The sequence below is a fragment of the Melopsittacus undulatus genome, chromosome 5, assembly GCF_012275295.1.
Source record: "Melopsittacus undulatus isolate bMelUnd1 chromosome 5, bMelUnd1.mat.Z, whole genome shotgun sequence".
In the NCBI taxonomy this organism is placed as follows: domain Eukaryota; kingdom Metazoa; phylum Chordata; class Aves; order Psittaciformes; family Psittaculidae; genus Melopsittacus; species Melopsittacus undulatus.
This window is the reverse complement of record NC_047531.1, coordinates 19,985,375-20,129,553: the sequence shown is the minus strand read 5'-3', so window position 1 is coordinate 20,129,553 and position 144,179 is coordinate 19,985,375. Positions and strand designations below refer to the sequence as shown.

Below are 144,179 nucleotides of genomic sequence, written 5' to 3'. Positions count from 1 at the left end.
GTGACTGTGGGAAGATTGCTAAATTTCCTGCTGTGGTGTTGATTCACTGCCCTGAGATCCTTCTGCATCTCCCAAACTGCAGCTCAAAGCAGCTATGGGGAAGCTATCCTGGAGCATGTTCAGACCATTTTACTATTGAGTCAGATGTTTACAAGGAGGTGACCGCAGTGTGCTTAAAAGGAGATTCTGGGCAGTTATGTTGTGTGTTCTACACTTTTAGAGACAAGAAAAGGCATTAATGCATCAAGATTTTGTTCTGTCTGTGTGCTACTTCTTTACTATTTTTTCCTTAAGAAGCAGTTCTTTGAGAGGTATCATCCAAGCCTTTACTCCTTTAAAGTTAAAGGCAGATCTTAGATTTAAAAGCTGAGTATATGCTAACTTTGACAGGAGGAAAAATACAGATCAGTCAGCAATCAATAGAAGAGTCTGGCCTTCTGCATTTGAATCCCATAAGGCACTGTTGCCAAAAAGAGCTCCCTAGTTTGTTTTAAAAACACCTCCTTCCCTCTGTTCCTTCTTCCTTTGAAGTGTATTTCTTTCTCCTACTGCTACTGCTGTCACTGTTAAATTATATATGCCATCATGTTCTAAAAATTCTGCATCAGCCACAGTATTCAAGCATCACTTTCTTCTGTGGCTTACAGCAGTATGAAGCTCAGGTTTTCAAAGTAATTCTGCCTCCTTGAATGCCTCACTACTTTTTACTAGGTATCCTCCAAAAAAAAAAAGGAATATACTCTACTCTGTGTGCAGGAATAAAGCAGGCTTGTTCTAGTGCTGCAGTATTAGCCCCCTGCACGTCTTTCACAATAGGAAGATTTTCTATGGTCCAATATCAGATTGAGGAAAATCAATCTAAGTAATCAATATAGAATTACACTGTAAAATTAGGGCTATCTCCTGAATTCTTTGAGTCTGCTGGAATATCCAGCTTCTCTCTCACAGCTATACAGATCTTCATTAACTAAGGTCCCAGTAACATGAAACACTGAAAAAAAAAAACCAAAAGAAAAAATTAACAGAGTGTACTGCACTGGAAAGGAAGAGTCATGTTACTTGGGCCTGAATATGGTCTCACAGTAACCAGCTAAGTCCAGTGAAGTTTTGGCTTAATGAGGTTGCAATGAACAGCAACACAGTCTTAGAAATAGAAAACTTTTTGTTTCTTTTCTATTTTCCTGTAGTAATTCACAGCTCAATACAATCAATACAACAATAAAATTAGGAAAAATATGTCTGTCTATAATCAGGCAACAAAAGGGGGAAGCAAGATAAAGGAAATACGTTTCCCTCTTCTGCAGAAGGATAATGGACTCAGTCTTGTGCTGAAACCAACCAGAACATTTTTTAACAGTTCTTTGCTAGAACACTGCATGTCGTGGTTTAAACTCAGTAACCCACACAGTCTCTCTCGCTCACTCCCCCCTCTTCCTCCCTCCCCTCCCCTGCTCCCAGAGGGATGGGGAGGAGAATCCAAAGAATGTAACTCCCATGGGTTGAGATAAGAGCAGTCCAGAAATTAAGGTATAACACAAACCACTACTGCTACCACCAATAATAATAATGATAAAGGAAATAACAAGGGAAGTGAGTACAACCACCCACAACCCGCCAACCAATACCCAGCCTAACCCGAGCAGTGAACTCACCCTTCCAGGTAACTGTCCCCAGTTTATATAGTGGGCATGACGTGCTGTGGTGTGGAATATCTCTTTGGCTAGTTTGGGTCAGGTGTCCTGTCTCTGCTTCCTCCTGGCTTCCCTTCCTCCCTGGCAGAGCATGAGACTCAGAAAGTCCTTGGTCAGACTAAACATTTGAGCAGTAACTAAAAACATTGGTGTTATCAGTGCTGTTCTCAGGCTCCAAGCCAAAAACACAGCACTGCACCAGCTACTTAGAAGAAGAAAAAATGACTGTTAAGCAACTAAATCTAAAGGCAACTCGCAAGGTAAGAGGAGACTGAGATCTATTAAAAGTGGATTATTGGCAACTGAGCAATTCAAAGACAAGTTGTTTGAAATTATGAAGTTAAATGAGCAGTGTCAATACCCATCTATAGATCTGTTACTAAGGAACCCAAAAGCCACTTTGTTGAAAAAAAACTAGCAATGTGTCTTTTTACCAGATCGGAATTCCACTAAAGTCAGTAAGAGTTTTTGCATTGCTCTAAGTAGCCTGTGTATCAGGTCCAAAGTTTGGGAAAATAGTGAACTCAGGACAGCCATCAGTGCAAAATGCTCTTACATAGGGTGAAGTGTTGTTTTGGGTGAACAGACTACATTACTTCCCACCAATACTGGTAAAATTAATGTAACCTTTTCCAGAATACAGCCCTGGTTTGGTTGAATAAAAAGGCCTTCTCTTTGCTGACTTCCCAGGGGAAAAGAGCAGTATGTTTTTCTCTACTTGCAAACTGTCAGTCATGTTGCAATGAGCATAGACATCATGAGTCACTCTTCTTTGGGCTATAATCTCTGCTCATAGTGACAAATGAACCTTGAAAATCAATCCTGTTCTGACTCCGCAAAAAATTGCAAAAAAAAAAAAAGCTAACTCCAAAATGTTTGGAGCTTTGTTTTAGGTTACCCTTCTAGGCTTATGACAGCCTGCCTCTTCCTTCCTTTGCAACCACAAATTGCAAAGCAACACAGTGCATGCCTCTTCTACAAGTTAGCAGAAGATGCATACACACTAACTGGCTTGAACTATAGTAAAAGGATCTACAATCAAGAACTTGATGTACAATTCCTTCCCAAAAGAGCTGCTATCTTCCTACTTTCATCCTATTTTTGTTCTGGATGTACTAAACACTAGCTGACTTATCTTGTAAATTATCTATATACATATCTAGCTAGATATTTAGTTTGCCAATAGTTTTTGTGGCAGTAACTAGCTATTCCTCTAGTTTTATCCATTATTTTTTTTTGGCATAAAGTTGTCCTCCAAAAGAGTAAAAGGAGGTCTGCCAAGATAGAACTGCCTTCCAGAGTATGTCAGAGAGAAACACTTGAGAGAAATTAATATTCAACACTCAAACACATTTCCTTGATTAATATCAGAAGAACTATTTTTCCTATAACTATATCTGTCATAGGATCCACCATACTCTGCAACATTATTATCCATTTTGGATTTGCGTACATTTTCAACATGAAAAGATGATCATCAACATAAATACTTTCATCCTGAAAAATTTTGCTGATAATTTTTAAAGTAACCCTGAACAATGTTGCAACAGAAAAATACCAGTCCTAATTAACCTGCAGGTTTACTATTATTTTATCTATTTCAATTGAGGATAAAAATTTACTTAAAAATTTAAATACTTACATCACTGAAATTACCACAAATCCTGCTTTGTGAACAGCTAGAAAAGTAGAAAGGCATTGCTGTGAAATAATTACTCTTCTTCCTGCCTTTTACAGTGAGTTCAGTTACACAGATTTTGCCACTGTGGTCACAGTCGTACAACTGGTATATGTGAAGAACACATTAGAAAAACAATGTATTGTTTCTCTTTCTAGCCTTCCTACTTGAATTTATTTTATAGCACATTGTCTTTATTTTTCAATATATGCTATTTCACATAGAGAGTAAGAAAGAAAAACTAGTTCTAAAATAAGATTAAATTTATGAAAAAACATCAGTTTCCATCTGAAAGTACCATTCACATGTCCAGTACAAAAAGCTGCTTTTCAATTTCCTCTGTATTTTACGAGCCTTTAATCCTGTAACACTTCTTCAAATAAGCAAAGGAAATGAAGAACAAACTAGTATAATCTAGCAGCTATAATGAGTGCATGGGTGATTTTTAATTTTATGAAAGGTAATAGCAACATTCTTGAAGTGGGAGAGGTGCATGAGAAGAATGCTATAACCCTTGTCATTACAAAGCTCAGCACTGCAAACCCTGAAAAAAAATTCTTCTACCTGTTAAGCACCCTGCAAGGTATTTCTAGTTCAGGCAAAAGGAAGTGAGTGAGGAAAATGGTATGGTCCTACTTTGTGCTTGCATTAGGGCTTAAAGAAATTGTAACTTTAACCTCCTCTGAGAAGACTCGTCAGAAAATCACAGGAAAGATTAACTACCTAGCAGAATAAATTATATGGCTGTGCAATTGCGAGGAATCATAGAATCATAGAATGGTTTGGATTGCAAAGGATCTTAAGATCATCTAGTTCCAACCCCCTGCCATGGGCAGGGACACCTCATACCAGACCAAGGCCTCATCCAACCTGGCTTTGAACACTGCCACAGATGGAGCATTCACAGTTTTCTTCACAGTTCACAGTTCCTTTACACCCACAGTTGCCACAGGACAACCTATTCCAGTGCCTCCCCATCCTCACAGTAAAGAACTTCTTTATATCTCACCTAAATTCCCCCTATTTAAGTTGGAACCCACTACCCCTTTTTCCATCACTACAGTCCCCAGTAAATAGTCCCTCACCAGCATCCCTATAGGCCCCCTTCAGATACTGGAAGGCCTGGAAGGCTGCTTGGAGGTCTCCACACAGCCTTCTCTTCTCCAGGCTGAACAGCCACAACTTTCTCACCCTGTCTTCATACGGGAGCTGCTCCATCCCCTGATCATCCTCGGGGCCGTCCTCTAGATTTGTTCCAACAGTTCCATGTCCTTTTTATGTTGAGGACACCGAATTGCACACAATACTCCAAGTGAGGTCTCACAAGAGCAGAGTAGAGGGGCAGGATCACCTCCTTTGACCTGCTGGTCACGCTCCTTTTGATGCAGCCCAGAATAAGGCTGGTTTCTGAAATGCAAGGGCACACTGAAGCCGGCTCATGTTCAGTTTCTCATCCACCAGCACACCCAAGTTTATCTTGTCAGGCTGCTCTGAATCACTGAGGAGCTTGATATAAAGAGGTTGATATAACATTGCTTAAGACACTGCAGAAGGATGTGTCAGCACAATTATGAATTCCAAAAGTAATAAAAGCCTCAAATAATAATATATGCACTCCCTTTGTCATCATTATACACCATCATTTATGGATGAACAGTACCTACATTCCTTCTGAATCCTGTGGCATGACTCCATTAGGACCGTTTACTGTCAAGTAAGTATTCTCCCATGCAGTAGATGTGATCCTTTCATTGCTACTCAAAGAAACCTACAGAGAGATACAAAGCTAATGGAATATTTGGAAACTGACTGTAAAAATAATCCTAAAAAGAAAGAAAATAAAAATTGTATCTTTTTTGACTTCTTTAAAAGTCAATTTAAAAATCTGAAGTGCAAACGTGGACTTTCTTTTCATGATATCAGAAAACAGAAATCAAAACAAAGCTGAAACCACAGTACAGCATCAGTGTGTGTGTCAGAGAAGGAACTTGAAAAATACACATGGGTGCAGGAGGGTTATTGCAGCTTTTGGCTTGAACTGAGGTGCACAATCTACTGTAAAATCAGTCCAGATAAAACAGTATTTAAGTTCTTCATTCAGTGCTCTGACTTCTCTGAACATGCACAACTTTCAGTCTTTTCTCTGTTCAGTGGCTTGAGAGGGAGCAATGGTGCTACAGTAGCATAGGTGAATGTCCAGTCTTTACCCCTAATGTACAGTACAGTAGTGGAAAGCTTTTGAGTACATCCACAGAAGAATACAAAGAGAGAACAAAACTGCTAGTGTCTACCACTGCTAAAGACTTTGCAAATTAATAATCCACAGAGCAAAACTGCTTTTGTGACTGATACCAGGCTAGAATGCAAAAACTTTTATTATTTTATTAATCTCTGTCAAAAGTAAGCATTTCCCTACATCAGCAGAGTGGTAAAAACACACACACATGCAACCACACAAACATTTTAATTTTGAAATTCAGGCCTGTCATGGGTTCAGCCATAGCAGTCATTTTTCTCCTTCTTGTAGCTGGTGCAGTGCTGTGTTTTGACTTCTGGGCTGGGAACAGTTGCTTGATAGCGAGCATGTTTTGAGGGTGTTTTTGTTCAGGGCCTTTTCTGAGCACGTGCTCCAGCCATGTGGAGGAGGGGAGGCCGGGAGGAAGGAGAGACAGGACACCTGACCCAGGCTAGCCAATGAGGTATTCCATACCATAGCACATGATGCCCAGGAGGCAACTGGGAGAGTGAGAGTTGGAAGGGTGGAGCTCAGGAGGAAAATGGAGGAGGGAGCACATGGCGCTCGGCCGGGCAGGGTGGAGTGAGTTATGGGTCGGTGGCTGGTGGGGTGTTGTATTCTTTTCTCTTGTTATTGGCTGTATCATTATTATTTGTAGTGGTAATGGCAGTAGTGATTTTGTGTTATGCCTTAGCTATTAAGCCATTCTTATCTCAACCCGTGGGGGCTACATTCTTTGGATTCTCCTTCCTAACTCTCCGGGAGTTGGGGGACTTGGTTTAAACCACGACAAGGCCTGAAATGACTTTTGATACAATCCAGGCTGATTAACAAATTCAGTGACAGCTATTGACAGGCCAACCTCATAGAGACAAAAGAAGTTTTCTTAAAACAGGTGAAAAAGAAAATCCTGTCATACAAAGCAACTTTTGGAGATCTAAATTTCTTCTAGTGCTGTGTCAATGTAAAAATTCTTCACTGTAATATTCGTTCATTCTCAAAAACACTACGATGAACGATATAGAGTAACATAGTCTGTATCTAATGATTCCTCTACCAAAGCCTGACACTCCTGGAAAGGTTATCTCAATTTTAAGTGGATAACTAAGAAATGGCATGGAATATAGGCTAATAACCTTTTCAAATACTTTTCAAGTGTCGTGGTTTAAGTCCACTCAGTCACGCAGCTCGCTCACTCCCCTTCCTTCCTCCCTCAGCTCCTGGAGGGATGGGAAGGAGAATCAAAAGAATGTAACTCCCATGGGTTGAGATAAGAGCAGTCCAGTAACTAAGGTATAACACAAACCACTGCTGCTACCACCAATAACAATAATGAGAAGGGAAATAACAAGGGAAGAGAATACAACCACTCACCACCCACCGACTAATACCCAGCCCGACCTGAGCAGTGATCTAGCCCTTCCAGGTAACTGTCCCCAGTTTATATAGTGGGCATGACGTGCTGTGTTATGGAATATCTCTTTGGCTAGTTTGGGTCAGGTGTCCTGTCTCTGCTTCCTCCCGGCTTCCCTTCCTCCCTGGCAGAGCATGAGACTCAGAATGTCCTTGGTCTGAGTAAACATTCTGACCAGCAACTAAAAACATCGGTGTTATGAGTGCTGTTCCCAGGCTGGAAGTCAAAAACACAGCACTGCACCAGCTACTAAGAAGGAGAAAAATGACTACTACTACTGAACTAAGGACACAAACTACATAGCTGTCTCTCTAAAAGTTGAACTTTGTGCTGGCACTCTGTTGTGGTTGCAGCTTATCCTGAAGAAGTGTGAATCAATACTGTGTATAGAGGATCAATCTTTTCTTCACAAACTCTGTTAATAAGATTCATTCTGCTTCACTTTACCTATCTCCAAGTCAGATGTCTAGTCTAACCTCGTTGCCTATCTTTCCTCCATAATCAATACAGCAGGAAAGACAAAGGGATACCTTCACAGGAACATTTACCTTGCTTTCCACCATCTCCTGTCTGAGGTGGCTTATGTCAGGAGAAGTGAAGCCCTCCTGCTTAGCAGTTGTCAGAGATGTCAGTGGAACACATTTGGTCTGACAGCCATGCTGTTCTGCAGTGCTCAACTATGCCACCTTCCACTCCAGCCTTACACCACCTAAACCAAGAGCGCAGAAAAAGGATTTGGAGTCAGTTGTTTGCTTATTTTACATTTTGCAACTCTACATATCCTAAATGAAGGACAAATTCTGGCCTATTCAGGAATGCCTGGAAGAATTAGAAGATGGAGGGAGAAGAGACTTTAAAATACAAAATTAAAACTAACAAAATCTGAGTATACAGTTAATATATTAAGCTTTTTTTTCTTTTTTCATATTTACATAAGCAGACTATAATGACCACCTGCTTTTAAGTGTATTTAATAAGTCTTAGGAAAAAAAAAAAAAAGAAACAAAAGACCAGCAATTAATAGAAATAGTTCTTTATGTTTCTCTAAAGCTTTTCTACATATTTTTTTCTGCATTTTTTCCGATGCCAGCATCATGGTTTATTAAAAGAGCTCCATCTTCTGGCAGCTGATAAGGAAGGAAGAGATTCTTCATAGATGTACAAGAAAGGCTTAAAATCACTTGCAGAATTTAATGAAAAATTGATCCTGATTAACCAATGCCTGCAGCTGCATTCCACAGAGACTTTGTGACATTTTTATTTTAGAGTACTTTGTTACTTGTTAACCTTGATTTCTAACCTTTTCTCAGGAATCTTAGGGGTTATTGAATTAAAATAAAAGGATGACATATAGGAACTATCCTGAAGAAGGGAAGTAAATGCCTATGCAAAAATCCAACATGGGAGTATTGAAAATTTAGTTCAGCTTTTCAGAAAGGGCAAAATAAACATGAGAAGAAGATCCTTGTATATTTTGTCTGCCTGCCTTCCCAGTAGCTCAATATTGTAAAACGATAGTCAGTGCCTGAGAAGGAAGATGGCATCCTGCACTTCATAATTTTTAGCACTTATCTCACCTTTGATTTTATTACTGAGGGGCTTAGCCTCATTTCTTTATTTTTTTTTAAGGGGGATTGTTGAAGGAAAAGTTAGCTGAATCCCCAGGTTCTTTTCCCATGTTCTGCCAACAATGACATATCTGCTTGGTGTTACAGCGTCACAGATCTAAGGAGAAATCAATTTAGGAGATTGTCCCTCTTCAGTTTATTTATAAACAGAATAGTAAGACTGTATTGCAGTAACAGGTTGCAGATTTGCTGTACTAATAAGTATTCACATAAAGAATTACTGAAATGGTGACTAAAATGCCAACTTTCATCTTTTTTAGTCCTCCCTGTGTGAAAAGAGATCACCTGAAAATGGATAGAGATCTGACTGCAGAATCAGTTTTTCAAACCTCTGAAACACTGATCCTGCATAACAACTTCCAAATGAAAAGTTAAATATTTTGAAGTTTGAAATGGAATATTTTGGATATTTCCTCTTACATGGAAATGCAAAAATAAGCAATGAAATAGTAATTCCCTTTGTTTTATAGCCATCTCATCATTTACAATTAATTGCACATTCCGAAAAATAGGATGAAAAGTGTTTCAGTGAAACTGTTACTGAATATTCACCATGGAATAATATTAGAAAAATAGGCAGACAAAAAACTAATGCATATAAGTGATCAGATCTCTTGTTTATATTTTATTTAACTTTGTATTAATTTGTCTCTGAAGCTTTACTTAGTAGATTTACTTAAAAAATCAGCCACTTCCCAGTGACACCACTAAAATCACAGTTAGACATATTACTTCATTGCAGATAAACTGGCCATAAACAAAACTAGGCTGGAATATAGAGGAAATTTTTAAAAAATCCAAGCAGTAAAATCTTTCAGTCAGTGTTGCAGTTAAAATACCTCATCAGTTCTAACTTCTACATGATTATATTTGCAGACCCACATGCTGGTAATGAAGTTTATTTCTAGTCTTGCCAAAACTGTATTAGATTTAGTAAAAAGCATACTCATTGCTACTGCTGTGAAGTACTCCATTTTTACACTGTTTGTAACAAGTCCATCCAAAGAACTGCCACATCTGAAGTTCTCATACTCTTTCTGCAGAGGTTACCCACTCATGGCTTGATTCAATATGTGCACGCAAGATATGACATGTTATTACTCAAACCTGAAGGGAATGATCATAGTAGATTGCCTAAAAATACAGACTCTTATGAATTATCAGTAATCAAAGTGCACCCTTGTCACTAATCTATACATAGCTTTCCTGACTACATATACAATATTCATGAAGTCTCCCTGAAAACCAAAAGAGCTCTCATCATCCTGGGTTTTACTGAGAATATTGAGGAAATGAGAAGCAATGAAATCTGACCTCAATTTGGTTTGGGATTGTGGCTGCCTGAGAGGTCCCCATTTATTCTGATCAGCTATCATCACTGGGGCTCATCTTAAGTCCATTTCCAGATACTCTGTGTCTACTGCATAGAAGCAAATACTATTAAAGCTGGCAATTCTTCATTATAGCATTCAGTAGCTACTTCTCTCTTCTTCTCAGTCTTTGTAGCAAAAGGGTTTTTTTTTTTCTCTTTTCACCCACCAGTAAGCTCCATGAAAAAGAATTTGCGTAAAAGCAGCTTCGTTATTCTTGTGTACATTGAAGATGGAAAGAAAAATATACACATTCTTTTACGTATTTAAAGTCTTCCAGGCAAAACAAGTGTGTTTAAAGAAAAGGGGCATTATGTAGTGGTATCTTTGTTGGATATTGGCTGTGTTCTTTCCCAGAATAAATTTGCTTTACTTTCAGAAGTTTATGAAGGTCTGAAAACTGAATATCAGTGAAGTATGTAATCATCTGGAAAATACTGGTGTAATGAAGAAAAGATATATTTTTCTAATAAAAACTTAGGCCAGGAGTACTTATTACATGTAAGAAAGATCACATTGAGGAAAACTAAATTCTTTTTCTATCAGTCTTTTCTCTATTGGATAATCACAGGCTTGTATTCAGTTTTCCTTACATCAGTTTCTCCTCCTGAAAGATTGTGATAACATAACTTCCCCCTCTAAAGTGACTTCTGCTTAAAAAAAAGGACCACATTAAAGAATATCACTGCTTCAATGGAAAACCAGATCTGCAGGAAATGCATCAGACATCAACCTGGCTCGGTAACTAGTATATTCGCCAGGCCCTCTGAAATCTGGTCATCATTCCTTACCTGAAACTCTTCTGCTGTAGGGTTTTTCTATCTATCTTCTGTCTTCCAGCCTGTTTACATTGTCCTATACATAGGTATTCTCTCTTGCAATACAGCTTGAATGGTACCTATTGCTATAGGGAGACATTTGGTTCTGGAGTGGATTGCTTTATATTAATTTTAATGCAAATAATGCTTCACAATAAATAAATCTCCTGTGAAATTTCAATCATATGGTCATCTGCACAGAATCCAGAGCAATGTGCTCTATGTGACCCAGCTTAAGGAGGAAGGTTGGACTAGTTGATCCTGAGTGGTCTCTACCAACCTCAACCATTCTGTGATTCTGTTTTATATCCAGTCAGAAAAGTGGGGGAGCTCAGGTAAAAATCAGTAAAGATGACATCTTATGGCATACCTAAAAAGTGCCAAACAAATGAGGAACCTAGTTTCAGGGAAAATTATATTGCTACAACATAAAGAAGAAAGAGATACAGATACAACATTTTGTCATAAATCACATTTAATTAGATGTGGTTTTAACTGTATATAAAAATATTTTTAGAGACAGAGGGAACAGCAAGTTCTCAATCTATCAAATATGTCCCTTTTTCACACAAATTATTTCCGTGAAATATTGTGCCATGTCTTAACACCTCATACTGGTTCTAAGTCATTCTTGCTTCTAAATTTGAAAATGACTGTGGAAACATCTCTCCTCCTCATTTTCCCATAATATAGTTGATTAATCCATTACTGCTACTGATGCCTCTTTATGAAGGCTGTTAAAGTGGCAGGGCAGAGCTGATGCTGAGCCAGTATAGAGGAAATGTCTCCTGAGGTCTCCTTAATGAACGATTAAAAATTGTGGCTTTCAGAAATTATCATATTTTCATATGATCATATGATGTTTTGAGCTATCAACATTCAGGAGCAAAGCTGGAAGATGACAAGAAAATGGTGAAAAGAATGTAAAACCTGTAAAACTAATCATTTGTGCGGCAGGTGGAAGCTCTTCAGACAAATTGTACAGTATGTAAAACCAGTTCAGAGAAAATCATCCCAGACAAAAAGAGCAACAAACCATTGTCCTCCCCAGTCATTAAAGAGCAATGCCACCTCTATGAACATCTGCAATCACACAAACTCTCCTGTGTGCTTCAGAAACAATATAATAGGGCCACCTACTGAAATTCAGCATATCTTTTCCATAGTATTTATTTCATTTATATTATTGAAGCAGCATAATACAGACAAATTAATCATAGAAGCTTCAGGGACTTATTTCACAGTGTATCAAGCAATTATATATTAAAGGTGATGAAATAATAGTATCTTTGATGTAGCTTCCCACCTAGGACCTGCATAAGAAACCACTAGAACCTAGAAGATCAGAAAGACAAGAAAATTAGGAAGAAAAAAGTATAAAGGACTAGCCAAGACTACATTTCTCTAATGCTCTTTGGATTCTTAAGAGATTCAAACTGTTTGAAAGAACTAACAATGATCAGCAAGAAAGAGGGAATGAGGGGAGAGGGCTATCATTTTTATTAAACAGGAAAGCCTGTAAGGGATTAACCCTGCTGTTCATTATGCATATTAAAATACACTTGTGTCATATAATTTAACTCATTTTTGCTTTCCATTGTCTTCCTATCCCTCTGAGAGAGAAGCTGTATACCGAAGATAAACTGATTGGAAATACACATATGCTTCAAAGAAAATGTTGCACATCTGAACAAAATAAACATAAGGCTGATGCCAAGAAAAAATATTAATTTGTTGGTAAATTTTGTAATTGTAGCTGGCCACAGATTTGGCAAGGAGAAAAAAAAATTCACACAAAGGAAATCTGTGCCAGGAAATAAAGAAACTAAACTGAAGAAGATAAATTGCACCTCATCAGCAGGCTGGCCAGCTGTAGCACCATCTTGTGCTCTCTGGCTAGAAGGAACTTGGGGCTGCTCCGCAGATTTGTTCTATTTTTGATAGTGGCACATCACTCAAAAAAAAATCTCAATACAGTAAATAAATAAATACATAAATAGATAAATAAACAAGCAAATTAGTCTTACAGTCAGAAAATAAAGCACTGGCATTTTGTTAAAAACAAAGCACTGTCATTTTGTAACAAAGTGCTGGCATTTTGTTAAAAAGAGTAAATTTACCCTGGATTTGCAAAATGTTCTCAGCTGAAGACAGACCTGCAGCTGTCTTGCACAGACTTGGCAGATCTTTATAGTGCTTTGAATACTAAACAATTTCAAGGGGAAAAAGTTATTATTTATTTATAATACCTGGACAAGTTCCTGTATGATGTACTCTAGGTTATGCTGCTCTTGCACGGGGTTGGACTAGATGATCTTTCGAGGTCCCTTCCAACCCTTGGGATTCTGGGATTCTGTGATTCTGTGATGGTGGAATTGCAGCTACACTGCCTCCTACTGATTTCTGTACACAGGAGGCACAGAAAAGGATGGTATTGCTGTCCACCTCTGTGGTGTAAGATTCCAAGTCGATAGGCACAGAGGGAGCTGCTTTTAAAATCCAGATATCACCCAGTGGGAACATAGTTGTTACCCTCATCTCAGAGATGACAGATCATGGCCCAGGAGGCAAGTACATAATAAATTCTCAGTATTGAGACCAGAGTTTTGCAGGAGAAGCAAAATAAAGCTACAGTGATTCCAAGCTTCTCTGAAGAATGGATGTCTTCCATTTAATATCCTTTTCTAATGCTGACAGTAAGGTTACCTTTAAAATCACACAGGTATTTTCTGCCTTATTTGTGATAATTTAATCTAATCTATTTTTACTCATAAATAGCTACTGATCTTTTTCTGTATAAGACTAAGCTGTGGTTTGGGCCATGGACATCTATACTCATCACTTCAAAAGTGCAGGTTGAAACTAAAAAAGAAAAAAAGCTCAAAAGATGACAATAATCAAAACTATCCACAGTAAAATACTGAGCCCCAGGTATACAGGAGCATTACATGGGTCTGAGGGAAATAAATACAGTGTGATGTGAAGCCCTGAACTACCTTTTAAACTCCCACGTAATATTGGACTCAGGAACACTGAAATGCTGGGACATTCCTTACATGAATTTCATTTTCTCTAACAGCAATCTAAGAAGTCAGGGTTGACCTTACTGTCTGTCATGCATTTAGCTACCAAAAGGAAGGTTCCAGAATTTTTTGGGGATCAGTCCACTGAAAGACTAGTCACAAAAGTTCTCCTTTTAAGTGTGATGAGTAATATCCAGTACTAGAATATGAGTAAATTTAAGATGAAGATGTTGTGTTAACTTTGGCTACCAATGGGGAGTTAACTTCTACTGTTGTATTAGCAAAGCTATGCAGCAGAAAGTAGAAGACCAACTTCCTCTACTCACTCTCTCTCCATGTAAAACACTTTTTTTTATTAATAAGAAACTACAGTATTTGAGTGAGATAAGGAGATGAGAGCTGATCCCCATGCTACTATTTTATCTTATATGGTGTTGCTGTGTTTTCAGAACTTCAGGCATTGATTTCACTCATAGTTTATATTTTCACAAGAAATATTAAACACAATAGGTCAGAAAAGGTAAACCTCTGTGTATGCTGTGTCAATACTATTCTTGTCTGGACACCTCGACATGTATTATTTTATGGTTTGTGACTATGATGGCCACAGCAGAAAAGAGAGAAAGCCACTATCAAGCACCAGGAGTTTATTCTGGGCTTCTATCAGGATGCACACATTTCTGGGCACTGTAAGACACACTGAACACAGTTAAGCAGGACAGGACACTCAGATACTATGACAAGATATCAGAAGCCCAATTATCATTGCTCTGCACCAGTAGAATGCCCAGATGATTTGTCTACAGGTGAAATTAAAATGAACTTATATAAATTTTTAAAACATTTTGCACCTCCCTCAGACATAAGAAAATGTAGATTTACTGTGAGTATACCATGCTACATGGCAGATATTTGAACTAAGCCAGGTTAGCGATTGAATTTGTTGGAAAAAGATTTAATTAAAGAAAAAAAAATCACCCTACAACTGAAGTTGATAATCCTGCAGCGAAACACTGCAGCTTGCATATTTCATTGCAGAACCAAGGGGAAAGTTATAATACACTTTCATGTTGTTTTAACTCTAAATTTAGGGAACCATACAAGATTTCTATATAATAATCCATTAAAAGTAGTACAGTCTTCTGCAGTGTCTGATAAGAAAAAAATCATCATGACTCTTACTAGTCAAAGAAAACATCACTATTGTCTTCTGTACGTTAGCCTATGCTAAGCTGTGCTCCTCAAGTATTTGCTATAAATGGACTTCTCACCACAGGTGCGCTGATAGATAGCATAGAACCTTCCCTTACAAGTGTTCTCCTGTGTCCCCTGTCCTTCCCACAATTCATCAATGTCCCGGCCTACTCATGTTTAACATTTTCACCCAGTCACTGCAAAACTTTTCTTCATACAAAATGCTTCCAGCCTTCTTTCGCTGGTGCACCAAATCTTGCACTGATCTTCTCTCATTAATTTAAGATTCCCTTACAACACATTAACAGTATTTATTGGTCTCAGGAGCAGTTTTTGTGCAGTCTCTGCTGTAAGCCCTTCTGCTAGTGCTATTATTTCATATTGCATGTATACCAGATTGTATGGTGATCCTTTAAAATGTCATAACCTAATCAGAACACCATTAAATGACAGTATTCTGGAAAGGCTGATCAGTGCACAAATACCACTTGTATTCAACATACTTTATTTATTCCCAAAATTAAAACCCAAGCATCTGAGATTAAAAGAGAACTGGACAGGAAAGGGTATTGTATTGAACTGAAATAGGAGTTTTACTGATTTGCAGTTAGTTGGAATCTACTGGTGTTTACATTTTGTCTATCTGAAGGTTTCAAATATAGATGCCATTATTCGTATCATAGTAGTCTGATTACAGTTTTCATACTGTCTAGTCTCCCTAGAGAATGGTACTTGATATTAATTCAGAACAAAATTGCATGTCACTGTACTGTCTGTTTTATGTGTGCCACTCTGAATATGGTTGTATTCCTATGGTGGCTGAATAAATCCTATATTTCCATGGATGTGTGATACCTAATTACTGCTCGAAAAGCTCTCTGGGATTATTGATTAAAAAAAAAAAAATCCCTTCAGCCATCCCACGAATCATAACACAGTGCTCCTAATAGCTTCAGTTTAAAAGTCCTGTAGTACATCTTCTCCGAATAAAGTGGCAAAAGTGAAAAGAAAGAAGCTACCATTATGCTTGGTTGGCTTTTTTTTTGTGAGGTTTTGTTTGTTTTGGTTTGGTTTGTTTGTTTGTTTGTTCATTTTGGGTTTTTTTAATAGTTAGATCAGTCAATTTAACCATCATAGTAAAATATGTCAGGCCAACTGCAAACACATCCTAAAACTCCAGAGCCATTATCTTTCACACAGAGCGTTCACTTGTCCTTAGAGCAAAAATACAGTTCCTCAGAATACCAGTTCTTGTTACCAAGAACAAAATAGGTCTTTGATGAAAAATATGTATTCTGTACAAAGTCTGCTTATGGACTGCAGAAGCCCTTAAGAGTCACTGCAGTTTGCCTCCTAAAATACTGGAGGTCTGTATTTTACTTTTTTTTTATTTTGCATATTGAAACATCTCTGCAGCTGGAACTCCGAAAAGAAAATCCTAAAGAAATCCAAGGTTAGGTATTGGCTCTAAAGCTTTACTAGTACTCTAATGCTAGATCCCACAGGCCACTGAAATGGTTATGAGTAATTTCAAGATTTCTACTGCACTACTGGAGAACAAGTGGAAGGAAAGAGGATAAAAAAACACATACTTCCTATATACTTTGTGGGGACTATCAAAGTGATGCACATTGTCATCAAATGATGATAATTTGTGTATGCCAAGAACTCCCTGTAAGGAAAGAAGGTAGGACACCAAGGTGTAATTTTGGCAATATTGGCATTATAAAAGATACAAACACTACGATGTTATGGGAATCTTGAGCTGCTCTGTAAAAGATTTTTTCCAGTCTTTTTGTTTCTGATCCATCAAGTCTTCAGCTGCTATTTCTGAGAAGCATGCACAATTTCTCTTTCTGCCTTTCCAGATTCACCAGCAGAAAATTTATTTTATGTATCTCTGGAAACATGAACACTTGACAACTTTTCTTTATTAACAATCAGTTCATTCCCATAACTTGCAGTCCTGTGATTTACTCTACATAATTATGATCTGTATTTTAATGTGTCTTATCAGCAGAAACAGGATGCAGGCATCTATTAAAACATCTGTCATTTGTTCCTACCCAATATCACAGTCCATTACTTATTTAAGAAATTGGCTACTTAGTTTCAAATATTTAGAGCCAGAAATCTCAATATAAATATATTTTCCCTCAAGAAGTATTAAAAAAATCAGATTATTTGTCCGAAATGAAAGTTGAGTTCAGTCAATAATAAATAGAAAGATGATATTTCTTTTTTCAAAACAAATTTCCAAGTTTTTCTAAATACACACAGGTATATTTATAAAAGATCATAATCTCACAAACTCAGTTACAAAAAATGTGAATTCATTTTTCTGGTCTGTTACTCCATTTTCTGCTGCACATCTTTATTATAAGCACTAAAAGTTATCTTTATTCTTGGATACACCCCATGGCGCTGATGACTTCACTACCATCCCGTCTTGATTTTCCACACTGCCCAATAGTTCTAGCTGTTAAAGAGTTTTTCTTAAGGTCTAACTTATGCTTTTCCTGTCTTCAGGCCATCACTTCTTGTCATGCCATCTTCTGAGACAGTGTAATTCTATTCATTCATTTTTATTGTTACCTTCATGGTGTTTATAGACTGTGATCATGTTCCTCCTGAGCCTTCTCTTTCCTAAACTATAAAATGTTATTTTCCCTATGCTTATAATTGGACTGGATTATTCTTGTTGAATCTCATTGTATTTTCTTCATTATCAATCAGAATTGCTTGCAGTTTGTCAAGCAACGTGCCCAGTGGCAGGCACGTCAAGCTCATTCACATCATTCTGGCGTATCATAACAGTGCCCAAGTATTTGTATTGTTAAAAAAAAATCCACAGGAGTTTATAATATTCAGTTGTATTGTTTGTTGTGTTCAGGGACTGGAAGAGGGGGTACACAAGACTCCTCAGAAATGAAATCAAAATAGGGCTGAGCTGAAAACCTCAGTCTTTCAAAGCAAAAGAAGTATTTCCAAAAGCATTAATAAGTAACCAGGAATTATATACAAAATTAAAATATATCATCAGAGCTACATTATTTTTTTCTATTTTTTTTTTGTCACAAAACCACAAAAGCTCCAAAGCTCCACATCAAATTAACTTCCAAGGAAAAGGAGCTTCACTGAGAAAAATTGTTCTTCTTAAGAGCAGTGAACTGTTAGAAGAAAGATGGAGCAAGTGTCAGATAACCGTAAAATAAACCCTTAACAATTATGGTTGGCAAGGTATGCCTGAACTCACCAGCATTAGGATTGCAGCACACTATGGTCATATAAACTAAATTAAAACTTGCCAAGTACAAGGTCCTACACCTGAGTCAGAGAAATCCCAGGCAAAGCTACAGGTTGGTGAGAGAGGAGACTCAGAGCAGCCTTGTGGAGAAGGACTTGAGGGTGTTGGTTGATTAGAAAATGAGCATGAGCCACCTTTAGTGTGCGCTCGCAGCCCAGAAAGCCAACTGTATCCTGGGCTGCATCAAAAGGAGCATGAAAAGCAGGTCAAAGGAGGTGATACTGCCCCTCTACTCTGCTCTTGTGAGACCTCACTTGGAGTATTGTGTACAGTTCTGGTGTCCTCAACATAAAAAGGACATGGTACTGTTAGAACAAGTCCAGAGGAGAGCCACAAGGATGACCAGGGGACTGGAGCACCTTCCATATGAAGACAGGCTGAGAAAGTTTGAGCTGTTCATCCTGGAGAAGAGAAGGCTGTGTGGGGACCTCATAGCAGCCTTCCAGTATCTGAAGGGGGCCTATAGGGATGCTGGGGATGGACTATTCATTAAGGACTGTAGTGACAGGACAAGGGGTAATGGGTTAAAACTGAAACAGGGAAAGTTTAGATTGGATATAAGGAAGAAGTTCTTTACTGTGACGGTGGTGAGGTACTGGAATGGGCTGCCCAGGGGAGCTGTGAGAGCTCCATCCCTGGCAGTGTTTAAGGCCAGGTTGGACAGAGCCTTGTGTGACATGGTGTAGTGGGAGGTGTCCCTGCCCATGGCAGGGGGGTTGGAACTAGATGATCTTGAGGTCCTTTCCAACCCTAACTATTCTATGATTCTAGGATTCTATAACTTGAGAAAAAAATACCCATACAAAGAAGCAAGCCAGCAATGTGAAATTAATAATGAAGGTAAACAAAAAGTGGGCTTGTTTCTTAGCATTGTGTTACCTTTGTACCACTAAAGATGCTACCTGTAAATATGATCATGATTTAAGTCACACTTCATTCTACAGAGGTGCAATTCCTTTTACTTTGGTAATCCTATTTCCTTTCCTAACTCTGCTAGGTTCTTCACTTTGCTATTTCTCTGACAGGCATTAAATCCATGCTACATTGTTTTGGTCTAGCTGCTCTTCATCATACAATATGCTATTCTGCAACTGACAGGTAGAATTCCTTTACTGAATTAATTTTATGGGGTAAATCAACACATTGAGGACAAGAAATTGCTTTCTCTTGGCAAAATCACTTTGGCAAACCCATCAAGCTCATTATCTACCAAGGGGCATTTTCCAGATATGGCCTCTTTTCCAAAAGGGGTTTAGATATCTGGTCATGGGCCCAGTGAGCTGGGCCTTAATGCAGTGACAGGGAGCCCAGTGCCTATGTGCCAGTGGCATATTCACAGAGCCTTCCCTACCCCCTCACTACCTTTCCTTACTTTCTTTTCTCTTTCTTTTTCTTTTAATTTTCTTTTTTCTCTTTTTCTTTCTTTTTCTTGTTCTTTTACTTTTTCTTTTTCTTTTCCTTATCCTTTTTCTTTTTTTCCTTTTTCTCTTTTTTTCCTTTTTTTCTTTCTTATCCTTTTTCTTTCTTTTTTCTTTTTTTTTCTTCTTTTCCTTTTTCTTTTTCTTCTTTATCCTTCTTTTCCTTTTTCCTTTTTTTTCTTTCTCTCCCTCTTTTTCTTTTTCTTTTCCTTTTTTTTCCTTTTTTTTTCCCTTTTCATATAATGATTTGGGAAGGAGTTAACACAGCTAAAACAGAAATCATGTGGATTTGTGTAAACATAATAAAACATTAGGCTGATCATCTTTCTGTGTATTTCTCTGTGTGTGCCATATCAAGGGTGGATTTTCTGGAGGAAGGAGAAATATGGAGATCAGATTATACCATGCAACCACGCAGCCTTGTGCAGAACAGGATGACATTCAGCAGTGTGTGTGTGTATGTAGATGTTTGTTCACTTCTGTTTCTTTCTCAAATTTAACTTACTGGAATTGAATTACATTGACCTTTCTCTAAGCCCTTTCTGTCTCTCCTCAGAATGTAATATGTGTGTGTGTATATATATATGCAGACATATATATATATATATGTATTTCACTTCTAATAACTAGAAGCAAAGAACAGAATCACAGTTACACAATTCCATTCCATGCCCATCATTTTAGTAATACAAACAGTACATGCCTTTTTTCTTTTTTCTTTTTTTCACCACTGGAATATGAAACAAGACAGACTCAACACATTTCCACACTACCATTCACTGATTAACTTTCTAGGACAGTTATTAACCAGACTCCATTTGCAACCCATGTGGCATGCTGCTGGGAGAGCTGACAGCCAGAAGGAGAATGATGGTAAGGGGTCAAATGCTGCCCTGCTACCCAGGAGGAACCCTCAGAATAACTCTAATGACTTTGAAATCAGAGTAAGCACATTGCCACAAAATTCCAACATGCAGCAGGACACAATGTAATCACTGAGCACAGCATATCTCTTCAGCAGACATATAATTAATGTTTTCCCGAAAATGTTTAGGACAATGCTCTCATCTTCAGTCCAGTTGGGCCAGCTCCAGTGCCTGCTGAAGTCCATGGCAAAAGTCCTACAGGAATCTCCCTGTTATCCCTCATGTTCTTATGTTGAAGGACTTTGAATGTTTCTGTCATTATTTCACTAACTTCAGTCTGGTTCTATGTTCCCAGTCTTACTATGAAAGCTGAAGTATGATCAATACTATTGTATCATTGTATAAAAGAAAGTAGATCAAAAGAAGAAGCTTCAGGCAAGCATCTGGATCAGTTCCAGCAACACTCCTCTTAGCTCTAATCTCTCTTTAAGTTCTTTCCTCTGACCGTTCACTTATGGCACCATTTCAAACATAAGTAAATACAAAAGTTCTTTTGTAAAAATATCACTTATAGGGTGCCTATGTATATGTCTGTGTCTCCACATTTTCTCTCCTATATTTTTTATTTATTCAGCCTAAGGCTATTTAAATAAATTTCAAAGAGCAGCAAAACCAGCCCACTACGTTATCTTGCATTTCAAGTAGAAATTTTCATATTTCATTTATAGCCTGTTTTCTTTCTGTTCTAAGATTTATCTACAGTACTGCTTTCAACTCATTATTATGTACAAACACCAACATCCCTGTGGGGCAGTGTTCAAATGAGGATCAAGAAATTCCACTTAGAGGATCAGTAAGGGGAGGGAAGGGGTGGTATCAGCACCACATTTCACCTTTAAAGCTCCTCTGCCAGTCAAAGGAAATCAATCAATGCTATTTTTTGTTCCAAACATGTATAAGAATTAACTGTAAGTAAAGTCTGTTTTTTACAAAGGAATACTCAACAGATTTAATTATGAGGAAATACTAAGACACGGAAAAAATATGACACTATATTCAAACCTTTTATGCATCCTTCATTCACTAGTGATTATGATCCTTCAGCCACTGAGTTGATCCCACTGCAGCTGAGGAGTCAGAAATTTGATTTTTAATGTCATAATGTCACAATTGGTACATAGTGTCTCGATTTTGACACATCAGGCAAAGGCAGAAGAGTTTGTAAAATATGGCCTACTGAGGAGAAAAAAAGCAAAACCTAAAATCACACACACACAAAAACCCAAAACAAAAGGAATCCCAGATAGAATAAGAGCAATCCTGCGAAGCTGATTCTGCATAAGTAGATAGATCAGTGCCTCCATGAGACTCAGCTTCATGATCTGTAGTGCAGTCGGTAAGCCTTGTGCTCCGAACCCAAGTCATCTGATTTTCATCAGAAAATCAAAATATAAATTTGGAGGACAACATAAACATTACTTGTTTCTCTGTGGGAGAGCAAGAATTAGAGCAAGGAGCCAGGAGTCACTGAGCACTCTTCCTTTGGATGTGAGGTGCTAACAGGAGGCAAATGCTTTGTTGCACTCTCTCTGTTTTATCCTTTCTTTCACCTGACAAGGCCAATTTATTTTCCGTTAGAGGAAAAGACAACTGTCTGACTGAATATAATTTGTAATAGGATATAAAAAATATCCCTTACTATCTGAATGAGGTAACAGCTCTTAATATTCTATGGTACACTGTGAGTGAGATCTGCCATTCCTAGTACATTTTTGTTATTTTGAATATAAGAATACATATAGGAGCAAGTATATATAATAAATGCGTTTTAAAGTGTTGCAGTTTCAGAAGAATTACAACAGATGTGGATAAAAAAGACCATATTCTCTGTTCTATTCCACCTGTTTTCTCATTTTCATGCAGATCACAGAATCCCGAGGGTTGGAAGGGACCTCAAAAGACCATCTAGTCCAACCCCCCTGCAAGAGCAGGGTAACCTAGAGTACATCACACAGGAACTTGTCCAGGCGGGCCTTGAATATCTCCAACATAGGAGACTCCACAACCTCCCTCGCCAACCTGTTCCAGTGCTCTGTCACACTTACAGTAAAAGTTCTTCCTGATGTTAACGTGGAACCTCCTACGCTCCAGTTTACACCCACTGCTCCTTGTCCTATCACTGGATATCACTGGAAAAAGTCTAGCTCCATCATCCTGACACCCCCCCTTTACATATTTGTAAACACTGATGAGGTCACCCCTCAGTCTCCTCCAAGCTAAAGAGACGCAGCTCCCTCAGCCTCTCCTCATAAGGGAGGTGTTCCACTCCCTTCATCATCTTTGTGGCTCTGCGCTGGACTCTTTCAAGCAATTTCCTGTCCTTCTTGAACTGAGGGGCCCAGAACTGGACGCAATATTCCAGATGCGGCCTCACCAAGGCAGAGTAGAGGGGGAGGAGAACCTCTCTTGCTCTACTAACTACACACTTTCTAATGCATCCTAGGATGCCATTTGCCTTCTTGGCCATAAGGGCACATTGCTGGCTCATGGTCATCCTCCTATCCACCAGGACCCTCAGGTCCCTTTCCCCTTCACTCCTTTCCAGCAGGTCAACCCCCAACCTGTACTGGTACATGGGGTTGTTCTTCCCCAGGTGCAAGACTCTATACTTGCTCTTGTTGAATTTCATCAAGTTTCTCCCCGCCCAACTCTCCAGCCTGTCCAGGTCTCACTGAATGGCAACACAGCCTTCTGGTGTGTCAGCCACTCCTCCCAATTAAGTGTCATCAGCAAACTTGCTGAGGGTACACTTGGTTCCCTCATCCAGGTCATTGATGAAAATATTAAACAGCACTGGTCCCAGCACCGACCCCTGAGGGACTCCACTAGTCACAGACCTCCAGCTAGATTCCGTGCCATTGAACACAACTCTCTGCCTTCTTCCTTTCAACGAGTTCTTGATCCACCTCACTACCTGATTGTAAAGCCACACTTTCTTAGCTTATCTATGAGAATGCTGTGGGAGACAGTATCAAATGCCTTACTGAAATAAAGAAAAACCACATCTACCGCTCTACCATCATCCCTCCACCTAGTCACTTCCTCATAGAAGGCTATAAGGTTGGTCAAACATGACTTCCCCTTCATAAAACCATGTTGGCTGTTCTTAATAACCCCCTCATCCTTGATATGCCCAGAGATGGAGTCAAGAATAAGTTGTTCCATCACCTTTCCAGGGACAGAGGTAAGGCTGACCGGTCTATAATTACCCAGGTCCTCCTTCTTGCCTTTCTTATTGACTGGTGTGACATTTGCCATCTTCCAATCCTCAGGCACCTCTCCTGTTTCCCACAGTTTACCAAAGATGATGGAGAGCAGCCTAGCAATGACCTCCGCCAGCTCCCTCAGCACCCGTGGGTGCATTCCATCCAGACCCATTGATTTATAGATGTCCAGATTGCATAGCTGATCCCTAACCCAATCCTCATCTACCAAAGCAAACTCCTCCTTTGTCCTGACTCCTTCTGGGGCTACAGGAATCTGGGGCGCCCGTGGAGAGTCTGCAGGAGTAAAGACAGAGGCAAAGAAAGCATTCAGCACTTCTGCCTTCTTTGTATCCTCTGTCTCCAGGGCACCCTCCTCGTTCAGCAGTGGGCCTATATTGCCTCTTGTGTTAGTTTTATTTGCTATGTATTTGAAAAAGCCCTTTCCATTGTCCTTAATCTGACTAGCAAGATTAAGTTCCAAGGAGGCCTTAGCTGTCCTAATTGTCTCCCTACATCCTCTAACAACTGTCCTATATTCCTCCCAAGTGGCCAGCCCCTCTTTCCATAATCCATAGATTCTCCTTTTCCACTTGAGTTTGCCCAGCAGCTCCTTGTTTAACCACGCTGGTCTCCTAGATCCCTTACTTGATTTCCTACTCATTGGGATGCTCTGATCCTGAGCTTGGAAGAAGTGGTCCTTGAATTCTGACCAGCTATCATGAGCTCCTTTACCACCTAGTACCCTTTCCCATGGGACTTCCCTTAGCAGTTGCTTGAAGAGGTCAAAGTTGGCCCTTCGGAAATCCAGAACTGTGGCCTTGCTAGGTATTCTATTCCTCCCACACAGGATCCTAAACTCCACCATCTCATGGTCACTGCAGCCAAGGCTGCTATTGACCATCACCACTTCAACCAAACCCTCCTTGTTGGTGAGTACTAAATCTAGCAGCGCTCCTCTCCTAGTTGGTTTGTCCACCATTTGCATTAAGAAGTTATTGTCAATGCACTGGAGGAACCTCCTAGACTGCAAATGGTTGGCTGTGTGAGTCTTCCAGCAAATATAAGGGTAGTTAAAATCCCCCATGAGGACTAAGGCATGTAGTCGCGAGGCTACTTCCAGTTGCCTGTAGAAAGCCTCATCAACTCCTTGATCTTGATCAGGAGGTCTATAATAGACTCCCACAACTGTATCACCCATACCAGCCTGTCCCTTAATTCGTACCCACAGACATTTCACTTTCTCCTCATCTGCCCCTGGACAGAACTCAATACATTCTAGTCGCTCTCTCACATAAAGAGCAACTCCACCACCTTACTTTGCTGACCTGTCTTTCCTAAAAAGGACATAGCCATCCATGAGCACATTCCAGTCATGTGAGCTGTCCCACCATGTCTCTGTAATTGCCACTAGGTCATAACCTTTAGACCACACACAGACTTCTAACTCCTCCTGTTTATTCCCCATGCTGCGTGCATTGGTGTACAGGCATTTCAGGGAGCGAGCAGAGCACGCTGATGGCACCCTTGGGAGGCAGGAGGCCTTCTGGTCTTCATTAATAGTAGGACAATACCTCACTAGTTCAACTACGACCCCCTCGCACTTTGAATCTAACCTGAAGCTCTGTGAGTTAGCTCTGCTAACTCTTGTCTTAGTACCCTTTTTCACTTGCGGGACAGGGTCTAAACTATCCTTTCCCACAAATGAAACAGTAGATTGATAGTCCTCCCTAGTCCACCATCCTTCAAGCTCTAGCATGTTTCTCTTGGGCTTGTCCCTAACAGGCTCAGTTAAATCCCCTCCCCCCTTCATATCTAGTTTAAAGTCGTGTCAATAAACCCTGCTAACCCCTGCTCCAAAACCCTTTTCCCCCTCTGGGACCTGTCACCAGCAAACCAGGTGTCTCATACAGCAGCTCATGATTGAAAAATACAAAACCCTGCCTATGGCACCAGTCACGTAGCCATACATTAATCTGCAGAATCTTCCTATCTATCTCTTCACCCTTGCTTGTAACAGGTACAGAGGCAAACACTACTTGCACTCCAGACCCTTTAACCAGCCGTCCCAGGGCCCTGAAGTCTCTCTTCATTGCCCTTGCCCTCCTTGTAATAATTTCATCACTGCCAACCTGAAAAACCAGCAGTGGATAGTAGTCAGAGGGCTTCACCAGATCAGAGAGTTTCTTTTTAACATCTCTAATCCAAGCCCCAGGTAAGCAGCAGACTTCCCTGTGGGATGGATCCGGTTGACAAATGGGCCCTTCTGTTCCTCTCAGAAGGGAGTCACCCACCACAATTACTCTTCTTTTCTTCTTGTTTGGGGAAGTTCTAAGGCATGGGGGTGAGTGACAAGCCCTAGGTGACTCACTAGATTGATGTACCTCTCCATCTCCATTTACCTGGCCCTCTAGTTCCAAGACCTCATACCTGTTATTCAAGGGCAACTGGGAGGGAGGAAGGGATTGCGAGGGTTTTCGCTTACCTCTCCGAGGAGGGACCTCCCTCCATCCATCCTTGTCCCTGAAGTTCTCTCCTTCTGTCTGATGGTAGGAGGGAAGGGGATCCATCACTTGTTCAACCACTTCCCTCTGCCTCTGCCTTAGGCTGTGGCTCCACCAATCTATTTCACTTTCGCATTCCCTGATGGCTCTCAACCTTTCTACCTCTTTCCTCAGTTCAACCACCTGCCTGAGCAGATCATTTATTTGCTCACAGCGAACACAAGCAGTGTCACTGGCTCCCTTCAATACAAGTGCTGGGCTCAGGCATTCGCTGCAGACAGAGACCTGCACAGCCACATGTCTGCAGGAAGGCACAGTCTGGATATCCACATTATTACTCACTACCGCTTTTGATCGTGTTGTAACCATGACCCATCTGATCAATCGATCCATCTATGTCTCTCCACACAAACAAGCACTCCTTCCCCTCCTGAGCTCCAGGCGAGTCCTGTTGATAAGGCGCGTAGTCCGCTTGCCAGCCCGCTTGCCTGCCCGCGTGAACTGCCGTGCAAACTGCCTTGACCCGCTATGTTTGCCCGCTCTGTTCGCCACGCTCCTGGTCGCCGCGCTCCCTGGGTAGGCTTTTAACCACTCGCAGCTGGTGCCACTCCTCCTGGCTCCGCCCCCCGGTGAGTCAGCCCCTCGGGTAGGCTGAGCTGCCGGCTCCCGGGCAAGTCCTGTTGAGGACTTGGGGCTCCCTCCTCAGTGGCTCTTGTTGCTCTGTGGTGAAGCTCCTGGACGCTGATCTCTCCCCGTTCCGCTCCAGTGTTGCAGGTGTCCTCTCTCCAGCTACTCACCTCAGCAAATGGTATATGCTCTTACTTTTCTGCAAGCTACTTGCTTTATTTGGAGAGATGTTGGAAGGCTACAATGCTAATGCAATTTCTGACTGGTTAACAATCTATTATTGCCTATTATCAACTAGCACAGATCATTTCAGGGTCAAGGTTAACCTATGCTACACAAAGACTGCTACAGAGTAGGCCCAGGAGTCAGGGATGGAAAATGGGATCCTTCAGTCTTCTTCCTTTGTGTCCTGAATACAACAAAGAGAACAGATCAAGAGACTTGAAACAAAGCAATGTGTCATTAGCCAAGATTTCTTCTCAGTTCTGATCTGTTTCAAAGCATTGCCACTCTTTCAGCTTCTGTTTCTCACTGGGAAAGGACTGAGTATAACTTGATGATGTTTAATGTCTATTTTGATGAGCATTTTTCTTCTGTGGTGGAAAGTGGGGATAATGGAATGGTGTCCATGGTGAAAATGCTACTTGCTTTGAAATTAACAGGGCTGAATTTCATCATCTGACTGTCATAATGGGAGCATCCTACACAGCATGTGCTAGTGCAGAAGTTCTGCATCTCCATCATTAAGTAGTTTCAGTTTACAGCAGTTGCAGATCTTACTTTATATATACCCCAGGACAGAATTTAATTTTCAATAGTCAATAAATACATATTCATGAAATAGTTTTAAAAGAGATTGTGGTGAACAAATATCTCAGGGCAATATTCAAAGTAATTTTGGAAGGTCAGTCAATTAAGTTAAAATTTCATCCTCTCCTTTAATTTAACTAAATGTGTTTTCTTCCTTTAGTAGTAGGATCTATTTCAATTAACTAGGTACCTAGTTTGGGCTTGTCATTATCTTCCAACTTGTAGAGAGAAATGAGCACACCCAGTGAGAAATTAATCCTATTCTGTATTAGAAATCTATTTCTGGTTATAATGACCCACACTCCAAAAATGTTCCCACTAACTAAACAGCTGTCTAGACAACCATCTTAGGCTAAATATGTAATTTTCATATACCTAAAGTTAGGTGAGATGTATCCTATTAAAGTGTCAATGAAGTTAGCTTCATACAATTTCCAGAGTAATAGGAAATGGTTATCCACAAAATTCACATGCACAAATCTGTGTTATCAACAAACGGGATGTTTTTAATTAAAGATTTCACTAGTTGTCAAGGAAATATCAAGCCACTTATTTTCATACTCGTATCCATTTTGGAAATACACAGTCCTCCATCAACAATAGCCATTGTTTTTTGGCTACAGAAAATTTTCAAATATTTAGTGCTCTGGATTCTTAAAACGTAACTTATACAATGAGGAATTCCAGTGAATGGCATCTGGATTCTGGAAGGAGGGAAGGTGACATATTTTGTTGTTAAAGGTGGACTTTAATTACCTACCTGTACCTCCTTTTGTGCAGTCATTATGGACAAAGGATAAATTACTTGCTTCCAGAAATGTAAGCCAGGCAAAATTAAACTCTTAATTTCCCCTTTATTTCACTTCAGTATTTGTAGAAATACAAAGTATAATACAAATCTATGGACTGTCTATTACAGACAATAAATTTATTTTGCCACTAAAGCCTCCAAATAACATACAATAATTTCTAGTTGTTTAGAAAATCCAGAGATATCTTTTTCAAGTGTCATGCATTTTTGTATGCAAGCAGTGTCTAACAGTAGTTCAAGGTACTTTGTTCTTACTGCCAAACACAGAACAAGCTTCTTACATTTTCTCTAACCTAGATTTATATAGAATATCCTCTTAAATGGGACTAACACTAAGACATATTTACAGTTATATCAGAAGATTAAAGATGCAGTTCATAAGCCAAAGGATTTTTTGAAATTACCTCCAACAGTGCTTTCTGAAACCATCCCAGAGATCACGATGCTATTTTTATGCCAGTTTTTCTGTCAAATCATTTGTACTGCCACCATGAGATTTGCTGCCAAAAAGGAAGACAGCAGATACAGTACCTTTGCTTTTTGTATGTGACAGCCATGTCACAAACCTGCTTCTTACCTAAGAAATGTGAAATGTTTGTCATGTTATCAGCATGAATGTGCCAGTCAACACAGTACTGAAATGATGATGACACATGAATAATTTTTTTTTCTGTTATGTTTTCCTGGTACCCACTCAGTAATGTACATTAGATATTGCTTTCTGCACATGATCTACATAGTATTTAGAGTTATTACAGCAGACAATTACAATCGGTTTGTATTGATTCATGATAGCTTGTCTGGAAAATCACAGTTTGGATTTTAGTGTGTCAGACAGTCATGGTTATGGCAACAATGAGGAAGCAGAAGACCAAGAATGGAGTCTTTGAAATGCTTGCAATGAGATTTTGCAATGAAAGGGCATTCTTTAATGTTTTGGAACTGGGGGAAACAAAAAGAAGAAAGGTCAGAGTGTTATTGTCCCTTTCTATGTCTACTTGTACATTCCACATAAAAGCTTTACTGCTGGGAGGGACTGAACAAAGGGTTGAAAATCTTTTCTTATGTTTTTTAACCTGATGTACCTACTAAATACGTACTATGTTAATTCCAGAAGACTGAAGATTCTCAAAAGAAAGCTCATGCATATTTCAAGCCTCGATCTGTCAAGAGGTGCCTTCTAGCTTCTGAAATTTTAGCTGCCCTGAGCTACAAAAGTATAACTTCCATTTCGTTTGTCTGAGGTGTGTCAAAGGGATATAATAGTATATAGTGCAGAACTGGCAGGCACTGTATTTCATATTATCTTCCCTTTCACCGAAAAATCACACACAGTATATGTTTTTCTGTTGACTTGGGATAGTGGGGAGAAATCAGATGGCATAGAGACAGACAACATCATGAATGCATGCTGCTGAAGATGAAAGAAGCTTCTTTAATCAGCTCTTTCCTTTTTCTTTTATTTCCTGCTTGTTATGCAAGGAGCAGACATACCACACCGACAAGCACAGTGTGAATGCTTGTATTAATAGGTTTTACTCAAAGTATAATTTCAAAAACATTAATTTACTCAAATTATGTGTACATAGTGTAAATTACTTTAGCAAACTAAAAACCTGCAGAGTTTGACTCAAAATCCTATCATAGGTCATATTCACAACAGTTTTTAAAGTGATATACTGACACAGCTGGATCTGGACAGGCTGGATTGATGGGCTGTGGCCAATTATACGAGGCTCAACAAGGCTCAACTATACAAGGTTCAACAAACCCATGCAATGCTTCAGGCTTGGGTAAGAGCAGCCCTAAGCTGCTCAGTGGAAAAAGACCTGGGGATGTTGGTCAACAACATTTGAACATGAGCCAGCTTCTGCCCAGGTGGCCAAGAAGGTCAATGGCATCCTGGCCTGTTTCGGGGATAATGTGGCCAGCAGCACCAGAAAAGTGATCATCCCCATGTACTCAGCACTGGTGAGACTGTACCTTGAATACTGTGTTAAGTTCTGGGCCTCTCACTACCAGGCAGACATTGAGGTCCTGGAGGAGGTCCAGTGAAGGGCAATAAAGCTGGTGAAGGGTCTGGATCACAAGTCTTAAGAGGAGCAACTGAGGGAACTGGGGTTGTTTAGCATGGGGAAAAGAAGGCTCAGGAGGGACCTTATTGCTCTCTACAGCCATCTGAAAGGAGGATCTAGAGAGGAGGTGGCTGGTCTCTTTTCCCAAATAACAAGTGATAGAACAAAAGAAAATGGCCTCAAGCTGCATCAGGGGAGGTTTAGACCGGATATTAGGAAACGTGTTCACCAAAGGGTGATCAGGCATTGGAACAGGCTGTCCTGGGAAGTGGGGGCAGCACTGTCCTGGAAGTGCTCAGAAACCATGGAGATGAGGCCCTCAGTGATATGGTCTATTAGTGGACTTGGCAGTACTGGGATAAAGGTTGGACTTGATGATCTTAAAGGTCTTTTCTAACCTAGTTGATTCTATGACTCTATGGTCATATGACATGAACAAAGTGATAACAACTTCGAAGTTGTACCTGCTGAGACATGAAAGATCTTAATACTATTTTGATGGATAAGGCATACTTATGTATTAACAAATACCAACATAAAGACATGCCAGCAGCCGACCTTTTTCTACAGTGATCAGAAGAGGCTGCGCACACTTCTTTGGCCTTTTTAACAGCTAAAAGATCCTGCAATTAGAACAATTCCCTATTTTTAACTGCTTTAGCAGAGGAGACTGTACTTATTATAATGTTGTGGTACCAGCACTTTCTACAAAGTTGCACTGTTTGCTGTGTAGCCACACAGTTTGGGCTTTGTCACTGCATCAGCTCATGCACATTTGTACCAGGATGTGGGCTCCAGAATTTTGCAGCAGAGAAACTGTAACATAACCTGAAGAAAAAAGTAAAGCTATGACCTCTGGGGAACATTTTCACCATGTGCCTTAATGCTAAAACAGAGAAATGTATTAAAAAATGGTTTTTCTATTTGGTTTCAAGAAACCCCTGTAAGTGTTAGCAACTTTTCAGATTTTTTTACTTCAAGAATAGCACACTACTTAGAAGGTAGAAAATACAGGTGTGAATGTAGAATACTACTAATATTTTTAATTTTTTCATTGCTCATATTAATTTGGACATTCTTTAAGGATATTTAAGTACTTACATGAAATAACTACAAGTAAGAACAAAAAATCTGGCTTTGTTCCTTTGGGACAAAAAAAAATTCTGTTTCTTGGTGATTTGTCTGGTCACAGCTGACAGTATTAGTGGCTTGTTCCACCTTGAACATTAGGAATTTTGCAGGGGGGGACAATGTCTTGAAAACTGAGAATACGTCTGAAATCTCCTGCATTTCATCACAGCTGATGGTCAGCCTGTCAATCTTAAACAACAGTGACATTAATCTATGAAAAAGGTAAAGAAAATAAAGGTTAAAAAAAAAATCACTCAGTAAGTTACAGGAACCAAAAGGATTTAGTGTTGCAGATCTGCAGACAAATAAATTTGGATAGGAGATGATCAGGAAGAACACAGACACTTGGCAGAAGCATATCTACATGAATGAAACTTCAAATTTAGACATAATTTTCAGCCTGACACTGTAATGTTTCTAAATTACTTGTTCCTTGCCATGATTGAGAATATGCATTGCAGATGAAGGAGCTGAAGAGAAAGGTAACTACAACAGGTGTCTTGACAGTCCTTTACACTGCAGTGAATGGATGCCAGTACCCGATAGAAAAGGTGCATGAAGGATTACACTTACCTGAAAAGAGGCTTTCAGCAGTGCAGGCCAAGCAGGTTTTTTCTAGAGAAGGACAGAATAATGCATATTAAAAAGTAGTTCAATCATATGAAATGTGAGCTATGTCTTAACACTGGTAAAATTTATTTAAGGATTAATTCTCTCAGCTGATGAAATCTATGTAAGTAGCTGGGAAAATACACAGATAAGACAAACTTCCAATTACTAAATTACTGAAGAAAAAAATCATGTAGTGTCCATGCCTGATTTCAGTAAAAACAAAAAGAAAATCATGCAATCAGACACAGGAAAGAGAAGGACTGCAAGAGGAAGAAAATTGTAAGATTTATAGGAAAAAGGTGCTAGGAATACAAGCATTGGTAGGACGAAACCTAATCTACTTGGAAAGTTTGATGAGAGCAGTAAAAAGCTCAGAAAGCTTGTGCACTGTTGCAAGGAACAAAACAGAAGAATCTGAATTACTGCAGTAGGACATAAAAAACTTATATTTTACAAGCAGCAGACAGGCAATAATAATAAAACATAGTTTCTGAAAGATATCTATTATTAAAGACAGCTAGAAATAAAAGTGCTGAAGATACACTAAGTAAATAAATGTTACACGGAGAACTGACAGAGCAGATAAAACTGAGTCAAGCACTTGAAAATAGTATGGAAGAATTTGTTTCAAGGTCCAGAATCAAATGTTAATACTGATGCTGTCTCAAATCCTATGACTATTCATTGACATTATGTAGAAGATTGAAATAGTCCTGAGAACTCAGGATGGAACCCTGATTTCTTACACTGTATTTGATCAGTCAATTTTCTCATTCACTTTTTTGTGCAGTTATTATGCTCTGAGGCTCTGCATCACCTGGTTAATCCAGGGACTCTGTCCACCAGCTAGGATCTGGTTTACCCAGAGTGGACTGCTTCTGCATGTAAGTAGGAGTCTAAGTTCACAAACTGAGGAACTCTGAAGTTCAAAATACTGACACCAAATTAAGTGATGAGTTCTGGGTAATAATCTTTCTTAAGAACTGCATGGTGCGGCAACATGTCCACATTCCACCAAAAACTTACCCAGGTGCCGGATGGCCCCCTCTGAATCGTACCCGGCCCACAAGATTTTAAGAACAGAGTTTGCTGAGTCTTTCAGTTTCACAAATACATTGATCACAGCAGAGACATTTCTTACAGTTTAGGTCATTTTCTGTTACTGGTAAGTATGAAGAAAGCCAGAAGTCATTTTACTTTCATACACTGTTCCCCTAAGCCAATCTGCACTGCTTGCAGAGAGGGAAAGTTTAAAGCAGAAAGAAGACAAAACAAATCAAATGAGTTTTATCAGGTAGATTAAGGAAATGGGTCTTGCTCCCCAAATACCCTGCCTTTCTACCCCTGGCCAATTGCTAATGGAACACTTTGATTACTTATTTTTCAAACCATAGATAAGGAAGGCATACATTTATGAATGTGCTACTCCTTTCTAAATTCATTTACAAGTGTGTCTATATAAATTTGCAGATATGCAAATAACACCATATTTACCTCAGGTGAAGCTAATAAATATTTAATGTTTTCTAAAGCAAAATAACCTTTTCAAGCTAGTGCCACACCTGAGTCTAATGCTTGCTGACAGATTCTATTTTGACAATTATTTTTAAAGGTCTGCTTCTCTTCATTTTATTAGTGCATGATAAAGTCAAGCCCTAAGGCATCCAATTTCTGAGTTAAATGATGAAACACAGTAGCTACTGAGGAGGACTAAATTAAAAAGTTAAAAATTATATTATATCTGAAAGGAAAAAAAAAAAAACAACCAAACTTTCACACATAGTGTTTTTTTAGAAACTTGGTCTCTAGAAAGAGTATACAGTACGTATAAGGTGACAGTATAGACAGTATATTATTGACAGGCCATACCTTATAGCTTAATTTCTATGCCTTTCAGTTGTACTAGATGATAAAGTACATGTTACTGAATGCAAGATAGAATAGTAACCCCTCTGACTTTGTGCTGTTTAGACACAGTTCATTAACATAAAGGTATGGAAAAAACTACTGGGAAAGGCAGCAAGATGGCAAACCAGCAACACAACAGCTGTGCTGAAGGTGAAAGGTTGCAATCTATGAATTAAAATCCTCTTCATTTTGGAATTGCAGTGATAGAGACAGAATTGTGAACAGAAAACCCGTCTATCATTTCAAAACATAACCTTTTGTCCAGTAAAGAAGCATGAAATAACTCATTTAAACTCAAAGAGATGTTCCACTAATTATCCAGACATTTTTAGCACTGGGGTAAAAGATTTTAAGCAGAACACTGTTTCATCTTCTTGGGACTGCTTATTTACATTTTGTGAAGAAGTCTTAGAACTGAATGATGTTGTGCAACATATGGATGTAAAAAGAATTTGACCTATGCCTTTTTGGAGATATGAAATATATTACAGTGTCAATAGGAAACTAGTAACCAGTATACGTAAAAACCTTTCGAATTGTGGATGTGAGAAAGGGATCTGGGACAGTAGAAATAATACTAGCTTACATAATCTATTAAAAATTAACAGCATCTAGTAACATCACTGCAGCATGATTACTAAATTAAGCTTATTCATTACCTTGACCTTTATGGACAAGTGTTTTGTTAGTTACTGGTGTACCTGGAATAACCAGAAGAACAGGAGATGGGATGCACCTGACTGCAGGCAAATTGCTTCACATTCTATATATAAGCTAGTAATTTAGATAAATGGTGAAAAAAATGTGAATTCGGGATTGCGGTATGTCTCATGTTAGAGAAGAAATCCTAAAATAAATCAGATTAATTGTTTGTGTGTTTTCCTTTGATGATAATGAGATACCTGCTGTAGACATCTACATTATAAATTTACCTAAGGAGAATTCTGACTCTAAATGCAACAGAAATGAGTAGTATGTGCACATATAGAGAGAAAATAGTCTAGAAGATGCCTGGAGTGTCTGGAAGATAACTTCACAGCTGATGAGTGTGACAAGTAGAGAAGCTGTCTTGCTGTGAATAGAGAAGGACTTATGGTGATGTGATGGTTGAGGCCATCTTGGGCACAGCAATTACAAAATAAGTTTCTGATTCTCGGAGGAGGGGGTGCAGCAAAACTGCTATTTTCGACCTCCAGAGGGCAGACTTTGGCTTGTTTGAAGCTGGCTGATCTCCCGAGAAACAAGTGACAGCACAAATGGAAACAGCCTCAACTTGCACCAGGTGAGGTTTCAATCGGGTATTAGGAAAACTTTTTCAAGCACTGGAACAGGCTGCCCAGGGAAGTGGTAGAGTCACCATCCCTGGAGGTATTTAAAAGAGGTGTAGATGTGGCACTTAAGAGACATGGCCTTGGTAGTGCTAGGTTAATGGTTGGACTGATGATCTTAAAAAGTTTTCTCCAATCTAAACTGTTCTATGACTCTATGATTCTAAACATGTGTGTGAGAAAGTGAGGAATAGAAACCATCCTTTCTTAGGAAACACACGCTTTCACTACATGAACACTGGTTCATGCTGACTGATTTTCTGCAATTCCATTAGTATTTTTTACATAGTAGCTTCTGCCACTCCACTGTCAATTTCTAGCACCTCCTTTTCAAGTAAACAGAAATATAACTTCCAAAATATGTGAATTAAGCCTTCCAGTTTGTTCAGTGATGAAAAGGATTCAGCTATAGCGTGATATTTCTGTTTGAGCATTGTGCCTCAAAAAAACATACAGACCAAAGAAATGAGAGGAGAATAATGAGAATATCTAGAAACATGCCACATGTGCAAAAAGTCTGAAGGACATACAATTGCTAAAATAAAAATAACTTGCAGTCTTCAAACACATAAAACACTGTTAAAGAGAAAGGAAGTAATTTGCTTGTCATTTCTACATTTTCTTTTCATTCTTCATTTCTTCTACATTTTCATTTCCACATCTGCTTTTCATTTTCTACAGTGTATAGGAACAATGGGCCTCAGTTGCAGCAAGACACGTTTAGAATAGACAGTAAGGAAACATTTCACAACAGTAAAGATGACAAAGTAGTGCAAGCGTAAGCTCGGGTGTCTTCATCACTAGAGGTTTTTAAGTGGTTAACCAAGTCACTGTCAGAAATGTTTTAGCTCTAATTGATCTTGCATTGAAGACAGTAGCAAATGGAATACATGGCCTCAGTCCTTTCACATATATTGTCTATGACACATATCTACTAGGCCCCATATCACTCTTCCCAGAATTGAGGAGAATTTACCACTCAGAAATGGTGCATTGTTTTTCACCTTCTGATATTCCAGTAATTAAACTTGCATGAACAAGGACAGACTGTGAACATGCTTTAACAAAAAAAAAAAAAAATTATCTATTTGAAGAAGAAACTGCATTTAATCAGACATGGAATCATAAAATAATTCAGGTTGAAAAGACCTTTGGACATCATCTAGTCCAATCACCTCCTCTAAGCAGGTTCATATGTGGACCAGAATGCTCTAATTGCCCTGACCACTCTCTAACCTCCTTGCTTAGGGCTCAGCTACCTGCATCAAAGTCAGCTATGTTGACCCTGTGCCAGCATCAAAGTCAGCTATGCTGACCCTGCATCAAAGCACAGCTGTAATACCCTGGTTCAGACTCCTGTGAAGACAACTAAGTTGTGAAAAAGAGCAGTGAGAAACCTCGTTTGGCTTTCCTAATCATGCACTCCATGTCCATGGGCTCACAAGCTGCATTTAACCTCAGGTCCTTGCTTTTCATCCTTCCCTGAGCTATAATGTATGCATGCTGTGCACGGCCTTGTATCTTGTTGATCCTGGCCTTTCTGGCTTGACCCCAAACATGTTTTGTCACTATAGACTTCTCTGGTCATCACTCCATGAACCTCACCACCATCACCAGATCTAATCTCCTCATTTAGGTTATGTGGAACTGTCTCCTGTCTGCAAGGGAACAGTCTGTCTGCAGGAAACAATTTGTGCACACTGCCTGAGGCCAACAGTGAAGCTGCTGGTTCCTCTGTACCAACATATTTAAGAAAGGACAATAAACACCAAGACAAAGGAAGAAGGCCAGAGCAGTAGAAGGTGTTCCACAGTGGAGATGGTTAAACCCCAGAGGGACTGCAGCCTCCAGATAAGCCCATGATCAAGTAGGTACAACCATGAGGAACCTGTGGACACTGAAGGACCCATGTCAAAGCAGGTACATCACTGAAAAGACTGCAGCTTGGGGAGCACCACCACCAGAGAAGAGGAAACCACTAAGAAGGAAGGCACAGTGAAAAAAATGGAGTAAGGAACAAGTACTGCAGAAACCAGTATGTAGTGAACACCAGCCTCCTGCAATGGCCTTTGTGCAACGAAAGGACTGAGACTAGGAAAAGGGAATGACGTGTCTGGAATGAAGTTCAGCATGGGAAAGGGGGAGAAAAGGTGTTTTCTTTAAGTGTTGTCTTTTTTGCTTACCAATACTGGATCAGTAATTAACTGTTTTAAACTGAGTTAAATTTCCCAAGTCAAATCTGCTTTGGCCACAACAGTAATGGGTGAGTGACTTCTCTTTCTTGATTTTTATTTGTGAGTTTCTTACTCTGTTTTTCCTGTTTTAATTCCCTGTGTCACTGTGTGTATGGTAGGAGTGAGAAACAGCTTGGCTGCTAGCTGAGGCCAACCCACCTTAGCCTAAACAAATTCATCCTCACAGCCCCTCTTCCTACGCTATAGGCTCCAGGCCCATAAACACCTTAGTGGCCCTTTACTGAATTCTCTCCAGGTTGTTGATATTTCTCTTGTACTGAAGTAGCTAAACTGGACGATTATAACTGATTAATAACAAGACATTTAAAATAATGGTAATCTTCAAAATTTTCTCATCTTCTGAGTAATTCTTTCATTAAAGAAAATAACTTCTGACATTACTAAAGGAAAAACTATGCTGACATACAATAAAAAATTAAACAATCTAATCCTCCTAGTTAGCCATCCTCATACGGCTGATATGAGATGGGTTAGGAAGGATAAAGAGTAACAGAAAGAGGAAAATGAAACAACAGTTTCAGGAAACTGAAACTTATAATTGGATTAGGGCAAGGCTGAGACATTCTCCTTGTTCAAATATGCTTTCTTCCTCGTCAGACTGTGAAATTCTTGTGTGACTGTTTTATTTATTATTTTCTTTCCAACAAGCAAGAAGAAAGGCATGGACTGCAGTGATATGATTTTTTGACATGCTTCCAGTCAATGCTAGAAGGCTCAGAGTCAGAGCTTCCATTTCTTTCAACAAAACCCAAAATAAACTAATACAGCCTTCTTTTAACTTGATCCCTCTGAAAATCTGGACTGAGAATTTTAGGCTGATTGTTGAAGCTCACAGAAAAGAATCTGAAACAAAATAAAGGTTAAAAAAAACAAACCCATGTCATTTACTCATAGAAATATAACTGACAGCATTATTGGTAATGTTCTAAAATATTGCAATAAAAATCAAATTAAGTAATAAAAATATGTTTAAATAACATTTAAAACTTTAACTAGACCTTATAAACTAGATAATGGAAGCTTTAACATATTTTCTTCTCATGTGTTACTACCACATTTCCAAACAGGAACTGCAATATTTTACCTTGTAATAGGCAGAGACTATAATAAAATGGTTAAAGAATGAAGTTTAAAATGCTAATTTTGTATTCTCATGCTTTGTGTGAAGTGGGCCCCTATGTGCAATATGCTTAGGATGAGAGAGCTTCCTAACAACAAGATTTGCCTATTTTTCAGAGGTAATTAAGAAACAAAGCAACAATCAAACAACATTGGAACCATGCAACATTTCCAGCTCCTAGTCTGGGGAGAGCTTGTTCTCTCAAAATATAATTATTAGTTATGATTAATCATTCTCCCATACAGCCTGGCTAGGATCATTGATTCATTTTAGAAATTACCAGTTTATTGTCTCAAAGGAAGCTATTTAAGCCAACAGCAAGCAGGAATCATGCTGAGATGGAAGTGATGTCAAAGCATTTAAGCCAAAAGGGCTGAAGCTCAAAAATATAATCAAAGCAAAAGGGCAATGTGCGAAATTTGCATATTTGTTCTTGCCTTTCAACAGAGAAATGCAATGTAACACCTGTCTTAAAGTCTGCTTGTTTCCTTTCACTGGTTTTGCTTGTTTGGTTTTATCTTTTCAAAATAAGTCTGTTGAAGGATGATTCCATGCTTAGCTTTTATAGTGAACAATTTTTTTTGGTTTGACATGTTCCAGAAACTGTTGCACATAGACAGTCCGGTTAAAGGATACACACAAACATTCACCTTTGCACATCTACAAATTGCAGTTCTTTTTCAGATCCAGGGCAAATTACTCAGAAATCTGTGTTTCAGCCCCTCTGTGCTATCACTACCAGCTAGCTGATTGTTTAAACTAACAAACGGCATGACTGCTAGTGCAGATAAAGTCTTCTAAAGCACATAAATCTTTAGCTTATGTTCCCATTGAAACAAGAGGTATTCATCACAGATATTAGTAGTGGGTGCTAACTTGAGATACAGATATCTTTTTCGAGGCATTTACTGGTTAAAATAATTTTGTAATGATAAATCACAGGAGTAATAGGCCATAGGAACAGAAAACAGAATTCAGCAGGGTTTTAATCTTGAAATTAAATGAGAGAAAGTAGGATGTGGGAGGTGTTCCAGTCTAGATCCCTCAGCCCTCGTGCTGTGGCTGAACTGTGCACTGGAAACGCAGCTGCTTTGGGGATATGAGCAGATCTCCCAGGGTGCTGTATGCCAGACAACCTGTTGAATTTAGCTTTGCAAAACTGAAACAGCCACTGAATTGACAAAGCTCCCTAAGACTAAGCCCCATTCTTTGCCAAAGCTATTGTTGAGTTGCAGTAGGAGGCAGGCTGCGATACAGGGAAGGAAAACTATAGTTGAGGTTACACTCAGCACAGGTATCTCTGTGTCCTCACCAGCAGGGCACAGTACCTGAGAAGGAGCACAGTGGGGATGCCCGTTAAAATGGTCCCACCCGCAGTCCAGACAAAGCTGAGGTAAACAGTCATGTATCACATCAGTTCAAGAAATCTAACCAACAGGTTAGGAATGGCAGAGGACAGGGCTGGAGAGTGTCTGCTGAGGCCAAGACTAGGGGCTCAGGCTTGAGGTGAAATGGGGCTCCTGGCCATGGACAGAGTGGGTGGGTGAGGGTCCAGGGAAGGCTTCTCAGGGCACTAAGGCTATTTCACAGAGGGATTCAGAATATTTTCGCTGTTAGCAAGAGGAAAATTCTCTCAGCAGGGCCTCTAAGCTGTCCTCCTACTTCTGTAGCAAAACATCCCAGTCTCATTAGAGTTAGAATTACCTTGGGTAACCGACTGTGAAAGAAAAGTAAATGACTGTAGACAGACCCATAAAACCAAAGAAATAATTAAATAGGTCCTTGTGGATAAGCAACATTCCAGAAAACAGAGCAATGGTGGTGCCTATTTGTTATTTGGTAGATGTGTTCTGACTTTATGGGAAGAATTAAAGCTGCTTATTACTTCTCCCATTTTCAGTATTGATCCTGGTATCTAAGAAATAGTGCTTGGATTATGATGCTAACTGGTTCCAGGGAAGGTGTAAAGTACACAAACATTATATTTCACATTTCTTTCCTGATGCAACAGCATTGCCTATCCTGCCTGTTTCACCCATGGTTAGTGTTAAAGTTAATAGGACCCTACAAGTGTAGATTAAACAAGGTCACCTTGCTCTCTACCTCTTTGCTTTCTGTTCTATAATACAATTAATAAACAAATAAACTTGGCTTTTGAAGTAATTGGTGCTTTTGTTGTCACTTATTTTTCGAAGGCTACTCCAAGCTATTTCTTTGCATTTCATGTAGTCAGGATGTGCAAATGTCAACACTAATAGGTCTTATAGTCAAGTGTTCCTAACAGATTTAAAAAAGAAAAGGCTAATTTTATGAATGGCCATTTCAAGGTATTTATTTTATCAATAAAAATGGGTCAACTCCTATTCTTCACTAAATCTGTGAATGGAAAAGGAAAGACCATTCACAACTGGTAAGTAAACAAGGTCCCATCCTGCAGGGCAGGGACGGATCATCAGGTCATCACAGCTTTCTCAAAAATACCACTGAGCCTCTCTTAAAGGTGTTTATCAAACAGGTTGAATAAACAGTCTGATCAGAATCAATTGCTTCATTTAACATACATGTAGCACTGAAGTGTTGCAAATAATTGTGGTAGAAGGAATCTCCACCTGACAAAATTCAAGATAGTTCAAGCAATATGGTGAGATTTTTCTGTTTATCAGTTTTGTTTCATTCTCTATCTCTTCCCTCAGCTTTTCTCCAGTCTGTGGAAGAAACATGCCAATACTTTCCCAACAAATGAATAACATTTAAAAGAATACTATTTCTTCCAGCTCTGCCAGTTTTTTCAAGTATCATACTGTGGCCACTCTATCTTATATTTCATTTATTTTTATACTACTGTGGCTACAACAGTACTATCAACAGTGAAAGAAGATCACTATAGCGGCCTTAGTAATGGTGAAACACTTTTGAGTGCTGGCATAGTGGATTTGCTGTGTAAATTTGGATAACCTTAAGCTACTCTTATTCATAAGAAAAGTTGAATTGGCTCTTGGCTTACCAGGGCCACAGAAAAAGAAATATGCATTTGAACATAGTTAACCAGAATTCAAGGGAAGCTGTCAGCACTCAAATAGTGCTCACTGGTCTTAGATTAGTGTCTGAGTATTATTTATATAGCTATAATGAATTTTGAAGAAGTAAATATCCATGGAGAAAAAATAGCTTTTTTTATTTCAACTTCCAGCTTTAACTTTGGATGTTCTGAGCTGGATCCATAGCACTCTGAACACTTGCCAATTATTTTTCCATCAGGAAATCTGGTATAGTAAAAAGAAAATAAAAATAGAAAAACATTAGACTAGACAGAAGGACATGTAACAACTTACCTCTGCTCCTTCATAAAACCCTGATGTTTTCCCTTGAGGGAAAACACAATTTTACAGCATTAAAATCTGTAAATTCCATTTGATAAACCTGGGGTGAAATTTTGAGATGATGGATTTTCAGTTTTTCATATGACTTTTCAGTGGAAGAGAGAAGCCAAAGTCACTACTTCTTTTTAGGAGAGCCAACCCTCAGGGGGTTTTATTTTCATTTTGTGGCCATGAAAATGTCTGAATTTTTTACTAAGTCTGCTCTATCTGGCTACAGAATATAAATAAAAAAGAGTATTATTTTACCTATATGTGATGCTGTTGAAATTACCAATGTTAGTCATTGAAATCAGCCATTATGAGATGGCTGACTGATTTCACAAGGATTAGCTATGTCAGTAATATTAAAAGCATGCATCTATGACAACAGAGAGTTTAGAATAATGTAGTTTATGAATTACTATATGCCTTTAAGCATTCTGGCAGTTCATTTTATGTGCTTCTGCATTTTATGATGTTTTGCTATTGCATTTACAGGAAAGTCTATTGACAATTTTTATTTCCAAAGCTTCAGCGTATGGATTCTGGTGATTTATGAGTGGCAAAAATATTAAATTCCTAGACCTAGGCAGTTGCAGAGAAAAGTATGAACATCTGAGATATAACACTTATGGTAAATTGAACGAATAAAAGAAACATATAATTATTTTCTTAATTGACCTTTCAGAGAGCTTTCTAAGTATGAAAGACCCAACTTAGCTTTTCCGAATGCAGTCTAACCCTGGATTGTGAGAGATCACAGGAAGCTTTATGAAGATCAAGTAAAAATGAAGGGAAAGGAAAAATGAGACACCAGAGAATTATGCTAGTAAATTAAATTTACTGAGAATATTCCTTGATCTTGAAACCAGCTGGCACAGCAAAGCTTGCTTCTATGCTAGTAATTGCTGCTATCCTGGGAAATCAGGTGGTTGAATGCAAACTATCTACTGGCAGCCCTTGCTGGAACTCTCCAACTCCAGTATCGTGCCCAGAAATTCTCTGGCTAAGCTACTTGCGGCACATGAAAACATTTGTTTTTGTGACAGGAACACTAACCAAAAAGCTAAAAGCTTACTAGCATAGGCAGTTGTATTCCAACACTCAGAAACAGCACCACACATCACATAAAGGGGTTAGTAGCTTGTGTCCAGTGTTAAGATAGCATGAAATATATAAATATAAAAAATTTAGATATACATAAAATAAACCTATAAAAAATAAATCCTGCAACAGCCATATAATGTGACAACAGCTCCTGTGGCTTCCTACATACATTATGTCTCAAACACTGTGTCTATTTATACTGATTCAATTTTACATCATGTCTTTACATTGGGTTAATCTAATGCTATATTTACTTATTCACTGTTATCTCACATATTGCTCTTCTGCCCAAGTTACAGATTCCTGCCCAACTTACAGGTTCCAGGTAACCCACAGACCATGGCACCGAGGTAAAACAAGATGATCTATTTGAAGATGCTCCTGCTCATTGCAGGGGAATTGGAACTAGATGACCTTCGAAGGTCCCTTCCAACACAAACTACTCTATGATTCTGTGTCTGAAATGCATATGTTCCTTTTCTCACATGTTTTCTGACATTGTTTATAGCTCCAGCATTCTTCAAGAAAAGCCTCTAACTGACCAACTCCTGAACACAGAGCACTCTCAGGCTGGTTCAGCTGACCCACCATGCAGAACAGCACCTTGCATGGACAAGGATGGAGCTGATGACCAGTAACTATTGACAGGCTCCACAATAACTATAAGCTATGATAGCAAACAACAACAGGGGATTTCTCCTGTCTAGGTAACCTGTGTTGATGCAAAGTTAGCAAAAATATGAGTACAAGAGGCACAGTGGACTAGACAAAACAGTTCTCATGCAACTTCAAACAAATTCAAACTGCCTTGAACTATGCACACACTATTTACAGCTGACCTATTACATCCAGCAGTGGGGAAGTATTCTGAGTGCATAGATCATGACCTCAAGCTGAAAAAACTTACTGCAGGAGTCTACCAAACATTCCTTCTTGATAACAGAAAACAGAAAGAAGAACACTATGGCTTTTCTTGGCCAAGCCCAGCCATGATCATCTTGTGTAGCTGTTTCCAGGTGGTTTACACTGTCTCAAGTCACAATAAATTGTTGAAGGGTTTGTGAACAAACTGCTCCACAGATTGTAGGCTGCGATAAACATCCTTGACCCAAAGAAAGTCAAAAACCATCCTCATATTTTATAGCATTTTTCATCTCAAGGACAAAACATCAGGTTTGGGAATTTACAAACCTTCCAGGTGAAACAGTCAAATTGATTTCCAGAAAAGTGTTTTGAGCAAGAGTGGTTCAATTTGTCAAATTCTGTAGTTCTCTCAGCTGACAGAGAAAATGTCAGGTGTGGAAGCACAAATCAAGATACCTCAAGTAATGTTTGCATGCATGTAGCGAAAAAAAAGGGTTTTGATATTACCCTGGGCTCTCTGACATAACTGCCACAGCAGAGCCAAGCACGCTGGCTAGTGCTGAGAGTGTGAGGCAGAAGCAATTGTATAAAAGATTAAAAGTCACATTTCTAGTCTTGTTTTTTGCCATAAATCCTCCAAGGACTTTTGTGACTTTGTGACTATCAGTTACACATCTGTGCCAACACAGTCAAGTAATCTTGAGCTCATACTTCTGCCAACAACTGAAAAGTCCTGCTGCTTTGGCCAGCAGTGAAAGACCACTTCTTGTCTGCTGAAGCAATGCCATATATATTGCCCTGCTAAGCAACAAATCTGCTTTGTCTTTGCTCAGAGCCTGCTATTGTTATTCAGAAAAAGCCAGTGCAGTTTTCAAAAAGTTGAACTGATTTCTCCACTTCATACAAGAGATTAAATTAGTACAGTAAGCAGTAAATAAATTGAATCCCTCAAAATTTCTACATCACATCATGCAATACTACTGTGAATAGGTTGTCATTTCGTAAAGTACAATGACGTGAATGAAACTTAATTCCAGCTTAGAACTCCATATAGTCAGAATTGTTTTATACATTTGCATTTTTTATTTTTCCTCTTCACTCTCTTTTCTCCTAGTAATTTAGGTAGCATTGCTTCTTTTGACTTGTGGTATCTGTTAAAACACGTCAAAAATCAATTTCACTAAAATAACACAGATCACATAGATTAAAAGGAAGGAGGAGAGAAAACTAGTAAGATCTAACCTACCTTTTCCTGTTTTATTGCTGTATGTGTTATAACAGCTTAATACCCCGCTCTTTTCTGCAACAGGGAAATAAAAATAGCAAAAACTATCAGGTGGAAAACTTCTTTGCAAGCACAATTTCAAAAGGGTGACAATATTTAAGGAATGCAGGACTCAGTTTTTTCATCCAGTCAGTGAGATAAGTAGGGTTTGTTTGCTCTTTCATGTGCTTAAAAACTGTACTCTCATGATTTTTATAACACACACTTGAAGAGCTTACAAATATGGACCAAGTACTTCCTCAAGGGAGGCACTGAGTTTTCCTAGACCTGGGAGAATCTTCTAAAATAAACCTTTGCTGCATTGCAAGCTCTCTGATGTTGTTACATAATTTTCAATGAAGCCCTCCTGCTACTTTCTTCTGTTGAGATTTAAAAATATCTTACATTATTCTTAAATTAGTCACATTTGAAGCAATCACCTGGGGTTTCCTTGCAGGTTTCTCAGCATTGGTTGCTTCATGGAAATGTTGACTTTATGAACCGTGAAAAGATCAGAGTAACTGACAAATTTGTCAAGCTTGAACTGGAATGTAAAGACAGCTTGTTTGATGCGGTAAATCATGTGAAAGCTATTTCCAAGAAGCATTTTGACAAGCTGTCAGGACATTGGTTGGACAAGCACCAGGTAGTGCTACTCAGGAGTGGAGCAGCGACAATGGTGAGAAAAATCATGTCATTTCAGCTCTGTATTTCACTCCCTGAGAACCAGTCATCATATGATAGAAAATATCCTTCCTGTCAGATTGATTTTGTGTGCTAAGGCTCTTCAAGCTGGCTGCTTAAAAGATGCACATTTACAAAGTGTAACTTCAGGCACAAAAGCCTAAACTATGCAGGTTCCTCTTTTCTTAAGCAGTGGTGAGATGGGCTCTTTCACAGATCTCTTCAGAGGTCACAGGTGAGGCTCCTTTCATAAATTTACCCTGAAATGTTTATTCTCTGGGGTTCCTGTTGGTCCACTTCTCTAAGCCTGTTGTGGTCTCTCTGAAGGGTAGACATCATAGCCATTCCTCCCAGCTTTGCATCATATTCAAGAATCATATCCGAATGACTTGTCCCATTGTCCAGGCTATTAATGAAGATGTATGAAGATGCCCCAGTATCAACTCCTGGGGCATGCCACTAGCAACTGTCCTCCAGAAGGACTTTATCCTGATGATTGCAACCCTCTGAGCCCAGCTCTTCAGCCAGTCTTTAGTCTACTTTACTGTCCACTTATCTAGTCTGTACTTAATTAGCTTGTACTCAGAGACAAGCTGTTAGAAGAAATAAAATCAATAGGCTTACTTGAGTTGAGATAAACTGCCTTCCCCTCATCCTCCAAGGCAATAATCTGACACAACCTAGTCTAGGCTACCTAGTCTGCAGATATGTAGAGACTGTGATTGTGGGTTCTTAGGATTCCATAATAGATAAGGACATGGAGGTTTTACCCTCTAAATGTCTTTGCCCTATTACAGATGACCACAAGCACCACTAAACAGTATAACTATGATTAATAAAAAAAATATATCAAGCTCTTACAAATTATTATCAGCAATCAGTAGTATAACTACAATTGATCACATAGCAATGATCAATATAATAGCAACAACCAGTAACAGCAACAACAAAGTAGGTATATATTATTACAGGGTAGTAGAAGCGTCATTAAGGAAGCAAACGTACCAACAATGTAACATTCATGTTCATATACCTATGAACATCATATATGTGGATACAGAATACCGGTATCAAGAATATTCATTTCAGAAGGGGGCAAAAAAATCCCAGAGGAGGCAAAAATCCCAGAAGGGGAACCAACCACCCCAAAAGTCAGAGGACAAACCAAACAGAGCCCAAAAATTGTGATCCCAGAGGGGTACCAGCAGAATAACTGACAGATTCTTAGTGCGAAGACAATCCACATCACAGAGTCTGAATTCAGCCATGCATCCCCACTGAGACTCCAGGATCTTAAAAAAAAGTTTGTGCAGAAAATTCAACCTATTTACGAAAAGTGTGTGCAGCATGGGAAGCTCTCAGAAAAAGGCTCCATTTTGGGTAAACATTAACTCATTTTCCTATCATAGCGACCTAAGAGGCCATGGGACACAATGACTTTGAGCAGCCAATAGGTGCAGTTAATTTTTATTTTTCACCTGGAACAGCCAACAGGTGATTATGTTTTCTATACTCTCAGACCAGTTTTTATTTTTCCAGCCTGTTTTCCTGTTTCTACAGTTCAATCAGCCAGTGGCAGTTACTGATTCTTATTTTCTGAAGATGTTTCCCCTTTTTTGTGGAAAATTCTCAACAATTTTCAGCAGCATTTAAAAAGAATATAATTGTTACTGCATTGACTCAAAGGAAAAGCATTATGTCAGACTCAGCCCCATCTGACGAGCTCTGATGTTTCCCAAGACCCACCAATAACTGGCATCTTTTGGCTTTTATAAGAGCCTTATATAATTTTAAAGTCTACTGTAGGGATATTTCTCCTTAGTTATCAATAAATCTAAGACCTAATCATGAGTATCCCCTTTCTTAGAGTTCTTAATCATCTTAGTTTTGCCCTAAGGGAGTTGGTATAGATTTACAATAAATTATAGATTTCTGGTCAGATAGTAAAATGCTAAATATTTATTGGTTTTATAGCCTTCCTTTTTCTTGTTCTGCTCTCTTTCTATTTTATTTCTTAGTTCAGCTCTTCATATCACTTTTCTCTAGTTTTCTATGTAAATATGCCATGACAATCAAATAATTCATAAAAAGATTGTTCATGACTTTCTGTAACTATCCATTAATTTCTGGAATGTTACTCTACGTAGAGAGTCCACATCAATTCTAAGACTATTACATGCAGCACCTGTTGGTATCAGGAAGCTGTGCTCTGTTGTACATTATCATTTCAGCCAGTACTGATAAAATTTCCATTTTACCAGTACCTTGCAAAAAACATTTCCAGAACTGTCGTGGTTTAAAACCAAACTCCGCACAGTCTCGTTCACTCACTCCCCTGCCGCGGCCAGGTGGAGGGGAGAAAACACAGATACGATGTAGGTTCACAAAATGCTCCGTTTATTGATTACAAGGCTGCTCTTAATATACTGTCTTACACGCGATCACGCATTACTTGATTGGCTGCTTTGCTTTGCCCACGAGGGATACACGCTCCCCTTTACCTCTCCTGATTGGTTTCACACCTTCGCTTCAGCTTAGCGTTACATCATGCTTCTGCAATTACTGGCATCCTGTTATTGCATTCCTGTTTTGCTGATCTTGACACTTCTTCTTCTTTTAACCTGGGGTCATAACTTCACTTTCTCACAGCTTGCTGTAGGCCTGTTCAAGCGCCCATGCTCGACCCCCAACACTCCCCCCCCCCTTGCTCCCCCAACTCCCGGAGAGTTAGGAAGGAGAATCCAAAGAATGTAGCCTCCACAGATTGAGATAAGAACGGTTTAATAGCTAAGGTATAACATAAATCACTACTGCCATTACTACTACAAATAATAATGATAAAGCCAATAACAAGTGAAGAGAATACAACACCTCACCAGCCACCGACCCATAACTCACCCCACCCTGCCCGACCGAGCACCGACCGATACCTCCTCCATCCCCCCAGAGCTCCAGCCCTTCCAGGTAACTCCCAGTTACCTCCTGGGTATGACGTGCTATGGTATGGAATACCTCTTTGGCTAGCCTGGGTCAGGTGTCCTGTCTCTCCTTCCTCCCGGCCTCCCCTCCTCCCTGGCAGAGCATGAGCTCAGAAAAGGTCTTGGACAAACCAAACATTTGAGCAGTAACTCAAAACATACTTGCTATCAGCAACCGTTCTCAGCCCGAAAGTCAAAACACAGCACTGCACCAGCTACAAGAAGGAGAAAAATGACTGCTACTGCTGAAACCAGGACAAGAACAATCTGATCCCTGACATCAATATAAGGCAGAAAGATTTTTAGTATTCTGAGCAGTGTGTGATACTTTGTTTTGCAAGCACATCATGTGGTAAATCACTATATTTCAGTGATTATTGAGTTTAGAGTAAGGTAGTAAACAGACTACCAATTAATCAATGTCTTGCTATTATCTTGCCTATGAACTTCATGATCGTCATCTCAGTATCTTCCCACTTGTGAGATGTGCTAAGATGCAGTACCACTGTCATGAGAAAACTCTGTAGATAGGCCTCTCCACAGAGGCCAGAGGTGCTGACCCAATAAATATACAAACCCCCATTTCTTTGTTTTCTTCTTCTGATCCCAAGAGTTCAACAAAACTACTACAAAGAAGGGTGGATAAGAAAAAAGGCAGAGTTAATTAGCAATGATGGCACATTCAGACTTAAGAGATGTACGAGGTATTGATCTTTAATCACTACTGCAGCCCTCTTTTACCTTTTTTCTTTTGTTTTTTCCTTTTAATTATCTCTGTGATTTCTACTGTCATTTAGCCAAATACAGTAGCTGCAGGACATCTGAATCCTCCAGAATGGTTATTGGCTATTTCTCCAATACTGATAATGAGCTATGCTGCTCATTATGATCTTTTTTTCTTTAAGTCTTGCCCACCACAGTTCATGCCTTCTGGCTTTTTCTCCCTCTTCACTTATTCTCACTCATGGAGACTGGCTTCTGTCAGACCAATAGGAAAATGGACAGATGACTCACTAAGAAATTGGATTGCTGACCTTGGCAACACTTAATTTGCTGCTGTGCTAAAACTACCTCTCATCAGGCTGACCTTATTACTTCGCTGGCCTTCTCTTGTCTTCAACTGGTTAAAAGAACTTACTGTCAGCAGCTGTTGCTCTCTTCAGGACAATGTTGGGGTAGTTTCTCAAAAAGCTCCTACTTGCTAGACTAATAAACCTAATATACATTAAAGAAAAACCTGCCCACCCCAAGAGAAATTTAGAGTTGGATATCAATGTAAATGATAAATTATCTTTCTCTGTCAACACATAGCAGTATCTGTTGACTATCACATAAGTCAGACTAATAGCCATAAATAAATATTTTAATGTATTTTTTTTTAATTAAAAGCCATTAGCCAATCTGAGAAGAATTATGAAAGCTTATGAGAGCATGCAGAACTTCAAATTTCTGATTATTTTATTCAGTTCTTAAAGATGAAGGGATATGATTTTTCTGTGAAAAAGCAATGTGGACGGATAAAAGTTTCTGTGTTAGGGTGGCAAGAGTTGGATGGGAAGTTGCAGAGGTAGCTGCTGTGGAAGGTAAGGGACTGTGTTGGACACAGTTCCAGATGGCTCTGGACAAATCGCAGGCCAAAGCTGAGCCCATCACTGAAGAAGAGAATAAGGGAACAGGGATAAGAGGAAGGAATACAGAAGGAAACAGAAAGAGAACCCTGAGGTCAGAGGGATAGGAGCTGCTCCATACCAGAGCAGGCATTCCCAAGAGGACAGAGCCTGTGGAGGACCCATGCCAGTGCGGAGGAATAGAGCATAGAAGAAGCAACAAAATCAACCACTGTGTCCTAACTGCAAAGACCACCGCCCCCTACCCACACCCCCTCTCTCCCCTTTTGCATTCCTTGCTGTCCTGGTTTGAGCAGTAGCAGTCATTTTTTCTCCTTCTTGTAGCTGGTGCAGTGCTGTGTTTTGACTTCTGGGCTGGGAACAGTTGCTTGATAGCGAGCATGTTTTGAATTACTGCTCAAATGTTTGGTTTGTCCAAGACCTTTTCTGAGCTCATGCTCTGCCAGGGAGGAGGGGAGGCCGGGAGGAAGGAGAAACAGGACACCTGACCCAGGCTAGCCAAAGAGGTATTCCATACCATAGCACGTCATACCCAGGAGGTAACTGGGAGTTACCTGGAAGGGCTGGAGCTCTGGGGGGATGGAGAAGGTATCGGTCGGTGCTCGGTCGGGCAGGGTGGGGTGAGTTATGGGTCGGTGGCTTGTGAGGTGTTGTATTCTTTTCGCTTGTTGTTTGCTTTATCATTATTATTTGTAGTAGTAATTGCAGTAGTGATTTATGTTATACCTTAGCTATTAAACCATTCTTATCTCAATCTGTGGAGGCTACATTCTTTGGATTCTCCTTCCTAACTCTCCGGGAGTTGGGGGAGCAAGGGGGGGGGGGGGAGTGAGTGAGCGAACTGTGCGGATTTGGTTTAAACCACGACACTTGCCTCACTGAACTCATAGCCTGCGGGCATAACGAGGTGGAAGGAGAGGTGTCTGATGTGAAGTCGAGCCTGGGAAAAAGAATGGTGTGTTTTTTCCTGTTTTAATGCTTTTTTCCTTGGTGTTTTTTTTGTGTTTTTGTTGTGTTGGGTTTTTTTTGTGTGTGTGTCCTTATACCTGAAAGAGTAATTAATTATCCAATTAGATTCTCTTTTGCCTGTCTCCATAATTGGTAAGTGACCCCCTTGTCTCTATCTTGACCTCCTGGCTGCCTTGCTCCTGTTCTGTTTTCTCCCTTGCCATGCTGAGGGTGGGTGTAGTGAGCACTCAGTTTGGTGGATGCTCAGCTGCCAGCCAGGGCCAACCCACCACTACTTCCTTAGTAATTATCTTTTTAGTAATGTTGCTGGCTTCTTCATTAATCCCTGCTCTTAAAAAGCAACGCACCTTGTTTAGAAGAATCTACCTTTCTAAGCCACAGAGAAGCTAGGACTCGTGAAATCCTCACTGTTGTGAATATTTCAGAAATAGCTTCACATTTGAGAAGACATATGCAGATATGTAGTGCTTGATCAATTATAATGTTGTTCTGAGAACAGAATCACACAAAAGATTCTCATGAAACTTGCAAGGAAATGCTCATATTCACCAAGGTTGAGACAAAAGTGATCTGCATGACTCTCCCTAGTGTGTTTTCTTGGAAAAATGTCCTGTTTTCTTTGAAAATACCATCTTGGACATCTTCTATACAGATATAAACTACATCAACATTAATAATCATATGTAAATAAATTGACCTTCTCCTCTAAAAGAAGACTATTTGCATTAGCAAGAGTTGCAAGCTCCAAATGTGGTGTGCTGTTATGCTCCTTCAAGCCTGACTGCTTTCTTAAAGATGCAGAAATCGGTATCAGGAATCTTTGTCTATATTCATTGCAAATGCAGCATTCATCTGCAGTTTTTCAAAATAATTAGATGCTTGGTTGAGCACCTAGTTTTAGTCAGTTCAGTTGAACGCACATATAATTATATCAGAAATTCTGTCTAGAATATTTATTCCTTTTTGCTACCAATCGAATTATGAAACATTTTAAATTTTCTTCTTGAAACCACTTAGCACTTCTTAGATTTTTCAGTTATCTGAAAGATGACAATTGCACCAATAACATTAAAACACACAAACCACAGAACTGAATAACACTGTTAATATAAAAAAAAGAACAAAGAACTGAAGCAGCATGAAAAGGTGGCAATGAACAATCATGCAAGATTGTGTAAAATGAAACTAAATTACAGCTTTTAAGCACGTATTAACCACAACCAATCAAATACAATGAATATATACTAAGTCACAAAAAAGCAACAAATCATAAATATTTCACAGTCTGCATATAAAGAGCCTTCCATCCTTGGCCAGTGGTTGCTTTGTGCTAATGTAAAAGGCATAGAATAATGCTAACTGAGAATAATACAGCTCTAAGAAGAGAAAAAATTTTAAGTTTCATACCAAATCTTATAGAACCATAGACAAATAGAGTTGAAATGACCTTCAGAAAGTATCTTATCCATCCATCTACTCTGAGACAGATCAGCTACTTAAACTAAATATTTTATTAACCTGGTCAAAAAAAAGATCCGTTTAGTAATGCAGATTTCAGAAAAATTATTCCATGCCTCAACATTTTTTTTGTAGAGTCTGTCCTATTCTCCAATAAGAATAATCTATTTTGTAATTTAAGCTTATTACTTCTTCTCCTGTGTAACAAGGACACACAGAAACAATTATTTCTTCTTTGTTTCTATTTTTTATTTACCACATGACTCCACAGGAGAAAAACATACTCTTGACTTCAGGCTAAATAATACCAGATCCTTCCATTCATCTTTAGAGATTATGTTTCATTCTTTCATCATCCTTTCATCATTCTTGCTGATGTCCTTCAGAACCTCTCCAACTGACCTATGTTTTTCTTGAAGTTTCATGATAGAAACTAAACACATTACTTCAGCTTATCAGAGCCCTTGAACAGAATGATTATTTTATGTATCTTACAGGTTCTTTATGTCATGTGTTCTTTTCCAGAAGGGAATGACATTGCTGACCCACAATCAGCTTGTGATTCATTCCTTTTTTCTCCAAGGAACTGCCACTTAGCCCACTGTTTTCCCTCATGTATTTATGCAGTTGACAATTTCTGATTAAGTTCAGTGTCTTTTGCTTGTCCCTGTTGACTGTATCTTATTTTTAAAAACCTTTTCTTCAATTTGACAAGATACTTTTGTAGTAGAACAAAGAAGCAACATCCTTAGTATGTGATATTATTTAAGGGTCCTTCTTCAGATTACCTTGCTTCCCAGGTGTGCTATATTTAAAAGACCATGGCAACAACTCCATTGCTGAGGATATGAGAATATACCAGCATATTCTTATAATTCTGGAGGTCCTGAATATCTGCTGTGACACTTTTATGGAAATTCAGCTCATGCTGTACCTCTCAAGAGCTCAGTAGTCTGCTAAATAAGGTCTCAACACAGACAAAGAATGCTTATTTCCACAAAATTCCATGTGGTTTCAAGTCCCACAGAAATCATCCAAGTACCGCACACGTGAACTCAAAAAAACCTTGGCCAGTAATGATGAAATCACAAGCATTCTTAAGTTAAGCAAACCTTAGAAGTAAGGATGAGTCCAAAATCATCAATAAACTCTTACATCAGATATTTTCATACAGGTTAGAAGCTTTTCCTGTGCTGCCCCCTTACTCAGTTGCTGAGGGATTCTTTTTCATGTCAGTCATGGTAAAAAAAAAATGGAATATTTTGCCTCAGTCTGAATATTTTGGCTGTTTCCAAATGCAAAGAAATGTTTATGTTTACCATGTTTTAGTAACCTCTGCTTCTGTTTCTCTGTAATACAAAAGTTTCAAAGAATAGTCATGTGGCCTGAGAAAATAAAAATTTTTGGAAGATTAAAACCAAACATCTTCAAAATTATAAAAATTTTAAGACAAGGTAGTTTGCCATTCATGGTAGAAAAACTCCTGTTCAGGTTTTCACAAAGCACTGAAGCAAAAGGGGTTAAGAGCCTGATGCTTTAGCTTCAAGGTGCATAAAACCACTTAAGGTCCTTTGAGTTAAAACTTGAATTGAGGATCTCTTAGAAAATCTTCAGGATGTCTCAGGACAGGAGGTGAACATGACTAGTGATAAAGTCATTCTCTTTAAGCCACAGGTCTTTCCCCTCTTTTATTTACATAGTTTTGATTTTCATTTAATTTTCCTTTTATCTTGCTGAAAGCAAAATATATAACTTTTTAAAAAGATATTGATGCAAAGTCAAAATGAGAATTGAATGTAAAAAAAAGTAGGAAAAAAAATTATATAGATAGATAGGTAGATATTTAATAATCGTATCCCAGTCATTAAGACAAAATTATCAGAATTGACTCCTAATAGCTAAAGATTTTTCCTTAAATTATAATCTGTTTTATGTAGTGAAGCTTTCTTCAGGCTGGGGAATGCAATGATATCTAAAAAACTGACACCATTATCACACTAGTGAAAGCTAAGTAACATAAGGAATAGGTTTCCCAGTAACATCTCTTCTCAAGTCTCCTCTTGCTTCCTGACTTTTTTTGTTTTGTTTTGTTTTAGATTAAGTATCTCACTACGTTATAAATTAACTTCAGTTCTAATTGTTTCAGTGTATTCTGACTGTAAACCTAGCAGGGTAGAGACTACCATTGCACTGTAGAACACAAAAGGATTTTCAGTTCATGATGGCATCTATAGATTTCCACAGGGAGGACAATGATGCCTGGGATAATAACCAATGTCAGACTTTCATTCCTGAAACTGAAGAACTTGAATTTTCCAAATAAACTGGTTGCTAAAGAATGCTGTTCAAAAAGTTACAAAAACCTTCCCTTTCAGGTCTTAATATATATCTCAGAAAAGCAATTGCCTCAGTTAATGAAAATAACAGAGCAAGAAACACTTCACTATATTACAAGTAATACTTAAATAGCTCTTATAGAAATAGTTTTATTTATCTGTGCTCACACAATTTCACCCTTTAACAAGCTCTTTCAAGGACTTCCTTGAAAACAGATGCCTAGGTTCCTGTCCCCTGTTGTCTACAACTGAAGCACATTTACCAAATTCACCTCTAATGAATGGGCATACAAATGCTCTAACATTAAGTACAGACACATAAAAGATTAAACACCTCACTGATGACATTTTCTTTGTCATTGCCTTGTACTTATGAATGTTATACTTTTCTTATGGAAATATCTTATATTCCTGGATTTATTACTGTGTTTGCACAAAAAAAAAAGAAAAAAAAAAGAAGATCAAGTGCTTCTGAAGTGTTGGGGTTTCTTTTAATTTTCTTTTCCTTATTTTACTCCCAGGACATGTGTCACACTAACACATCAACTCCTTGGTAAACTACATAAATTAGATTTATTTTTGCAGGAGTTTTCTTAGCTAGGATAAGCTTTCAAGCATCAGTGAAGGAAGCACACACAAACTTCTATAGTTACTCAGACAGATGAGATTTTAGAATAAAGAACAGTATTTCTACATTCTTAGAGTAGGGAGTATTTAATTTTAAATATAGAAAAACTACTATGCAAAGAGAAAACAAATTTTCGTTATTGTTCATTTCACCAGAAGGCTTTTGTGTAGCTGCCTCATTAGAAAATAAAATAGTATTGCTAAGCAAATTAGCTAATATACTACCATAGAGCAAGCATACTTAAAGAGTGTATTAAATTTAGAAAAGAAAAATGTCTCATTTTAAACAAAGAGGCAGACTTAATACTGGCAAACAAAAATCTAACCTGCAGTATCTGTGATGACTCGATGAATGGGAAACCCTTGAAACCAACAGAAACACTGAGATTGATTTTAATCATCTTTGGGTTGGGTTCTAAAATTTACACTGACTCTAATAACTATTTATATTCTATTAATATCTGTCTTATTAATGTTGAAACGCCCAGTAAGCTTTGAATTAGCCTGTAGGTATAAGAACTGTTCCTTTGAGGGAGACTCCATGTATCACTGTCTTTTATAAGAGAACCTGCAGACTGAAGATATATTTTAGAGTTGCTGAACCACATAATTGTCACAAGCAAAGATGTTTCAGGAAAAACAATAGTGGAGACCTTCTTCACTCCTTTGCCTTACATTTAGCTTTTTGCTTTTCCTGAATATTCTCCCATTTCTTTTCCTTATAATCTAGACACAGGAGAAAATTGCCTCCTGACCAGAATGAGTCTTTCTTCACCCGCTACTCTGTTAAGAGAGGTATTTACAGCTGGCTTCTTCTGGTCAGGGACTCATGAATCTGTTCTGTGAGTAAGGTACTGAAATACCAGCAATAACCTGTGAAAGCGGTCCACTGCTATCATAAATCTTGCGCAATCTATAACCTATGCAATCTGGTCTAATAAAAGATTTATTCTCCTTTGCAAATCTTGTTTCCTTAATAATCATAATGTACCTACTAAATACTTATTAAATGTATGTTCTGTTTATTTTTACATCAACATAAGCTATATCTATGTACGTGAGATTCAATTACATAGAACATTAATATAATACAAATAGTGAAGAATTACTTATTTAAGTACTTCATATGTACTCATTTCAAAAGACAAATTCTGGCCTCTGTATTTCAGGTTTGCCAGCAGCGATAACATAAATTCATGGATCTGACTGTCCTTTAGAGAACAAAAATCATTTAAGCAAAGCACTGTGTAGTGGTTGGTTGCACATGAACTATGTTTAAAAAGATGCGATTAATCAAAATGCATTCTTGGAAATCACCTAGAAATTATTAAACATTTATACTGTAATAATTTTAGTAATTTTAATAAATCTGGATTTTTTAGTTTTATTAGCCTATCAACCTTAACAAGCAACACATCATTTCAGATATATAGCAAAGGATCTTTGCTCCATAACTGTCTGAATTTGGCCTGTATCTGTAAAAGTCTAGTAAAATATTGAGTGCCGCCTTTAGCTGTGTATTTGGAAATAGTTCTACAACAGCTCTCAAATGAAATGAAAGCTGATCTTTTTTGAGAGCTACATTATTTAGAATTAGAGTATATACTTCACATTTAACACTGTCTCAGCAGCCTGAAATGTCTCATGCAGAACATGGAAAATGCTATACCAGGAGAGCTGCTAATGGAGATAGGCTGTATTTCTACAGGACGATTCTCTTGCTATTGTCTTCTAAGATGTCAGATGAAAATAAGGTTGAACTGATAGAATTTTCAGTATTGCTGTGGACTTAACCGCCATTGCAACATGTTTAAAAAAAATCTGAAAATCTTGCCCAGTATTTTCAAGTTACTCCAAGTTCCCTGCCTCTTTATGAGAACAGTCTTCAGGAGCTTCTGTGACAACATACTGATTTAATGTATAAATCTGTTTCTGAAAGCTTTGATTCAACGTCTTCTGATGCATATATTTTCAATGGGAAAGTTTTTGTCTGGCTGAAGTGAATGGAAAGTTTTCATTCTTATTATTAATAAGAATAAGAATTTCACTATTACGTGAGATCACAATTTCAGTTGCATTTGGGGCTTTCAAGGATCCCTTAACTGGTTAGGAGTACAAGCAACTGTTGCCTATGTACCCTCTTTGCAACCCCCCGCCCCCATTTCAAAACACAAGTTCAAGAAATAAGGCTATCATGTTGTTATTTATTTATGAACTTTTATTTAGTAGTGAAAGCTTTAAACACAATTTATTGAAAGTTAGATAGCAAGCCACTATTAAGATCAGAAGTCTGTTGAGTGGAGTGGTTTGCTTGGGGTTTTTCCTCTACAGAGATATTATTTTTTACTAAGATACATATAAATTGCAGCACACTTAAAAATCACTGCAAATAGCATGAGAACATACAGTATATACATACCAGAATATAAAATAATCAGTCTGATGTAATGTAATTCAATATATTTTTCATCTAAATTCTCATATTGACTGTAATATTATACGGACAGAAACTGGATAATTTCTTGAAGGAAAACTAATAACTGAAGAGGAAGATGACTATAAGGAAAAAAAAAACAAACCAAAAAACCCCTTCAACCAGTATAAAAAAAACAAAAAAAAATATTTCAGGCTAAATTTCTGACAGACACAACAACTATTCTGTTGACAGATAAAACTGGCATCTATCTTCTTTTGTCAAAATTCTGCTTATATGCCTCTTCTTCATTTTTCTCTGTTGATTATATACATGTAGGTTTGAGATGAGAAGATCAAGTAACCATTTAAATTACTCAGGAGTGCAACTTCCGAACAATTTTAATTTAATTCATCTATAATGCATAAGCTTTCCACTATTTCATTTAACCATAATTATAATTGCTAAGCAGATCTTTTACAGGCATGAAAAAAGAATCAGAACAGAAAAGAGGAGAACATCAGTGGGCTAAAGCAGGCTGTCACATTGCACTCTTTTAAATTTTAGACTTTTTTTCTACGTAATGTTTCTAAAACTGTTTCATTCTTGACTGTATTCTTTGCTGCTTTATCAACTTATTTTCTGATACATATTCAACTGTGATCAAAACTGTTGTTTTCAAAATGTAGATTTAAAACAGAAGTCATAGGACAGGCAATACCCCACCAGGAATGCTCACTTGACATAACTTAATAGTCTACAAGTATGGCTGATTTCTCCAAATCTTTTGACAGAAGCAAAGGATATGGATGAGTGACACCAATCTTCTCAGCGTATCTGCTCTGCTGTAGTTGGCTCTTCAGACAGGCAGATCATTAACCCTCCAGAAAACCAGGTGTGCTTAAATTCCCAGCTCCATCTTAGCTCAACTGTGTACTATTTTTATCATGCCTATATAATAAGGTCTTAACAATACTCTTTGCTTACAACCAAACATGTTACATTAATACCCAATGGAAGGCATAGGATCAAGATTTACTGAAAACAGTGATGATCAAAGAAACCTATTCTAGAAAAGGCTGGCAACGATGGAAATAAGTACAAAACATAAATGTCAGTGTAACTCCCTGCAGAGGCTTCCTGAACATGGATGGATTTAAGTTCCAAATTTTAAGTGAATTTGAATTCAAAGTTCAACTAAAACACTTCAGAGGCTTAACTAGAACAGTCGCAGAATAGGGGGAGGATTGTAAAGGAGATGTTTTAAAGGTAGAGAAAGGAGAAAATTATTTCCAGTGGGACTTTTTTTAAGTCACTAAGTGATGACAAACAAAAGGAGGAAAGCTGTCCCAGCTACCCAGAGCTGTAGAGATGAGAAAGAGGAGAGCAAGCACTGGCTGGCAGAAGACATTTGAGATACTGGAGAGAGAAAGCTGCAGCCTATAAAGGAAGGAGCCTTGCTGTTGTGATGTTGAGCCATGTGTGCTGTAATTTTGAATTGGCAAGTACTGCAAACGGTATCTTGGCACGGTGTTAGCTCGCAGAACATGTATCAGTAAGCCTGAGGGACCCTGTGTCTGACGACAAATACTGTTGTTCATAGCCTAACCTGATGCCTCCTGCCATTTAAACAACCAACACACAGAACCAGCCAGCAGAGCATTTCCCCCCCGTATTTTTTGACCTATTGGAAGTGAGAGTTTTAGAGTGCTCCTGAACCCCGTCGAAGCACCCACGTTTTACCGGCTCCTCAACAACGGGCCGGCTCCCATAGGCGCAGAGCACCCTCCTAAGGCGGAGGGCGGAGCAGCCTCGGGCTTTCCCACTGCTCGCCAGCTGCCCGGGCGGCCATAAGCAAAGGCGGCCCTTCGGGTCGCGCAGCCCCTACACCCACACGACTCCTGGTGAGGCTCAGAGCCGCACAACGAGACTCGGGGCCAGGCTGGTGGGCCCGCCTAAGGGGACACTTTGTTCCTCCCACCTTTCCTGTCACTCCCACCATCCCCGTCCCTAACTGCGCAGCCGACGGGAACGGAGCACCTCAGCCTCCGCAAGACACATGCTTGCTCCGCGCTCTGGCTCGCCCAACGACGGGCACCCCGGCCGGCGCAGGAGGCACGCATGCGCAGGCCGTGCTGTGCGGCAGGAATAGGCGGAAGGCGCGGGCGGAAGTGGGGTGTTGACAGTTGTGGCGGGTGCACCTCTCTCAGAGACAGGTATCTTTGGCGCTGTGGTTGCCCGGTTGGAGTGAGGCGTGGCGGGATGGTCTGCCCATTCCTTGGGGGTGAGGGGAGTGAGCGGCTCGGCGGTCCGCCTGTGGAAGAGGGATTGTCGTAGCTCCGAGACCCCTCGTCCTCCGCCTGTCCGCTGGCCACTGCACAGGAGAGGTAGAGCCCGCGCCCCGGCCTTAAGCGCCTCTGGTGCCTTGCTAGGCTTGCCTTTCCTCTGTGAGACCTGCAGTTACCTTGCGCCGACCTTCTGTCCCTGAGCTATCCCGCAAACGGCCTCTGCTGCGGGTATTGAGCCCTCGCTTTGACAAACGCAATGCTTCTAGGGTTAGGGGTTTTTCCTTTTTTCTTCCCTTCATTGGTATTGAGTGTACTGAAAAAAACCCTGTTATTAATACGCATGTGCTAATGCATCTAAACGCTTGGTTTTAAAGGTCTCAGCTTTTTGTAATTGCTGGGTTGAATCTTAGTTGCACTGTTTGTAGCCCTGCCTTCCTGAGGTCTGTTTGTTTTTTAGTGATAGCTGAAGCATTGTTCAGATAATGGCAGTATAGTAGTCCATTTTCCTTGGGTAGCATTTGGTTGTGGCTTCTTTTGCACAATATCAGAGTAGTGAATTTTGATCTAAAATTAATAAGGGAGATTTTGTTGTTGTTGTTTGCGTTGTGGGTAGTTATTTTTTTTTTCTTGGTTTAGGGGTTTGTGAGGTTTTTTCCTTTGTTTTGTTTTTACTAGAATTCTAGTTGTATTCTAGTGAAATAAGTACGAGCTTTGTGGTTAAGAGTAATAGCCTAAGACTTGTTTCCAGAATGTAAGTTCCTGAAGGTCTGCAGTAACAGCAAGCTAGATCCTTATAGGCAAGGGAATAAGATGTGTCACAGCACAGACTTGGTTTCCTCTGTTTTAGTTAGCTGACATGGTGTTTTCTTCTCTTGAGAATTCTCAAGGGAATCACAAGTTACAAAATTCTAGGTTATTAGAAAAAGTTTAGAGTTTTCCAAAGTTTGTTCTTGTGAATGGTCCTCTTAATTTCTTTAATACTGCTATATAATGAAAGATTTCTGTTGTGACTGATAGCAGTTTGAGTTTGTGGTAGTTCTGTACTCTTTTTATTCAGTGCTGTATGTATTCATTTTTATAAGAAAATTTCACATGAACTGTATTAAGAGTGTATGGCAGTGTCTGCATAAGTATGCATTTTTAAAATGAGGCATTGTCTATTTTGTATGTTTTAATTTTTACATATGTATCCCAAATATTGCATTGACTAGTGTTTGTGTTTGCAGGGCCTTCTGATATCTACCATTTTGACTGACTACATCAGTAAGATGCTGATGCTCTTGGCTATTCATTCTTCCTGAAACTTTGGTGAGGTTTCTTTTTAAGGTCCGGCCAATCATGTGTTTTATTCTCTGATTTGTGGAATGAGTTTGTATGTCTGTCTACAAGTAGCATCTGTTTGGATAAATGAGGAATCTCCTCATGCTTCTGACCACTGCACCTTTCTTATTCCAAAATGATGTTAATTCCCTGTATGTCACTTTCATGTTCCACTGAAATATTTCTTGGTTTTAGAGAGGGAGTAATCTTTCCAATTTACCTCTCACTTTTTGTGTTTTCTTTACTTTCTGCCTCAAAGCTAACCTAACATTAATTTTTGAAGAAAAGTTGTGTTTTAGAGGGGACAACAGTGGAATAGCCCATTTGTCATAGTAAGAGCTAGAGTCAAGACCCGGTAGTGAGTATCTTTGTTGTTAAGTGAAGGCTCAAATGTTGGCTGCATCTGAATAATCCAGGCAAGGTGTTAATTACTTCCTATGCTATGACCTAGATGCTTGCACTGTGATGATAATCCATAACAAAAGAACAGATCTAACTTTCACTACCTCCTCCATGAAGTTAATTCTGGAGCCCAGATAGAGAATATTAATATGCTTATTTTTCAGTCTTGTTTTTTTCAGGGTTAAGGGTTTGAAGTTTTTACAGTGGGCTTCTGTTGTCTATGATACTTATATTTTTAGTTTTGGCAGTGTGAACTAAACATGGTAAAGCTTTTCTTGCATCGTACTTATAAATTAGGGTGCTATTACAGGCTGAGTTTGATTTTTTTTATTTTTTATTCTTTTAAATGTCTCGACATTTTTTTACTGAAGGAAGTAGCAGAATGTTTTAGAGAACAAGACATGGAAGACAAATATGGTGGACTTATTCAGCAAATAAAGACAACGGGGGAAAGTCTTGCTTTGTGGTCTCTTTTCCTTGTCCACAAAATGCTTATTTCTTTTAATGTGTGAGGAAAAAAACCCTCAAGATATTAACTCTGACTGCCACCCTATTTTCCTTCTATTACTTGTTCATCTGTCCTCAGATATGAGAGGTCTATGGGACATTATGAGCAAAATGAGTTTTCTTCTGATTTGTTATTATATGTGAACAGTCAGTAGATATTTACTGAATGCTAGCGATTCTTCTTGCTCAAAATAATTCACTAACTTGTATATTCAGACTGTAGGTGGAGTGATCCCTGGGCCTAACAGGTTGTTTACTTGATCTGTCTGTGGTGGCTAATAACATGTTTTCCACTAGAACGTTCCCCGGGGGCTTTAGGTTATTATAAGGTATGTTGGTACCTTTAGTTTAACTTTGACAGTATATAGGAACATTTTTGTATACTGAGCTTGCTACCTACAACTTTTTATACTGAAATCTTTTAAAATCTTCGTACTGCTTTACTGTGTATATTGCCATACAAAGTTTGGCTATTTCATGTTGCTTGAAGAAGCATGGATGAAGGGGAGAAACAGTGGTGCATTATCTTGATGATAAGAACAAATTTGCCTGTTGTATGTGGCTTATTTTCCTTTCCTCCTGTCTTTTGGTCATGTTGCGTTCCATGTCAACAGTTCTGTATTGTTTGTGGATCTGTGGTGATAATTTCACTGGCAACTGCACCGTGTCATTTCTTAATAATTTTCGAAGTGCAGTGAAGAGTGATGCAATTTATCTGAGAGTTTAAATTCTGGTGATTTTCCAAACATAATTTAAGATTATAATGATTTTTTTAATTATTATTATAATGAAAGCTTAAAATCCTAGAAAAAAAAGGATGTGAGGCTTTCACAAGACTTAAATGAACAGGTTTGTTTTTTTTTTTGTAGTGTAAGGCTCCAAAATTACAGTCTTTAAATCTCTAATAGAGCCGCTGTCTGATTCTGTATGTGCATAAACCTCTGGGTATATGCTTTGTCTGTAACACTGAAGTTACCACGCTTTCAGAGCTTGTATCCAGGTTGTGCTGTACCTAAAAGGAAATGGTAATTATTCTGCTTTCTGTGTGAACTCATAAGAAGACGGTGAACCTGAAAGCTTTCTTGTTTCTGTGCACATACCCTAGAGCATACCTAGCTGCCTAGTTCAGGTCTAAGGATATTTAAAATCTTGAGCTGCAAGTGAGAAGAATAAGGTGAAGTCCTTAAGATACAGGAAGTTTTTCTCGTGCTTCTGGACATAGAGATAGAGGCATTCTGTGACTGCAGTATTCCAATGGAAGGATGTCCTCATTCCAGAATAAAAATAAATAAATAAATAAAATGATTACTTATTTCTTTTGAAGGTTAACCCTTGCTCATGGTGATTTCTACTAGGCAATTGTTTTCTGGTGTATTGGTGTTTAAGATGTGTTGGAATACATATTGATGTTCTGTTGGCATTTAAGGCAGAACTAGTTGATTGTTCTCCTCTCTGAAATTTAAGGTCTAGAAAATTAGGTAGAAAATCAAGGGTAGGACAGACCAGAAGATAAAAGATTTCTACCCATAGCCATCCTCAAATGACTAAGTGGCATAGTTTCCTCTTAGAGTGCTGCACTGCCTTTTTCCCTTTACTGTGTGTGTTGTGTGTCCCTTCTATTTCAGGAGGGTCCCACAATGCTGTCTGTCTTAATTGTAGACCTTTATTTATTTTATTTATTTTACTTTATTTATTTCATTTTATTTTATTTATTTTTATTTTTTATTCTGTTAAACTGATGGGCCAATGCTAACTTCATGGAGTTCAACAAAGCCAAGTGCAAGGTCCTACATCTCGATAGGGGCAATCCCAAGTACAGCTACCTGTTGGGCAGAGAATATATTCAGAGCAGTCCTGCAGGGAAGGACTTGGGGATGTTGGTTGATAAAAAAACCAAACATGAGCCAGCAGTGTGCGCTCACAGCCCAGAAAGCCAACTGTATTCTGGGCTGCATCAAAAGGAGCATAACCAGTAGGTGGAAGGAGGTGATCCTGCCTCTCTCTTGTGAGACCTCACTTGGAGTATTGTGTACAGTTCTGGTGTCCTCAACATAAGAAGGACATGGAGGTGCTGGAGTAAGTCTAGAGGAAGCCATGAGGATGACAAGGGGGCTGGAGCACCTCTTGTATGAAGATAGGCTGAGAAAGTTGGGGCTGTTCAGCCTGGAGGAGAGAAGGTCTCTATGCAGCCTTCCAGTATCTGAAAGGGGCCTATATGGATGCTGGGGAGGGACTCTTCATTAGGAGCTGTAGTGATAGGACAAGGGGTAATGGGTTAAAACTGAAACAGGGGAAATTTAGTTTGGATATAAGGAGGAAATTGTTTACTGTAAGGGTGATGAGGCACTGGAACAGGCTGCCCAGAGAACTAGAAAATGCTCTATCCCCTGCAGTGTTAAAGGCTAGGTTGGGCAGAGCCTTGGGCAATGTGGTCTAATGCGAGGTGTCCTTGCGCATGGCAGGGGGATTAGAGCTAGATGATCTTAAGGTCCTTTCCTAGCCATTCTGTGATTCTATGAATAGCTCTGTTTATGACACAGACTTCTTGAACGGCAAACTCAAAGACTGAAGTTGGAATGGTTCTTGTGTTATGAAGTCAGCCTTTTGAGGACTATCATAGTCATCAGAGAGAGTTTTAAAACTTCAGTTCCTGTCTTTGTTTTAAGGATGATGTTTGCATTGTAACAGAATGCATCTTGCTGTTAGACATCTTTGTGGGAAAACCCCTCAACCAAACAAGAAAGTCTTAATTGATCAAGTACTGTAACGGAGAGGAATACGTAAACGACAGAGCAGGTTAACACTTTTTATCTCTGTAGCTCATTATAGTGTTGCTGGGTAAAGATCGATATTACTGATTAACTTTGAAGTTGACTGATTTTGGGTGGAAAAGATCAGCTTCTTAGCCTGCCAGAATATATTGATTCTTTATAAATATATATATAGAATAACATATAAATATATATATAGAATACAGTTGAGTTTTTAAACTGATGAGCTTTGTGAGACTTAGTTGCTCTTTACACTGGAGACTTTGAAATCCTAGTAAGCTAATGACAAGGCTCTCCTGGTTTATGTTTGAAAACGTGGAGATCAAGCCATCATTTTGGCATCAGTTAGTGATATTTTATATACCTTCTAACTCCTAATACTTCACTAGTTAAAGCAGTCAACAGAGGTGGAACAGTGTCTGCACCTTTGCTTCAGCTCAAGTGGAAACTGAAACCTGCCTGGTGATGTACCTCCCAGCTCTGCAGTGTGGTGGACTGACCCTGCCTGGTCCCAGGTGCCCATCAGAGCTACTCTGTGACTCCGCCTTCTCAGCACTACGGAGGAGGGGTTCGTGGGTCAGATAGGGCTTACCATTATAAGCAAAAGACTTGAACTTGGGTAAATTAGATTGATTTGTTGCTGATCAAATCACAGTAGGAATGAGAAATAAGAACGAATCTCAAGTCACCTTCCCCCCACCTCTCCCATCTTCTTGAGCTTAGCTTCACTCCTTCCTCCTCATGCTCTTTCCTTGCTCCAGCGTTTGTTCCCACCTGTGACTGACTGTCCTCCATGAACTTCTCTGATGTGGATTCTTCCCACAGGCTGCAGTTCTTCACAAATTGCTCCATGTGTGGGTCCTTTCCATGGGGTGGCACTGTATCCTAGTGGATATGTTTTAGAGATATACTGGGTTGGTCTGGGATGCAGCTGTCTTTATAGCAGCATGCATAGTGCTGTGTTTTGGATTTGTGACTAAACCAGGTTTGATGATGCATGAGTATTTCAGCTGTGTCTGAACAGTGCTGGGGCAGCACCAAGGCTTTCTCCCTCTCAGCAAGTTGGCTGAGAGAGGTTTGGAGGTGACACAGTTGGGACAGCTGGCATAAATTGGCTGTAAGGACATTCCATACCATTGAGTCATGCTCAATAAAAACATGTGACAATAAAAACCAGGCTTTTTCATTGGGTCTTCCATGGAAGCCATTGGTTAGAGACCATCAGGGTATTGATCTGCTTGTGAGAGACTGTGTTTCTGTTTTGTGATGTGTTAAAGTTCTCTGCCCTACTGTCCATTCTAGATAATTGTTTCCCTGTTCTTGGGTTCCTTTCAGAAAAGTAAAATTCTGTAGGAGACAAAAGACTCTGAAAAGCTTAAGTAATTAGGGTTAAATTAGTTGTTCGATTTAGGTGTAAGCTGACATCTGCATTTGGGACAGGCTAACATGGTACACAGGTAATTGGTGAAGTGGAGGTTAGTAATTTGTAACTGTAGCTAATTCTTGTCCAGTTAACCTATAGGAATTCTTTCTGTGCGTATCCCAGCCAATAAACTTTTTGAATCATCTCTTCTTAGTAGTCAAGCTCTTAACATTACTTGGTAAGATCTCTCTGTTGCTCAAAATCTGTGCAGCAATAGAGATTCCTGGAGCCTCTTGTGTCTTCTGAATGTTGTAAGGTCTCCTAATTTTATGTATGCTGGGTTGGATGTTACAAAGAAACCAATTGTATATTGTCTTAGGTTCAGAGCAGTCATATTGCCTTTTAGGGAAACAGCTGAATATACAGACTGTTTATCCATGACTTATGCTGCGGAAGGAGTCATTCAGAGTGCTTGGGTTTTAATGTGCCTTTCTGTATATAAAATGTTCACATATATAAAGTAGCACTTTCTTGCCATTTGCAGTGTTATGGAATGCTTGCAAAATAATTTGGATGGCTGTCTATTGCTAAGGAAATGTTACTTTCTCTCTTGCTGCTATTCATGGTACTAAGAGATGAAGCCAGTCCCTCTGAAGATTTTGTCTTACATAGCTAAACTTTCTTATTACAAAATAAATACTCTGCTTCTGAATAAACTGCAACTTCCAATAACTCTTAATTTGAATAATATGACTAGCTTCAGGAATCTCTTTATTATTTTTTGTTTAGATAAAGCAGCTATGCCTGTTCAGTTGCTGAAGATCATCAAAGGAAAATCTGAGCCTCCACTACCAAGCCATTTGCAGAAGGAGGATTTGACACATTTGCGAGAAGGCTTGGATCATACCAACAAATATTTCCAGGTAACATACTAATAAAAAGAATTTTGGCTTACTTTGAAATAGCTACTGGTGTATTTCTGAGGGGACTCCATATTTCAACTCGGTGACTTGCTGCAGCTTTGTCTCTTTGTGTGCATCTGTTGCATATCTCTAAGTTATGCAGAATTATGAGCCTGTTGAACTTTGTTGCATGTTGCTGTTGACTTCACTGATTTACTGTTCTACCTCTTCTTTTTACATGGTCAGACTTAAATTTTATGAGAGATTTTCCTAGTTGCTAAGCTTCTAACCCATTTAAAACCCCATTGCTATGCAGAAAGCTGTGCTGAAGATTAAGGCATTGGGGAAGGTTAAGAGGTATTTTGTTTAAAACAAACAAACAAAAAAAAAACAAACCAGCAAACATCATTGTCCTTTTAAAGATCAGATTTCAGAGTAATGATTTCTGAAGCAGTTTTCCTTTCTTGTATGAAGCAATCCAATATATAGTTTTGTGGAAGGAGGACTGTAGCAACTACCTGCATCAAGATAGAATTATGGTTTATTAGCATTACCAAGTGTATATTTATATTTTTACAGTAGTCCCAAATATATTTCAGATTGGAATTACCATCCTAGTGTAGTAATGAAATACAGATTTTTTTTTTTTTATTCACATCGTTAAATATGTTGTGTAAAATGGAGTGTTAGTTCTTGAGGGTTTTCTTTTTTAACCTGTTTAACTCTTTATTAATGGTTCTGAAAATCTTTTTAACTCCTGACAGGTAAGTGGCAAGAAGTCAATATCGTCCTGTGCCTGCCTTCAGTCTGTTACAAAAAGAAAAAAAAAGCTGAGGAAAGAAGAAGAAATTCTGTAGAAAACCTTAGGTGGCTTGAATGTTTCAAAGTTGGCACAGATCCTTTAAAAATGAGCTGAACTGGCCTGATGATTTTCTGTATCCAAAACCCATGTTTGCTTTCCCAGCTGTGTATTCCCAGTTCCAGCTCTACTTCTTATGTAACCCTGTGATTGAGTCCATTCATTGGAAATAAACTGGCAGATGTCTATTCATATTGATAGAAGGAGGGTAGTTTGCTCCTGCTCTCACTCTGGACTGGTTCATTATGGTGTTAAAGAGATGTCAGGAGTAGTGCAATTAGGTAAAGCAAAGGAGCAAAACTGTCCTTTTAGGAAGCAGGCAGCAGTAGAGTGTGATAGGAAGTGATTTGACCAAGAATGATCCAGCCTCTCTTAGGTCTTACAAGGGAACAAATGGAAATACCAATAACTAGTGCTTCTGGTAAATGGGATTTTATTCCTCAGAGTGTAGTTTTCTGTCCCCATTCACCTGCAGGGTGTATAGGCTTTCCTGCTTTTAAGAGCTATGTCTGCAAGCGCCCCTCACATGGAAGAGCAGGGATTCTTGTTCACAAAGAAAATGTTGAAGCAGACAGAAATGGATTATAAATTACAAAAATCTTTCTGCCAAAATAAATGTTTCCACTAGGAAAGCAGAACAATTACTACCATTATTAGAACCCACATGCAGCGTTATAGTTGATTGCTGAAAGAAAGTCTCTTTCTCTGGCTTCTGTCTTATATTAAGAGAACTTCATGCTGCTGGTGACGTGGATTAGTAGGTGGCTAAAAGAGCTTGGCATAAAAACAGTGCAACTGGAGAGCTGATAAAGCTGGTGCTAATGCACCATTAAATATGTAGGAAAATCCAGTTCTGCAGGCTGAGCTTGAAGTGAACCTTAGAATGTACTTATGTTAATTTATCTTAACTGTGGCACAGCACACTGTCACTCTAGACCTGCCAAAATAGGGATCAGGTCCCTTCCTCAAAAGGAAGGGAAGAGGATGTTTTTTATGAAGTGTGCTCTGGGAAAAAAAGCAGCAAAGATCATCCACAATGTTCCTGTCTGGCTTGTGTGCCTGGAGTCCATTAATTCTTCTGAAAATTTTTTGCCTTTCTGGCACCCCTCTGAATACTACAAATATTAACTTAAATTTATAGGAACACAGCACAAACAATGTCATACATCCTCAGTCATGGTGTTCATTAACTGAACCTGATGTCTTTTCTGTTAATTCATTGTCCTCTGGATTTTCCTGTGGCAAAGCTGACCTAAACCTGAAAATCAGCTGTCAAATCAGCTGTTGAAGCTGACTGAGGAAGGAGGGCACTGCAAAGAAGGAAATGGATTTGCTAGAGGAAATGTACATTGTCAGTTTAAATCTCGTGGCATATGGAATGGGGAGGGCTTTGAAAGAAGTTTGTTGATGGGCTTAATAAAGAGTGCAGGATTTGTGGGGGAAGAGTGACTTTGAGCGGGTTTTGGTAAGGTAGGATTTGTTGAAGATTGAAGCCACGAGCTGCAAGCATGTTGAGGAAGCAGTGAGTGGTATTTCTGCTGAGGAAGAGAACTAGAGCATAGGTGTTTGGGATACAAAGGAAAGTGGTGAGGCCAAACTGTTTTAATGAAGAACGTGGTCCTAGAATTTGAAAACTCATTGGAAGATACCGGAATGTGAAAGAGAAAATACAAAGTAAAAAATGGGCAGAAAACAGTCTGTATCTCTGTTGACTGACATTAAATAAAAAACCACCAAAATATGTAAATACAATGTTCCTTAGGTGATTTGTTTCACTGCAAAGACTATTACAAGAAAAAGTCTGTAGTTTATTAACCTGTGAGAACAGTTAAAGACAATCTCAGCAATAACAATTATATATACCTGAAATTTTAAACAAAGTTGAATTTTGTAAACATGGCAAACCTTTCTGTAAGTACTCATAGAAAAATCTCAGAACAGTTTTTTTGCGGATGCTGATTGTTGAAATAAGTATTTGATACTTAAATTTCCTTACAAATCTCACTAGGCTTCTCTGTGAAAAGTAGGAACTTCCCTGTTAAAAACATATGGTCATGGATTTTTGACCTTCATTTTGCTTTTAAATTAAGCATTACTACTGCATTAAAAGAAATTAAGCAATATGGTACATGCTAAATCTAAGTAAACATGGCTGGTTTTTTTAGTGTAATAAAAGCAAAATATGCTTTGGATTGAAAACAGGTATTCTGTGAAGTCTTACTATTTCTTTATAAAACACTAAAATAAACTGTTGAATTTGATTTGGATTCCTCCTAGTCAACATGTTGTAGGACTAATTTTACTCTGAAAAGCCTCAACAGTAACAGTTAATTTCTGCATATTTGGTTTAAGAAGCTGCTACTAATATTTAACTCAAACTTCCTACTGAGTATGTGTACTGTAAAATTATGATTTACCTGACTATCCTTTTAATGTTGCTTTTGTGCATTTATACAGATTGCTGCTACAGTCTCTATATCAGAAACCTTTTATTTCTGGTGCTGTTTATGTAGTTCTCTTAAATACTCTACAGAATCTGTTTTTTTGGTTTGGTTTCTTACTCTTTTTTTTTAAATTAAACCAATTTCTGTGTTTTTATTCCTGAGTGGGGTACAGTGTTTTACATGTCATACTGTGGAGGAACACATTTGTCTGACATTTTGCTGCTGTTGAAGGGGAAGCTCTTTTTATGAGTTACCGTATTTCTAACAAAATGTACTTGTTCCAAAGAGGTGTTAATATCACTGAAGGCACTGATCCATGATTTTTGCTTCATTGTAACTTCAACTTCATTATAAAGACAGTGTTTTTACATAATTAATATAACCTTTGTGTCTTTAAGGGCATTTGTATTACTGACAAATTATGTAGGTCACTACAGCTTCAGAACTTTACAGTACTGTTACCTCAGCTGTACAGGTTTTTATTTTCACAGATTATTTATCTTCATATGCATCTTTTCTACCTTGACTGTGGTTTCATTTTCATATTTATGTTGTAGTCCTTTGCCAATATTTTTTGAGAAATGGCTGTACTTGTTACTTTTCAAGTTTTGTGCTGAACTGTAGCCTTTGTGCTATTATTGTAACCGGTAAAAGGTACTTCCATAGCTACTGTTTCATTTCTTAGTCTAAGCTTATCATCTAATCAGCAACATCTAAGTAATACAAAAGTGTAATATTTCCTTTGTTAAATACCAAGAATATTGCTCTTTAGTGCTGTCTTTAGCAGGTTTTGGGTGGGGTTTGGGGGGTGGGGAGGTGTTAATTTTTTTTTTTTTTTAGGAATTTAGATGGTAACTTTCACTTATTTCAATTTCCCCTGTTTAGCTTAGAGGTATTTCAGCAGTTATGAGTGTTTCAGTAACTTAGAGTTACGTATTCTTAGTTCATGACTTTTATTATTGATTTATTTATTTATTTATTTATTTATAACTTTTTAGGGAATAGTTATTCTTTCCTACCCGGTAACAAAACTCAAGGATGGGACAGACTTTTTCAAGATCGTTCTTAAAGGTACTGCATTTAAGTATACGGTTTAGAGCTTCTTGACCCTTTTGTGACATTATGCTCTTACATCACTAGTACCTGCTTTTTAGTATTCAATAACATATTATATTTAAAATACTCTCTAAAAGTGTTTGTTCTCTACAAAAATAGATTATGTTATATTTATGCTGGGTAAGTTAATGGAAGCAATACAATCTTCATATCAGTAGACTTCTTGTTGCGGAATTTTAATGTACTATCCTGAAAGTGCATTAGCTATGTGTACGGATTTAATAGTGTATTTTTAAACTGCTTATCGTAAGGAACTACTAAGGAAAATGCACACTTAATAGTTACCATATAACATTTATACTTATATATAGTATATACACAGTATGTAAAATGTAAACACACATTTAATATAGGTCAGTAAGCTCATACTTGTATTTCATTCTGTTTTAATCTGAGCAGTAAAAAATGACATTTCACCTGATTATTCAGGTATTAAATATCAGTAGATGCATTAACACATTGAAAGACTTAAGTTGTTCATCATGTGATCAATGATACAAAAAATAATATATCTCTTAAGGCCAAAGCTCATCACCACCTCCAGCCAGGAAGGAGAAGGATGTCATTAGTCAGCAGTCTGTGTTGAATTCAAGGGACTTCTACTTCTTTCCATTTACTTCTCAGCTCCTTGTTTACACTGGTTAGGGAATTGTCACTTGTTCCCTCTGAGCCTTTTTGATTCTACACAACTTTCTCGGCCTGTCTTCATATGGGAGGTGCTCCAGTCCCCTGATCATCCTTGTGGCCCTCCTCTGGACTTGTTCTAACAGTTTCATGTCCTTTTTATGTTGAGGACACCAGAACTGCACACAATACTCCAAGTGAGGTCTCACAAGAGCAGAGTAGAGGGGCAGGATCACCTCCTTTGACCTGCTGGTCACAGCCCAGGATATGGCCTGCTGGTCACCCTTCTTTTGATGCAGCCCAGAATACGGAATCACTGCTGTTTTTTTTTTTTTTTCTTTTCTGTAGATATGGATAGCTCATGTTCATGGATCAACAGCATCAATATTTTAATATATGGAAAAATGGCAGAGGACTGTGCACAAGTTGTACTGCATGGGGTAAAATACATTTTTTTTCCTTATTTTAGGATTTTTTTTTCCACAGGTGTATGTTGACTTCTTGTTTTTGTATAGATCAGTTCAAATATATAAATATGAACTAGAGGAAAAACCCCAAAGTACTTGCTTATGTAAATTACTTCTAACATTAACGTTGAAATAAAGCAATTATTTTTGTCAGTACTGTTTACCTAGCAAGTAAAGGATCATGAATATGGATGATAAAGAAGTCATCCCAAAAACATTGAATAGCTGTGTTGTTCCTTCTCCTGAGAGTCTTCTGGTTCTATAACAGAATAACCATTGGGAAAATACTGTCTTTCCTTTATTTCTCACCTCTTTTCAATGAGGAGAGTGGTATTTCTTCTTGCTGTTTAAAAATAGTGGTCAAATCCTAGCAAAATTCCCAATTATATAATTTTGATCCTAAACCAATTATAAGAACATGTTAGCTAAAGATGGTGAAAACTGATCTATTTTAAAAATTAATAAACGAAATCTCAAAGTGCTGTGAAAATGATGTAAATTTTTTGCGTGTTTAACAGCTGCAAGTTGCAATCTGCCAAAGCTGACTATGAATTTGCAACAAATCTGAGAATATACCTGTTCTTTATACATGTAAAACTAGACTTTGAGGTTAGTGGGGTTTTCCTCATTGAAATTGCACAGTCCTTTCACAGGTGTTTTTTGAATGTCATGTTACACATCATTAGTAGTCACCAGTGATCTGTTATCAAAAAACATTTCCATTAATTATCAACCTGTGTAAGGGCTTGAGTCTCTGTAATTCTAAAGTTTCTCTGACACAGGAGAGCAAGACAAGTCAGCTATACAGAGCTCGAATCCTGACTCAGCAACCAAGTCCCAGCATCTTATGCAGCCTGCAATCTAATCAAATGCTGAAATGGGAATAATATATAGCAGGGCATAGCCTTTTAGCTGAAGGTTGATTCCACTGTTGAAGAAGCACTAGTAGCATCAGTACAGTGAAAGGAAAAACACATGCTAACACCTGGTTTCTGCAAAATAGTGGAGTTTCCTGAAGCCTGTGTTTGTGTTTTTGTTTGGAAAGAGTGAGATGTATGTTAGCAGGGCAGTGTATTCCAGGGGTAAGGAATATTGAGTTATATAATTGTTTTATCCTATTTTAACTTACTAGCTCAGAGTATGGCTTACCCTTATGTGACTAACACATTGTATTTTAATCAAAATATATATTGTATTCCTATTTATGACACTACCTGAAAATTACCATGCCCGAAGCAGATTCATTATTTACTAAACTACCTGATTAAATTTATTTTCTGCAGTATTTTTTTTTCCCAAAACCCTTTAATAGCTAAATACATCACTGTCACTTAAGCTAACAGCCTTTCTTTTTCTTTTACAAAACATTAAGGTTTTGGATTTTGAATCATTTAGAGTAGCATTGTCAGATTGCTGAAATAGCAAAAAGGAGCCATCATAGCATAATATTTGGCCAAAACTGTCAACTTTAATCAGAAGACTCTTTGTAATCAAATGAACACGTGAACAGAGTGTTTCAGTAAAAGCTTATGGAAGAGCTTTTAGTAGAAGTCATCTAGAAATAGGGTACAAAGTCTAATATGCTTATTGTAATGGGTCATACTGGTACAGCCCTGCTGTACTGTTCCAATACCAAATGAGCTGACTATAAAGGAGCTTTATATTGCATCTGATTCCCCAGCACTTTGATCACATACCTTTCTTACCATCTCTGTCTTCTAAATGTTTTTTTCTGTCTTCTCTCTTCCCCTCCCTCTTTTTTCTTTTTTAAATTGGTTGCTACTAAAAAGTGAGCTGCTGCAGGCATTGAATGATTTACTCCTTAAATCATTGTTTTCTTGTTCACTTCATAGTATCTGAGGAACTTTATACCAAAGTGAAAGTGCAGTTGTAAATGCAGTTGCTTCTTGCCCTGGAATCTTAGGAATGATGCCAGAAATGTCTTGTTTACTAGCAGAAACCCACCTATTGATTGATCTTCTTGGCCTTTAAGGAAGAAATTGGAAGATGGTGATCCAGCCAAACCAGAAAATAGCTACAAGGAGAGTCTCTTCAAAGTTCAGCTATGGCTCAGGAAATAAGCTCTGAGAAAATTATGTTTGTCGCTGCTGATCCAATGTGTGATTCCTTCTCTAGCTTAGTTAAACTTACCCAGATAGGAGTATATTTGAGGGGGAGTGATTCTTTTGTTTTATTTGCCATGACTCTTACCATATACCCCTTGTCAAAATTAGCACTCAGTTGCAGTAACATCAAGAGTGTAAGACTTTTAACAAAATGTGAAAAAAAATAAAAAGCCTACTTTTTGGCATTGGCTGGAAAGATGAATTGTGCTGGTAGAAGAACTAAATAAAGAAACGTCAAGGCGGTGTTTAAAATTTGTTCAGCATTTTTGTTTCTTGAATGTCTTGAGACTTTAGGGTGAAATTTCACATCACATACTCTTAAAATAGAAAACTTGATATAGTCTGTGTAATCATCTGTTTTATCACCCTGTCCCTGTAGGACACCATTGTAGTTGCAGGTTTTAAGTTGGCAAAATCGCCTACAGCACAAGAGGATGGTAGACATGCTTGCCACCTGGAGGTGTCTGAAGAATCTGGATCGGCCATTTATGTACGTGGGTACCCAACTTTTTTTTACCTTTTTTTTTGTGCAAATAGCAACATAAACATTTTTCATTACAGTAGAAAAAATAATAAAATTTATTATAACCTAAATTCCTACAGATTATTTCAGCATGTTCATCAGGACATACTTGTGTGTGCATCCGATTTTATAATAACCGTAACCATGCAAGGGCTAAATTTTCTTAAGCCTCCCAGATAAGTTTCTACTTGTTGAGTTCAGAAAATTGACCTTGGCATATAGGTAGATCCCTAGAGCTGTTTAAGCCATTCTCATGCATAATACAGTACAATAATGCAGGCAAGATAGAGGGTGCAAGAGTGGTCTTAGGTCTGTTGTGAGTTTGTACTGCTTTAATTCTCATCATTACTCCTTGCTTTGAAATACAGGGATTCCTAGATTCTTCACTTTTTTAAAAGGAAAATTACAAATCTTTTTTTTTATGAGGAAAATAGTTCTTTTGTACTATTCTCATATCAATACCGTTCATCTTAAATGCTTCCATCTGTTGAGATATGGGAATGGGGATATCCTCTCCTGCTTCTGTGATAATGAATCAACAGTGCATGTTTGTTGTGACTACTGTGTCTTTGCTTCAAGAGACATTTGCTACCCTTTTTAAGTCTAAGCATTAGTATTTTAGAAGTTACAGGGCTTAAAATCACAGAAGCTTAAATACCAAAGGATTTAGGACATTATTCTACATTTTGAAACCTGTAGTGGAGGGAAGGAGTTATGGAATGGCAATAGAGTTGCAACAACTTTGAACACTTAAGCGGCCTTAAACATTTCATATGTCTTATGAAAATTATCCCAACAGTTAAGGACATCTGGTCAGAAAGTTGCATAATTTTGACCACTGTAATTGTCTACTGCTGTTAAAAAGAAGGATGATAGCACTGAACTGAGCTCTCAGTGACAGTCCTGTGAACTCCATTCTGTAGTCAGTGAAAAAGAACAGGCACCTTCACTGGAGAACAGTACAGCTTTATGGTGATTCCTTGGGCTTATCTGCCAGATTTTGAAACAAGCTTAGAAATAATTAGGAAAACAAATACAGGAATCTCGTATAAAAATTCTTACTAACATAAATCCTGTGCTCATATCAAGGTTTAAACTTATGTTTGCATAATTGTTGCCTGACAATTTTACACTTAAGAAAATATATTTTTTGATTCAGAAAGCAATTTTTACCTCTACAGATAATTAAAGCTTGGAATGCAGCTCAATGAGAAACAAAATTAATTCAAATTGTAATGCAGACTGTTTCATGACATTGTCTGTTGATTATGTAAAGGTAGAGGAAAATATATGTCATTGAAGATATTGGATAGTAAAGCTATGCCCTGAGTCTGAGTGAATGTATCTAAATGTACCTGAATTTTGACTCAACTTGAGTATTGGCAGCACATCTTCACAAACAGTCCGAAGGAAGATGTGCACTGAATGTCTAGGTTGTGCTGAGGAGGCTGATGAGGTGTCTGTCTCAACACTGACCACAGAATGGAGGCTATGGCACTTAATTTACTGACACACTCATTGAATGTTTAAAATTAGTATGAATTATCTGAAATTTTTGCATGATTCACTTTCTCAGTTATAACTGTTCAGTCAGCTATTTAAATTAAATATATGAAAGTAAAACTTACTTCAGGAATGCAGTTGAGTGTGAAGAGCAAAACCATATCCCTAGCAGGCAACATGCAGCTGCGAGCGGGACCCTGCTTCAAGCAGACAGACAGCAGTGGTGCGTTGGGGTGTCAGCTGAACCCAGTGTTTTTCATTATAGTGTGGTTAGGTGTTAGTATTGTCAAATCGTCATGATAGGGTCCTTAAAAGACCTTACAATGAAGGTAAGTCTGGTAAGGTATGGCTCTAAAAGCTTAGGAACTACCTTTAAATAGAATTTATCCCATTCTGGTGAATTTGCCTTAACCTTCTTTATTTTTTTTAATATATATTTTTTCCCCTAAAGGAGAGTAATGAGACACTAAAAGTAGATCTAATTCTCTAAGCATTGACATGTACAGAACCTAAATCCATTTAAGTTCTCTGTTAAGCAAGTACAATTTTAAATTTGTGACATCTGACTTTCAGATGCTGACTCTATTAATGTGACCTGACCTATATCCAAGTGCATTTCTGCTTTAGAAAGTGTATGTTGTTTGAAGGAGCTTTTCTTGAGTGTAATTGGAGTAAATGTTTTCTTTTTTTTCATTATAAAAAGCATATTACTAGTTTCAGAGGTGATTTACATGGCAAAACTGTCTGTAGTGCTGCGTTGTTTGCCTTAGCGTTATATTTGCTGTAGAGTTATCAAATGTTGTTATGTTTGCAATACCTTCATTTTTTTAATCAGAGTTTGCTATTTTTTCCCTCCTCAGATTTACAGTCAACAAACAAGAACTGCTCCTTCAAAACCTGCACTGGTGGTGAGTTCATATTTGGGATGTTTTTAAACCGTATGAGACTAACTGCATATAAATGAGAATGTGCAAAATTCTTTTTTCTTTCTTGTTTATTTTACTCCATACTCTTATCCCAGCAGTCATTTGTTTAGCTTTTAATTATGCAAGTAATGTGCCTGGAAAAAAGAATAAAGTATGAAAAAGTAGTACTTTTTCTATACTTGCAGGTTCTGTCTCTATCTCAAAATAGTTTGCATGTTCATTTAGGAATATCTAAACTAGAAAGGTAACCATTCTAAAAAAGATCATATGTTTGTGCTTTTAAAAAAATGGAAATATGAATCTTTCTTTCATCTAAAATCAGAATTCAGGTACTGGTCGTAACAGTACTTTTGATTACTGTTTGGAACAAACCTTTATGTGTCTAAGTATTCAACAGGAAATAATGTATTAAAGGCATAGGAATTAGTGTATGGAATTTTATTGTTCTTTATCATAAACATTCAGTATTGACAATGACAGCTTGGATTTGAGTTAATTTTATAAAGAGTGTTCAATCAGTTTGGCAGAACTTGTATTCTTAACAGAAAAGTTAATCAGCGTATAATGTAACCTTAAAATGGCAGGAAAGCAGTCCTTAAACAGTAGAAGGTAGTCTTTAATTTCTTTAATACAAGTGTGCTGTTTTAATAGGAAGACTTACCCAATGACTGAGAGAGACTGCCGACCACAAGACAGTGATTCTGTGCAGTGACACTGCCAATAAGAATTACAAAGTTATTTATGTGCATCAAAAAGCCCTTTGAATGGACATGTTAAAAGCTATCTATAAAAATTACTTTCCATCCTTATTATTCACCTGTTTCATGTACTGAAACTAGTTAACTGGTTAATTTATTGTAAGGAAGATTCAATTTCAAAACCAAATGGCTATAAGTCTGGGGTTTTTTGTGCTTTATTGCCTGTAAATATATTTATGTTCAGAGAGTCTAAGTAAGATAGAAAGAAATAACTTTTTTTTTTTTTTAAGTATAATCAAATAAAGCATAGCTGAGGGTGGATGGTATTAAAAGACAAAATTCTGGAGGAGAAGGTTTGAATAATATTTTCTTTTGTTTCCTCATTTTATCACATCTTTCCAGTCTGTTGCACCCAAATACGTGTACACTCCTCTGAATCGTCTTAAAGATGGAACTGTAGTGAATTTGTATGGCATTGTGAAATTCTTCAAGCCTCCATATATAAGCAAAGGAACTGGTATGTACTATATTCAAACGATATAAAATCTCTAAATAGAACTATTCTTACTATGTTTGTTATAAATAAACCAGAACAAATTGTGATTATCCTTTAGCCATGGCTCTCAGCTAACATCAAGGAAACAGAGCAACAAATAGGTAAGGGGTATCAGAGTTGGTTTAGGCACACTGATGGAGATAGCAAATGAAGAAAGTATTTATCAAGCTAATATTATCAATACAAAGCAGGGAAAAGGACCTGTGCAAAAAAACGTACAAAAGCCCTGCACCTGTCCTGTGGGAAAGGATTGTTGTGTAACTAAGTGCAATTCTTCCTTGAGATTTTGACAGGATGTGCTATGGTAGCCTATAAATGTGCTGCTAGCATATTTGTTAATGTAGAAGCAGTGCAACAGCTGAATCATTTTTTCTTTCAGTGAACATTTACTGATTGTACTAGCTTTGCTAGAAGACCGTACTATTTCACTACGTGCTTAGTAAGTACACAGCTAGTTGATATCCCTGATGAATTTGATTAAGCGGTAGAATTTCTTACTCAGATTCAGAATTAATCAAAATATTTTCTGTTTATTGTAAAGTTACTGTGCATTTTAATGTGCTGGGTTTTTTTGTTTGTTTTTTTTATCGTGATGGTGACTGTTGATTTTTATGGTCTAAATTACTTATGCAAGTTTCTTGAATAATGTCAATAGCCATGAATTTGGCTTCTAAATGCAGAAATTTAAGAAGTGAGCATGAAAAAAATCAGAAACCTGGAATGAGGTTTGCTTAGAGTTAGGTAGCTTGAAATGTTAATGAAATAGCTGACAGCTGTGCAAACATGGTGGTACACCTGAAAAAATTTCCAAGTCCCGCTAAGGTTCAGCTAATGACTTCAACTTTGAAGATGAAGCCATCTTCAGCCTTGGTTTTGAGTCAGATTACAGTGTATGAGAGGGAGGAACATCTCGGAGGTTGGTGCAAATGTGTGTTTGCTGGTTTCAGTATGTTCAACTGAACTATACTGATACAGTCTGTATTGTGAGCATGCTTAATCACTTCCCTTTGGTGCAGTAGTATTATTCTAGATGAACAGATACACTGCTATGAAAGATCCTTTTGACAGGAAGTATTCGCTCTCACTTGTAGCTAAAGTGTGCCTTTGCTGTACCTGTAGGTCAAGTGTGAACTAACATCTACAGAAAAGGCAAGACAAGTATGTGCAGCTCTCTGGGCTATGCTACGCCAATTGTCAGATGTCATAAAGGAAGCATTCAGAGTTGTTATGCAGAGCAACATAGGATTTTTCAATAATGTATTAGAATAACTGGATCCACAAGCTAATGAATAGCTTTGGGAAATTCATCAGCATTTGTACATACTGTTGACCATGTCACCAGAAGAAACATGTACCCAAACCACTTGGACGCAGTGCTCTGGTGTCTGCAGCAAGGCGGTTCTGTGCTTCCCATGCAGTTTGTTGTCAAAATGTGTCCCCATTTGTGTTTATCATAGATGACAAGGCTTGCTCGTAGAAAACCTTTCTGCTCTACGTTCTTACTCAGTGTTGAGAGGGCAGTAGTGTTTCCCAGAATAAGTCTGAAACATAAACAATATTCGGAAGAATATGGAATCATCTAATTTAAACATTAACATTTAAAAATAAATGTAGTCATTAAGTTGGGAGCTGAGCCAGTAACGATCCATCTGTTATAGCAAACATAGTGCATGTTTGGGGTTATTTTTTCCTCTTGAGACTTAAAGTGAATATTACAATATTCTACATAGTCCCTGATACCCTAGGGTTTTGTTAAACAATGTATTGCAAATCTTTAAGTGAAAATTCCAAGTATTTTACATTATGAATGTTCCAATACACCAGATATTCCTAGATGTAGTTGAGGAATAATGGTAAGTGAAAATATGTGCAGGAGCTCGATGCATTTAAACTGGAAACAGAAGTGTGTTCTGGCATCTAATTAGAAATGCGAACATTCATAAAGTACTAAATGATATGTGTGAATGTTTGCCATGTCTATAGCAAATCAAGTTATCCTGCTAGCTTAGAAGTAATAGTAATAAAAGTACTTAATATTTGAAAACTATTGATTAAAACAGAAAAAAGACGGAGGGATCTCTTTGAAGGTAAGAGATAGATACCCAGGTAGGCATGAATGGATGATGATAGGTTGCTGAGGGCTTGAGGAAAAGGATTCAAGGCTGTGGGGCATGAAGAAGGATAAAAAAGGTGAAAGCAGCCGTGTTAGGTGTCTGTACCCAGTCATTGGCAGGGGTCTATGGGGTAGCCTGTATGAGGAGCAGCCAAAGCTGCCCCGTCCCAGACATGGCCACTTCCAGCTGGCTCCAACTCAGCCACCACAGGGCACAGATGAGACCCTGAGACAAGGTTTTGATGCCTCTGGGAAAGGGTATTTGAGAAAGGGCAAAACACTGCATGGCAGTGAGAAGTGGGGAAAAATGGGAAAGGAACAGCCCAGTGACACCAAAACTGGAGAAGGAGAAAGGGTAAGTTTTGGCCGTACAGGAGCAGAAATTCCCCTGCAGCCTGCAGAAGAGAACTCAGGATAGCAGATCTACACTGCAACTTTTGCAAAAAAGTGTGAGAAGGAAGGTACAGGAGAGAAGAGGAGCTGTTGTGGACTGACCATAACCCCACATTCCCTTTTCCACCTGTGTCGTGGTTTAAAACCAAACTCCGCACAGCTTGTTCACTCACTCCCCCCCCTCGCTCCCCCAACTCCCGGAGAGTTAGGAAGGAGAATCCAAACAATGTAGCCTCCACAGATTGAGATAAGAACGGTTTAATAGCTAAGGTATAACACAAATCACTACTGCTACTACAAATAATAATGATAAAGCCAATAACAAGTGAAGAGAATACAACACCTCACCAGCCACCGACCCATAACTCACCCCACCCTGCCCGACAGAGCACTGACCGATACCTCCCCCATCCCCCCCAGAGCTCCAGCCCTTCCGGGTTCTCTCCCAGTTACCTCCTGGGTATGACGTGCTATAGTATGGAATACCTCTTTGGCTAGCCTGGGTCAGGTGTCCTGTCTCTCCTTCCTCCCGGCCTCCCCTCCTCCCTGGCAGAGCATGAGCTCAGAAAAGGCCTTGGACAAACCAAACATTTGAGCAGTAACTCAAAACATGCTAACTATCAGCAACCGTTCCCAGCCTGAAAGTCAAAACACAGCACTGCACCAGCTACCAAGAAGGAGAAAAAATGACTGCTGCTGCTCAAACCAGGACACCCTGTGCCACCTGAGGGAAGAAGAGTTGTAGGATATGAAGAACTGAAGTTGAGCCTGGGAAAAAGGAATAGGGGCAATAAGTCTTTTAATTTTTGTTTCTCACCATCCTACCCTATTTTTATTGGCAATTAGTTAAATCAATGTTCCCCAAGTCAAGTCTATTCTGCCCATGATGGAAACCTGTCTTTATCTCAACCCATGAGCTTTTTTGTCTTGTTTTCTCCCCCTGTCCTATTGAGGAGGTGAATTGAGAGAGCAGCTGGGTGGGCACTAGGCAGCCAGACAAGGTCAACCCAGCACACGTGCTGGGACTCTCCAGGTATTTCAGGCTTTCTGTTTTTTTGGGTTACAATAAAATAAGGATAAATCTTATGAAGGAATCTTGAGAAATGAGTTCATTGTGAAGATAAGATTGTTAGTGGAATTGAAAATTTCTTTAGCTTAAAAAAACAATAATAACAGACTGTCTTTATGACAGTCAAATGGAATAACCAAAAACTTTACAAAACCCTTCCTTTGGGTGGGAGATTTCATCACTGATGTGCCACTAAAATTTGTAAAAGACTTAATTGTAAAGGTGCAAGTATAGTCTAGATGTGTACACAGTAGAGATCAGTATTTTGTTTTTAATGTAAAATATTGATAAATTATTTCAATATTAAGTTAGTCTATTTGGTCTTTTCTGCACAGGCTGTCAAGCAACACATCTGTCACTGTAGTGAGCTTTTCAAAATTTTAATTTTGTGCTTATGCTAGATCTGTTCAAATGCTGTCAGTCTTACAATAGTATATAAATATATACAATACATTTATTTACTTAAGAATTTGATCTGTCACTGGTATTTCCAGCCTGCAATTGTAAAAGATTTCTTAACTGTGTTTATAAGATCCTGAAAAGATTAGCATTATCTGTAGTAATTCAGGATATTGCCAGTGGTGAAGAGGGGTACTTTCCTCTTGAAAAATATTGGAGGCTTAAAACTTGGGCTTAAAAGGAAAGAAGTGAACTAAACCCTACAGACATTTTAAAGTTGTTTTTTTTTCCTTTGTTCACATTGCTGACAATAAGAAGGGTAAGAAGAAAATAAATCAAATGTAGAAAGTACAAGTTTTACTCTTTGAGTAAATCATGGAAAGGCAGTTCCTGAAGGATCATGTGGTCTGGATCTGTCATTTGTCCAGCTGCTTTAACAAGACTCGGGGGACATGAGGACTTTGAATATCTTACTTAAAGAAGCGCTGATTGCTGGAAATTAGTAAGACAGCCATTCTTTCCATATGTGTAGAAACAATAAATTTAAATGCACTGCTTTTCAAGGTAATATGTCTCTGAAACAGCTAGGACAAATTTTTGCAACTGAGTTATTTGACAAGTTAATTGCTTCAGTTTCATAAGGGAAAATGATTTACTTAACAACTAGTTCTTGCCTAGATGTCATTAATAACTATATATCTTTCTAATATATCTCTGTATTTTCAGTTGGTAGTATTAAAAAAAAGCTAACACAACAGAATCAGTGGAGATCAAGGACACGACTTCAAAAGTTTCTTATTTGTGAAGGTAGTTGTGATCCTACTTTATTGTGAAAATTTCTAGAACAGTTTTAATTCGGGGTTTTAGAATTATTCACTCCTCAGTTAAATATTTCAGAGTTGGATTTGGTTGGTTTTGTGTTTTTTCTGCTTTTTATATTTTTCCCCCCCACAATCCAGAATTACGTCTGCTTGAGACAGTGCAAAATGTTCAGTGGTTGTTCTGAATTGTCAGAGCATGAAATGTCTCTTGTCAGAAAATTTTGTAGTCTTCTTACATCTGGCACAATCTTGTGCTAATACGTTCTCTTCTGACTCTGTGTTAATAGAATCATATAGCTTTAAGAGGGTACCTGCTGGAAGCATGGGCAGGGGAGTCACTGTACTTAATCCATATGGGCCTTTATTCCCTAAATAGATATACACCTAGAATGAAATATTGCTCTTTCTTCCATATATTGAAGCTTAAGGCTGAAGTTCCACACTGTGTTCCCACTGAAGGCAAGTGGTACCTAATTTAGCCTTGTCAATTTATGTAATCTATAATTAAATATTCATAATTTTGATTACTATTATTGCATTAGACAAAAGTTAAGATAGTGATGGATGAAATAGATTTTCAGTATGATAATAAATTACCGTGTATTCCAGAGAAACTTATTGTAACTGAACATGCTTCAGCTGCTGTTGTGGTTTAAGTCCAGCCAGCAGCCAAGAGCCATGCAGCTGCTCACTCACTCCCCCGCCTTTCTCTCCCCACTCTTGGAGGGATAGGGAGATGAATGGAAAGAATGTAACTCCCACAGGGTGAGATAACAGTCCATTAACTAAGGTATAACACAAAACCACTACTGCTACCACCAGTAATAATAATGATAAGGGAAATAACAAGGGAAGAGAATACAACTGCTTATCACCCACCGATACCCTGCCCAACCGAGAAGTGATCTAGCCCTTCCGGGTAACTGTCCCCAGTTTATATAGTGGGTGGTATGTGCTGTGTTATGGAATGCCTCCTTGGCTAGTTTGGGTCAGGTGTCCTGTCTCTTCTTCCTCCTGGCTTCCCCTCCTACCTGGCAGAGCATGTGACTCACAAAGTCTTTGGTCAGAGTAAACATTACTGAGCAACAACTAAAAACATCGGTGTTATAAGCATTGTTCCCAGGCTGAAAGTCAAAAACACAGCACTGCACCAGCTACTAAGAAGGAGAAAAATAACTGCTACTGCTGAACCCAGGACAGCTGCTCAGTTTAGTTTGGAATGTCTATACATAAGAATTTTATGTGTTCTAAAAACTGTCCCAAGGACATGCTTCATGTCCTGCTTTGTACAACAGACAGATGGGTTTCTGTCTGCTGGAAGGTTGGTTGGAAGTGTTCAAAATTATGTTCTAGCTTTCCTTCCCAAATACTTTAAAAGTCTTAGATATTTTAAATTTTGAAACAAAGGTGATTCTCTCCTCTCTCCCCTCTCAAGAACATGTCAAGTATTTAGTCTGAGTAAAACCAGCAAATACAAAAGAAAAAGAGTCTTGGCCTTTTTTGTAGCATCCAATTATAAAGATTATGTGCTTGACCATGAAACTTTTGGGACATTGCAATGTTATGCTACTGCTTCTCCAACTCTTTATCTTTTTCCTGCAGATAATAGACAATGTTTTCTATAATACAGTGAGAAATTATGGCAAGAAGAATCCTTACTGCTGGTTAACAGTATGTCATAAGAGTAAAAACACGTTTTCCTGGGGAAACCTCCACCTAGCTTGTTCTCTCAGTTATATGCAGTTTATTCATTATGACACATATTGAAGTAAAATCTCATTTTAGCCTATGTAGACATGTAGGTGGAGGGTAACTATTTTATTTTTACAAAATATTTCTTAGAATCAAAATTAATAAAGGGTAGCACTTTCAGAGAAGTAACACTTGTCATGGATTGAGCAGTAGCAGTCATATTTTCTCCTTCTTGTAGCTGGTGCAGTGCTGTGTTTTGACTTCTGGACTGGGAACAGTTGCTTGATAGCGAGCATGTTTTGAGGGTGTTTTTGTTCAAGACCTTTTCTGAGCACGTGCTCTGCCGGGGAGGAGGGGAGGCCGGGAGGAAGGAGAGACAGGACACCTGACCCAGGCTAGCCAATGAGGTATTCCATACCATAGCATGTGATGCCCAGGAGGCAACTGGGAGAGAGAGCTGGAGGGGTGGAGCTCTGGAGGAAAATGGAGGAGGGAGCATGCGGTGCTCGGTCGGGCAGGGTGGAGTGAGTTATGGGTCGGTGGCTGGTGGGGTGCTGTATTTTTTTCGCTTGTGATTGGCTTTATCATTATTATTTGTAGTAGTAATGGCAGTAGTGATTTGTGTTGTGCCTTAGCAATTAAACCGTTCTTATCTCAACCTGTGGGGGCTACATTCTTTGGATTCTCCTTCCTAGCTCTCCGGGAGTTGGGGGAGCAAAGGGGTAGTGAGTGAGAGTACTGCGAGGATTTGGTTTAAACAACTACAACACTTCAGAAAAGTACATTTCTAAAAATCATGAACAGTTCTAGATCATCTTTTTTGAATGTCAAAATACAACTTAAGAACCATAAATCAGATTCTTAAAGTTATTTTGAAGCCTTAAGATTTATTTTCAATTTTCATTTGATCTTCAGTGATGTTCATCAACACTCTTAGCCCATCATTTGTTTAAAGCTAATATAGCTGAAAAAACATGAAGTTGTAGCATGTGGACAATCTCAATTAAAATAGTTTCATAAGCAATAGCAAACCAACCTTACAGTGCAAAACAAGCCAATCACAGACTGTTGTATATGATGGTCTATTTTGAGAAAGCAGACTCAGTTAAATCTACAGTAGGTTTGTTCTATAAAGCTGTTTGGTTTTTTTCTGTTTTTTTTTTTAATCAAAATATTGAGGTTGTATTTTAATTTTGCAGAACAAATTAAAAACTATTATAGAGGTAAAGATAATGATTTTATTTCTGGAGCCTAAAGATGAGAGTAGTGTTCTGTTTCCATCTAATCATAGTGGGTTGTGTATTTCTTTTTTAGAAAATTGCCATTTCCTATCAGCCAATATTAAAAAAAAAAATTCAAAATTCCAAAAAGGAAATTCAACAGTTGAATAAATAGTTAATAGAAAAAAAATCAAACCTATTACTTTGATCTGCAATTTACAAATGATGGCATTAAACCATCTGTTTAGACAGATGCATCTGGTAGTTACTCAGTGTTTGTATCTCTTAAATGTATTGCCATGTTAGAAATACCATGCTGTAGTAAAATGAATTCAGTTTTATTCTTTAGAGATTTTGTTTTGGGCTTCTGCAATATCAGTGTATATGTACAGGTACATGTATATATATATGCATACACACACACATAGAGTGTGTACATTTATAGTATTTTTCTTCCTGTGTTTTGTTGAATATATTTGATAAGTTAGCTGGTTCAGCTGCTAACTGGTGTTACTGAACACCAGTTCAGTACTGAATAGCCTCAGTAATTCTCAGAAACAGTATTAATGTTTGGTGGAGTTTAGAAAAGAGAATAATTTGCTATACTACTCTCTCGTTTTATGTGCATTGAAATAAAAAACAGAAGGCAATCTCTAGTTGCGTCCCTCATTGCCAATACATGGCCAAAAACCTTTTTCTCTATTTGCAGGGGTAAGTTATTGATTCAGAATAGTGGGTTTTCACATAAAGGTTAGTTAGGAATACATATGTGGTTGTCCAAAAAATGAGTCATAATCAGACTGATGCTTTGTACCTTAAAAATTTATATAAGCATTTTCGTTAGGAATTACTGAATAAAACTAAAATAAAAGTTTAATCAGTAAGTATTAAATGCCTTCCTACAAAATCAGTAAGTACTAATCTGGAAAGCCTTTATAGCAATTCTGGTTTTCTTACAAGGACTGAAAAATAAGTTGGTGAATCCATGTGTTTTGGGGATTTGCTGTTTTGTTTTTGTAATATATATGTGTGTGTGTGTGTGTTTACACTGTGAAGAGATGTTGACTTTCTGAGCATGCTGATGACTTACCTAAGAGTCCATAGAGTGGAAATGCTATGATATTTATAAAAAGAAAGCTATAATCTGAAGAATGAACCTAAACCATCATCACAGTGGAGGAAACTTTAGTTTCTCGATGTCTGTTATGGGGATACAGAACACTGATGTTTTAAACTACAGAGAGGACCTAGAATCACAGAATCCCAAGAATGCTGTGAGAGACAGTATCAAATGCCTTACTGAAACCAAGAAAAAACACATCTACTACTCTACCATCATCCCTCCACCTAGTTACTTCCTCATAGAAGGCTGTAAGGTTGGTCAAACATGACTTCCCCCTCATAAAACCATGTTGGCTCTTCTTAATGAGCCCCTCATCCTTGATATGTCTAGAAGTTTGCAAATAGGCATTCTCCATGTAGTTAATGTAATGTTCTTCTCTCTTGACTTGGAATTTTATTGATACTTTTTTAAAGATAGTCCTTGCAGTAATAATTAATTGCTGTTGTTACATAAATTTCTTTTCTAAAAAAGCTGCTTCTCTGAATAGATGTGGTTTTTTTTCATGAGATGAAGTGTTACAAGCATCCTAACAGATAGCTGTGCATTGCTGGTAGTCCCTCATGTGATGTTAATCTTAAACCTGAGTGGGAATGCCTCTTTAGAATAATTAAGTATATTTAAAAAATTCCAAATGGTAGGTGCAGTTTGGCATTCTGTATATTATCAGCCTAAAACCAGTGCTTTTGCTGAGTCAGACTTGTATGAAAGTAAAAACTGTCTTTTATATAAATTTGCTGAACTGTGCATCCATTGTGTCATATTTTTAACACAGATTATTGGAAGCAAAAATTGCCAGCATTTCCCTTCTGTAGGAAATGTCCTGGGTTCAGTTATAACAGTTATTTTTGCTTTCTTAGTAGCTGGTGCAGTGCTGTTTTTGAATTTAGTCTGAGAAGCTGATAACACAATGATGTTTAATTGTTGCTCTGTGGTGCTTACCCTGATGAAGGACTTTTCAGTCTCATGCTCTGCCAGAAAGGAAGGGCATAAGAAGCCAGGAGGAAGCAGAGACAGGACATCTGAGCCAAACTAGCCAAAGGAGTACTCCATGCCACAGCATGTCATGCCTGGTATATAAACTGGGGGGAGTTGCCTGTAAGGTCCACATCATTGTTCGAGTCGGACTGGGTATCGGTCAGCAGGTGGTGAGCAATTGTGCTGTGCATAACTGCTGTTTATTGAAATTTTTTTCCCTTCCCTTTTTAGTTTTACATTCTATCCCCTTGTTATTTTCCTTGTTATTATTAGTGGTAGCAGTAGCAGTTTTATAATATACTTTAGTTATTGGATTGTTCTTATCTCAGCTCATGGGGTTTACATTCTTTTGACTCTCCTCTGCATCCTGCCTGGAGGGGGTGAGGGGAAAAGGAGGGGAGTGGGCAAGTGGCTGCGTAGTTCTAAGTTACCAGCTGGGCTTAAACCACAGCAGGAAAAGATAATGAGTGAAGTAAGCTTACCTACTAAAGGAAAATTGACTCCAGTATGTAAAGTTGTTTTTTTTTTTTTTTTTTTAGCTGAGTAACTGAGGGGTTTTGCATCATGGGAAAGTATATTATGGAAAAAAATGAAAGTTTGACCAATGACATTTTATTATATTGTTTCCTGTAACACTGGGATATTTAAATTCTGCAATTCTGTTTAGAGTTTGACTCATTATTAGTGCAGAAAAGTGAATTTAAGCACTGAACTATAATGCTGTATGGAAAGCAAAAAGCAATTTTCACCTTCCAGCTAGAGAAAGAAAGACAAGTAGCTTTTTATTTTTTAACCTTCAAAAAGGACTTGCTGGATGAGGATTTCTTTAGAATAAGTCTTTATGCTTTGTTCTTGAATAACTTTATTTTAATTAGAATTATTGTAGAATGATTTTTTTGAGGTGGTAGTTGAGAATGGAAGGCAAAAATCACAGAAACAGGGAACCTATATTACGTAGAAGGTGTTCTGTGACGGTATAAAGCAAGTATAACATTTTTATGATACTTTGGGTAGGGTGATAATTAGCCTTTTGAGTATGCTAATTGCACAGAAAATAGTGTGTTAACTTTTCTCCCCTTAAATAGGCAGCTTCACAGCTTTTCCTCATCTCCACTTCCAGTGTTACTGTTGCAGGTACACTGTGTCTCTTGGGGTAGCAAAGGATAGTGCAGGAGATTGAGGTTAGCATGTACTTGCTCCTTACTCTTTCCCCCGTCTGCACGTTTCTTTGTGATGTCCTCTTGTCCAGTGTGGGTTCCTCCGTTACCTCAGTCCTTTTGTTAATGGCACATTTCAGATTCTTATGGTAATGTGACTACCTCTGTGGGGCTGTATCCTTGGAGCACATATCTCGCATATTTTGTTAAAGTGAAAGGTTTTATGCATTTATGCTTCAATTTGCTTGTAGAACTTGCAGAACTCATTACCTCTTCAGGAGACCAGGACTGTGCAAGATTGTATATATGTTCCCTATTTTATAGAGGAAGAAAATTAAGACAGAAGGAAAATGTGTGTTCCTGGTGCACAGACCTGTGCTTAATCACCTATTTCATTTTCAGTTGTCTGGGCTAATTATTGGCAACATGGACCACTGTTATGCTATTGTGACTAAATTGACTTTGGAAGTCATAGCAGAAAAAAATGGCCATATGGTTGCATTTCCAGCATTTAATATCTGTGTATTAATAGCTCCATAATGCCTATAATTTATTCACTTTTATCTTTTACAGATTTCTGCTCAGTTGTAACACTCATGGACCCATCAAATGTGAAGTTAACATGCTCTCTTTTCAATAGAAATTTGGATTGCCTACCAAAAATTTACAAAGTTGGAGATATTGTCCGATTTCATAGAATAAAGGTACGCACTATGATGTTGGCGGGGGCGGTTGTGTGCTTGTTTTGCAGTGAGAGGACTGTAAAAATAATTTAATTCTTCATGTACTGAAATCAACACTTGGAGATATTAGATGAAGCAGTTGATTGATTAAACAGCTTATTTGGAGTTGTTAGTGTACAATGTCTAGTTGCTGCTTTGGTGTTTTCCTGCCTTAGCTTATTTACCTGTATCAAAGGCCATGAAGGAAACTGTTTATACCTTTAGTCCTGCTTTTCCTGGATGTTGGTCTTAAGCCTGCTGCAACTGTATAGGGAAGAGGGACCATGCTGCACAGACTGAATGGAAGTCTTATAATGCTTGACTGTACTTAAAGAGGTGCAGAATAGTACCAAAGACATGATTTTACGTGTTACATATTAATTTGCAAAATAAGTGTATACAATTATGTATCTTATTTTTGCTTAAAATAATTATAGCAGAAATAAGCAAATGTCCTGAAAGAAGCCAGTTGGGAAAACAACAAATTGCATATTTAAATACTGTTGAGAGATCAAGGAAATTGAGGATTGTACAGAAGGATGATGAAAGCAGTAAAGATCAGTAGTGCTAAGCGTGTACACTTTGATATGCCATAGCAGGCGAACAAAGAAGGAAACCCCATGACAATAAATGTAAGAAGTGCTAAGATTTAGCCGGTTACTGAGATTTGTACCACTGAGATTATTAAAAAAGAACTTGTTAAGATTCAGAAACAGTATTCAATTAGTTGTGCATATTATAAATACTTACAGTGGAAAAAGAAAATAAGTAACCTGTTCTGGGTTAGTATAAAGGCTCTTTAAGGTCATCTTTATGTATAGAGTAGAATTAAACTATATTTAGATTTTGAAGCTTGTGTTGCTAATCAGCACCTGAGATGTGTGGCTAGTCTTGGGAGTTCATTGATTTGACTTCAGGTGAGTCTTATGTTAAATTTTAAATTCTCTTTATCCAGGAGGGTGTTACACAGATATCTTTTCTGAAATTCGGTAGAGATAGAAATATGTTTATTACTTCTTAAATAAAAATACGAAGTTTATATGTGTGAAAAAGGAGAAAGTAAAAAGGAGCCAGATTAAAAGAATTGAAACAGTGTATGTCTGTGGTAGGTTAGCATTGTTTTTTTTTTTTTTTTTTTGGGGTGGGGTGTTGAGGTGGAAAGAGCAGGTTAAAAAAACAAAGATCACTGTCATAGAAGTTATGTGTGCACCCTCTTATGCAAACATAGTAGTGTCTCAACTCCACTCTTTATCTTTTAATATAGATTTATTAAGGAAACTTATGGACCTAGCACATGTAAGGAGCTTCACTGGTTTGATTTGGCATCACATTTTTGAGGACATTAATCTAAAATTCCTGTCAGTTGGTACTTCGTTCTCCAAGACGATGTTTCATTATTTAAAGATGGGTTTGTCAATTCCCTCCCACATATGCTTTTTTTCATCACATCTGAGCTGTTTTAAGCGGTTTCCAGTCTTAACTGACCTGCAGCTGCCCACAATCTGTATCTCCTCAGATGCATAAACTGACAGCTTGTTTAATTATTTTCTACATTAGAATGATCTGAAGTCACTAAGTTGTCTTTTTCTGGATGAGAATGTCTTCATTCACTCCAGGCAAAAAAAAACAGCTACTTTGGGAGTTTTCATATCTGATCTGAGCAGGTAAAAATCTGACATAGAAGCCTGGTGCCAACTGTTGGGAGTGAACTGGAAGTGGGTAACTTCTTTCTCTCTTGCACCAGCACAGCATTTGTGACTGCTGTGCCACGCAGTTTTATTTAAAAAAAAAAAAAAAAGTCTAATTAGAGTTTTAATTACACTGTCCACAGTTCCTTGTTAGCTCTCTTCTTTTGTCTTATCACCTTCTCATAACTTGCTCAATGAGCAGCAATTGAGGGTGTTAGAGGCTACAGCCTTCCAGAGCTGCGCTTACCAGTGAGGACAGAAATACATAGTCCTTACAGCATGAATTCACATATCTCTATCCCAGATATGCTTTTGAGAATCTTCCAAAAAATTGGCATTGATAGCAAACACATTTTAAAAATGACTGCTCTCAGCTACACTCTCAGCTCCTAATGAGTATCTTCTCTTCCTAGTAACACAGGTGCTGGCAGGGTCCGATGGTTCAGGGCTAATAGGAACTTAATGGAGAGGATTCTGTTGGGATCACTCTGGTAGAGAATAATTTTATTTGCTCAGTGTTTGTTGCAGAGAATTAAAATTTTAAGTGTCTTTGTAATAGAACTGAAAGATTACTCAGTTCTAATTAAATCCCAGTTAATATTCCTTGAAGTGCTTTTTTATGACTTCTTATGATGATTTCTTCTGAATTATAGTACTCAGTGATTTGCAATACTGTATTTGGGCCTTCAGCCTCAGTCTGTCATCTCTGCAGAGATGACAGTGGAGAGGATTCCCCTAACCAACAGTGTAAAAGCTGAGCCTGCAATCTGATTGTCTAGCCCCCTCTGTCTTCATGGCAAAGAAGTAGTTATCTCAAGTGGAGTTTTCTTGAAACATTTTTTCTTCTGTAGTTAACTGTGGATGCTCTTATTATCTTAGACTCTATGCCTAATGTTTAAGCTACTAAAGAGAGAGATGAGGCAACTTATCTTCACTTGACTTGGGAGTTTTGACATATAGTCTGTCTTTTTTGTATTACTTGAATCTTGCCATGATGGTAGAATTGTTAATTTTCTCATTGGCTTTTCTCTAATATTCCTTATTACCTCTGAGTGATTCACAAACAATTTATTTCTTCACTCTTAGTGAAGTGAATTGGTATTTGATTTCCATTTTAATGTTTGAGAATCAGAGAAAAGTGAAGCACATTCTTGTTTAGGTGTTCATCTTGTTCAGCATACACTAGTTGTCTGATACAATCACTGTATAGAATGTGTTTTGGTGAGTCTTTTTCCAAAATACACAGCATTATAGAGATGTGTAACTCATCAGCATTATAGAGATGTCTGACTCATCTGGAACACTTTGAGAATTAAGACAAAGTAGTGACCTCTTATTATAAACTATTGTAGAACATCCTCAATATAATACAGTCTCTGCAGCAATTGTAAGTCTTAATTCTCTAGGTTTTGTCATGTCTTAATTATGTAGGAAATATTTCAAATCATTCATTTTTTACTTTACTAGAATTCTCTCAGATACACTATTCTGCTTTACCTGAGGAATGTTTTTAAAGCAGTATCACAATATGTACTGTTTTTTTAAAAATGATTATCAGAACAGAAATTGTTTCAACTGGTTAAATATATAGACTTCTTAGGTAAAAGATACCTTACAATGAGGTCTTCAGCTGAGTGTATACTTGCATTGGAATAGAAGTTTGGACAGTGAATTTCAGATGATAAAATAATTCAAAAAACAGCTAAAAGCAAAACCCCAAAGCAAGCCACAACACAGCTTGATATCTTGAAATAATTTTATATATCTAAATAATAATCAAGTTTAAGTTTAATGCACTCATAATTCAAAATACTGTCAAATTCATACTCAGTTCAAAATACTGTAATTCAAAGCCTGATCCGCAAATCAATAGTAAAATTTATTTTAGGAAATCTTTCTTCTTAGTATAAGAATGTGTACATTAGCTCAGTATATGTTGTTTTACAAGGCATTTGTTTGATATGCAGAGATGATCAGTGACTGCAGTGGTTTCATAATAGTCCTTTGCTTCTGCAATTTAACGATCAGTTTTGATGGAAAACTACCTTGGAGATGCTATTATTCCAGCTTTATACATTACTTAGTATTGCAATTTTCTCTTTCATGGGGTGAATAACACCAGCTGCAGTAAGAAAAAAATAATTCAAGTAGTTTAGGGTGCTGTAAACCTATTTATAAATGCTTCAAGATCAGCTTCTTTTCAATGAGCATATTCAGGATGGAGTTGTACGCCATAGAGATCACTAGATTATTGTCCATACAGTTTGTTAAGGTGACATTTCACCTTTTGTTCTTTAATTCATAAAAACTATGCCAAACACTCCTGCAATATGTATTTGAATTTACTTGCTTCCTTAGAAAACGCCAAATACATTGTATTTGCTCTGGTTTTGTGCCAGAAGATACTCCTGTTTGGAACCATTATTTATTGAATTTATTTAAAATTCTTAGGGAATTTTTAAAGCGATCTCCTGCTGCCCCCTCCTCTGCTTTCCCCCCCAGTCCACCTCTTTTGAAAGAATCCCCAAGCCCTCTAGAAATGACACAAAATCTAGTGAGGGGGAGTTGTCATCATATATACAAGTCTCAGATTAGCTCTTTTCCCTTAGTTTAATAAAATTTCAGATTCATTTATGATGATCTTTTAAGGCCCCTTCAAACTCAAACTATTCTGTAATTCTATGATTCTGTGAATTAATGTGCTCCATTATTCAGGTCTGAAGAATACTTAAATAGTGAAAGTTTGTCCTACAGATGGTCTTTAATGCATTTATGAATTATGGTAAAATGTTTTAAAGCATTTGAAAATTGAGCACTAGGAATCCTAATCTGTATTGTCTCACAAGTGCTATATGGAGAAGTCTTGTTGGGGTTTTGGTAAGTAAATTTTAATTAAAAAGAGATTGATCAAAACAGTCAGTTTGAGATTTCTGATGATTGCTTATATATATATATGTATGTATCCAGCAGTGCTTTCATATAAGTACAGGGAACAGGAAGATTAAACTAGATCCTTGAAGGAACTCTTCAGATTTTAAACACCATGTTTTATATGGTCACAGATGCACAACTAAATCAGCAGGATAGAGGGGATCTGCCATGTGCAGGGTAGTAGACCTAAGAGTAATTGTGAGAGCTGTATTCATAATTCAGTGTGTAAAAGCTGGTCACTGCTTACTTTATAGGAAAAAAAAGCCCTCCTAGAGCTGGTGTTTTCTTTTTCAGTTCCATAGTATCAGGAAATGAGGCTATTGTGAGAGGCAGAAAAGAGGAATCCATAATAATTTTGCTCTGCCATTGCTCTGCTGTGTGACCCCTAAAAATTGTGCTTCAGTTTTCCCATCTGTAAAAGCAATCCTGATGTGTTCCCCACACAAACATTGTGAGATATGTGAATGCTCTCTATCGATGCTGTATATTTACAGGTAGTATGCCTCTTTAAAAAAAAAATCTTTTATATTAGACTGTATTTTCTGCTTATTTGCTTTGTTTTCTTGTTACTGTTTGTTTCTTTTTTTTATTTCATTTTTATTTTGACTTCATTCTCCTAATAACACCAGGAATGAAAGTGATCAATAGTCCATTCTTCATGCACATGATAAAACAAATGTATGTATATTTCTATGCAATGTAACAATTTACTTTTTTTCTTCATATGTTGTTACAGATCAGGGCATACAATGGACAGATGCAGGGAATTACCACTGGAGGATTTGCGTCCTTGGTATTTGATGGAACTGTAGGAGCACCGATAGTTCCTCGAACCTCTAGCAAAGCGTACAGTTTCGTGGATGAAGAGCGCAAAACAATAGAAGACTTACGTGTTTGGGCAGCCAGTAATCTTTCTATCTCCGAACCAGCAGTAAAATTGTCTGGTGTTGAGCCAATGCTGTTCTTTGATCTCACTTGCCAGCTGGTAGGAAAAGCAAAAGTGGATGAAACTTCTTTTCTCCTAAAGGTAGATTATGTTTTTAATAATAAATTGTTATCATTATTAAGGCATTGTGATTCAATTTTTGATAAAACAGACATATTCATTGCTTTAATGTTATGTAGAGAAGTATTTTGAGGTTAAGTAAACTAATGACCCTTGACCATTTTATTTCCATGTAAACAAAATAGAAATCCCAGTTTGCTTTAAAGTTCTTCATCTGATACATTTCTTTACCAAGGTTTTGTAAGATGGCATTGTTATGGATCAGCATTTTACACACATTTGTAGATAAATATAACAAGATTTCTTAAAGTTGAAAAATATTGTTAGCTTTAGATTTCAACCTTGCTTTTTAGTTAGTAGGAATTGTTGCTTGTTTTTCTAAATCTGCCCAATATAATTAATGCAGTAAGTAGTACTATCTAAGGGATGGATCATATTACCTATTTTGATGGATTGATTTTAGGTAGCTGCTTTTAGTTGTACATAAATGCTTTGGGGATCACCGCTCACTGAAAACATAAAATGCAAAGTGCCACAAACCTTTCCCAGGGTGATGCTTAATATCAGTTAAGTAAAAATGGGGTCTGCATAATTTTCCTGAGTGTGGTGTTATTCTGAAATTCCTTTGTAATTCTTTTTTTTTTTTTTTTTTTTGGAAGTTGCCTGTTAAAATATCAGTGAAGAACAGGCTGTTATTTTTCATTTTATGACTTCATAAAATTATTTATTGGTTCCACTGTATTAAGCTGTACTGCTACACCATTTTTAGAAACAGCACAATTTTTCCTCCTTCACTAAAGCAGCAGAGATTTTTCTTGTGCAGAGCAAAATGCACTACGTAGAAACAAGTCTTAAGTGTCATCCTATAATATGCTTTGCTGCTGTTGCAAACATTTCCATTTAGTTATCCCATATGAAATAGATGTTTAATGAGACCCAGTAAAATTTCAGAACTTTGGAATGTAATAAAGTTGTTCTTTAATAAGTATATGTTCAGCATTGAAGGACCTTTTATAAGGACAGAGACAAGTGCTTTTGTAAATTATTAGTATTTCTTTACAGTTCTTTATTGTAAGGTCTGAAGTCAATTTTGTCAGGTTTGTATAGTAAAGATAATGACTTGGGGAGAAAACTTAGGGTAGGCTTAGGAAGGTAAAAGCTTGATACCAAACAACAGTAGATCAGTTTCTCTGACACATAATTCCTTTGACAGTATATTTTTTTAGTGGTGTAAGATATTTAATACTTAAATCCATATTAAAATACATCAGACAAACTTATAAATGGTATATAAGAATTCATAGGCTGTTGGTAATTTCCTCATTTCTCAAGCATCCCTTTCTCATGTCAGATGTTGGTCACAATAGAAGAAGCCTTTTTAAAAATTGTAGACAGATCTATATTTTTTTATTTGCTAAAGAAAAGAAAAACCCAACAAAAAAGCAAAAAACCCACTGAAACAGAAAAACAGCAAATATCATATCGGCTGAAATGGAGTGGTCATTAAATACTGTATTATTTTGGATATGTGTTTTGTAATAATGATTTAAATTTATCATGTCATTCCAAGTATATCAGTTATATTAATGGTTGATTATACTACAAAACAATGATTATTTTAAGTGTTGAGCTCATGTAACTAGTGGGGATTGCTTCAAAGAACTGAAATGAATTTCAGTGATTTTGTGCATCACTCATAGTATAACTTTTATTATTGAGCTTGATAAATTAATTGGGATATGCACAGCTTGGGGGTGACATGGCATAAAGAGTATTAGTACTTATCTTTTTCTGAGTATTTTGTTATTGAAACTGATGGACACTAAAAAACTCATGCTAGAAATTCTTCTGTCATTTATGTCTTTCATAAGAGTGTTACTACTAGTCTTTTCTTTCCTTCTGTCTGTCAGTTAAATTGGTGACATTAAACTATGTTGCACAGTTAGCATGCTCTGCTGAAGAGAGCGACAAGTTTCATTGTCTCTCCCATTTCAGTGTTTTGCCCACCATGATGGACAAAGGTAGCCACTAACTATTCCTTAGCTCCAGTCTGTTCATGACTAGTATAATAGAACCATCTGCCGTTTCCTATCCAGAATGAACTTAATCAGTGTTGGTTTTTAGACCACTTTTGGTTTTTGAAACCAGGGCTCTGTGTTTTCATCCATAATTTGAGTGAAGCTGGCAAGTTCCTGAGGTAGAGAGCTTGATCTGTTTTCATATTTGTGCACATAAAAAACAAACCCAACTACTTTCCTAAGGATTTTCTTTTTCTGGTGAAGAATGTTTTCTGGCTTATAAATTCCCCCAAAAGGTGCCCCAATATTAGCCTCGTTAGTTCCTCTGTCAAAGGACTTTTTAAAGCTAAGTAGTAATCCTTGAATTTGACAGGAAACGTTCAGCAACCCATTTGTCAGATCGATCTCCTAAATGTGAAACTTACCAAAGTGTCCCAAGTAAAGCCAGTTGAAAAATAATGGGAAACTTAACAAAATAAGATTCTTTATTTTATCCAATTACTAAATTCATGATGCATATGCGCTAAGTCTGTTTCTCAAGCTCAGTTCTGGAGAAGGTTTGATAGTTCGAACAGTGGACAACTCTTTCAAAGGTGGTTTTAAGCATTTCATGGTACAGAATCAGAAGATAATACAATTTTATTTTTTTTATTAATCTATGGCAGCACATACCACCTTATCCTGACTATCTGAGTCCTTCAGAATACACTCTTATTTGGGAACATTAATTTCATGTTGTGAGACATTTTCACTGAACAGTTTCCCCTTTTATCTCTTGATTTGGATGAGTATTTCAACCATTAGTTGTTCTCAGTGTATTTGCAAATGACTGCTGATTCGTAGATCTTTTCCTGTGGATCTCTGATCCACAGCAGTTAAACATAAGGGGTAGAAACCCTTTAAAAATTAAGTTTTATCTTTTCTTCTCCCCCTCTGCAGCACCTAATTCGTGGGACAAAATGCCCTGGTATCATAAACTGTCTGAAAATTAGCTTCTGTTGAATTTATATGCAGGAAATCCTATGAAATGCAACATTGCAGTCTTATAGTCCAATTCCTGTAGATTTTTCTTTTTCTTTGGCAGTATTTCGCCATTATTTATGTTGTCTCTGAGAAGAGACTATCATCAGGAGCCCAGGTAACCACAGTTTACAGAACCATAAGCAGTTACCACTGAAATCATAATGTTTGGTTTAAGTCTTAAGATTTGGGTTCCAGTCTGTTGGTAATCTTACTTATTTCACAATAACTTTGATAGCTCAAAAATAACTCTTATTGATATTTCACTACTTAAGTGTATCAAGAACTTGGCTTTAAGCAAACAATTTTTGTAATCCTTGTAATTAAATATATGTTAAATACTGATTCTTTTTCTGGAACTGGCAGTGTATACCTGATGCAGAAGATTCAGTAATTAAGGGAGTATATGCTGTGTACTCAGTCATCATATACTGTAGCTAGAGTGGTTAAAAAACACCCTATATCAGGATTGTTATTGATTACTAATCAAACAACAAATTTGTTAAAAGAAAGTTATTTGCAATCTCAATCTGTGGTATTCTAGACGTATTGAAATAGTTCTCCTGCATTGCAGGTATGGGATGGCACAACATGTCGCTACCCAACATGGAAGGTTCGTGTGGAAGCAAGGGATCTGGAAGGAGATGAAGATCATCTTTGTCGGCTGCAAGATCTAACAGTAGACATTCTAGTTTATGACAACCATGTACATCTGGCAAGATCACTTAAGGTAATGCACTGTTTCATTTTTCTAACTCTCATTTTATGGCCTATTTTCTCCTTAGAATGCACTTCAGAGAATGTATCAATTCAGTTACACTGTTAATTCATTTCAGTTGTTCGTCTTTATGAGATCATTGTGTTTCCCATACCTTTTGTTTGAATGCAAAATCCCTTCAACATGTGTGGAACAGCCTCATTATCCTAAAATTGCCATGAAAAAGAATCTTCCAGTTAAGCAGTTCTTTTCAGATAGTGCAATACCGTATAGAATTCTGTGAAAATAATGCACTCAGAAAATGTATTCTATGCTTTAGAATTATTTTTAAATTATATAAAGTGGGGTTAAACTTGTAGTCCCAATAAATGCCAGTAATTCTAAAGTCAGTAAAAGATTTTCTGTTCTATAAACTTCTGCAATTTGCAGTGCAATCTTCATTTAGTGGGTCAGTAATGCTGATTATGCTTAGAGAGAGAAAACAACAACATAATTAAACATTTGATCTTCAACAATACTGCCATCTTGCTTCTGAATACAGTAAATTAGCAAAGAATACATCTTTCATTTTATGCTTTCCCCAATATACCCAGGATCATTTTTTAAGGAATTTACCAGAAAATAAAGGTAAGTGATAACTATTTGTTAGGCTGGGACTATCAGAGGACATGAAATCAATTTGATATTTTAATGCCTGTTCGTAAGTAAATGATAGCAAAATAAGTTGCCTTTGTGTAAGAATTCATAACAAAACTCAGTCACAAAAGTATTTCATTACTTGCATATTCTTTTCCAGAATTTTTCTCTTGCTATCTGATGTAATCTGTTGATATAAATATCAAGTGATATTCCAGTGAAGCAGTATCTTTTGAAAACAAAAGGAAAAAAGTAATAAAACATATTTTCTTGAGTAGCTGGTGATACTCCCTTTACTGCACTCTCCCATTTATATTCAGGAATTCCTGTTGAGTATCTCTCACATAGGATGTCTTCATCAGCTTTCTTTTCTATGAACCCTTTCTTTCTTACCTCTAAAGCATCTGTGGCTTTGCTGTGTAAAGCACTGTGCAGTAGAAGCTCTAATGTGAAAGAAAACTAGCAAACCTAGTTTGACCTACTGAGCAACATGGACTGTTCTCCTGGCTATGTCCAAAGTTGCAGTAGTTTCACTCATGCAAGATATACAAGTTAGATAATTTTTGAACACTACTTTTTAGTGGATTGTCTTAATTCATTAAAGAAAAAGTACTGATCTTAATAGTTAAACTTCAGGAAGATTTCATAAATTCAGCTTGCAATATGTGCAGTTAATTTTATTTCACACAAGAATCTAAAGGTAACAGAATTTGGGGTGGCTTTTCCTAAAATAGATAATTTAATGAAAGGTTTAGTTTAAAATACTGGTAGAAATAATGTTATGTCATGAGAAAGTATAATTGAAATACTCTATATTAACCTGATTAATATTTATTTCAGGGTCTTGTTATGTAAATTTTTTTTAAGAAATTTTTTATGTAGGTGTATAAAGCTGGAGAGTATTTGATGTGTGCATGTGCACCTTCCTGAGCATGAATGCAGAGAACATTGTGGACAGAAACTGTAGTAAATGCCTTGCCAGCTTATGGCTTCAGAACTAATAAAAGTACACTATTTTTCATCTGTTTCTTCTGCATTTGGCAGTAGCTTAAAATTGCCTTTTTTAATGTAAATTGTTATTGAACCGTTAGGTTACACTCTACCATATTGTCATGTACCATTTGCAATGACAGTTGCAGCTCTGAAATGATGTTTTATGTAGGAACAATCTGTTTTACGCAGCCTTGATACTAAGAAGAGTAGATTGGAGAAGAAAAAATACTCAGACAAGGAAGCTCTGAGTAAGCACTATAAGTCTAGAGAACATACGTAATGTATTATAGTGAATTTTTAGCAAATTGTGGAGCACAGTGTCAGGGATATTCCTGCAAGAGTTTGTTAGAAGCTCTCTGTTTGGATAGTCTATCCAGAGAACGCTGAAGACAGGAGCATTTCATCCCATTTTCTGAAACAGTCAGATAATATTTACAATTTTCAATGGAGAGAACTTTAGTAATACTGAAGGAACACTACACTTGATACCGTAAGTAGACTTTTTGTCCCCTATATTTATTTGCCTCCCTTTCCTGCTGGGCAAGATTGTGGCTTTCAGCATTTGATGCCTTAACGGAACACAAACAGAATTTTCAGAAATCTCATCTTCGAAGGAAATTGTTTCCTGAGGCATAAAGACAAGAGCAAGAGCTACAGCTAAGCAAAAACACTGATGATCACTGCTTTTTCCTGAATTTCCCCCTTCCTCTTGCTACCTGGAGTGCATCAAGCTTTCTCTTTACTCTAGGAACCCCAGCCTGCAACAAACTCTCCAAAACACAGTTGCTCCTCATAGGCTGTAGTTCATTATTCTTAGCTTTTCTCATCCTGGTGTTTCCAGAAGGTCTTAGGATTCACTGGCGTTGCAACAGGACTGTACCATGGGTTTCGCCATCTGTGGCGTTTTGCTAGATGGTAAGCATCAAGGTGAGTGAGCATCAGTGCTCACTCACTCAGCACACTGAAGGGGTCCAGCTGTCTACAGTGGCTTAGAGATTTCCTTATATATTGTCATTCACTGAATATGTGATACTGTCCTCTTGTGGCTTGATACCATCGGTTTTGTGTTGCCTTGCATTTTCTGAATAGTACAATTAAAGCAATTAACCTTGAGTATGCATACAAATCCTAGTTCATAGGTCCACAGTATTTGCTTCCTGTTATTTGTCTTCAGATGCAGAATTGGAATATTTTCAGCTGTTCCTTCTTCTGTATACAGCGTAATATCTTTTTTGATAGTACTTTGGACTAAGAAGCCTTGTTTGCTTTTTGCGTGTCTGAGTCACGTTTCCAAAGTGCAACTTAAATGGGTGACACACCTGCAATAACTGATAGCTTCCTACTTTTCAGGCCTGGGTAGCATTCTTTGGACCTGTCAGTGGTATTTTCCCCTCTTCTGTCTTTGTACTCATTAAAAGAGGAAAAAAAAACAACAAATCACAACACCGTCCCACCCCCAAGTCCTCCAAACCCTTTAATGGTTTTAAGTTGATATTTTTTATTACAAAGAACCATACCCATGTGCTGTGTATATGCTTCCTGTCACTTGCAAAAAGTTGTGCACAATCTATTCAATAAAATTAGACTGTTGATATGATGAAATTATGACAAAGAAATGTCATTGAATATCATAAGCCATAAAATAGACATAAAAATTAGTACAGATTATTTTAAATGATTCCTGTAAATAAAGACAGTCTCTTGTCATGAGTTCTTTCTGGCCACATGTAAACATTTAACTACCGTGATAAATGACTGTTCCAAATTCATCAGTGCCTTAAAAATTAATGCAACCCTATATTTTTTGAAATAATTAAGGGAATTTTTAAGATAAATTAGAAAGTTGTTTTATTTGACCAACTACAGGGAACTGCATATGGAACTTCTTAATTTTTCTTTTAACTTTAATATTTATTCTTAAAATAGTCATATTTTAATTAGACTGCAAATAGATTCTTAGTCTATTTTATATTACTGCAAGAAATGTGTCCTTACTGCTTTAATTTCATTTTAAATGAACTTGCTTTAAATGAGGTGGGTAATTCGTTAGCAGAAATGCTGTAGTCAAGTAAGGAGTTGGTTTTGTAGTAGATTTTAGATGTGGCTCTGTAAATCATGCTGTTTACTTTAATGAAGGTTATAATTTCTTCTCAGGTAGATGAAATGTACTCGGTCTGCAGGCATTGCATGTCTGCAAACAACAGAAATACGGTTAACATTTTCAGCAGTAACATTTGCTCACACTGTTAACAGTAAGCAATGCTGCCTCCCAAAGGGGCTCAGGGAAACTGCACTAGGAAGACATTTATAAATCTCGGGACAGTAAGACATGCAGTTTGGCTTCTTGCATGAATTTCAGCACACAAGTCTAGAAGGCAAACCCAGGACTTTGTATTCTTGCCTTCTGGACTCTCTCCTCCCATGTTTAATGTTTCATGATTGTGCCTACAGTAAATAGTAAATATTTTTCATACATGATTTTTGAAAGAAAGTTCTTCAATTATAATCAACTTCTTCCCACTTATAAATAATTACTTGGGGGGGGGGAATATTTTGACACTATTAAATTGACATAAGGTTGTTTGATAAGTAGAACTTTGCTAAGAATTTTTTTAAAAAAAAGCTTTCTTCATATGCAGCTGTCATAGTCATCAGTTTATAATATGACTGTCCCTTGCATTTTTGGATATTCAACATAATGAAATTAAATTTCACACCTGGGAAAAGTAAAAAAAGGCTTTAGATAAGCCTCTGAACTGCCACCAAAATACACAAGCTCTCATGTTGATACACTTAGAATGAACAAAATGAGCAGCCCCTTAATGGTGCAGATCAACTACAACTCTTGTAAGAGCTCTATGCTAAAAGCAAAATAGGTGCAGGTTGAAGTGTGCTTCTTATGTCCCTGGTGCCTCAATTTGAAAGTATGCTACCTTTTTCAGTGTGATTGTTTAAAAGATCAATTTGATACCAGCATTATATACTCAATAGCCTGTTCCTTGATGCAGAGGAAGATTCTAGAATCAATGTTGCTTAACTGCTTTTTACGCACACATTTATATATATATATATGCATTTATAAATGTCGTACTAGGACCTGGCCAATCCAGTCTAATAGGGATACTTTTTAGGTTTCTACTGGTTAAAGCAGGAGCTGAAACAGAAGTAAGATTTAACAGAATTCTGCTCTAATATTAATGTTAATTGAACTAAATTTAAACTATTCATCATTTCTGTAAGGCAATTTAAAGATACTTAGAGTGAACATAAATTCAGGTTATTGAATGTGTAGCTTGCCAGCTATCAGCTGGATCTCAGGTTATACTTTAGAAAAAGGGTTTGGGTCTTAGTTAATTCGATTCAAAGGCTTTTAAGACACATTGAAGGAAAATTAACCATGTAATTAAGTCTCCAGATTGTCTACCTTTAGAACCTTGGTTTGGGTTTAGGCTTTCAGGGAGGTGAGAGGGAGGCATACTGGGAGTGGTTTTTTGAAATAAAAGCAAAGTTAAAGATGTATTTGATGTTCATGTCTCCATAACTTCTTTCTTAATAGGTACTTGTATAAGTTAGCCTAAGTCCATTTGTATAACTTGACAAAACTGTTTTAGAGAACACAAAATAATTCTAAATAAAACAAGAAGTATGTGCTCCATGTACCAAAGGAGGAAATCTAACAGAGTTAAGATCAGTGCCAGAATCTTTGAATTTCTAACACATGTTGCCTTGTATCCTGGTGTAGAAAAAAATCGTACCTGTAATGTAAGACAAGAAATCTGGGTAAGCAGATGTGTTTGCATGTAAACATAAACATAAACTAGTCCATGCATAAACATAAACTAGTCCATGCATGGTGAGCAACATGAATGTGATCATACATGGAGAAACCACAGCATGTCAGTCTCCGGAGGGCTGTGGTGTGAATATAGAAGACAAATTGTGGCCTCAGGAAAGGAATATATTGGCTCGTTTGATCTGTCTTCTGAAGTCTGTTTGAAAATCAATTAGTAAGAACGCTTGTGCTGGTTCTGAATCAGCCTCTGCTGCTGCTAATGCTGTATGATAAAGCAAAACAAACAGATCACTCAGAGAGGTTTTGGGGTCTCTGTCTTTGGAAACACTCAAAGCCCAGCTGGAGACAGCCTGAAGAAGCCTGCACTAGTTGATTCTGCTTTGGGCATGGGGGTTGGACTAGACTGAAATTCTCAGCTGTTATGTGATGCAGTGAACACTGGGGAGAAGCTGTATGAGGCCTAGAATTTTCCAAGAAAGCAACCAGGTTTTTTTATTTTTTTTTTTCAGATTGGAAGTTTTCTGAGAATTTACAATATTCATGCAAAACAAGCAAATGCTAATGGTGAAGATGCCTCACGTATTGGATTTCATCTTCATGGAGGTACTGGTTATGGTCGAGGAATAGGAGTCTTACCAGAAAGTAACCCGGATGTTAAGGATCTAAAAGCGTAAGTTCTATATGTAGGGGTGGGTTTTTTTCTCTAGCTGATTCTGGAAAACTTTAAGCTAATGTAACAACTGTAGAGGTTAGAACTGTAAATATCTAAGAACTGTAAGCTCTGGAACACCATGCATCTTTAGCTCCGCTAATATGAAGAGTATTTGGGGAGTTATGTAAATAAAGGCTAATTTTTGGAATTTAAAATACAGTAGATATTGAGATTTTTGTTCTATAGTGTTGTAATAATTATCACATTCATTCTCTTCTATACTGGCATATGATCTTTTAGAGATAAATTTGTGGTTAAGCAAATAAATTGAGCACATTTGAAATTGATGAGACTTAAAGATACTCAAAATGAGTCATGTAGTATAAATGTTTTACTGAACAGTGTTATATACATAAAGAATCATAGAATACTTGAGGTTATAAAGGACCTTTAATATCATGGAGTCAAACCATTAGCCTAACGTTGACAAGTTCAACACTGAACAATGTCCCAGAGCATCACATCCATTTAAATACCTCTAGGGATGGTGACTCAACCCCTTTCTTGTTAAGCCTGTTCCAGTGTTTCACATCCCTTTCAGTGAAGAAATTCTTCCTTCCTAATATCCAGTCAAAATCTTCTCTGGTTCATCTTGAAGCCATTTCCTTATGTCCTGTCACTTCTTACTTGGGAAGAGAGACCAGCATCCACTTTGCTGCAATCTCCTTTCAACTAGTTGTGGAGAGCAGTAAGGTTTCCCCTGAGCCTTCTTTTCTCCAAGATAAACAGCCCCAGTTTCCTCAGCCTCTTTGGTCAAATGGGACCTCCCCCGTTAGCCAGGACAGCTGATAAATGACTGAAAGTGGCTCAGTGAGCACTTCCAGATCCCTAAGTCCCCTTTTGGATGGATCCCATCTGGCCTTATAGACCTGTGTGTATCCAAATGGTGTAGTGGGTCGCTAACCATTTCCCCTTGCATTATGTGGGCTTCATTCTGAGCATGTCTCCCAGCTTGGGGGGCTGCATACCAGGAGAACAACTGGCCTTCTTATAAAGACTGAGGCAAGGAATGCCTTAAGAATCTCAGCCTTTTCCTCATCCTTTGTCACTACATTTGCCCTTCAGCCAGTAAAGTATGGCAGTACTCCTTAGCCCTATTTTTGTTGCTAATGTATTCATAGAAACATTTTTTGTTGCCGTTTATGCCAGTAGCCAGATTAAGGTCTAGATGGGCTTTGGCCTTTCTAATTTTTTTGCTGCATAACCTCACGGCATCCTGAGATCCTCCTGAGAGGCCTGCCTCTTCTTCCACTGGTCATAAATTCTCTCCCTCCCTTCCTTTCACCCCACCTCAGGAAAGGCTAAGTACCTGAAATCAGAAATTCTGTTTCCAGCTGTATGGATTTATTTTGGCACTATATTGTGTTTAAAGTTCCAGAAATTATTTGGAAAGGAGTGTCTCATCCTCATCATTAATATACATTTCTGCAACTTCCAGCTCAATTTAATTTATGTCTCAGCTGGAAAATGTATGTCTGGACATTATACCTGTGAATTGATAAAGACTAGGTTTCATATAAATATATATGTGTGTATGTATATGTATGAGAGACTTACACAGAATGTAAAATATTTATTCATTTATAGATTCTTAGAATCAGTGGATCTATTCGACAGTCAGGATATGGAAAGCATGTCTTCAGTCGAGTTCGATGGCACTTCTTACAGTGATGCAGGTAGGAACAATTGAAAGCTGATATGCTCTTTCTTCTAACACATATGTGATCAAGATAAGGTCACAGTTACTGCTTCTGAAAGTGTATAATGTTAATTTCAGACACAAAGCTTGAGAGACTTCTTTTGGATTATTAGACTGGAAATTGACATTACCCTAACCTTCTGTCTTGCAGCAGAAGCCTTTCATATACATGGAAAAATACTTTCATAGGAGGCAATGTATAAATTATTAAACACAGGTGTTGTCTTATTCATACTATATGAGATTATAAAGCACTGATTAATTCCCAAAGAGGGGATTACTCAGAGGCAGACACTCAAAACACTACTAAACAGCTGCTTGTTTGAGGAGCCCTTGTAAAGCCATTGGATGGAAAGTTGTGCCAGTGGCAGAGTTGCAAGGTGCAGTGCCATGGAAAAGTAGTATTTTACAGACAGGTCTGCAGTTCCCATATTATTCTTCCAGTGGTATTTTTAATGCAGAATAACTAAAAATGAATTAAACTCTAAAGCTGTTTGGACATAGTTTGTGTCTTTGCTTCTAGCTTTTAAAATCATATGATACTTAGCCGTTATTAACATACTCTGACACAGGTATTTCTAAAAGGGTGCAAAAGTCAAGAATAAATCCCTCATGTCTAGACCATAACACTGCAAATTTAGAAATAATTTTGCACATATTTACTGTACTGTGCATGTGTAGTAGAGGTTGCTCAGAGAAGGCCCTAGGCAGTGCACAGTGCTTTTAGAATAATGTTGCCCACAGGGATTACAGGGGAATGAATACAGTTTATGTTAGCAGTATTGTTCACAGTATGCCTTTGAAAAGTGTTCTTTTTGATGGGCATTGCTTTTTAACGTATACACTAATTTCTCCTCAAATATATTAACTTTTCATAATTAATGTTTGCTACTTACTTTGCATTTTCCTTTTGCAGTATTGTTTCCATACATTAATGGGATCTTCATTTTCCTTTGTTCAGCTTTTGGTTTTATATGTGTATCTGTCTGCCTGTCTGTCTCTCTGGTTTTGTGTGCCCACATGGTAAAGAAGCAATGAAAATAATTAGGAAATTCTTCTTTATTTTAGATTTTGAATCGGACTTGAAGAGGTATCAGCAGTTACCTGTTACAGGTAGGAACCATTTTGGCCTAAACGTAGATCTTATTTTTACTAAAGAACAAAAATATTTTTGAGACATCAGCTCAACAACATTTGTTGTGATTTACCTGAAAGACTGTAGTAACATGTTATATTGATAAATTGAGACTGCAACTGGGAAGGGGAGCTGGACAGTAAGGGAAAATGCATATTTGTAATGGCTATTTCCCATGTTCCACGTATTATAGTGTTTAATAGGTATGCACAGCTTTTTTTGTTTTGTTTTTGTTATTTTGCAGTATTAACAGATCATCTGGATCTGGATAACACAGACCTGAAAACCATTCTGAGCAGCACAGCTCCTCAGGAGTACCGCGTTAGAGCAAAGCTGGGAACTTATAAACCCCAGAAGCTCTATCAGGCTGTTAAGCTTCATTGTTCCAAATGCAACTCTTCGTAAGTGTTTCACACGATAAAAACAATTGGGAATTGTTCTATAGGTTTTGGGATGCCTAAATTTTCAGTGTATTTTCATCTTTTTTGTGTAACATGAGCTGAATGTAGATGTATTTCATTCTGAGCAAAGATTTGAAACTCACTGGTAATAGGTAGGAAAATTTGAAATCATCAGATGAGTTCCTTTTTTACAGAGTCCTTTGAGTGCTTTTGAAGCAAGAATTTGTCTTCCTTTTCAAATTTAGCAGTGCAGTTTTTCACATATTGAAGTTATATTGCAGTTTTGAAATAGGATATGCAAAAAGGTATCATAGTCTCTAAGTGAATGAATAAAGTATCTTTGACTGAAGTGTATCTTCCAGAGAGGGCATCTTCTCTAGATCCAAAAATACCAGGGAAACACCATTAACCTTGGTATTCTGTCTTTTTTTCTGACCTAGGTGAGTTCACTGACCGTTTTATCATTGCTTTTCTAAAAATGAAAGAAAGTTTGTTTGAAATGGCCTGGTTTTGATTAAACTACTGTGTGATGTGTTATAGTCCTATTCATGATCATCTGAATCCTGTCACTTTTTTTTGCCTGACTGTTCTGGTTTAAACCAAGTCCCCCAACTCCCGGAGAGTTAGGAAGGAGAATCCAAAGAATGTAGCCCCCACGGATTGAGATAAGAACGGTTTAATTGCTAAGGCATAACACAAAACCCCTACTGCCATTTACTACTACAAATAATAATGATACAGCAAACAGCAAGTGAAAAGAAACTACAACACCCCACCAGCCACCGACCCATAACTCACTCCACCCTGCCCGGCTGAGCACCATGTGCTCCCTCCTCCATTTTCCTCCAGAGCTCTCCCTTCCAGCCTTCTCTTTCCCAATATGCCTTCTGGGCATCACGTGCTATGGTATGGAATACCTCATTGCCTAGCCTGGGTCAGGTGTCCTGTCTCTCCTTCCTCCCGGACTCCCCTCCTCCACCTGGCTGGAAAAAACCTTGAACAAAAACACCCTCAAAACATACTCAAACCATGACATTATCCACCCCTTATTCCATACCATTCACGTCATGCCCAGATCCCACATTTCCAATACACCATCACTCTTAAGTCCACCCCTCGATCATGAGACATCTCTATGTTGCATCTCTGGAATGATGGCCTGAAGTATCTGGGCCCACCAGGCTCAAAATCATTCACCGTCCCCAAGTTCTACAGCTTGCTGCTGGGGACTCCATACAGCTGCCTTCCACTTCCAATGCTTCCAAAGCACTGGAGGGGCCCAGTGGATCAGATACCTGGCCATACTGTCCCACATGCCCTGCCACTCATGACTGTCCAGCCTTGGGGACAGTCTCCTGGTGCTCCTATGTACTTGTCTAACCTTAGACAAGACCCAAACCTGACTCTGCTTAACTTTTGGGATCAGACAAAATGGTTGTAGGTAGAACACACTCTGTGTGTGTGCCAATAGGCTGATCCCTATCATAATCAGCAGGCAGGTCCCAAGGGCACCCAAAAGCCATTCAAAACTGTCAGAACTCTCAGATGCTGCTGCTGCACTTGTCACTGGGGCTGATGTAGCTGCCCTGCTTGCCAGTTCTCCCACCACCAGCTTCTCTTCTCCTGAGTCTGGATCTTCCTTCTCTGCCTTGCTGGGAAGTGCTGCGTGGTCTCCTGCCTCCTGCTGGGGCTCGGCGAGTGACTTCCGGGGAATTTTCTCGGCCGCTGCGGGGTTCGGGACGGCGGCAGGACTCGGTTCCTCCACTGCCTTGCTGGGAAGTGCTGCATAGTCTCCTGCATCCTGCGGGGGGTCGGCGGGCGACTTCCGGGGGACACTCTCGGCCGTCGGAGGGTCGGGAACGGCCGCGGGACTCACCTCCCCCGCTGCCTGATCCTGCTGCTCAGCTACTGCCCTGCTCCGCTCCTTCCCCGCCTGTTCCCGCTGCTCTGCCACAGCCGTTTGGCTCCCCGTGCCACTCTCCCTGGCAGCCTCAGCTGCCGGCAGCTCCCAGGGCCGCTCCTTCCCAGCTTCACGCAGCTCCACGCAGACAACGACGAGGATAAGGACAAGGACAGCGAAGAGCAGCGGGACGGCCTGGTACAAGTCCAAGTCCACGGCCATGTCCATCCCCCCCTGCTGCCGGAGCCCCACCATATTACAAGCCTCCGACACAAAGTACAGTGAAACAAAAGCTTTAGCCCAAGCCTCAAACACATCCAATCCATACACAAAGTACCCGGCAAAATCCCGAAACAGCGAGATCCAGAGAAAAACCTCTAAGAGCCAATAAATCAGCATTGTGACAAGAGACCATAAATCTGCTCAGATCTGTTCTTATCTCAAACCCTCGGGCCCCACGTTGGGCGCCAAAAATGTTCTGGTTTAAACCAAGTCCCCCAACTCCTGGAGAGTTAGAAAGGAGAATCCAAAGAATGTAGCCCCCACGGATTGAGATAAGAACGGTTTAATTGCTAAGGCATAACACAAAACCCCTACTGCCATTTACTACTACAAATAATAATGATACAGCAAACAGCAAGTGAAAAGAAACTACAACACCCCACCAGCCACCGACCCATAACTCACTCCACCCTGCCCGGCTGAGCACCATGTGCTCCCTCCTCCATTTTCCTCCAGAGCTCTCCCTTCCAGCCTTCTCTTTCCCAATATGCCTTCTGGGCATCACGTGCTATGGTATGGAATACCTCATTGCCTAGCCTGGGTCAGGTGTCCTGTCTCTCCTTCCTCCCGGACTCCCCTCCTCCACCTGGCTGGAAAAAACCTTGAACAAAAACACCCTCAAAACATACTCAAACCATGACACTGACTTATCCTAGCATCTGTCCCAAGCAAGCAGTTTTATTGTTACTGGTAAAACTAAACAACTGCTTTCCTTAAAAGATGGCATGGTAGCATTGTCCTAACCTTTTGAATTTTTTTTTGCACAGTGAGAATATATTAGATACAAATATTACTGAGACAAGAAAATGCCCCTGCTATTCTTCTCTGACAGCTTTTGGATGCTAAGTCATATGCTTGCCCCTTTAACAATATTGGTCCTTATCAGATGTTGTTATAACATTCTCTTGGTTGCCAATGTAAGTGGAAATGCTTCGTCATTTTCACAACATACAAGTACATGGTCTTTGTAACCAAGTATGAAAAGGAGAAAATTACCAGCTATGTCTACTACTTTTCTTCCTTTCTTGATATATTTGCCAACTCTGTAATAAGCAGATACAATTGATAGAATTTTTTTGTTCCTTATGAACTTTATCCTTATCCCAGAGTGAAAATTAGTGGATCTGTACTGCAGCCTGGATTTGGGTAAGAGGCCCAGGAAGGAAACATTTAAAGACATAGTTCTCTCCTACATTTTCTGCTGTGGCAGAAGTTGTTTCATGTTTTAGAGTATGCTTTTTTAGTATGAACTAATGACGTTCAATGCAAGTTGGATTCTTTAACACTTTGTGCAGTAAGATGCACGTAACACCTGGCATATAAAATCCTTGAGAGATTTATTTTTGGTTTTTTAGACTTTGACTGAAATTTTCTCTGTAAATATCAAAATATCAATATATGTGGATAGTTTTATTAATGTATCCACATTATGGAAGTTTCAGCCCTCATGTGTAGCTTAATTCAAAACCAACTCATTCCATTCCTGCCTCTGCAGGAAATCTACAGGCAGGCTGTAGAGGCTGGAAGAGTTTAATGGGTATATCCAGAAAGACGACCTGTTACGTTAGGTCCATTGCTGTTGCATTTAAAATAGTAATCCAGGAAAACAAGTGGAAAGAGCTCATGTGAACAGCACTGTGTTCATGAAATGAAAGTTAAGCTTTAGGAAGACCTCTTGTGAGCCAGTTCTGTAGTCACAGCAGAATTATCACCATCTGGTTTCAGAGGCAGGAATTATCCCTACTCCCTGGTGGAAGCAGCTGCTCTTAGGTTTGAAAGTGAAATTGTCAGAATAATCTGCAGAAGTCAACTCTGAAGCTTGGCACCTACTTTCTTTCAGTGTTTTGTGAAATAGCTTTTTCATTGTCCTTTTTATCATGGTTCATATTCCTGAAGCTCTGTCTTGCTTAGGAGAAAACATTCAAAGGCATTTTTGTGTGCCAACCACTGGCTTTTTGCCTGTTGGTGGCAATATTGGGAAAATTTTGAATGACCTGCATTTTTTCTCTGAGTGACAACTGGAAATGCACAAATGATACATGCTAACAGAATAGGAAAGAAACTGCGTGGTGGTGCAGAGTTGCAGATTTTCGCTTTGCAGGACATACGTGAAGCTATTGTGTGCCTGTCTGCTGCAGAAAAATGGACTCAGTGAGAGATCAATCTGATCAGACAAAAGCCATATATTACAAAGCATCTGTCCTTTTTATACTGTTGTCTGCATCTGCTTACAGTAGCTTGCTGTGTTATAATTGGATACATACACAATAACTTACTGTATTAAGACAATAACTGGCTGTATTAAGATTGGATACATATCCAATAGTTTCCTGTATTAGTGGATACATATACAGTGTAGCACACAGCAACTAGTATACAATTGGTTAAATTAAGCATATGGGAACCTAGCCTTTAAAACGTGCTAACAGCTCACTATTGTGTCTTAGCACATTCCAGTTTCTTCTTATCTTGCTTGCACTGTTACTTCTGCTTCTTTACACATGGCTTTCTTCATCCTCAGTTCATGTCGAGCTCCACATAGGCACTTGCTGAATTGGGAATGTGGCCATTCTTTGCTAAAAATCCATTCACACCTGTTCTTCTTCCCAACCCACCAGATATGCAAAATAAAATAGGCTAAAGCATACAACTTAAAGTTATATGAGTTTACACAGTCTTTCCACTCTACTGAAAGGGTGTGCAGTTGTGTGGCCCTTTTAATGTAGATTCAGGCCCAACTGAAATCATGTAAAGCTTATATAATTTATTTTCTTGCATGGATTTACATACATGTGGATGAAGTTGCAAGGCTGCCTCTGTACCATAATCTTAAAATTAGATTACTTAGAAAATTTATTAACACAGAAATTAATTCTGTTGTCATAATTTGCTACACAAGCCCAAATGTCTAAGCTGATATAAACCAGTTATTTTTCCTGTATATACTTTTAACTCTTATGACTATATTTTAATACTTATTCAGAGTACTGTTGTCCTTGTTGCTACATTGTCTAAGAAGAAGCTGTTAGAGTTTACTTACTCACTTTGGAAATTGTTTTAGGCAAGAAGTTCCACATGGAGATGAGTTGGCCTTGATTTTACAAGGCTCTGCTATTCCTGCTCCAAACCCAGAATTACACAACACATCCTGGTATGATTCTGCAATGTGGACTACACAAGACCAAAAGCAAAGGAAAATAGCTATACATTTTGTAAGGCATGAAAAAATTCTTCAAGATCCTGAAAAGTCATTACTTATGATAGAAGGTAAGACAAACTGCAAATATTCCACTTCCTGCAACACGGTGTCCAGTCTGAGCATACATAAATTTAAGAAATGTTGAAGTTGTATTCAAGTAGAGATGATCATAGAATCATAGAATAGTTAGGATTCGAAAGGACCTTAAGATCGTCTAGTTCCAACCTCCCTGCCATAGGCAGGGACACCTCACACTAAACTATATCACCCAAGGCTTCATCCAACCTGGCCTTGAACACTGCCAGGGATGGAGCATTCACTGCCTCCCTGGGAAACCCATTGCAGCACCTCACCACCATAACAGTAAAGAATTTCTTCCTTATATCCAGTCTAAACCTCTGCTGTTTAAGTTTCAACCCGTTACCCCTTGTCCTATCACTACAGTCCCTAATGAAGAGTCCCTCACCAGCTACCCTGTAGGCCCTCTTCAGATACTGGAAGGCTGCTATGAGGTCTCCACACAGCCTTCTCTTCTCCAGGCTGAACAGCCCCAACTTTCTCAGCCTGTCTTCATATGGGAAGTGTTCCAGTCCCCTGATCACCCTCGTGGTCCTCTTCTGGACTTGTTCCAACAATTCCATGTCCTTTTTATGTTGAGGACATCAGAACTGCACACAATACTCCAAGTGAGGTCTCACGAGAGCAGAGTAGAGTGGCAGGATCACCTCCTTTGTCCTGCTGGTCACGCTTCTTTTGATGCAGCCCAGGATATGGTTGGCTTTCTGGGCTGTAAGCGCACACTGAAGCTGGCTCATGTTCATTTTCTCATCGACCAACACCCCCAAGTCCTTCTCCACAGGGCTGCTCTGAATTTCCTTTTTGTTCAACCTGTAGCTGTGCCTGGGATTGCTCCAACCCAGATGTAGGACCTTGCACTTGGCATGGTTAAACTTCATGAGGTTGGCATCAGCCCATCTCACAAGTGTGTCAAGGTCCCTCTAGATGGCATTCCTTCCCTCTAGCGAATCAACAGAACCACACAGCTTGGTGTCATCAGCAAACTTGCTGAGGGTGCACTCAATCCCAGTGTCCATGTCACTGACAGAGATGTTAAACCAGACAGGTCCCAACACCATCCCTGAGGGACACCACTCGTTACTGGTCTCCAGCCGGACATTGAGCCATTGACCACAACTCTTTGAGTGCGACCATCCAGCCAGTTTTTTTATCCACCAAGTGATCCACCTATCAAATTGATGACATTCCAATTTAGAGACAAGGATGTCATGCGGGACAGTGTTGAACGCTTTGCACAAGTCCAGGTAGATGACGTCAACTGCTCCACCCCTGTCCATCATCTTTGTAGCCCCATCATAGAAGGCCACCAAATTGGTCATGCAGGATTTCCCCTTAGTGAAGCCATGTTGGCTGTCGCCAAGCACCTTGTTGTTTTTATGTGCCCTAGCACGCCTTCCAGGTCTTCAAAAACAAACTCAGCTGGAACTTTAAGTTACTGTTGTGCAAACAGCAAAAAGTTATCTATGGAAATCTTATAAGATCTACTTTATACCAATAAGTTTACTATTGTTTCTGCTAAAATTAGCATCTCTGTTTTGGTGTTTTTTTTTCTAGCTGTGCATACTGGTTTTTCAGTTCTGATTTGAGAACTGAGATTCTTCCAAAAAAAAAAAACACCACAACTTTTTAGTATTAATGTGGAAAAGTTTTTTGAAAGCTTCTGATAATACAAGCCTAGAATTAACTTTGTCAGCCTCTGGATGTCAGTGTTGTTTCAAATTAATAGAGCTTCTTACAGCAGGAGGTATTTTTTGGTGTTTTTATAAGATTTCCTCGGGGGACAGAAATAGCCACTGTCTATTAAACAAAGCAATTTAGTAGTAACACTAATAAGGCATGTTTTGAATAGAAAATAGTTGCATATAGCACCATTCTGAATTTAAAACAAAGTCTTCAGTTGTGCTGAAGTGGTGGTGTGAATAAGTCAGGTGGCTCTTTGTGTAAGGGTCAATGACAAAACCCCTTCTGTTTTATAGTTCTATTTTATAGTGGTTTTATAGTCAACTACTTCTGATAGTTGCTTTGTTTTAGACATGTTATGTTCCAAACTGGATTTTTGTTTTATTGGAGCACAAGGAAAAGGCACAGTCAGTGTTTCCACACTTTTCCCAGAATACTGATCATGAAACTTGTCAAAACTACATACCATTTTAATATTTATCTCTAAAATTTTGATGTCCCCATATAAATTTTCCCAGCACTTTTCCAGATACAGACAACCCTCAAATGCCAAACATGGGACTTTTATTAGACAGACATGGTCTAGATTCTACCCATTTGTTAAACACAAGCAATTTGCTCTTCTACAACAAAATTCTTTCTCATAATTATTATGTTGAAGCAAGGACTTCTCTTTGAGTGTTTGGCATCTTTTGGTTTGGAACTGAATAAATGGTTTGGTAATGGACAGAATTTTATGTGGCCTCCACAGGGAGTGAGGGGAATCTGTAACCATTGCTACAAATTTGTTGAACTGAAGAGTGAAATGTTACAGTTAACAAGAAGATGAACACTCTTGCCTATCTTCATTATTTGTATGTGAGATCGCTGTGATTCATGCCATTGTCAATCCTTGCCAATTTTCTGTGGTTTATGCCAGTCTCTTAGAAGCCAGAATACATTTGCTTGATCTAATTTCTTTTTACAGCAAATTTGAAACTCTAGAGACCTTTTAGCAACATCAGTTAAAACTACCCTGAGTTTTTGTATGTTAATCCCTTGAATGAGAGTTCAGGTATACATGAGAGGCTTATATGTCTCACTGTAATTGGAGGATCTTTATTTTATGACCTTTTGGGAAGACATTTCAAATATTTTTGCCTCTGTGATTTTTTGTTCGTTTGTTTGTTTTACTAGAAGTTTATTGAAGAGGTTTTGTGCTGTGCATTTTTCACTTACCAGTAATAATACAATTTTATTGACTTTATTTTCTTATTACCTCTGCAATGCAAGTGACAAGTATATGTGATAAATATTTTACAATACAGTGTCCTAATTATTTGTCACAAATTTTTTGAAGCATCTTATAGTTAGTGGTAAACAACACAGTTGTAGAATATATTTATTTTAAAACAGTTTGCTCTCTTTTTTAGTTGTTGTTCACAAGCTGATTAAATCATATATTTTTATTGAACTATGTTCAAATAACTGCTATGTATTAAATTAATAAATTTAACCACATTTCTGCTGAATTGCTGAAATGTCAAAAAGATTCTGTAATCAGTTCTGCAGTCTGTAAAATAGAGACAGAAGCCAGGTTATCCTGTGACTTAAAATAAATGTGAACCTTTTGCTGTCACCGGAAAATCTTAGGATTCCAGCTGTTAGTATGTTAAATTTCTTCTGTGTTCATAGCATGGCCCCAGCTTAGTGGCACTCAAATTAGCATGAAGTTTGGTGGTTCTTCATTTCCCACCTCATGTCAATTAAGACTTGTTTGAATAACTACTTTTTCATAAACTGGTAGTTAAAAATTAATAGATTTTAGGAGCAATTGCAAATAGTCAGTTTGGGTTTTTTTCTAAGTTTGCTGGCAAAATCATAGTAGAAATTATATGAAGATGATGCTAACTAAATACAACTTCATGGTTGCAGTGATAGCTACAAGGAAGATATTGAGGCATCTGCTGTCATTAATGTCCATCTTTGATTCTTTATTGAGTCTGTTGTTGAGTAAGAGTGAGAAGGTAATGGGTCAATTTCTCAGTTCTCAATAGTGGATCTCAATTTCTGTTGAAATTCCTGAAAAGAATATCTTACTAGCCAAGAAATGCAAGTTGTTTGATTTATTCTTGATTACAGTTTCAAAAAACCCACTATGTTTTTCTTTTTTTATAGGTGGGACATTAAAAGAAATCTGGAAGCTTACAAAGAAATTTAAATGTATTATTCCTGTGAGATCCACAGAACATGATCTTGCCTTATTGGATCTTTCAGTTCCTTTTCTTTTCCAAGGGAACATAAAATATTATGGGTAGGTTAAAAGTATTTGTTGATATTTTAGTAGTAGCAATAATAGATTCATTTTTTTTCAGTAATTCAAAACATGGTGCTCAAGGCATAACTTACCCAAAGATTCTTTGATGCAGAATACATAATGTGATCACCAGTACTAAGATCAGGGATGAAGTGCCATAATACTACTTTGTTTCAAAGGACTCGGCTGCAACTGGGCTTTCTCTTGCTCTATGAGTTTTATGCCTTTAATGAGACAGTGTCCCAGGTTCAGTCTTCCCTGTGGGGTGAGAGTACAGCAGTATGCTACGGAGACAAAAATGCACATGTGAACCTCTTTAGGCTGCAGAATTCCTAAATCTTCCACTTTTAGTCCAGATCTTCCGTTTTCTGGCCAGAAAAATACATTAAATACTTTTTCTGGTCTTACACATTAGGCTAAAGTCAAAACATTTGTTGCTTTAAAATTGTATGCTGGTGTTTTTTTTGTACACACATGATATTTAAATAGAGACCCAGGAAATAATTTCGGGCTGTCAATCCACATCTCATTCTCTCTTATTCTTAGTGTTGGGAAAGCTTGGGTTTGGGAAGAAATAAGGGATTTTCAGGGCCTGTTGTGACAGGACAAGGGGTGTTGATTTTAGACTTAAAAGGGGAGATTCAGGCTGGATGTGAGGAAGAAATTCTTTACCATGAGGATGGTAAAATACTGGAACAGGTTGCCCAAATTGGTGGTGAATGCACCATCCCTGGAGACATTCAAGGCCAGGCTGGATGTGGTTCTGGGCAACCTGATCTAGTCGAAGATGTTCCTGCTCATTACAGGAGGTTGGGCTAGATGAGCTTTGAACTCACGTCTAACCCAAACCATTCTGTGCCTCTGTGATTTTTGGACATCCTTTCCAAACCATTTGCTGTTTATTGAGATCCACAACACTATGAAATGCCTTACCTATTTGTGGATATCAGTCACTGTAGAGACAACTTCAGCAGGTTTCTGAATTCCACAGTTTCAAGGCTGTGCAGTATAGTACATCCATCTAGGTCTGGTATTGGAGCCATGTTCTGCAATACAGTGCTTGTGCTCAATGAGAGCTAGCAGTAGTATGTTCTCCCATGCACAATAGCATGCATTTACCAAGCTCAGATATGCAAATCTACTTCATGCAAGCTATTGATTCCTCCCTCCCAGCAATCCTAGTAAGTTCAAGCAGAGCAGAGTTGCACTACTTCAGTCCTGTAGCAGTAAAAAAGATTCTGTGCAAATACTGCATGTTTCACATGAACCCTAAAGTTTCCCATAAGGCCCTGATAAAATTAATGCAGATAATTATTTCGCTTTGCCATATATTGTTTCGCTCTTTTGGCCATTTACAGGTTTGTTTTTTTTTTTAATAAAGACAGTATATAGGTATTCCTACTAAGACTGATTCTTCACCAGATTTCCCCTTGCACTTTCATAATCCATGTATTTTCCCAGCTAAGGACAATTCGCCTTCAGATGTTCTCTGTTTAAAAGGCTGCATTGTAAAAACCAACCCTCTAGAACATATTCCATGATTGTTTATAGGATGTTTACGAAAGAGCCTCACAAGAATGGTGACAGCTCAGAGCTTTGTTCCACGTGCTTTTTTATCACTAGCATATATTTAGCAAAGTCTAAAAAAGATTCTGGATAGTGTAATGAAAAGCAAATATATTTTTGCTATAGCAGTAAGCTTGGATAACTGTATAAATATTTATGTTTGTGCATATATGCATGCGTATTCATATATAAATATAAAAATCATAAACATATTTGCATATTAAAAAATCCCCAGCTCAGTTACTTTATTGAAGTTTGGGTGGGTTTTTTAAAGGAAAAAAGTAGCTTCATTGAGCTTGACTTTATATCGCTTGAGCGGAACCAGTGCTTTTGATTTTATGACATATTTTGCATGTAATTCTAAAAGGTAAAAAATGTCTGGTTTGTTCTAACTGTAATATACTAGTGCAAAAGCTTAATTTGGAAAAAGAAATAATTGTCTGGTAATTTTATTCCTCGAGGCAAATGAGAGCAATGTTAAATACAGTTCTCCAATATTTTTATCCCCTTACAACATTTGCTATGTCTCATGTAAAATTTATAATTACTGGTATAAATACAATTAATAAGAGAAATTGTTTTAATAACTCATAGTTAATATTTTTTAACATGCGTAAAGCCAAATTTCTCTTCTAAGCTTACTGTGTTTTTAGTGTGCTACAAATTCAGATTCATTCCTGCTTTTACAAAGTTAGGTGTTGTTTGTATTGCTAAACAGCAAAGTAGTGACATATGAATGTATATTTATCAATGTAGTGATCTTATAATCGTAGAATAGTTTGGGTTGGAAGGGACTTAAAGATCATCTAGTTTCAGCCCTTCTGCTATGGGCCAGGGGTACTTGTCACTAGACCAGATTGCTCAGAGCCCCATCCAACCTGGTCTTGAACACTGCCAGGGATGGGGCAACAACAGCTTCTCTGGGCAACCTGTGCCAGGGCCTCACCACCCTCACAGTAAAGAACTTCTTCCTAATGTCCAATATGAATCTACCCTCTTTCAGTTTAAAGCCATTCTCCTTTGACCTATCACTACACAGCCCTGTAAAAAGCCTCTCCCCACATTTCTTATAGTCTCCCTTTAGGTACTGGAAGGCTGTTCTAAAGTCTCCCCAGAGCCTTCTCTTCTCTGGGCTGAGCAACCCTGGCTCTCTCACTTTAGATATACAGTTTTTGTCCTTCCTATTCACCAAGGTGGTCTATTCTAGAACTACATGATTTTATTTTACTGAAGGGATAATTCAAAAGGAGTATTAAGGGTTTTGGTGTGGTCTAAAGCTTGTTTATCTGGTAAAACAGTTATTTAAACAGCAATAAAAATACTTTTGCTCTCCCACTTAGTGCAAATCAAAAAGAAAATCAGATTTCATTTTTTTTTTCCTGTGCAGAAAACTTCTAGCATAAATAAATCAGTGTTTGCTTTGTCTCAGTATCTTGTTTTAAATGTTAGGTGCAAGCAGTGTTCAACTCCAAAGCCTATCAAGAGTCTAAGTTCCGTGGTAGCAGAACAGGAAGAACCATCATGGGAACCAACTGAAATAGCACAAGGTCAGCTGACGTGTCATTGTCCTGAAATACTGTTGTGCCTTCATTCTGAAGTGTTTATATGGAGTGGTTTGGTTTCTGGGTTACAGTTTTGTACAGGAAGTATGCCATTTATGGTTATGTTTGAGCATGATGCTGTAAAATTTATTCACCTTTACCAGTTGAAATAATATGTTTCCTTTTGAAACTGTCACAGTATTAATTAAAGGATTTTACATGTTAGTTTCTTTTACCATAGGTGTCCCTAGTAACATGTATTGTGGCACATCACAAATGTGATGAGTTTTTGGTTGCAGATGTCAGTTTTAAACTGTGTACATGCTTACAGTCCTAGAAATTAGTCTTGCTTTTCCTTTTGAAGATATATTTTTTCTGACTTAAAGATGACTATTACAAGTTAGACTTCTTTCTTTGGTAAGCATAATTGATCCTAAGCATATTCCAGAGAGTCTGCAAGAAATAATACTTAAATTAAAGGAATTATACCGTAACACATATGTGTTACATGCTTTTTGTTACTTTATGTAGTCAATACATTCAAATGCTGAAGAAAAAATGGAGCTTAAAACTTCACATTAAAGTAAAAGAATGTTCTCATGCTTATCCATTCATGTTCTAACATTAATTTGTAATATCTAGCAGTATCTAAGCTTTAGTAGAAGTTTTATTAAAGAAAAAGACTATTTGAGCAGTACAGTGGTTCTCTTAAATAAACTGTTACAATTATATTCTCTTAAATAAATGTAAAATATAACTGGCAATGTTACAGCATCTGCAATTGACGTTTATTTCTCAAAATAAAAGCAATATGCATTAAATGCTTTCTGCATTTAAACTATTTTATGTATAGTACTCTTTTATCATCTCTATTTTCAGACTAAATTGTAACCTGCAAGTATATCAGATCAGTTGAACATAAAGTGACTAGCCAATTTAAACAGATGTACCCAGAAAAGACTGATGAAGAGTTGCAGTAACTTTGTATGTTTAAGATATTTTATGTTTACAGCATGACAGTTACTGCTGCCAGTGAGAGAATGACTACAGTAATTTACCTATGCTGGAATGTTTTCAGAACTGACAGCAGTTTTTCTGAATAAGGCTTTGCCTGATAGTTTTTACTATATCGTATGAAAGAATTTTTTTCCTCAGAAGATATGTTTTCAGGTGGAATGGCAGCTTACTATCACTGAATTAAGAACAAGTCTCCTACAATCTTCCATGGATAAAAGGAGGAGGAGGAACCTGCAAAGGCAGTATCTAAGATCTAAGCAAATATTAACATTTCTTTTACTAGGATGAGAATAAGTGCTTAAAAAAAAAAGTCTGTGTGTTTATAGACTGATCTGTTAAAGCGTTTCTAGACAGATTGCAATGCACTCAAAATACAAACCACTTCTTGCTATTCAGAGCCTTTATTTTTTTGGCTTATCAATTTATACTTTTAATGGCAGTCTTCAAAGTTAGTTTTTGTTAAAGGAAGAATATTTTCAGCTTGTGTTGTTATAGTTTGTCTTGCATACTGATTCTAAGAAACAAATTGATTTTTTTTTATTTTTTTAATTCAGTTTTAGGCATTGAGCCACTCCAGTATGCTTTTATTATGAAGTTTACACTGGTTGATAGAACAGGAGCACTAGATGCATACCTTCTTGACTATGTAAGTAAATATAGGTAAAGGTAGACTGTATAGATTATGTGGCTTTTGATTTTATTGGTTTTCAAAATAACAAATGTATGTACAGAATTAGTCATTCTATGTTGCCTGCAGTGTTTTGCAAGGACAGGTGCAAGTGCTGTAATGTCCATCAATGAAGATACATGGAATGTGATTTTTAGTAACAAGAGTTGATCATTGCTTCCTACCTCTCTGATTTAGGGTTGAAGATGAATTGTATATGTGTGGTATCCTCCTTAGGGAATTTACTCCTTTAGATGTATTTTTGCGTGCAGTAGAAATATCTGTTGCTCTATACTTTGTGGGGTTTTTTTTTCCTCTTTTGTTTTACCATTTGGGTTTTTTTGCTTGGTTCTTTTGTCTTGGTTTTTATACACACATGCATATGCTCATTATAGTTACTACCTTAAATTTTGAGATGGTGTTCAATAATTTTAAAAAGGGAATAATAAATAAGTGGGAATATCTTAGCAAAGAATAGAATTATACTATAAAATAGATTAGTATTCCTTTTGTCTTTCTATAAGTGCATTTTGATTCTAGCAGTTCATAGTTGGGAATATCAGGATTTCACAATACACTTTGGAGTAATCTGTCTGCCCAAATGGAAAATAGTCAGTGTAGTGGCACTTCAGAAGTATAACTTTATCCAAAATAGGACAAAGAAACAATTTAGTGGGAATATTTTTTCCCACAACAGTGCTAATTAATGTGTATATATATATACACACACACACACACAAGTCTTCCCTTAATTTTAAGACTGTAAGGAAAAATATTTGGAAAACCTGTGTGTTTTCTTTTTAAATACAGTGTATTAGCAGCAAAGGAGGTCAAAGACTGCAATCCCCATTTCAGCTAGTCGACTTTTCCTTCCACTACTGTCCTTTTCCCTTTTTATATTGAGAAACTAAACTGCAAAAGGAAAATGGGGGGAAAGATTTTTAAACAGTGTCTTGATGCAGAATACTAAAAATCTCCATTTCAGGGTAGCTCAGATTCTTAAACGGATACTGCTTAGTACCACAGCTTGGCTGCAGGAAAAATAAAACCAGAGTTTCTTCTGAAGTGCCAGCTGCTGGCCTTCCTAGTGGTGGCACTTCAAAGACAAGCCAGTACCTTTCAAACCTAAAGTTGGGTTCTCCAGCACCACCTTAGAAGGAACTGGAATACTTCGAAATGCAACTTCACTAATTTCCAGTCATGCTTCTGCTGGAATACTCTCGGTTCTTTTCTTTCCTCTCCCCTTTATAGGAAAAGGCATTGAAATAAAAGAATTTAAAAGTTTTATAGTCAGAAGAAGAATTGGAAGAGTAAGGAGGAAAAAGTAGTTGTCTGTCAATGTTGCTACTGGATTATCTGCTAACTTGTGATCACTTCCAAAAAACATGTCACATAAAAATTACACAGAGGCAGGTAATTCTGTATTTGTATCTTTTAACAAAAAGAAGAAAGTGCCATCAAAAACCTTAGCTCACTTTGAGAAAATAAGTTGTTGAGTCTTTAGCGATGCAAAATCAGGTAGCAAACTTAGAAAAAAATAAAATGGTACTTCTGTGAGTCATGCTTACTGCATATGTTTTAAAAAGACACAGAAAAGGTTTATGTGGCATGTCAGTGTTCTTTATCTTACTTCTCCATTCAGGCTTATACTGCAGGATACCTTTCTTTCTCCATAGTTTCTAAAACTATCAAAAAAAAGTCATGCTAAGGGGGTTCCACTTGTATTAAGCCAGGTTACAGTGCCCCCTTGTTTTCAAGTCAATTTGTTCCTCTCAAAATATTCTGCTCACAGCAGTGAGGGACTGTTGAAGAGGACTGAACATCATCTCTGGCTGTAATACTGTTTGCTTGTGGACGTTTATGAGAAATGTCTGCCAGCTATATGTGTGCTCTCTGGGTGGCTCTAGTCCCTGAATACTCAGAGGTACTGAAATACATACTTTGATTTTTTTTTTCTGACAGTTTGGTTTTTTTCTGTATCTGAACAGTTTTAGAAATAATACTGTTCTTTTGTTGTGTTACCTGTCTGGATAATTTTAAGTTTCTTAAATTATAAAAAACCCACCATGCAGTGAGGGTTCTGGCTAATGATTTCTTACCCCTCTTCCAACACCTTATACTTCTCTGTTTTCTTCCAGGAAAAGTTCTTCAAAATTCCTGCCTCTGAAATCTTAAGTAGTGATTTTCTTCAGCAGAAGATGCAGATGATCATGAATGCGCTCTGTCCTCCAGGAGGAAAATTAGGTCAGCTTGGTGATATTTTAAAGGGGGAATGGGAAGGGAAAGGGTCTTTCAGTCTGCTATTGCATACGGAAAGTCTTAGAATTCATATTACGCATGGGCAAAACTCAGAACAGAGAAATTCAGGAGTTGGTAAGAAAAGTTCCAGTTATTTGTTCAGTACATTCCTATAATAGTAGGACTTCCTTTTGAGAAACAAAAGCAATGGTTCAGTAAATTCACATGTAGCATGCAGTGATATGTGAATACAGTCATGCCTCTGCAGGCACTAACATGTTATTTGTATTCATATGGAAGTTAACCAGAACACCCTCATACTGTCACAACACATTAGGGAAAACTGACAAGGAATTTGGCACATGGCTCATGCTTTGGGTGAGGTTCTAGTTTTGAATGCTCATCTGATTCAGAACACCCCTTACTGCAGGAAACTTCCATGAAATCAAACAAAAACTTAATCCAAACCCACGCACAGAGGTTTTTGTGCAGTATTTCTCCTGTGGCAGAAAGTAACTCTGCATGAACTACACATGCCCAAAGTAACCCTATGTCCCTGACACAGCTTCAACATTTGGAATTTATTCCCTCTAAGCACCTGGCTGTCAATGACCACCATAACCCTGCTGGGGTCTTTACCATACCTATAAAAAGTGTCCCTGTTGTAAAGGGGGTCAAGGATGTTACCTTTGAGACCAATAAAATTGTTTTATTGAGACACATGGAAATGAGTTGTTATCACTGGAAAGTCTTTATGTGTACTTTGCTGTGGTACAACTACCGGTACCAAGTGCTTCAGGGAGGTGCTGGGGTGGGGAGGGCAAGGCTTGGAAATTTGTCACTGAACACCATTTCAGATGGTGTGAGAAATTTTAAGGTACAAATTGGAATTTCAAAATAAGTAATTCATATATTTTCCTATTAACTGTTGTATACATTTAGATATCCTAATAAAGATCCTGCCCAAATTATACTTCTGTCCTGTAAAAAATAGAAATTAGTATTCAACAATAATTTTGGTTTTGTTTGTAGATGACTTGCCATGGCTGGAATGCTTCATCAAGTCCTATAATGTCAGAGATGCAATGAATCATCAAGTTTGTTACCAAATTTTTGACACTACAGTTGCTGAAGATGTTATATAGTGATGTGTTGCTAATTGGATTCTAACTGGATTACTTCCTGTTTTGGGATCAGAGACTGTATGAAAAATTTTTGTTCCTTTCTTGGAATTCAACCTGTATGTATGAAGTTTTAGTTTGTTTAATAATATGAATGGGAATTATGCTTTGATGTGTTTACTACCTTCCTGGAATACAGCTTTATGATCTGAGTGCAAGGGCAGGTGCTAAGCTTTTCACTGGAGACTGTTTGGCTCAGACTGAGGTAGGCAGTCTAGTATTCACCTGTCCTTCAAGAAGGCAGCAATAAGGTTACTCTAAACTGGTGTTTTACTCAGAAAGTACAGTCACAATGTTGCTGCTTTGTTCATTTCTGTTTTTAAATAAACAAGGTCAGCAGAGATAAGGAAAAGGAGCTTTTCAGTAAACTTCCTCTCAGACAACTTTATGCAGTAATGTGTTACTGTTCTCAGCCAGTTTGATGGGGAGGTTGTCCATTTTTAGACTAATTTGATTTTGCATTTAGACAGAAACATACGTTTAGACAGAACTCTTCCCGATAATCATTAAGGTGATTTCTGTGTGTACCAGTTACTGTAAATTTTGATGGAGATGTGAAGGTGACCATGCAATGATTATCACTAAAATCAAAGTCAAGCTATGAAAATAAGGTAAAATTGTAAAATGAATATTGACATTCAGTAAAACATAATGATTCTTTAAGGTGGCCCTACTGGGTACCAGAGTTGTTAGTATGCTTATTAACTGGGTGTGTGTTTTCAAAGGCTCTCACATATCTGTCCGAATTTATTGTCAGATTACGCTGCCCAGATCTGCCTTTTCTGTCTTACATAATCAGATTATATGATTAAATTTAGAGTTACAGAATTGATCTAGTGGCTTAAAAATGCTACTGGGCTAGAAAAATTACACAGTGGTTTTACTTTGCATTCAGAAGTCTGTAGAAGAAACTCAGGACATGTTTCTCCAAGGATTTTTAAGGTAGAAATCACTGTCAAATCAACTGCTTTCCATCAGAGCAAAATTGCATAATATTTAAAACAGCTGTTTTTTTAAGGCAGTTCAGAAGCAAGATGGAATACTTGTAAGTGGATTGTTATTCTGATAGTAGATGGCATTTTAATTTTTTATTTTTCAGGGCTGTTTTGATTATGCAGTTTGTCATTTCATCTCAATATCTGGTGATAATTTTCTGGTACTCTAAAAAAATTATACTGGGTTTATATTGCATAAACTAGGAGATTGTTCTTTATTGATTGGTACATGGGGAAAATCAATATCAAAAGTGGTTAGAGGATATTTCCTTTCAAGAATACATAAAAAAACAACTTTGGAATTGAACAAGCAGCTTACAGAGGAGCAGCTTACAGAGGAGCAGCACTATCTTATGAAAGCTTGCCTGAATCTGTGAATTAATGGATAAACAAACGATAGTTAGAACAGGTTATTAAATATTATAAAAATATAGACACTGGCCCTATCCAATTTCAGTAGTTAGGGGTTAAATTAAAGGCAATCATCTTTGCTTTTCTTGTATGTAGGGTATGAAAACATTGGAATTAATTGTTTTTGTTTAAAATTTTTTCTTAACTCAGATATTGATATTGTACATTTTTTATAAATAAGTATGTTTAAAATAATAAGAATGTTTTGAACTTCAGTGCAAATTGTATCAATTTCACCACATCCCTTGCCCAAAATCCCTGCCAGAAAACCCTGCATATGCATTACTTCACTTTTTACTCTTGACTATTATATTAAAAAGTTTTGCAAAGATTTTACAAATTTTGAGATTTTCTTGTACTTGACTTTTAATTCCTAGGTTTTAAACTTTGTTGTCAGTAGCTTTTATCCAACAAAATGCTCCAAATTAATGTTTTTATAGTTGTTTGATTGAAACATACATGCTTAATTCTCTTTCTAAATATAATTCATAGAAATAATTTTAATTAGTTATTAAAATTATTTTATTTGGCAATACTAAAGATCACTGTATAGAAAAGAATTAGTGCACACACAGTTGAAAATGTCTGTGCCTCATTGATAGCCTATATATAGAAAGATGGAAGTCCCAGAGATATGGAACTCAGCCCTTCAAATGATTTCCCTGGCAAATGCTGAGGCCTGTGAATAGCTGGCTGATGGATGGAATATTGAGATTACTGTGTCCTGAACTTACAGCACCATGAGACTCCAGTTTTTGAAAGCTGACCATCCTGAGCAGCAATGACTTTAAGCCATTACTAGCAACTTCCTCAATACAAACAAGAGTCATGTTTCCCTTGCTTGGTTTCTTGGTCAAGTATGTGACTGAGGGCTCTGAAACATTAATGTCTGTTTTAATAGTTAAAAATCCCAGCATGAAATAGATTATGATGTATTTAAAGACACTCAAAAGTTGAACCAAAAGTAAATCAGATTAACATTGGTACACTCACATCCAGTGAAAAATCCAGGTATGTCTTCCTGGTATCTTGTCTTCCTCCATCCACACATACATCCCAGCATACAGGGTAACTGCATCAAAGCATCAGCTTCTTACTAGAAATGTGGGCTAAATGGTAAATCTGTACGGAATGCAAATTACATTGCACAGCAAGCAACACCTCCATGGGCAAGGGCTGTGCATTCTTTTATATGACTATAAAAGAAAAGTAAAGCAACATGAACCCACCCCCCATCAATTACACAGGTAAGTGCATAAAAGTGGTGAAATTGAAATAAAAGAAAAAAAAATCAAAAGAAGCAAAAACATAAATGTGGAATAATGTTTTTGGGATTGGTCTCCTTGAGGTCCTTGTATTTTGGGGGTTTAAAAACACACGATTAGAAGTCTCTCTAAAGTAATTTGAATTTAACATCTTTGATGCCTCACACTCTCTTGGAACTCCAATTGGAAAGACAGAAAGTAAATAAATATATACTGCAGAAGCAAAGAATCATTCCTGGTAGGTGACCTGCTGTTCAGTAGTGATTGAACTTTCTCATCAGCTTTTGCTGTTACGGGATCCAGAGATTTACAGACAAGACTTTGAAATGCTTTGCTTAATGCTAATCCTTTGGCTACTGAGCAGCAGGAAGTGGGGATTGCAGGAAAGACAACAGAGCCCACAGGCTAACAGCTGGGGCTTGCAACAGAAGGAAGAGAGTTTATGGTGTTAGCAGGGATGAAGCTTTAGCTCTTCAATACCATGGTATTTTACATCCACAAGAATTTACTCCATTTAGGTTACTTTTTGGATGAAGCTCTTGTGTAAATATGTGTCAGGAGCTGGGGCAATGCAAAAAGTTGTAAGACCAAATATTGAAATGGAGTTGTGAAAAAGCAAGTTTAAAGTTCAAGTTCTTCAGATAGAATGGGAGCACTGCAGGAAATTTTCTTCAGTGGAGGAGAGAAAAAATTTCAAATAAGAATTTGCCACAAAGAAACTTTGTTCTAAGTGTAGTGAACAGTGACTATTAAGAATTTGAAAAAAAGAAATTTGGCAGAAGATGGAAAAGGAAGGAAAGAAAGAGCAGTTTCAGAGGACACTAGCAAAGGCAGAAGTGATACTAGAAAGTCTTAAGATGGTTTGCTGCAGCTCCTGTTTACAGCATTTCCTATTCCTGAAATTCCCATAAGAACTATGGTTTATTGAAACATCCATCTTATGAAGAGTTACCAGGTCCTAAGTGCTTGAAAAATAGAGAGCAGAACTATGCTGTAATTAATGAGCTTATATTTGTGCTAAAACTACAGGTGAACTTCACCCCAGAACCATGCTACAGTGCGTTTTTCCTTCTTTTTGCTACAGCTCCATTACATGCCTGCTGAGGTAATGCTGTAAAACTACTGCAGCATTATCAGTCTCCATAAACCGAGCAAATTCAAAGTCTAGGAATAAATCTGTGTTTAGTAGATACTTGTTTTAACTTGAATTTTTGCAAGTAAACGAGGAGGAGATGGGCTTAATAGGGACATACGTGCCAAAGAGAGAAAAATACTTTTTTTTTTGTCTCATAACTGTTGTATTACAAAAATGAAGCTTTGAGTGTAAATTTGTTCTGTACCTTCTCCTGTGTGTGTACAGCCTGTGGACTACCACTGTTAAATATACAGTTTTGTGAAGTTCAGGCTACATCTTTGAACTGAGTCTGAATTTATCTGTAATTTCAAAGACTGGCTATCAGGTAGCTTTGAGTTATGGAAGTGTTAACTTCCCTGAAGGCAATTGTCTGAATGATGGCAGTTTAGAAATGCCGCTTGAATTTTGTACTAAAAGAGTGGTAAAACTGAACACTAAAATCTGCTGACAGATGTGAGTACAGACTTCATTTCTTTCTTCTCCTGTCTACAAATGACCCTTAAGCAAGTCAAAGCCCCTCTGAAGCAATGTTTCAAATGACAAATATGATCAGTCACAGGCAGGATGTGTATTTACCAGAGGGGATTTTTATTGTTTTGAGCAGGGAGTAAGACATTTGCACCAGACAGCAGTGTTCCATGCTGTTATTCTGGCATACAAACATATGATACTCCATCTTGAAGGATACTCTTTACTTACCATATTTACTATGCTAAAGGTGCAAAATCTCAAGGGGAAACATTTACTTTACACTTCCCCTATTTGCTGTGTTTTGTTGAGGGTAAACCAACTAACGTTGCTTTTCCCCGACAGGTCAGTCTGCATTTGTTAGCAAGATGCTGTGTCTTGGGTCCTTCTTGCAGGAGAAAGCAGCAGAAAAGAAAGATTGAAAAGCTTAATTTGAAGAGATGGGAAAGGTTAGAAGCTACACAGGAAGGGACAGTAAAGAACAAGGAGTGACCCTTAAAGATCTAACAGAGCCTTTCTGAAAATCAGGTACTGTAACTTGAAAATCCTGATGCAAATCTGTTCACTCCCTGATCTATATGATTTGTTAATGATTAAACTTTTGAATATTATTCTAATCTGTAAGTGATTAGCTAAACTACAAAGTCACAATTATGTATCTGAACAAGTTTAATTCCTCTGGGTTCAGCTACTGGAAATTGTTTCTATTTGAAATGAGAGATGTCTGTTTGGTTTCCATTTAAAAACTGTGTGAAAAAAATCCGCTTGGCAAAGCTACAGCATTCGTCATTAGCTAGATACATTCTTGCTCTTCACCAGGTGCCAGGGCCTGCTCACATCAGATCATTTTATCTGGCAAGGACTATATTCCACAATGGTACCTTGCAAGAGTGCCTATTCACAGCAAGCTTACCAAAGCATTGTAAAAATAGCATGAGTTTTCAAAGCTCATTTAGCTCTTCTGTAAGACCTGGAAAAATGTGAATGTCTCTGGCCTACTTTTCAGTCTGGGTAAAGAGGTGGCTGATCTGATGTGATGGGGAAGGGAATTCTTAACCCATTTCTTAGTGGTGATGGCAAAGGTACTCAAACCTCATTTTAAATATTGAGGTCATCAGCTAGTATCTGTCAAGAAAGTACAGATCTGTACCAAATACTCCTGTCAAGAGCACGTACACCAAAGCAAATCAGAACTGGAAATCAATTCCAGCTGAAACTGACACAAGGGAAAATGTGACAGTAGTATATTCTACTTTTGATAGTTCATCTTTTCTACAGAATTCTGGTCTGAAACTTAATAGTAAAAAAACCCTTAATCTGATTAAAAGCATAATGAAAATACTTACTTAAATAGAGCAGAGACTGCAGAAGAGGCACAGTACTGAGAAGCACTTTTTTCTTGTGGAAGATCAACTTGTCTTCCTGGAATGTTTCATTCTTTAGGCAATTCTCCTCCCAGTCAGCATACTTAGGTTCCAAATCCCAAAACCTTATTTTACTGGAACTGAAGTCTAACCATCTAAGCATAGAAGAACACCACTGCTTGGAGATTGTCATTCTTTTAGGCTCCAAGCGGCTATCCTGAACATACCACATGATAAGAAGTGTCACTAATATTCATGAACAAATTCTCCATGCAGTCTTTCCTATCTGTAGTAAGGTAGCTGGAAGATTTTTGTACAAGGAGTTGTGTGCCTTCTCATGCATACAGGTGTACTCAAAATAGCCTTTGAACGCTTACCAACAGAGTAATCCATTATTACTCATGTGCATGCCTCTGTACCATGAATACCATGCAACTGCTTTATATAACAGCATAACTGATCAAGGTATACATAATAAATGAGTAACCAATTTGCATGTATTAAATATGTATTCAATCATAATTATAAGTAAAGTGCCTTAATCTTGTGCACTTCAAATACATATACACCTCTTTGGCAACCACAGCTTTATTGAGATAGAGTATTGGAGCACACTATCCAGGGAACTCATCAAAGCTGAGTCCAGATCCCAAACCTGACAGCTGTCAGTGGCTGATGAAGCTGTACCTGAGAGTGCTAGTGAACACAGAGCTGACGAGCCCCACCACCAAGTGGAGCACTGTGCAGCATTCCGTGACCCACAAGGAGGGGTCCGGATTTTAGTTAAAGAAAACAGCATGAATATTGACAGCATAATAAATAAATCATGTGGAAGTTTGTTAATCCAGAATCCAGAATAATTCTAGCCTGTTCACTGATGGAGCAAAGCAGGCTCTTGGTGAGATGTGAGGGTTTGGTAAACACAAGTTTGGTTATGATCCATAAATGGCTCAATTTCCCAAATTAAAAGCAGAAATAATGTGGGACAGAAATAAGCTGTCCTTAGATACCTGAAAAACAGATTATTAAATACTTACAGCGTATATTGTTCCTTGTACTAGATGCACACAACCTAAATGCTACTTGGCAATAGAGGAATTGTGCATTTTAATCAAGACAAGAACTTAACACTAAAGGCCTAATTGTACAAATAACCCATCTGTCTTGTATAATACAGAACAGAGTAGTATTTTTAAGGCTAAATCAACCCTTTAGAAATTAGTCAATCTGTTGCCACTTGTAGCCAGCTGTGCTTCAGGCAGTGGCATTATTAGCCATTAACTCATCTAGTACTAAATGACAAGTGCAGGTGGACAGAAAGCAGTTCAAATAATTGAGCAAATTACTATCACATCTCTTCATTGTACTGCAACTGCTGCAGCCCCAAAGGTGTATGTACACACTGAGAAAAAAATGCTGCTTCATTTATAAATGTGTACAAGAAGGAACTGGGAAATTCTCCACAGATTTCTCCTCATTTTAATTTGATTATTATTTGAAGGTATTGTGGAACAGGGAGTTTTTATGTAAATAAAATCTTCATGACAAAAGGCATTAGTCTTTTGCTCTACCCTTTATTCTGTAATGAGAATCTCTTTGGCATATGTCTGAAAGATGTTTGAGCTTTTCTTGTTTACCTTTGCTGTTCTGGTTGCATCAAGATGCTTTCAGAGGGAAACCTACTATAAAGATACACAAATTGAGGATGATGACTAGAAGTTGGTTCTGACGAAGAGAAGAAACAAGCATAGAGACAATACCAGTAAGCCTTTTGTGAGTCCTTCTGCAGTGTTGTCCAACAAGACTATGACATTAATTTTTTATACATTTTGCCATAGGCTCATGTGTCCACTTAAAAAAAAAAAAAAAACAAAGTCAAAACCTTTGCAGTATGTCTTGAGGCAGTGGCTATCATCTGGACAGTTCAGTCCATTTATTCAACTATAATCTTCTGCAGCCACTTGAGATACAAAAAGCATTGTGAAACTGAAGAAGCTCCAAGGTGTACCAGTAAATTCAGGTATTCATTCAGGACAGAGGAGTGAAAGAAGTGGTCAGGTGTAACTGCTCCTCAGTATTTGAAGCAATTGCTGATGTCTGACACTGACAGCTCTGAATGAAAAATGTGTTGGATATAATACTTGGGGAGTAAGATCTATACTTGTTGGTGGTTTGTTTGTTTTTTTTTGTAGAGGAGCATTTTAGTTCACTGTGGTCATACTTCAAACTTAGATGAGACCTTCAAGTGAGACTCAAACTAAGAACAGGAATGAAAAAATAAATTCTGACACAATAAGTTGAAAGGGAGCAAGGATTAGTCAGAAAAAATGCCTTTAGACAATCACAATAGCAACCATATTTCATTGTAATTTACTTAAAAGAGCAAGACCTCACCCTAACCAATCATGTTATCTTGTTAGGAGTGCATCTGAAACATTTGCTAGCTGATCTCCATGGACAGAAAGCATCTGACTAATGCACATCATTTTTAAGCCAATCAAGCCAGGGACCACAGCCAGAGCTGGGAATCATGTGCTATGCCCGTCACAGACACACATATGGAGACAGTCCCTGTTGTAGTTGTGTGTATTTATGGTCAGATGCAACATATAAATGAAACAGAATAAATGGAGGGAGGGGATGTTACAGAAAGGTTGTCAGGGTAACAGTTAATATAGCAAACCTACATAGCAGCTGCAGGCCAGTTCATCACACCCAGTTTCCCAGAATAGGTGTCACTGCATTTCAAGTTCACCAAGTACAAGAAATTTAGTTGCCTTTCTTAGCTTTGCTGCAGTCCAAGGGTTCAAATACTACTCATCTCCCACTTGAGCAAGTAATGAGGTTGTTAAAAGCACTTTGAGCTGTTCCTCTTGTCTTTTGAAAAGGTGGCAAGGGCTTTGCCGAATGACTTTGTTAGAAGCTTTCATTCAAAGCTCTGAAGCACTAGTGAATTATTGCTTCTCTTAAGGAAACAGAGTCAAAGCAGCAGGACATCATGCACGAGCTGTGAAATAGATTTTTCCTCTGTGTTAAAACTATAGCAAGAAAATTATTGTATTGGAAAAAAACAAGTTTGATTGAAGTTCGTCACTTAATGCTTCTGAAAGAAATAGAAAAATCTACCTTCTGAGATTATACACCAGAGTCTCGATTTTGTGCATACTGCTTTGTGGGTATGAAAAGTAGCTAAGAACTGGATATTTACAACTTTGTGGTCATTCTTTTTGCACATCCAAAGAAGACAGGAAACTATTTTTGAAAGTTTGCCCAGTGTTGGTTTTCATTTTCAAGCAAATTAAACACCTTTTTATTCTCTTTGAGTTGAGATTGACATAGCCTTTCTTTGAATGCTCATGAGTTATCGTTATAATTTTATCTCTGGAAATATGGAGATAAGCCCTCTTCTTGCTTTCTTACTCAATAAAGCCTTAATCATCCCTTGTGTAATTATGGCAATTTCAAAGCAGTTACACTACCAATAGGCGGGACAATGTGAATCATATTTGCCGATGTATGACTCTCTAGAAAATGGAATGAAAACCTAAACATATTTCACTTTATAGCAAAGATTTACTGTTGGCCTCAGACTGTTCCAGCTGATTGCTAATTAGACATTTGGCCTTAAAAACAAAACTATGTGAACACACCAAAAATCTTTCATGATTATGATTGTTAATCTTGTTAGAGTGGTGCACTTACCAAAGCCATAATGGGAAAGTAAGTATAATTATTATAGCAGTGCAGGCAAAAGAACTTTGAAACTTCTTTCACTGGCAAAAGGCTAGAGCACAATTCTTTCTAATATAGAAACCGATTTTTGTATCTCAAACCCTGTAGTTCGCTATGTGTTGGTTTGGTACATGGAAAAGAATTCCTCTTAACAGATTTATCCCTTTAACAGATAAACTATCCTTCACATTCTACCTTTTTGAGAAAAAGGAGCCCGTGTGTATATATTTAATAGGTTTATGTCATGGTTTAAACCAAATCCTCACAGTTCGCTCACTCACTCCCCCCCTCGCTCCCCCGACTCCTGGAGAGTTAGGAAGGAGAATCCAAAGAATGAGGCCCCCACGGATTGAGATAAGAATGGTTTAATTGCTAAGGCATAACACAAATCACTACTGCCATTACTACTACAAATAATAATGATAAATCAAACAACTAGCGAAGAGAATACAACACCTCACCAGCCACCAACCCATAACTCACTCCACCCTGCCCGGCTGAGCACCGCGTGCTACCTCCTCCATTTCCCCCCCTTCCATCTCTCTCTCTGTTATATCCTGGGCATGACGTGCTATGGTATGGAATACCTCATTAGCTAGCCTGGGTCAGGTGTTCTGTCTCTCCTTCCTCCTGGCCTCCCCTCCTCCACCTGGCTGGAGCATGTGCTCAGAAAAAGCCTTGAACAAAAACACCCTCAAAATATGCTCGCTATCAAGCAACTGTTCCCAGCCCAGAAGTCAAAACACAGCACTGCACCAGCTACAAGAAGGAGAAAAATGACTGCTATGGCTGAACCCATTACAGTTTAGTGCTCCTGCAGGAATTCATTTAAAATTGCTTCATCTGTAGCAAAGAACACGGGTGGAAATTGGGCACCTGAATAAGAAAAGGAGCCAACAGCCTTGGCCTGATACCAAACTCTGTGAAGGTGCCTCTGTGTCTGGTTTACCTGACTACAATCTGAAGTGCTGCCCCACTCTGAAAACTCATGTTGTGGAAATGTAGCAGTCACTTCGCAGTCTGGTAAGGATGGCATGGGTTTAAAGATCCCATAATGACAGTGCCTAGTTGATACTTAATATTAGATGCGAGGTCCTCCTAATTTTGTTGGGGTACTGTGAATCCAGGTTGCTGCATTGCTCTCATGCATGACCACTGATATTCTGAAATATCACCACTGGATCCTGGAAACATCTGCTGCTTTCTCTAACACCTCCATGGAAGGCCCTCTGCATCAGCAGGGTTTGCGCAGGTACAGTTCTTTCTGAAGATGCAACGTCATAAATCCCTTAAGCCCCAGCAAGTCCATGATGCCACCAAAAAGACAAGTCCTTCATTTTCCTCTGCTTATAAGCTCCCAAGCCCTCCTTCATGCTGGTAGTAGTAAGGGTGTATGTATGATTGTATGTATGATGTATGTATGTGTGATGTTGTATGATGTAGCTCAAAATTAATTTTTACAGGGAGAGAAAAAGATATTTAGACACTATGTAGATACAGGGAGCAACCACACATTTTGGCAGCATTACTGTCTTAGGTTTTTAGCAATTAAAACACCTATGAAATTAGTGTCCAGGAAGGGGCAATTACAGGAAAAATAGTACTAATGTTTGGTTCTCCAGAGCTCCTTGGAAAAGCTCAGACTTGCCTCCTCGTACTGCCAGAAAGATTTGCCATTCTCAGTGGACTGTGCAGACTTTTGCAACATGATTTCACCTTCTAGTGTGGTTTGATCAACACTAAAGTCATTAAAAGGATGACCATAAATTGTTATCAGCAGCTTGTCATAGCGAAAATGAGTGCAGTGTAGGGACTGTTATTTCAGGTTGTCTCCCTGCAGACTGTGGAAGCAATTCCTGTGCTGCTTCGTACTCATCTTGTTTCTGCTTCCCAGCTACAGAGTTTAGATATTTTCTTTATTATCTATCTATCTGTCTGTCTGTCTATCTATGTATCTACTTAATTTTGGGAATAGGAGAAGAATGTTAATTTTGGAGGATAACAACCAGGAAAACTCTGTATTGTCCTTGCTATTGCACAGGAACTCCATGTCCTACAATGGCTTTAGCAGATTCCTGAAACATCATCTATGCTCTTACAGTCCTCCTAGTACACACATGGCTTCAAGATTTCAGCTTTACAGATACTTTTCAAAACCAAAGAATGTTTTAACATTTTACTTTAAGAGTAAACCTTTTACTACCATCCCAGCTGGTCATTCATGGTATCATAACCTGCTAAGGTGTTTCTTCCAATGATGACAGATGTCCACAAGAGATTCAACACTGAAATTGACGAATTAATTTCTACAATATCTTAAGATATACATGATATATCTTAAGAGCAACCTTATGAAACTCATCACAAATATAAAGAATATGTATAGTCAATACAAAAAAAAAAAAAGGTCCTCTTGTAGCCCAAAAGAAAAGCTGTGTTAGACACTTGCTCAAGATCCTCATACTGAATTTCAGAGAAAACTTTTGCATTCAGATGTTGATCCGCAGACAGGAACACAAATATTTTACACTGAGTTCAATAAAAGTTTAGTACTATACATGCATCTATGTTGAACAACTATTTCATAAAACCCAGAAATGGTCCATAGAGCAGAGATTAGGACCCTCTTGGTCCTGCCCTAGGAGAGCAGGAGGTCACATGTAACCTGGTTCTGCTTTCCCCATGAGTCATTTTTAGTTGAGATTGTGTCTATAGCAGGGTTAATCTTGAAGGGCTGAAGTTCTTTGTTAAACCTAGTCCTTATCATCTGACTTCTAACTTCTTCATATTGAATTCTATTTCTTTCTACCTCTTCTCTCCTCTCCAAAGAAGGGCAAAGTAGCACTTTGAAAATCTGTGCATTTTCCTTCATTGTTGAATAGAAAATGTGACTTCTTTTTCTTTTTCATTATCTACTCTTATCTGGGTAGGATTGTCCTGACAATAGGCAGAGGTTTTGTCTTTAATAAGTCTTGGCTTTATTCATCAATAGAACTTAATTCTTGCTTCCTAGGGCCATTAAGAGCCTTGCAGCATTTCCTTAGTGTCCTGTTCTGCAAGTCCTTTCTGATTTTTGAGAATTTCTCCATCAAAACATGATAAAAAGAGAGCTTAATGGAGAACTTTCAGTTTTTAAATTACACTGAATTACTAGTTAGGGGGAAGCAGCTTTCCCTCCACATAAGCTGCTATTTTATTGGCACTAAATCCACTTCCAGATTTATATTTGTACCCACCTCTGTTCTCATACATCCCTTCTCCAAAAGTTTATCATCTCCTCCGGATCTGAGCATAGCAGCTCTCCAAACAATCTTTAAATGTCTTGGCCTAAACAAAAATTTCCTTAAAAAGAAGTGTTAGAAAGTGTTCACTTTATTCCAAAAATGCAGCTGTGGAAACAGTCACACAAAATTCTGGGTTACCAGAACTAAGGAGCAGTAATAATAGAAATAGTGGAGGTAACTTCTTAAACTGGATTTGTTGATGAGCATCTAGTGATACGTAACCACAGCTGGGAAGACCAAGTAGACAGAGCAATCCTTGGGCAGTGTACCACAAAGTATTTGGATTTATTTTGTGTTTTAACTCATGGTTAGTTCTTAAAATCTGTTGCATCAGAAGAAGCTTGGAGATCTGTTCGAATTTCAAAATTGTCTCATTAATTACACAGTGGTTTAAAAAAATAATATTGAATCATAGAATGATAAAAATAATATTGAATCATAGAATCTTTGATAATATCAGCCCTTCTCTTCAGACTGAAAAACCATAGTGTTTTACAGTGCTTCATGGGCCATACACCACCCTAACTGAGCTGACCAAAGGCCACAGGAACATATCAGTATACTGAATGATCAGACCAAGCTCAGAATTGTACTAACCATGCCAATATGGATTTCTTTCAGCTCTGACCACTGGAAGCACACGTTTACCTTCTCCTGTGAAGTACCTCAAGTGAAAGACTGATACCTCTGTTGAATAATTGCAGCACTTCATGAAGGGAGCATTATCCTTTTTGAGATGTGGGTAGCCTTGCCCTATGAAAAGACCTTTGTTGTATTGCACTTTGAAGTAGGCAGAGTGAGATTTTACCCAGGTGAGTCCATATAAAGGAGGCTTCAACCACATGAGCAAGGAGAATGTAACCAAGGAAAGAAAAACATCTTTTTTAAGGAGCATCTGTGCCCTAGAAAAATCCAGTAGGACTGTATTGCTCAAACATCAGAGAAACTCACAGAAGTATAAACAGAAAAAGCAGAGGAGGGGGAGAAGAACAAGATAACATAGAACCATAGAATCATAGAATAGTTTGGGTTGGAAGGGACAGTAACCTTTAAACATTGCAGGGACATCTTCAACTAGTTTTTCACCCAACCCCAGGCAGAACTCACTATGCCTACACCTTTCCTACCAATGTTTGCTTTGACCAGCTGTAACTGACTTTACTGCACACAGCAAGGTCAGGAAAAATACTTGGACAGTGAATACTGTGAGGTTAATTTATGCAGCACAGGCATAGTTAGTATGTACATACTGATGTGGGAGGCCACTGCGTAGCCAGGATTACCTACATCTAATCAACACAACTTCATCTTTCTATTGGGAAAGACTGGGTGAGCCACCTCACAGTGCATTTGTGGCTATGAAATCTGCAAGATAGATTTAAGTTTGTCATGGAGATAATCTATTCTGAATTTTGTGTAAGTAATAAGTACTATGCAATAACTAGCTACTTAAAAAAGTCTGGAGGATGAGAGAAACAAGGAAGGGGAAGCACATTATAAGAATTGAAGTGCTAAATAATATTTTAATAATCAGTGAATGTTGCATGTCTTTTTAATAATAATGCAATAGGATCTTATATATAGTTTTCATTAACATGTTCTAAAACTTGGCATATTATAAGAAATTGTTTACAGAGAAAAAGCTGCCTTAATACCTCTCCCAATCTGTGACTAACAAAAAATCCTAAATCGATAAACAAAGATCGTGCTTGGGGAGCTTTGCTGTCTAACTAACCAACAACAATTCATGATTGCCTCACATTTGAATCATTTGACACATTCTTTGTGAGACCAAAATTACACATTTGGAAGTGAAAACAAGGAAAATATGTTTGTTACAAATTTGCATAAACCCTGATTTCAGACCAGACAGTGCAAACTTGTCATGTATCATAAGAAAAAAATGCAGATTGAAGTGGGTATTTTGGGGAAGTAGCAAAAAGCAGAAACATGAGAAGCTAAAAGCTTACCAGCCATTTGTATTTACTTTAATTGTGTCAAACCTTCAGTCAAGTTAATAATACGGACACAGGTCATTAAACAGCTTAATTGAATTTGAGTGACATCTGCTTTTGAGCACTAAGGAGGCACAGCATATTTTCATAATGAAAGAATTGACTTAATTTCTCTCTTTTTTCACTGGAAGTTTGTTAAGTACTTCAGCCATTAAAGTGCTTATTTATTACTGAAGCCCAGATGGCCAGCCACTGTAAGTGTAAAGAATAGCTGAGCCATGTCAGATCTTAATTAAGTGATTGCAAATTAGATGAACATCACTCAAAGCACAGAGGCTGAAATTACACTTTTCTACATTCCATAATGATTTGTGGAGAGTAAAAAAAAAAAAAAATCTAAATATAAGTTGTTCAGAAAGCAAATGTAACCACAACACAAGGAAAACATGTGACATCCCTGGTGTTAGCCCTGTACCGAAGCACTGTTGCTGCTTCTGTTGAACTTGCAATCCCTTGTTCTGGTTTCAGCTGGGATAATTTTCTTCCTAGTGGCTGGTGCAGTGCTGTGTTTTCATCTTTAGTCTGAGAATAATGCTGATAACACACCAGTGGTTTAGTTCTTACTAAAAAGCATTTATCCTTCTGTCCTGGTTTGAGCAGTAGCAGTCATTTTTCTCCTTGGTAGCTGGTGCAGTGCTGTGTTTTGACTTTCAGGCTGAGAACGGTTGCTGATAGCAAGTATGTTTTGAGTTACTGCTCAAATGTTTGGTTTTGTCCAAGGCCTTTTCTGAGCTCGTGCTCTGCCAGGGAGGAGGGGAGGCCGGGAGGAAGGAGAGGCAGGACACCTGACCCAGGCTAGCCAAAGAGGTATTCCATACCACAGCACGTCATACCCAGGATGTAACCGAGAGAGACCGGGAAGGGCTGGGACTCTGGGGGGATGGAGGAGGTATCGATCAGTGCTCGGCCAGGCAGGGTGGGGTGAGTTATGGGTTGGTGGCTGGTGGGGTTTTGTATTCTCTTCGCTTGTTGTTTGCTTTATCATTATTATTTGTAGTAGTAATGGCAGTAGTGATTTGTGTTGTGCCTTAGCTATTAAACTGTGCTTATCTCAATCCGTGGGGGCTACCTTCTTTGGATTCTCTTTCCTAACTCTCCGGGAGTTGGGGGAGCAAGGGAGGGAGTAAGCGAACGAACTGTGTGGATTTGGTTTTAAACCACTACACCTTCTCAAGGCCTTTTCAGTTTCTTGTACTCTGCCAGTGAGGAGGGGTATGGGAAGCTGAGAAGAAGCAGAGACAGGACACGTGACCCAAACTAGC

The 144,179-nt window shown here is 38.0% G+C and overlaps 1 protein-coding gene across 4 annotated transcripts; it reads left to right on the top strand.

Moving 5' to 3' along the window:
- Positions 1–60,952: 60,952 nt before the first annotated feature.
- On the top strand, positions 60,953–129,990 carry POT1 (protection of telomeres 1). Of its 4 annotated transcripts, none has more exons than XM_034063278.1 (21): positions 60,953–60,990; positions 62,289–62,370; positions 68,215–68,348; positions 72,629–72,701; positions 73,719–73,810; positions 76,343–76,453; positions 78,850–78,897; positions 80,016–80,130; positions 91,705–91,835; positions 97,209–97,499; positions 101,091–101,246; positions 107,166–107,326; positions 108,956–109,044; positions 110,136–110,180; positions 110,447–110,603; positions 115,847–116,052; positions 119,900–120,035; positions 123,054–123,151; positions 124,717–124,808; positions 126,968–127,073; positions 128,100–129,990. In XM_034063278.1, the coding sequence occupies exons 3-21, from the start codon at positions 68,226–68,228 to the stop codon at positions 128,210–128,212; spliced, it is 2,343 nt and encodes a 780-aa protein (XP_033919169.1). In that variant the 5' UTR covers positions 60,953–60,990; positions 62,289–62,370; positions 68,215–68,225; the 3' UTR covers positions 128,213–129,990. The 4 variants fall into 4 exon arrangements, with proteins under 4 accessions (XP_033919169.1, XP_005146151.2, XP_033919170.1 ...); XM_034063279.1 differs by lacking the exon at positions 60,953–60,990 and adding an exon at positions 60,997–61,161; XM_005146094.3 differs by lacking the exon at positions 62,289–62,370 and having other exon boundaries at positions 60,954–60,990.
- The last annotated feature ends 14,189 nt before the right edge of the window (positions 129,991–144,179 follow it).

What these genes read in the sequence shown, in the direction of transcription:
- POT1 (XM_034063278.1), top strand. Translation starts at nt 68,226, where the DNA reads ATGCCTGTTCAGTTGCTGAAGATCATCAAAGGAAAATCTGAGCCTCCA. An exon ending in ATCTGGCAAGATCACTTAAG is followed by an intron (nt 101,247 to 107,165) that starts GTAATGCACTGT and finishes TTTTTTTTTCAG; the next exon opens with ATTGGAAGTTTTCTGAGAAT. An exon ending in TCCTCCAGGAGGAAAATTAG is followed by an intron (nt 127,074 to 128,099) that starts GTCAGCTTGGTG and finishes TTTTGTTTGTAG; the next exon opens with ATGACTTGCCATGGCTGGAA.